This window comes from Cololabis saira, chromosome 24, assembly GCF_033807715.1.
Source record: "Cololabis saira isolate AMF1-May2022 chromosome 24, fColSai1.1, whole genome shotgun sequence".
NCBI classification, from domain to species: Eukaryota; Metazoa; Chordata; class Actinopteri; order Beloniformes; family Belonidae; genus Cololabis; species Cololabis saira.
In genome coordinates, this window is record NC_084610.1 from 25,437,368 (window position 1) to 25,561,659 (window position 124,292).

The 124,292-nt window shown below is 42.2% G+C and overlaps 4 protein-coding genes across 5 annotated transcripts in view; 1 reads left to right on the forward strand and 3 right to left on the reverse strand.

Annotated features, from left to right (window-relative positions):
* The first annotated feature begins 8,661 nt into the window (after positions 1-8,661).
* LOC133425138 (nestin-like) lies at positions 8,662-11,616 on the forward strand. The gene is made up of 3 exons (XM_061715819.1): positions 8,662-9,960; positions 10,094-10,576; positions 10,852-11,616. The coding sequence occupies exons 1-3, from the start codon at positions 8,662-8,664 to the stop codon at positions 11,614-11,616; spliced, it is 2,547 nt and encodes an 848-aa protein (XP_061571803.1).
* A 31,125-nt stretch (positions 11,617-42,741) lies between these two features.
* LOC133425369 (BCL-6 corepressor-like) lies at positions 42,742-100,278 on the reverse strand. The gene is made up of 13 exons (XM_061716196.1): positions 100,060-100,278; positions 82,194-82,911; positions 77,584-80,232; positions 72,458-72,692; positions 68,524-68,982; positions 67,221-67,439; positions 57,273-57,709; positions 52,811-52,918; positions 50,712-50,878; positions 49,305-49,450; positions 46,633-46,710; positions 45,635-45,824; positions 42,742-44,098 (listed from the first exon to the last, which is right to left on the reverse strand). Exons 2-13 carry the CDS (start codon positions 82,875-82,877, stop codon positions 42,931-42,933), a joined length of 6,540 nt encoding a protein of 2,179 aa, XP_061572180.1. The 5' UTR covers positions 82,878-82,911; positions 100,060-100,278; the 3' UTR covers positions 42,742-42,930.
* A 4,432-nt stretch (positions 100,279-104,710) lies between these two features.
* On the reverse strand, positions 104,711-118,195 carry LOC133425389 (tetraspanin-7-like). 2 transcript variants are annotated; one of them, XM_061716233.1, is made up of 8 exons: positions 118,067-118,195; positions 110,464-110,664; positions 110,206-110,280; positions 110,036-110,131; positions 108,302-108,457; positions 106,299-106,382; positions 105,803-105,873; positions 104,711-104,933 (listed from the first exon to the last, which is right to left on the reverse strand). In XM_061716233.1, the coding sequence occupies exons 1-7, from the start codon at positions 118,145-118,147 to the stop codon at positions 105,805-105,807; spliced, it is 762 nt and encodes a 253-aa protein (XP_061572217.1). In that variant the 5' UTR covers positions 118,148-118,195; the 3' UTR covers positions 104,711-104,933; positions 105,803-105,804. The 2 variants fall into 2 exon arrangements, with proteins under 2 accessions (XP_061572217.1, XP_061572218.1); XM_061716234.1 differs by having other exon boundaries at positions 104,711-104,950.
* Positions 118,196-123,648: 5,453 nt separating this feature from the next.
* dnajc27 (DnaJ (Hsp40) homolog, subfamily C, member 27) overlaps positions 123,649-124,292 on the reverse strand; it is a 9,005-nt gene continuing 8,361 nt past the window's right edge. The window contains exon 7 of the mRNA XM_061716232.1: positions 123,649-124,150. Coding sequence (XP_061572216.1) covers positions 124,018-124,150 — 133 coding nt within the window. The 3' untranslated portion in view covers positions 123,649-124,017. The remainder of the gene's footprint in view (positions 124,151-124,292) is intronic.

Genomic DNA, 124,292 nt, shown 5'->3' on the forward strand with positions numbered 1-124,292 from the left:
TGCTTTAGTGCACGGTTAGCACCGCGCCCACCGCTGGGTCGCGCAGAGTCGGCCGAGACGTTGTCTGAGTGCAGCACAGTGGAATTAAAAAAATTCAATTCGGGCAGGGAGGCACCGAGCTCGGCGGCAGAGCGGTCCGCTCTTGTGTCGTGGTAGCACATACAAGAACGGGGTCGCCGCGGTAGCACATACATGAACGGGGTCGCCGCTTTGCAAAATGTCTGATCTGAAAGATTTTCCTCTTGCCATCGTCACCATTTTATTGTTGTTTGGTCGCGTGCAGCCACCGTCCACAAAACGCCAATCATAAGAAAATGTTCCACACACTGACAATGAAAATGAAAATGAAAACAATTAAAATGAATTGTGCATTCAAATAACAGTAATAACAACAAATGCCACTATCGTGCAATCAGTGCACTTAAACAGATCCTCAGCCTGCACAATGATGACTGATTATTTAAAACACATGATCTCTCAGGTTGGTTCAGGCCATATTAAGCAGGCTGGCCTCTTACCTTAAGTTAAAGCTGTCACTGCTAGCAGCGGGGGCGCAGTAGCATCTGCCCCGGAGCGCTCGGCCTCCACTTACCTTCCTTCACCAGAGGGGGGAGAGGAACGGACTTACCTTCCTTCACCAGAGGGGGGAGAGGAACGGGACCCTGTTGTGACATTGTCTCTCTCCTCATCTCTGGCTCACACTCACACCTTTTTTGATGTGAACAAAGTGTGCAAGTGACACACTCTGAGTTAGCTTCCGCTCAGCCATATTATTGTGGCAATTCAACTAGCCGGCCTAGTCATTGCGCTGTGCTGGCGCACATGGCTAATTTGCATACATAACGGTGCAGGACTTGTGTTAAACTAATAAAAGTTTTGAATTGTGAATACTTGATATGGCGATCTCTTAAACATATTTAATTGACCATTAGTGACAATCAAATTATCATATTATATTATATAGCCTAATTTATTTATTTTTTGATAACATTGAGACCCCCCCTAAATTTGGCTTTTGAGTCCTTCAGGGGGGCTCAAGGGTCAAACGGGGGGGTTCGACCCCCCCGAACCCCCCAGTATTTTGCACTCTGGGTTAAGGTTAGGGTTTGGGTCGACCTCTTGTCTCTGCCCATCGGGGTGTTGAGCTATGCAGGCCTCTCCTACTCAGTGGTGGACAGTAACGGAGTTAATTTACTTGAGTACTGTACTTAAGTACATATCCAGAGGATTTGTACTTTACTTGAGTATTAGATTTATTTGGTACGTATTACTCTTACTTGAATACATTTCCAAGACAAATATTTTTACTTTTACTCGCGTACATTTCTAGGAAGGCTGAAAAGTACTCGTTACTTTCAGGTCTGCTCTTTTTTCTTCTTCCCTAAAATCCTATTGGACACAAGCTGTTTTTGTCAAAGGAGGAGACCTATCACAGTGCACGCTCTCCACTGGGATGTACGTAAAGCGGAAATACGTCAAGCCTCTGAATGGCTGAAGGGGTAGACAGTTTGTTATGCTCTATATTGCTATATTGTACTGGTACATGTCCTTCCTGTAAAGTTAAGTGACTTCAACATTGAGTTATTGAAAGCAGAGATGTAGTTTCTTGTAAAACAGTGGTCTTTGAGGGGGATCCAGACTTACTTGGATGGTGCAGGTTCACTTGGTTTTAGTTCATGATTGTTAATAAACTCTGCATCATCTGCTGTCTCTTATGATGCCATTCATTTGATTTGTTTTTGGTGTTTCTGCAGGTTTTATATAACATTGTGGTTCTAAAAGCAGCACATCAGTGCAGCTGGTTTCAAAGAGTTAATTCTCAGAAACAAGAGTTAAAAGATCCTTAAATTAATTTAGAAAAAATATAGTAATTTACTGATGTGGAAAATAAGAAATGTACTCTTACTCTTACTCTTACTTTTACTTAAAGTAAATTTAAAAGTACCTTTAAAAGCAAGTACTTTTCTACTCTTACTCGAGTAATATTTTGACTGAGCTACTTTTACTTGTAACAGAGTAAATTTTGACCAGTAGTATTTGTACTCTTACTCAAGTACTGGGGTCGAGTACTCTGTCCACCTCTGCTCCTACTGTTCTGGTTACAAATGTTCCTTCCACTGCGTTCTTGTAGTCGATTGTAGCTCTGACACTTGATTTTGATTTTAATCTTGTCACATGAAATAATCTGAGGTTTAAAGGTTGGTTCTATTAGTTGTAAACTGCATGTTCATTGTCAGGAACTCAGTTTTCTCTGTCATCTTTGTGCAGGTTTGAGCTGTGCGTACTTCAGGAGGAAGAGGAGCAGGATGAAGGATCCTTCACGTTTCACCCCGGACAACCGAGAGACGCTGGAGAATCCACAGGTAAACAAGTTACTCTTATCACAGCAGAAACCACGTCATTATATCACTTCAGGCTGTGGTATATGCTCATTATATCACTTCAGGCTGTGGTATACGCTCATTATATCACTCCTAGTTCCAGACCCTAGATATTGGTAGAGGAACTGCTGGATTTAGCAGATACTAATAATGTCTGTCTGTTTCAGTACGAGGAGTTCCACCCGGCTCCACCCAGAACTCCACCGGACTGTATTTAACACAAAGTTCAGCATCCCTGCTGACTAAGAAAGAAGAAGAATCTACAACCAGCTGTTAGCAGTAGCTAACGGACAATAACAACACGATGTGCTAATATCTGTTTACCTCACACACATCCCACTTGCTTTTGTTTCTTTCTCCTACTGCACTACTTTTATTTTCATTGTGTATGTACTGAAACACCGTATGTACTGTGGGGGCGAGGGGTCCCCCGAAGGGGGGGGGTCCCCGCACAGTACATTCAAGTGATCGCCGTCTGACGCTCGAAACCCGGAGACTGTTGGGGGGGCTGATAAGAGGGAGGAGCAGAGGAAGGCGTTGAGTTGAGGGAGGTGGTTATCAGTAAGTGTCTGTGTAGCAATGAGTCCGTCCGTGAACCTTCGCTCAGAGCTGCTCTCAGCCAAATGTCCTTGATGTTATCAGACGGCTCGGTCAGTTCTGAAACAGGTCCACAGATGTTTCTGAGAGGGGAGGGTTAGTGGGGGCAGAGTCACCTTGTTTACATTCCACCAGGGAGATTGTGACTAGAGCGATCGGCCAAACCGCCCTGTCAAGGCCAGATTATAGGATCAACAATTGTATTGAAAATAGGCAGCCCAGTAATTTTCCGTCCGCCTTCAGTCTCTGGTTCATCAATGGCGACTCCAATCAGATTAATTTGTGATCAATTCCCGCCAAGCCGAGCTTCCAACTTCCCTAGGGTCTTATCAATCTTGCCAATGAGCTCAAAGACGCCGCCAGCCTGAGATTCTGTTCAAGAATCACATCCAGCTTACGGCTTTGCTCCCCCAGCGTTAAAGTCTGAGTGTTGGTCCAGAGCTTGACCCTTCAGCCACGTCCAGCAGCTCTGAAAGAGCCGGAACAGCTGTCGACGACTTACACGTTTGTCGTAGACCAGGATTCCCCCCACTCCAATTAGCAGAAATCCTGTTATCATAAATCCAATTATGAAGCATCTTCAACGTCCTCGACAGTCAGAATATTGAGACACAAAGGCTTCCAGTATTTGTAGAAATCCATTGTGTATCCAGAAAAAAACATCCCATCGGGGCAGGAGGGCTCCCTTACCCCCTGACTTCTGGTCGCAAAAATTTGGTCAATTGTGCTGAGAGACTAGTTAATCAATTCCATGATTGTAGAGTTTCGGAGGAGTGAAAAGGAGAGACTCTGAAGACGAGACAAACAAAGCAGTAGCAGGGCAGATAGATAAGGGAGAGGAGCAGAAAAAGCGTCCGCCTTCGTCGAGAGCCGGAAGAAGAAGTCTGTGTGTGTGTATATGTATATATATCTATGTATATATATGTATATATATATATATATATATATATATATATATATATATATATATATATATATGTATATATGTATATATATATATATATATATATATATATATATATATATATATATATATATAGTTTTTTGTATAGAAATTAAATTAATTTTGATCATAATGAAATATAGTTTGGGGTGTAGGATTTAATAAGTTTTTACTTCTTCCTGCTCCTTTTCCAGCATATTAATTATGTTTTTATTTATTTTTTTGTTTTCTTATTTACATTTATTTATTTTTGATTATTATTGTTTTGTTTTGTATTCACTACTGTTTCATGTTCGAAATAAAAATTTCAATTCAATTAAAATTCAATTCAATTGTGTTTTCTGCTGCTGCACAGAGCGAATTTCCCCCTGGGGGATGAAATAAAGCACAATCTAATCTAATCTAAGAAAAGTGAAGGGTATTTTTCTGCTGCTGTTTACGTAGGTGTTTCTTCACCTCCGTCTGTTTACGTAGGTGTTTCTTCACCTCCGTCTGAACTGAGCTGCTAAAACCTCAACTTCCTGTCCATCTGCAGCTCTGAGCTTTTACTCTGACAGCAACACTTATGCTGTTTTACAGACGCTTGTGTAGCTTAAAATAACGGATAAATATTGACCAAATGCATCGTGATCTTGCCTGGACGTGTGGAGCTAGAACAGTCTCATAATTCACAAATGCACAGACCGATCCACAAATGCAGAGACAGATCCACAAATGCACAGACGGATCCACAAATGCACAGACGGATCCACAAATGCACAGACCGATCCACAAATGCACAGACGGATCCACAAATGCACAGACCGATCCACAAATGCACAGACGGATTCACAAATGCACAGACCGATCCACAAATGCACAGACCGATCCACAAATGCACAGACGATCCACAAATGCACACGCCGATCCACAAATGCACACGCCGATCCACAAATGCACAGGACAAAATTCACATATGCACAGACCGATCCACAAATGCACATGCCGATCCACAAATGCACAGACCGATCCGCAAATGCACAGACCGATCCGCAAATGCACACACCGATCCACAAATGCACAGACCGATCCGCAAATGCACACACCGATCCACAAATGCACACACCGATCCACAAATGCACACACCGATCCGCAAATGCACACACCGATCCACAAATGCACACACCGATCCACAAATGCACACGCCGATCCACAAATGCACACGCCGATCCACAAATGTACAGACCGATCTACAAATGCACAGACTGATTCACAAATGTACAGACCGATTCACAAATGCACACGCCGATCTACAAATGCACACCCCAATCCACAAATGTACAGACCGATCTACAAATGCACAGACTGATTCACAAATGTACAGACCGATTCACAAATGCACACGCCGATCTACAAATGCACACCCCAATCCACAAATGTACAGACCGATCCACAAATGCACAGACTGATTCACAAATGCACAGACCGATCCACATGGACCGCAGGCAGGTGGAAGCAGCAGCGGGATTATAGCAGCATATCTACCACCAAGCTATATTTGAGACTAACTATTATAGTCTTGTTCTATAGCTGCAACTATGACTACTGACTCTAACACACTAGAGTTTACACTACCTAGAGATTTACCAACACCAGCTAGAGGTTTATTAAACACTAACTATAGGCTTTACTAAACAGAAAGGTTTTAAGTTTAGTTTTAAAGGTGGAGGTGGTGTCAGCCTCCTTAACCCAGATTGGAAGTTGGTTCCATAGTAGTGGCGCCTGATAGCAGAACGCCCGCCCTCCAAATCTACATTTAGATACTCTAGGAACTACGAGTAAACCTGCACTCTGAGAGCGGAGAGCTCTGACAGGAACATAAGGCTCTATCAGGTCTAATAATAATGCGGAGCTAAGCCATTTTGGGCTTTATACGCAAGTAATAGAATTTTAAATTGGATTCTGAATTTTACAGGTAGCCAATGGAGCGACGCTAACACTGGAGAGACGTGGTCTCTCCTGCTAATTCCTGTCAGCACTCGTGCTGCTGCATTCTGGATCAGCTGGAGCCTATTCAGCAAATTACTTGGACATCCTGCTAATAACACATTACAGTAATCTAGTCTAGTTCAGGGTCGGCAACCCAAAAACCTCAACAAACTGGCAGCTGCTGGAGGGAGATGGACAGAGCTGGAAGTTTCTGCAGACTTTCTGCACACAGATTTTATCATTTTATATTCACTTTACTTTCACTACTGGACTGTAACAGACTGTAGTATCAGAGTTCAGACACCAGGTGGCAGCAGAAATGCATTTTCAAGGCCTACAACTAGACTGAAATGAACAGAAAACTAAAAATTCACTAAAATTAAAACTGAAACAGGTTAAAAGTTAGATGCTAAAAGTTGAACAAAGGTTTTAACTGGAGTTAAACTCTGATGATGATGAAGGAAAAAATGTTTTTCTCTGGTCTGGAGTGTAATGTTGGTGTGAATCCTGCAGGGGGAGCTGTGGTTACACCGTCCTCTCTCTGACACACACACACACACACACACACACACACACACACACACACTCACACACACACACACACACCACTGTGTGTGTGTGTGAGTGTGTGTGTGTGTCAGAGTGCCAATTAGTGTTTGACGAGGTCAGACCCGGAATAATTAACACACACGCTGCTGATGTGTGTGTGTGTGTGTGTTTCTGCAGATACACAAACAGGAGCAGTGTGTGTGTGTGTGTGTGTGTGTGTGTGTGTGTGTGTGTGTGTGTGTGTGTGTGTGTGTGTGTGTGTGTATTTGTGTGTGTGTGATGTCAGCGCTGTCAGGCCTCGTTTCCGTGACGATCGGCGCGCGGCGGCTCCGATTATTCAATTGTCACACTTTTCCCGCTCGTGTGTGTGTGTGTGTGTGTGTGTGTGTGTGTGTGTGTGTGTGTGTGTGTGTGTGTGTGTGTGTGTGTGTGTGCTTCCCCTCAGCGGTCGCCGTGGTTACAGCGGTTTGACTGACAGCTGCAGATCTCAGCAGCAGCTCTGAACCATCGTCTCGTTGTTCCTGGTTCACGACGTTTTTCTCAACATTTTAAACATTTTCTCGACATTTCAACCTTTTTCTCAAAGTTGTACTTCAACATTATTATCAACATTTCAACTACTTTCTCAAAATTTCAACTTTTTTCTTGACATTTCGACTTTTTTCTCGAAATTTCGACTTTTTTCTCGACATTTCGACTTTTTTCTCAAAATCTCGACTTTTTTTCTCAAAATTTCGACTTTTTTCTCGACATTTTTTTTTTCTCAAAATCTTGACTTTTTTCTCGACATTTCGACTTTTTTCTCAACATTTTTTTTTTCTCAAAATCTTGACTTTTTTCTCGACATTTCGACTTTTTTCTCAACATTTTTTTTTTTTCTCAAAATTTCGACTTTTTTCTCAAAATCTTGACTTTTTTTCTTGAAATTTTGACTTTTTTCTCAACATTTTGACTTTTTTCTTCTGTGGTTCCGGTTGGAGCGTCTCCATCGCTTTGGGAGTAAAAAAGGTGCTGTCTTTCGGGTTTAGGGTTAGATCATCATTATCGAATGATACTGATTCTGATCCAATACCGATGAGTTAATGAATTAATTTAAACATAATAAAACAGCTGTTCTAAATATATTAACGCACCACCAATCAGAATCCAGACAGAATACAATCAAACAAATAAATCAAATTAAACACTGAACGAACATCTACGTCCACGTCGTTCCTTCGGTCATGGAACCATTTCATTTCCTGAAAACCAATCCAGACACAGGGGCGAAAATCCCATTTCATAGTTGTTTGGGACAATAAACAGTAAAATTTTAGAGAATAAATCCAGAGGGGGACAAGGAATAAAAGTTTTAGCCTTCCTTTAATACAGCATTTTGACATTTCCATCTCTATCTCAAACAGGCAGAAGAGCTTTCTTAGAGCAATAAAACAATGGTATTAGGTGGAAGGTGCAATAATACAGCACATCTGACATTATACACTGATACAAAAACCCACAATCTTAACAAGAATATCTGTCTTATTTCTAGTTCAAATTTTTAGTAAAAAAAATCTCATTACACTTAAAACAAGACTCATCACTGGAAAAAAAACAACAATTTTCACCTGTTTCAAGTAGATTTTCACTTAAAATAAGTAGAAAAATCTGCCAGTGGAACATGATTGTTTTGCTTATAAGATAAATCTTGTCCCACTGGAAGATTTTTCTACTTATTTCAAGTGAAAATTTACTTGAAACAGGTGAAAATTGTCAAATAACAAGTTATTTTTCTGGAGATGACTCTTGTTTTTAGTGTAATGAGATTTTACTGTTTATTATTATTTTGGATTTCGGTTTCGGCCACAAATTTTCATTTTGGTGCATCACTACTAAATACTACTGCATTGTTCCAAATTTATTAATTCTGTCTCAAATTATTCTAGGGGGTGACAGCTTTACTAATGGGGGGGACTTGTCCCCCATGTCCCCCCCGGGATTTTCGCCCCTGCAGACATCTGATCAATATCAGGACCGATACTTGATCCTGGTATCGGATCGGCACATCCAGACCCACATTACTCTGATTAATCCTGGAACCTCCAGTTGTCCCGATCTCTTGAGGGAGCTTTAGTTCAACTAAAGTCAAACCGACTGGTGGAGAGTTTGAAGTCTCTGGTTCCTTAGTCAGGTGTGGATGGAACTACCTGGGTTGGAGGTTCAAGGCTGCCTAGAAAGTGTTTGATGGGACTCAGAGTTCGAAAGGAGTCTGAAAAGAGTCCCAAAGGAGTCCCAAAGGAGTCCCAAAGGAGTCCCAAAGGAGTCCCAAGGGAGTCCCAAAGGAGTCTGAAAGGAGTCCCAAAAGGAGTCCCAAAAGGAGTCCCAAAGGAGTCCCAAAGGAGTCTGAAAGGAGTCCCAAAGGAGTCCCAAAGGAGTCCCAAAGGAGTCCCAAAGGATTCCCAAAGAAGTCCCAAAGGAGTCTCAAAGGAGTCCCATAGAAGTCCCAAAGGAGTTCGAAAGGAGTCCCAAAAGAGCCAAAGGAGTCCCAAAGGAGTCCCAAAAGAGTCCCAAAGGCTTCCCAAAGGAGTCCCAAATGAGTCCCAAAGAAGTCCCAAAGGAGTTTCAAAGGAGTCCCAAAGAAGTCCCAAAGGAGTCCCAAAGGATTCCCAAAGAAGTCCCAAAGGAGTCTCAAAGGAGTCCCAAAGAAGTCCCAAAGGAGTCCCAAAGGAGTCCCAAAGGAGTCCCAAAGAAGTCCCAAAGGAGTTTCAAAGGAGTCCCAAAGAAGTCCCAAAGGAGTCCCAAAGGAGTTCCAAAGGAGTCCCAAAGGAGTCCCAAAGGAGTCTCAACCGAGTCCCGAAGGTGTCCCAAAGGAGTCCCAAAAGAGTCCCAAAGGAGTCCGAAAGGAGTCCGAAAGGAGACCCAAAGGAGTCTCAAAGGAGTCCCAAAGGAGTCCCAAAAGAGTCCCAAAGGAGTCCGAAAGGAGTCCCAAAGAAGTCCCAAAGGAGTTCCAAAGGAGTCCCAAAGGAGTCCCAAAGGAGTCCCAAAAGAGTCCCAAAGGAGTCCCAAAGGAGTCCCAAAGGAGTCAGAAAGGAGTCCCAAAGGAGTCAGAAAGGAGTCCCAAAGGAGTCCCAAAGGAGTCTGAAAGGAGTCCCAAAGGAGTCTAAAAGGAGTCTGAAAGGAGTCCCAAAGGAGTCCCAAAGGAGTCCCAAAGGAGTCCCAAAGGAGTCCCAAAGGAGTCCCAAAGGGGTCCCAAAGGAGTCCCAAAGGAGTCCCAAAAGAGTCCCAAAAGAGTCCCAAAAGAGTCCCAAAAGAGTCCCAAAAGAGTCCCAAAGGAGTCTGAAAGGAGTCCCAAAGGAGTCCCAAAAGAGTCCCAAAAGAGTCCCAAAGGAGTCCCAAAGGAGTCTGAAAGGAGTCCCAAAGGAGTCTGAAAGGAGTCCCAAAGGAGTCCCAAAAGAGTCCCAAAAGAGTCCCAAAAGAGTCCCAAAGGAGTCCCAAAGGAGTCTGAAAGGAGTCCCAAAGGATTCCGAAAGGAGTCCCAAAGGGGTCTGAAAGGAGTCCCAAAAGAGTCCCAAAGGAGTCCCAAAGGAGTCCCAAAGGAGTCTGAAAGGAGTCCCAAAGGAGTCCCAAAAGAGTCCCAAAAGAGTCCCAAAGGAGTCCCAAAGGAGTCTGAAAGGAGTCCCAAAGGAGTCCGAAAGGAGTCCCAAAGGGGTCCCAAAGGAGTCCCAAAGGAGTCCCAAAGAAGTCCCAAAGGAGTCCCAAAGGAGTCCCAAAGGAGTCCCAAAGGAGTCTGAAAGGAGTCCCAAAGGAGTCTGAAAGGAGTCCCAAAGGAATCCCAAAGGAATCCCAAAGGAATCCCAAAGGAATCCCAAAGGAATCCCAAAGGGGTCCCAAAGGAGTCCGAAAGGAGTCCCAAAGGAGTCCCAAAGGAGTCCCAAAGGAGTCCCAAAGGAATCCCAAAGGAATCCCAAAGGAGTCCCAAAGGAGTCCCAAAGGGGTCCCAAAGGAGTCTGAAAGGAGTCCCAAAGGAGTCCCAAAGGAGTCCCAAAGGAGTCTGAAAGGAGTCCCAAAGGAGTCCCAAAGGAGTCCCAAAGGAGTCTCAAAGGAGTCCCAAAGAAGTCCCAAAGGAGTCCCAAAGGAGTCCCAAAGGAGTCCCAAAGGAGTCTTTCGGAGTCCCTAAGAAGTCCCAAAGGAGTTCCAAAGGAGTCTGAAAGGAGTCCCAAAGGAGTCCCAAAAGAGTCCCAAAGGAGTCCCAAAGGAGTCTGAAAGGAGTCCCAAAGGAGTCTGAAAGGAGTCCCAAAGGAGTCCCAAAGGAGTCTGAAAGGAGTCCCAAAGGAGTCTGAAAGGAGTCAGAAAGGAGTCTGAAAGGAGTCTGAAAGGAGTCCCAAAGGAGTCCCAAAGGAGTCCGAAAGGAGTCTGAAAGGAGTCTGAAAGGAGTCCCAAAGGAGTCCCAAAGGAGTCCCAAAGGAGTCCCAAAGGAGTCTGAAAGGAGTCCCAAAGGAGTCCCAAAGGAGTCCCAAAGGAGTCCCAAAGGAGTCCCAAAAGAGTCCCAAAGGAGTCCCAAAGGAGTCCCAAAAGAGTCCCAAAGAAGTCCCAAAGGAGTCCCAAAGGAGTCTCAAAAGAGTCCCAAAGAAGTCCCAAAGGAGTCCGAAAGGAGTCCCAAAGGAGTCCCAAAGGAGTCTCAAAAGAGTCCCAAAGAAGTCCCAAAGGAGTCCGAAAGGAGTCCGAAAGGAGTCCCAAAGGAGTCCCAAAGGAGTCCCAAAGGAGTCTCAAAGGAGACCCAAAGGAGTCCCAAAGAAGTCCCAAAGGAGTCCGAAAGGAGTCCCAAAGGAGTCCCAAAGGAGTCTCAAAGGAGTCCCAAAGGAGTCCCAAAGGAGTCTAAAAGGAGTCCCAAAAGAGTCCCAAAGGAGTCCCAAAGGAGTCCCAAAGGAGTCTGAAAGGAGTCCCAAAGGAGTCCCAAAGGAGTCTGAAAGGAGTCTGAAAGGAGTCCCAAAGGAGTCTGAAAGGAGTCCCAAAGGAGTCCCAAAGGAGTCTGAAAGGAGTCTGAAAGGAGTCCCAAAGGAGTCTGAAAGGAGTCCCAAAGGAGTCCCAAAGGAGTCTGAAAGGAGTCCCAAAGGAGTCCCAAAGGAGTCTGAAAGGAGTCTGAAAGGAGTCCCAAAGGAGTCTGAAAGGAGTCCCAAAGGAGTCCCAAAGGGACATTGAGTCCCACAGTGTCTCAGAGTCCACAAAGACTCACAGTTCAAGGGGAGCCACAGAGTCTGCAGAGTCCACAGAACCATCAAGTTCCATACAATCTCTGAGTCCTACAGAGCTTCCAACTCCCTAAGAACCTTATAGTCCCAAAGGGTTTCCGAATCCCATAGGGCCTCCAAGTCCAACAGGAACTCAGAGTCCACAAAAGCTCCTAGTCCCACAGGACCACCCAAGTCCACAAAACTACCAAGTCCTAGAGGGGTTCTTTGGAGAACCAGTTCTCTGGAGAACTGGTTTCTTTGGAGAACCAGTTCTTTGGAGAACCAGGTTGGGCTCGGGACCAGACTGAGCTACTGACTCGTGTTGGCGGCAACAACTGAAATGAGGACTGGCCTGCAGGATGCAGGACTTATTTCTCGACATTTTGACCTTCTTCTCGACAAATTTCGACTTTTTTCTCAAAATTTCGACTTTTTTCTCGAAGTGCACAATAAAAAAAATCTTCCCCTCAGTATAGCCTTTTCGTGAATCCACGAGTGTTTACTGTGACAGCGCCCCCTAGCGGCTAGTGGCTAGCTAGCTTTAGCGGTTTACAGCTGGAATTTCTCAGAAAAAGCTGCTTTTCATATTTCAACTTTTCATGTTTCCACTGGTTGTTTTTCTGGAAGAGAGAAAAACAGACGAAGAGAGAAACGGACGGCAGCTGCCGAGAAAACACACCCTGATCGCTAACGCTAGTGTGTGTGTGTGTGCGTGTGCGTGTGCGTGTGCGTGTGTGTGTGTGTGAGGAAATTAGACGCCTCATTATTCAAATTGGCTCGGAGGCAAAACGGCGTTCGTTCGCCCCGACAGACGGAGAGAGAGGGAGAGATCTGTCACTCCTCCTTCCCCTCGTTCTGTCATTCACGTCTCTTTGTCCTCCTCCCTTCATCCCTTCATCCCCCTCTCTCTCGCTCTTCCTGTCACTCGCCCCCCTCCTCCTCCTCCCTCGTTCTCTCCTCTTCTTCAGCCCTTCATCCCCCTCTCCCTCCTCCTCCTCCTCCCTCGTTTTTCTGCTGCTCAAATTACATCCTCGTCGCCGCCTCGTTTCTCATCGCGTCGCCGGGGGCCGTCGCCGCGGCCCGGAGAGGATGCTAAATGATTTCCCACCATGCATCACTCCACACACACACGCACGCGCGCGCGCGCACAAACACACACACTCAGACTTGTTGTTGTAGCGGATGAACCAGGGAAAGGAAGAAAACTCCCCAGGTGGATTTAAAGCCCTGAACCTTCCCGGCAGCTGCTGGGGGCGCTAACGGGGAGCTAGCCCCTCGCTAGGGGGGCGCTAGCCTCTCGCTAGGGGGCGCTAGCCCCTCGCTAGGCGGGTGTCTGAGACCTGAAGAGACCAGATTAAGTACAATTTTAAGAAAAAAGTCAAAATGTTGAGAATAATGTGTAAGTACAATTTTGTACGTTCTCGTGAGACAGAAGAGATTTTCTCCTGGAAACACTTCCAAACGTCCTGGTTCAGTTTTCTTCTGTTTCTGCTGTGTTTTGGGAGAAATCTCAATTAGGTTCTAGGAGTGGTCGGCTGTACCAAAATGAATCAGACACACACACCTGACTTTTGCTATAAGATATGAATACATTTATTAGCAAAATGCAAGCATTTACATAAAAGACATCCACAAAACTACCAGTTTGCTAGGACAACGGGTCAAGTTATCCCCCGCAAATGGCAGAGCAATATTCTTCATACACAACTACAAAGGTTTTTAAGGCCTATCTTACCTCGACACGAGACTGGAGAGCCGGAACAGTCCTGATACAGAGTAAGCCAAGGAAAAAACCCACGCCGGGCGTCCGTGCACTAGACCCACAGCAGACTCTAAATCCGAACTTCCGGCTACCATGTCTTTATACCTTTCCCTCAGCACCTTGCGGAGGGGGGGGATAAACAGCAGGTGCGTGGCTGACTAAAAACTAAAGCTGTGTTTTTGGAATCTAGGGCATCCTCAGGACACAAAATTTATTTTTTCTCCCTTCATGCTGTCATGGACGTCAACTCGCCCAGTGAGTCCCGTCGGCTGAGAAGTTCTGGGGTTTTACGGTCTGAGTTTGGGGTAAATTACCAGAACATCCTCTTCAGTTCATCACATTCGCTGACGACATCCACTTCTATATTGGGGACTTCTTTGTTGGAGCCATGGTTGCTCGTCCTCCGAGCCTTCTCTGGTCCTTTTGGGATGGTTTTTCTCCTCTAGCACCATGCTAGACAACGATACGACCAGGTTTTGTTTTCAGGAGAAAGATCTTCCAGGTCTTTAGGTGTAATTTTACATTTCTTTCAAGCGATCCCCTACATAGCATCGTCAAAGCCTCTGCTAGCCGTAACTAGTCTATGCTACAGGTGTCAAATTCTGGTCGTCGAGGGAAGAGGGAAACATCTACAGCAAAATTTAAGGACTGGAATCCAATGGCATTGTCCTTAAAGTGGTGTAGCTGTGGTTTAGCTGTGGAGAAACTGTGGTGAAACTGTGGTGAAACTGGGGTGAAACTGTGAACCTGTGGATAAACTGTGGTGAAACTGTGGTGAACCTGTGGTGAACCTGTGGTGAAACTGTGGTGAAACTGTGGTGAAACTGGTGAACCTGTGGTGAACCTTTGGTGAAACTGTGGTGAAACTGTGGTGAAACTGTGGTGAAACTGTGGTGAAACTGTAGTGAAACTGGTGAAACTGTGGTGAACCTGTGGTGAAACTGGTGAAACTGGTGAAACTGGTGAAACTGTGGTGAACCTGTGGTGAAACTGTAGTGAAACTGTGGTAAATCTGTGGTGAAACTGTGGTGAAACTAGTGAAACTGTGGTGAAACTGTGGTGAAACTGTGGTGAAACTGTAGTGAAACTGTGGTGAAACTGTGGTGAAACTGTGGTGAAACTGTGGTGAATCTGTGGTGAAACTGTGGTGAAACTGTGGTGAAACTGTGGTGAACCTGTGGTGAACCTGTGGTGAAACTGTAGTGAAACTGTGGTGAAACTGTGGTGAACCTGTGGTGAACCTGTGGTTAAACTGTGGTGAAACTGTGGTGAAACTGTGGTGAAACTGTGGTGAAACTGTGGTGAACCTGTGGGGAAACTGTAGTGAAACTGTGGTGAAACTGTGGTGAATCTGTGGTGAAACTGTGGTGAATCTGTGGTTAAACTGTGGTGAAACTAGTGAAACTGTGGTGAAACTGTAGTGAAACTGTGGTGAAACTGTGGTGAAACTGTGGTGAATCTGTGGTGAATCTGTGGTGAAACTGTGGTGAAAATGTGGTGAACCTGTGGTGAAACTGTAGTGAAACTGTGGTGAAACTGTGGTGAACCTGTGGTGAACCTGTGGTTAAACTGTGGTGAAACTGTGGTGAAACTGTGGTGAAACTGTGGTGAACCTGTGGTGAAACTGTGGTGAAACTGTGGTGAAACTGTGGTGAAACTAGTGAAACTGTGATGAAACTGTGGTGAATCTGTGGTGAAACTGTGGTGAAACTGTGGTGAAACTGTGGTGAAACTAGTGAAACTGTGGTGAAACTGTGGTGAAACTGTGGTGAATCTGTGGTGAAACTGTGGTGAAACTGTAGTGAACCTGTGGTGAAACTGTAGTGAAACTGTGGTGAAACTGTGGTGAAACTGTGGTGAAACTGTGGTGAAACTGTGGTGAACCTGTGGTGAAACTGTGGTGAAACTAGTGAAACTGTGGTGAAACTGTGGTGAATCTGTGGTGAAACTGTGGTGAAACTGTGGTGAACCTGTGGTGAAACTGTGGTGAAACTAGTGAAGCTGTGGTGAAACTGTGGTGAAACTGTGGTGAAACTGTGGTGAAACTGTGGTGAACCTGTGGTGAAACTGTGGTGAACCTGTGGTGAACCTGTGGTTAAACTGTGGTGAAACTGTGGTGAAACTGTGGTGAATTTGTGGTGAAACTGTAGTGAAACTGTGGTGAAACTGTGGTGAAACTGTAGTGAAACTGTAGTGAACCTGTGGTGAAACTGTAGTGAAACTGTGGTCAAACTGTGGTGAATCTGTGGTGAAACTGTGGTGAAACTGTAGTGAAACTGTAGTGAACCTGTGGTGAAACTGTAGTGAAACTGTGGTGAAACTGTGGTGAAACTGTGGTGAAACTGTGGTGAAACTGTGGTGAAACTGTAGTGAAACTGTGGTGAAACTGTGGTGAAACTAGTGAAACTGTGGTGAAACTGTGGTGAAACTGTGGTGAAACTGTGGTGAAACTGTGATGAAACTGTGGTGAAACTGTGGTGAAACTGTAGTGAAACTGTGGTGAAACTGTGGTGAATCTGTGGTGAAAGTAGTGAAACTGTGGTGAAACTATGGTGAACCTGTGGTGAAAGTAGTGAAACTGTGGTGAACCTGTGGTGAAACTAGTGAAACTGTGGTGAAACTATGGTGAGCCTGTGGTGAAAGTAGTGAAACTGTGGTGAACCTAGTGAACCTGTGGTGAAACTGTGGTGAAACTGTGGTGAACCTGTGGTGAAACTGTGGTGAATCTGTGGTGAAAGTAGTGAAACTGTGGTGAACTTATAGTGAAACTGTGGTGAAACTGTGGTGAACCTGTGGTGAAACTGTGGTGAACCTGTGAACCTGTGGTGAAACTGTGATGAAACTGTGGTGAAACTGTGGTGAAACTGTGGTGAAACTGTGGTGAAACTGTAGTGAAACTGTGGTGAAACTGTAGTGAAACTGTGGTGAACCTGTGGTGAAACTGTGGTGAACCTGTGGTGAAACTGTGGTGAAACTGTGGTGAAACTGTGGTGAACCTGTGGTGAAACTGTGGTGAAACTGTGGTGAAACTGTGGTGAAACTGTGGTGAAACTGTGGTGAACCTGTGGTGAAACTGTGGTGAAACTGTGGTGAAACTGTGGTGAACCTGTGGTGAAACTGTGGTGAAACTGTGGTGAAACTGTAGTGAAACTGTGGTGAACCTGTAGTGAAACTAGTGAAACTGTGGTGAAACTGTGGTGAAACTGTGGTGAACCTGTGGTGAAACTGTGGTGAAACTGTGGTGAAACTGTGGTGAAACTAGTGAAACTGTGGTGAAACTGTGGTGAAACTGTGGTGAAACTGTGGTGAAACTAGTGAAACTGTGGTGAAACTGTGGTGAAACTGTGGTGAAACTGTGGTGAACCTGTGGTGAAACTGTGGTGAACCTGTGGTGAAAGTAGTGAAACTGTGGTGAACCTGTGGTGAAAGTAGTGAAACTGTGGTGAACCTGTGGTGAACCTGTAGTGAAACTGTAGTGAAACTGTGGTGAAACTGTGGTGAATCTGTGGTGAAAGTAGTGAAACTGTGGTGAAACTATGGTGAACCTGTGGTGAAAGTAGTGAAACTGTGGTGAACCTGTGGTGAAACTAGTGAAACTGTGGTGAAACTATGGTGAACCTGTGGTGAAAGTAGTGAAACTGTGGTGAACCTAGTGAACCTGTGGTGAAACTGTGGTGAAACTGTGGTGAACCTGTGGTGAAACTGTGGTGAAACTGTGGTGAATCTGTGGTGAAAGTAGTGAAACTGTGGTGAACTTATAGTGAAACTGTGGTGAAACTGTGGTGAACCTGTGGTGAAACTGTGGTGAACCTGTGAACCTGTGGTGAAACTGTGATGAAACTGTGGTGAAACTGTGGTGAAACTGTGGTGAAACTGTGGTGAAACTGTGGTGAAACTGTGGTGAACCTGTGGTGAAACTAGTGAAACTGTGGTGAAACTGTGGTGAAACTGTGGTGAAACTGTGGTGAAACTGTGGTGAAACTGTAGTGAAACTGTGGTGAAACTGTAGTGAAACTGTGGTGAACCTGTGGTGAAACTGTGGTGAACCTGTGGTGAAACTGTGGTGAAACTGTGGTGAAACTGTGGTGAACCTGTGGTGAAACTGTGGTGAAACTGTGGTGAAACTGTGGTGAAACTGTGGTGAAACTGTGGTGAAACTGTGGTGAACCTGTGGTGAAACTGTGGTGAAACTGTGGTGAAACTGTGGTGAACCTGTGGTGAAACTGTGGTGAAACTGTGGTGAAACTGTAGTGAAACTGTGGTGAACCTGTAGTGAAACTAGTGAAACTGTGGTGAAACTGTGGTGAAACTGTGGTGAACCTGTGGTGAAACTGTGGTGAAACTGTGGTGAAACTGTGGTGAAACTAGTGAAACTGTAGTGAAACTGTGGTGAAACTGTGGTGAACCTGTGGTGAACCTGTGGTGAAACTAGTGAAACTGTGGTGAAACTGTGGTGAAACTGTGGTGAAACTGTGGTGAAACTGTGGTGAAACTGTAGTGAAACTGTGGTGAAACTGTAGTGAAACTGTGGTGAACCTGTGGTGAAACTGTGGTGAACCTGTGGTGAAACTGTGGTGAAACTGTGGTGAAACTGTGGTGAACCTGTGGTGAAACTGTGGTGAAACTGTGGTGAAACTGTGGTGAAACTGTGGTGAAACTGTGGTGAACCTGTGGTGAAACTGTGGTGAAACTGTGGTGAAACTGTGGTGAACCTGTGGTGAAACTGTGGTGAAACTGTGGTGAAACTGTAGTGAAACTGTGGTGAACCTGTAGTGAAACTAGTGAAACTGTGGTGAAACTGTGGTGAAACTGTGGTGAACCTGTGGTGAAACTGTGGTGAAACTGTGGTGAAACTGTGGTGAAACTAGTGAAACTGTAGTGAAACTGTGGTGAAACTGTGGTGAAACTGTGGTGAAACTGTGGTGAAACTAGTGAAACTGTGGTGAAACTGTGGTGAAACTGTGGTGAAACTGTGGTGAACCTGTGGTGAAACTGTGGTGAACCTGTGGTGAAAGTAGTGAAACTGTGGTGAACCTGTGGTGAAAGTAGTGAAACTGTGGTGAACCTGTGGTGAACCTGTAGTGAAACTGTAGTGAAACTGTGGTGAAACTGTGGTGAATCTGTGGTGAAAGTAGTGAAACTGTGGTGAAACTATGGTGAACCTGTGGTGAAAGTAGTGAAACTGTGGTGAACCTGTGGTGAAACTAGTGAAACTGTGGTGAAACTATGGTGAACCTGTGGTGAAAGTAGTGAAACTGTGGTGAACCTAGTGAACCTGTGGTGAAACTGTGGTGAAACTGTGGTGAACCTGTGGTGAAACTGTGGTGAAACTGTGGTGAATCTGTGGTGAAAGTAGTGAAACTGTGGTGAACTTATAGTGAAACTGTGGTGAAACTGTGGTGAACCTGTGGTGAAACTGTGGTGAACCTGTGAACCTGTGGTGAAACTGTGATGAAACTGTGGTGAAACTGTGGTGAAACTGTGGTGAAACTGTGGTGAAACTGTAGTGAAACTGTGGTGAACCTGTGGTGAAACTGTGGTGAACCTGTGGTGAAACTGTGTTGAAACTGTGGTGAAACTGTGGTGAACCTGTGGTGAACCTGTGGTGAACCTGTGGTGAAACTGTGGTGAAACTGGTGAACCTGTGGTGAAATTCTGGTGAAACTGTGGTGAAACTGTGGTGAAACTGTGGTGAAACTGTGGTGAAACTGTGGTGAAACTGTGGTGAAACTGTGGTGAAACTGTGGTGAACCTGTGGTGAAATTCTGGTGAAACTGTGGTGAACCTGTGGTGAAACTGTGGTGAAACTGTGGTGAAACTGTGGTGAAACTGTGGTGAATCTGTGGTGAAACTGTGGTGAAACTGTGGTGAAACTGTGGTGAAACTGTGGTGAAACTGTGGTGAAACTGTGGTGAAACTGTGGTGAATCTGTGGTGAAACTGTGGTGAAACTGTGGTGAAACTGTGGTGAACCTGTGGTGAAATTCTGGTGAAACTGTGGTGAAACTGTGGTGAAACTGTGGTGAAACCGTGGTGAAACTGTAGTGAAACTGTGGTGAAACCGTGGTGAAACTTTGGTGAAACTGTGGTGAAACTGTGAACCTGTGGTGAAACTGTGGTGAACCTGTGGTGAAACTGTGGTGAAACTGTGGTGAACCTGTGGTGAACCTGTGGTGAAACTGTGGTGAAACTGGTGAACCTGTGGTGAACCTGTGGTTAAACTAGTGAAACTGTGGTGAAACTAGTGAAACTGTGGTGAAACTGTGGTGAAACTGTGGTGAAACTGTGGTGAAACTGTGGTGAAACTGTGGTGAACCTGTGGTGAAACTGTGGTGAAACTGTGGTGAAACTGTGGTGAAACTGTGGTGAAACTAGTGAAACTGTGGTGAACCTGTGGTGAAACTGTGGTGAAACTGTGGTGAAACTGTGGTGAAACTGTGGTGAAACTGTGGTGAAACTGTGGTGAAACTGTGGTGAACCTGTGGTGAAATTCTGGTGAAACTGTGGTGAACCTGTGGTGAAACTGTGGTGAAACTGTGGTGAAACTGTGGTGAAACTGTGGTGAATCTGTGGTGAAACTGTGGTGAAACTGTGGTGAAACTGTGGTGAAACTGTGGTGAACCTGTGGTGAAATTCTGGTGAAACTGTGGTGAAACTGTGGTGAAACTGTGGTGAAACCGTGGTGAAACTGTAGTGAAACTGTGGTGAAACCGTGGTGAAACTTTGGTGAAACTGTGGTGAAACTGTGAACCTGTGGTGAAACTGTGGTGAACCTGTGGTGAAACTGTGGTGAAACTGTGGTGAACCTGTGGTGAACCTGTGGTGAAACTGTGGTGAAACTGGTGAACCTGTGGTGAACCTGTGGTTAAACTAGTGAAACTGTGGTGAAACTAGTGAAACTGTGGTGAAACTGTGGTGAAACTGTGGTGAAACTGTGGTGAAACTGTGGTGAACCTGTGGTGAAACTGTGGTGAACCTGTGGTGAACCTGTGGTGAAACTGTGGTGAAACTGTGGTGAATCTGTGGTGAAAGTAGTGAAACTGTGGTGAACTTATAGTGAAACTGTGGTGAAACTGTGGTGAACCTGTGGTGAAACTGTGGTGAACCTGTGAACCTGTGGTGAAACTGTGATGAAACTGTGGTGAAACTGTGGTGAAACTGTGGTGAAACTGTGGTGAAACTGTAGTGAAACTGTGGTGAAACTGTAGTGAAACTGTGGTGAACCTGTGGTGAAACTGTGGTGAACCTGTGGTGAAACTGTGGTGAAACTGTGGTGAAACTGTGGTGAACCTGTGGTGAAACTGTGGTGAAACTGTGGTGAAACTGTGGTGAAACTGTGGTGAAACTGTGGTGAACCTGTGGTGAAACTGTGGTGAAACTGTGGTGAAACTGTGGTGAAACTGTGGTGAACCTGTGGTGAAACTGTGGTGAAACTGTGGTGAAACTGTAGTGAAACTGTGGTGAACCTGTAGTGAAACTAGTGAAACTGTGGTGAAACTGTGGTGAAACTGTGGTGAACCTGTGGTGAAACTGTGGTGAAACTGTGGTGAAACTGTGGTGAAACTAGTGAAACTGTAGTGAAACTGTGGTGAAACTGTGGTGAAACTGTGGTGAAACTGTGATGAAACTGTGGTGAACCTGTGGTGAAACTGTGGTGAAACTGTGGTGAACCTGTGGTGAAACTGTGGTGAAACTGTGGTGAACCTGTGGTGAAACTGTGGTGAAACTGTGGTGAAACTGTGGTTTAGCTGTGGTGAAACTGTGGTGAAACTGTGGTGAAACTGTGGTGAAACTGTGGTGAACCTGTGGTGAAACTGCTGTGAAACTGTGATGAAACTGTGGTGAACCTGTGGTGAAACTGTGGTGAAACTGTGGTGAAACTGTGGTGAAACTGTGCTGAACCTGTGGTGAAACTGTGGTGAAACTGTGGTGAACCTGTGGTGAACCTGTGGTGAAACTGTGGTGAAACTGTGGTGAAACTGTGGTGAACCTGTAGTGAAACTGTGGTGAAACTGTGGTGAAACTGTGGTGAAACTGTGGTTTAGCTGTGGTTTAGCTGTGGTGAAACTGTGGTGAAACTGTGGTGAACCTGTGGTGAAACTGTGGTTTAGCTGTGGTTTAGCTGTGGTGAAACTGTGGTGAACCTGTGGTGAAACTGTGGTGAACCTGTGGTGAAACTGTGGTGAAACTGTGGTGAAACTGTGGTGAACCTGTGGTGAAACTGTGGTGAACCTGTGGTGAAACTGTGGTGAAACTGTGGTTTAGCTGTGGTGAAACTGTGGTGAAACTGTGGTTTAGCTGTGGTGAAACTGTGGTGAAACTGTGGTGAACCTGTGGTGAAACTGTGGTGAACCTGTGGTGAAACTGTGGTTTAGCTGTGGTTTAGCTGTGGTGAAACTGTGGTGAAACTGTGGTGAAACTGTGGTGAAACTGTGGTGAAACTGTGGTGAACCTGTGGTGAAACTGTGGTGAACCTGTGGTGAAACTGTGGTGAAACTGTGGTGAACCTGTGGTGAAACTGCTGTGAAACTGTGATGAAACTGTGGTTTAGCTGTGGTTTAGCTGTGGTGAACCTGTGGTGAAACTGTGGTGAACCTGTGGTTTAGCTGTGGTTTAGCTGTGGTGAACCTGTGGTGAAACTGTGGTGAAACTGTGGTGAACCTGTGGTGAAACTGTGGTGAACCTGTGGTGAAACTGTGGTGAAACTGTGGTGAACCTGTGGTGAAACTGTGGTGAAACTGTGGTGAACCTGTGGTGAAACTGTGGTTAAACTGGTGAAACTGTGGTGAAACTGTGGTGAAACTGTGGTAAACCTGTGGTGAAACTGTGGTGAAACTGCGGTGAACATGTGGTGAAACTGTGGTGAACCTGTGGTGAACCTGTGGTGAAACTGTGGTGAAACTGTGGTGAACCTGTGGTGAAACTGTGGTGAAACTGTGGTGAAACTGTGCTGAACCTGTGGTGAAACTGTGGTGAAACTGTGCTGAACCTGTGGTGAAACTGCTGTGAAACTGTGATGAAACTGTGGTGAACCTGTGGTGAAACTGTGGTGAAACTGTGGTGAACCTGTGGTGAACCTGTGGTGAAACTGTGGTGAAACTGTGGTGAAACTGTGGTGAAACTGTGGTGAAACTGTGGTGAAACTGTGGTGAAACTGTGGTGAACCTGTGGTGAACCTGTGGTGAAACTGTGGTGAAACTGTGGTGAAACTGTGGTGAAACTAGTGAAACTGTGGTGAAACTGTGGTGAAACTAGTGAAACTGTGATGAACCTGTGGTGAACCTGTGGTGAAACTGTGGTGAAACTGTGGTGAACCTGTGGTGAACCTGTGGTGAAACTGTAGTGAAACGGTGGTGAAACTGTGGTGAAACTGTGGTGAACCTGTGGTGAAACTAGTGAAACTGTGGTGAAACTGTGGTGAAACTGTGGTGAAACTGTGGTGAAACTGTAGTGAAACTGTGGTGAACCTGTGGTGAAACTGTAGTGAAACTGTGGTGAATCTGTGGTGAAACTGTGGTGAACCTGTGGTGAACCTGTGGTGAAACTAGTGAAACTGTGGTGAAACTGTGGTGAAACTGTGGTGAAACTGTAGTGAAACTGTGGTGAAACTGTGGTGAAACTGTGGTGAAACTGTGGTGAAACTGTAGTGAAACTGTGGTGAAACTGTGGTGAAACTGTAGTGAAACTGTGGTGAAACTGTGGTGAAACTGTGGTGAAACTGTGGTGAAACTAGTGAAACTGTAGTGAAACTGTGGTGAAACTGTGGTGAACCTGTAGTGAAACTAGTGAAACTGTGGTGAAACTGTGGTGAAACTGTGGTGAACCTGTGGTGAAACTGTGGTGAAACTGTGGTGAAACTGTGGTGAAACTGTGGTGAAACTGTGGTGAAACTGTGGTGAACCTGTGGTGAAATTCTGGTGAAACTGTGGTGAACCTGTGGTGAAACTGTGGTGAAACTGTGGTGAAACTGTGGTGAAACTGTGGTGAATCTGTGGTGAAACTGTGGTGAAACTGTGGTGAAACTGTGGTGAAACTGTGGTGAACCTGTGGTGAAATTCTGGTGAAACTGTGGTGAAACTGTGGTGAAACTGTGGTGAAACCGTGGTGAAACTGTAGTGAAACTGTGGTGAAACCGTGGTGAAACTTTGGTGAAACTGTGGTGAAACTGTGAACCTGTGGTGAAACTGTGGTGAACCTGTGGTGAAACTGTGGTGAAACTGTGGTGAACCTGTGGTGAACCTGTGGTGAAACTGTGGTGAAACTGGTGAACCTGTGGTGAACCTGTGGTTAAACTAGTGAAACTGTGGTGAAACTAGTGAAACTGTGGTGAAACTGTGGTGAAACTGTGGTGAAACTGTGGTGAAACTGTGGTGAAACTGTGGTGAACCTGTGGTGAAACTGTGGTGAACCTGTGGTGAACCTGTGGTGAAACTGTGGTGAAACTGTGGTGAATCTGTGGTGAAAGTAGTGAAACTGTGGTGAACTTATAGTGAAACTGTGGTGAAACTGTGGTGAACCTGTGGTGAAACTGTGGTGAACCTGTGAACCTGTGGTGAAACTGTGATGAAACTGTGGTGAAACTGTGGTGAAACTGTGGTGAAACTGTGGTGAAACTGTAGTGAAACTGTGGTGAAACTGTAGTGAAACTGTGGTGAACCTGTGGTGAAACTGTGGTGAACCTGTGGTGAAACTGTGGTGAAACTGTGGTGAAACTGTGGTGAACCTGTGGTGAAACTGTGGTGAAACTGTGGTGAAACTGTGGTGAAACTGTGGTGAAACTGTGGTGAACCTGTGGTGAAACTGTGGTGAAACTGTGGTGAACCTGTGGTGAAACTGTGGTGAAACTGTGGTGAAACTGTAGTGAAACTGTGGTGAACCTGTAGTGAAACTAGTGAAACTGTGGTGAAACTGTGGTGAAACTGTGGTGAACCTGTGGTGAAACTGTGGTGAAACTGTGGTGAAACTGTGGTGAAACTAGTGAAACTGTAGTGAAACTGTGGTGAAACTGTGGTGAAACTGTGGTGAAACTGTGGTGAAACTGTGATGAAACTGTGGTGAACCTGTGGTGAAACTGTGGTGAAACTGTGGTGAACCTGTGGTGAAACTGTGGTGAAACTGTGGTGAACCTGTGGTGAAACTGTGGTGAAACTGTGGTGAAACTGTGGTTTAGCTGTGGTGAAACTGTGGTGAAACTGTGGTGAAACTGTGGTGAAACTGTGGTGAACCTGTGGTGAAACTGCTGTGAAACTGTGATGAAACTGTGGTGAACCTGTGGTGAAACTGTGGTGAAACTGTGGTGAAACTGTGGTGAAACTGTGCTGAACCTGTGGTGAAACTGTGGTGAAACTGTGGTGAACCTGTGGTGAACCTGTGGTGAAACTGTGGTGAAACTGTGGTGAAACTGTGGTGAACCTGTAGTGAAACTGTGGTGAAACTGTGGTGAAACTGTGGTGAAACTGTGGTTTAGCTGTGGTTTAGCTGTGGTGAAACTGTGGTGAAACTGTGGTGAACCTGTGGTGAAACTGTGGTTTAGCTGTGGTTTAGCTGTGGTGAAACTGTGGTGAACCTGTGGTGAAACTGTGGTGAACCTGTGGTGAAACTGTGGTGAAACTGTGGTGAAACTGTGGTGAACCTGTGGTGAAACTGTGGTGAACCTGTGGTGAAACTGTGGTGAAACTGTGGTTTAGCTGTGGTGAAACTGTGGTGAAACTGTGGTTTAGCTGTGGTGAAACTGTGGTGAAACTGTGGTGAACCTGTGGTGAAACTGTGGTGAACCTGTGGTGAAACTGTGGTTTAGCTGTGGTTTAGCTGTGGTGAAACTGTGGTGAAACTGTGGTGAAACTGTGGTGAAACTGTGGTGAAACTGTGGTGAACCTGTGGGGAAACTGTGGTGAACCTGTGGTGAAACTGTGGTGAAACTGTGGTGAACCTGTGGTGAAACTGCTGTGAAACTGTGATGAAACTGTGGTTTAGCTGTGGTTTAGCTGTGGTGAACCTGTGGTGAAACTGTGGTGAACCTGTGGTTTAGCTGTGGTTTAGCTGTGGTGAACCTGTGGTGAAACTGTGGTGAAACTGTGGTGAACCTGTGGTGAAACTGTGGTGAACCTGTGGTGAAACTGTGGTGAAACTGTGGTGAACCTGTGGTGAAACTGTGGTGAAACTGTGGTGAACCTGTGGTGAAACTGTGGTTAAACTGGTGAAACTGTGGTGAAACTGTGGTGAAACTGTGGTAAACCTGTGGTGAAACTGTGGTGAAACTGCGGTGAACATGTGGTGAAACTGTGGTGAACCTGTGGTGAACCTGTGGTGAAACTGTGGTGAAACTGTGGTGAACCTGTGGTGAAACTGTGGTGAAACTGTGGTGAAACTGTGCTGAACCTGTGGTGAAACTGTGGTGAAACTGTGGTGAACCTGTGGTGAAACTGCTGTGAAACTGTGATGAAACTGTGGTGAACCTGTGGTGAAACTGTGGTGAAACTGTGGTGAACCTGTGGTGAACCTGTGGTGAAACTGTGGTGAAACTGTGGTGAAACTGTGGTGAAACTGTGGTGAAACTGTGGTGAAACTGTGGTGAACCTGTGGTGAACCTGTGGTGAAACTGTGGTGAAACTGTGGTGAAACTGTGGTGAAACTAGTGAAACTGTGGTGAAACTGTGGTGAAACTAGTGAAACTGTGATGAACCTGTGGTGAACCTGTGGTGAAACTGTGGTGAAACTGTGGTGAACCTGTGGTGAACCTGTGGTGAAACTGTAGTGAAACGGTGGTGAAACTGTGGTGAAACTGTGGTGAACCTGTGGTGAAACTAGTGAAACTGTGGTGAAACTGTGGTGAAACTGTGGTGAAACTGTGGTGAAACTGTAGTGAAACTGTGGTGAACCTGTGGTGAAACTGTAGTGAAACTGTGGTGAATCTGTGGTGAAACTGTGGTGAACCTGTGGTGAACCTGTGGTGAAACTAGTGAAACTGTGGTGAAACTGTGGTGAAACTGTGGTGAAACTGTAGTGAAACTGTGGTGAAACTGTGGTGAAACTGTGGTGAAACTGTGGTGAAACTGTAGTGAAACTGTGGTGAAACTGTGGTGAAACTGTGGTGAAACTGTAGTGAAACTGTGGTGAAACTAGTGAAACTGTGGTGAAACTGGGGAAACTGTGGTGAAACTGGTGAAACTGTGGTGAAACTGTGGTGAAACTAGTGAAACTGTGGTGAAACTGGGGAAACTGTGGTGAAACTGTGGTGAAACTGTGGTGAAACTGTGGTGAAACTAGTGAAACTGTAGTGAAACTGTGGTGAAACTGTGGTGAACCTGTGGTGAAACTGTGGTGAAACTGTGGTGAAACTGTGGTGAAACTGTGGTGAAACTGTGATGAACCTGTGGTGAATCTGTGGTGAAACTGTGGTGAAACTAGTGAAACTGTGGTGAACCTGTGGTGAACCTGTGGTGAAACTGTGGTGAAACTGTGGTGAACCTGTGGTGAAACTGTGGTGAAACTGTGGTGAAACTGTGGTGAAACTGTAGTGAAACTGTGGTGAACCTGTGGTTAAACTAGTGAACCTGTGGTGAAACTGTGGTGAACCTGTGGTGAAACTGTGGTGAAACTGTGGTGAACCTGTGGTGAAACTGTGGTGAACCTGTGGTGAAACTGTGGTGAAACTGTGGTGAAACTGTGGTGAATCTGTGGTGAAACTGTGGTGAAACTGTGGTGAAACTGTGGTGAAACTAGTGAAACTGTGGTGAAACTGCGGTGAAACTAGTGAAACTGTGGTGAAACTGTGGTGAAACTGTGGTGAAACTGTGGTGAAGCTGTGGTGAAACTGTGGTGAAACTGTGGTGAACCTGTGGTGAAACTGTGGTGAAACTGTGGTGAAACTAGTGAAACTGTGGTGAAACTGCGGTGAAACTAGTGAAACTGTGGTGAAACTGTGGTGAAACTGTGGTGAAACTGTGGTGAATCTGTGGTGAAACTGTGGTGAAACTGTGGTGAAACTAGTGAAACTGTGGTGAAACTGTGGTGAACCTGTGGTGAAACTGCTGTGAAACTGTGGTGAAACTGTGGTTTAGCTGTGGTGAAACTGTGGTGAAACTGTGGTGAAACTGTGGTGAAACTGTGGTGAACCTGTGGTGACACTGTGGTGAACCTGTGGTGAACCTGTGGTGAAACTGTGGTGAAACTGTGGTGAAACTGTAGTGAAACTGTGGTGAAACTGTGGTGAAACTGTGGTGAAACTGTGATGAAACTGTGGTAAAACTGTGGTGAAACTGTGGTGAAACTGTGGTGAAACTGTGGTGAAACTGTAGTGAAACTGTGGTGAAACTGTGGTGAAACTGTGGTGAAACTGTGGTGAAACTGTGATGAAACTGTGGTGAAACTGTGGTGAACCTGTGGTGAAACTGTGGTGAAACTGTGGTGAAACTGTGATAAAACTGTGGTGAAACTGTGGTGAAACTGTGGTGAAACTGTGGTGAATCTGTGGTGAACCTGTGGTGAAACTGTGGTGAAACTGTGATGAAACTGTGGTAAAACTGTGGTGAAACTGTGGTGAACCTGTGGTGAAACTGTGGTGAAACTGTGATGAAACTGTGGTGAAACTGTGGTGAACCTGTGGTGAAACTGTGGTGAAACTGTGGTGAAACTGTGGTGAACCTGTGGTGAAACTGTGATAAAACTGTGGTGAACTTATAGTGAAACTGTGGTGAAACTAGTGAAACTGTGTTGAATTGTGCGATACAAATAAATTGCCTTATTTCCTTGTGATTTCGGTCGGACGGACAAATGTCGAGATTAATTGAAGTACAATTTCGAGAAAAAAGTCGAAATTTTGAGAAAAAGAATTGAAATGTTGAGAAAAAAGTCGAAATGTCGAGAAAAAAATCGAAATTTCGAGAAAAAGAATTGAAATGTCGAGAAAAAGGTCGAAATGTCGAGAAAAAATTTAAATGTTGAGAAAAAAGTCGAAACGTTGAGAAAAAAATCGAAATTTCGAGATTAATTTTGAAGTACAATTTCGAGCTTTCTATTATTTTACCTCTTTTCTTATCATTTTATTTCATTTTATTTATTATTTACTGTTTAATTGTGTCTTGCCGCTTTTATTGTTGATGTAATACAAATGTTATACAAATTTCCTTATTTCCTTATGATTTCAGTCGGACGGACGTTTGTCCATCGGCTCTGTAAAGACAAACGCATGAAATTCTCCGTAACACGGAGGAGGAGGAGAAGAAGAGGAGGAGGAGGTGAAGAAGAGGAGGAGGAGAGGAAACGAGGGAAACGAGGGAGTCTAATTGATTTCCTCATTTTCTCTCTTGTACAGAGAGAGCGTTAGCGGGGCGAGCCAGCATGCGTCTGTGTAGAGAGAGAGAGAGAAAGTGTTGGCAGTGAAGCGTGAAAGTGTGTGTGTGTGTGTGTGTGTGTGTGTGTGTGTGTGTGTGTGTGTGTGACCTTGTCTGGCAGGAGTGTGTGTGAGCGAGCGAGGGGCGACGAGGGCGAGCGAGCCAATAGAAACGGGGAGCCTTGAAACCGTCTCCATTATCCTCTCTCTCCCACACACACACACACACACACGCGTCCTCGCTCGCCCCGCCGTCCTCTCTCTCCCACACACACGCGTCCTCGCTCGCCCCGTCGCCGCCGCCACATTCCTCCCTCCTTTTTTCCTCCCTCCTTTTTTCCTCCAAACCTTTTTCCTCCTCGTGTGTTTGAGCGTCTGCTCGGCGGTTCGACCTCGCCGTTCCCTGAACCCGCCGCTTCCTGTCCACGTGTAAACGCCCGGCGACCTCCAACCCTCCAACCCTCCAACCCTCCAACCCTCCAACCCTCGGGAGACGAGGACGAGGAGACGAGGAGGAGGAGACGAGGAGACGAGGAGAAGTCGTGACTTCCTTACCCAAAAACTCCCACATCTGCTCTAAAAGAAAAGGATTTATTTAAGGTTTACGGATAAACACGAACCACAGAGGAAGTGGTTCAAATCAGCGTCCCGAGTTCGGATGGAAACCCCCGAGTTCGGATGCTTGCATTCCAAATCCGGGTGCAAACATCCCAAGTTGGAACTCAAAAGTCCCGAGTCCGAGTTCGGAAGGAAACCTCCTAGTTCGGACCCTTGTGTCCCGAGTTCGGAAGCAAGAGTCTCGAATTCGGACGCAATCCTTCCGAGTTCGGACAGCGACATCCTGAGTCCGAGTTTGGACGGAAACCCCCCGAGTTCGGACGCTTGCGTTTCAACTCGGGGCGCAAACATCCCGAATTGGAACGTCAGCGTCCTGAGTTTGGACGCAAGAGTCCCGAGTTCGGACCCTTGTGTCCCGAGTTCGGAAGCAGACATCCCGAGTCCGAGTTTGGACGGAAACCTCCCGAGTTCGGACGCTTTCATTCCAAATCCGGGTGCAAACATCCCAAGTTGGAACTCAAAAGTCCCGAGTTCAGACGCAACTCCAACTCGGGGCTCAAACGTCCCGAGTTGGAACGCAAGCATCCTGAGTTCGGACGGAAACCCCCCGAGTTCGGACCCTTGTGTCCCGAATTCGGAAGCAAGAGTCCCGAATTCGGACGCAACCCTTCCGAGTTTGGACGCCGACATCCCGAGTCCGAGTTTGGACGGAAACCTCCCGAGTTCGGATGCTTGCATTCCAACTCGGGGCGCAAACATCCCGAATTGGAACGTGAGCGTCCTGAGTTCGGATGGAAACCTCCTAGTTCGGAAACTTGGGTCCCGAATTCGGACGCAACCCTTCCGAGTTCAGACGCAAGAGTCCCGAGTTCGGACACAAGAGTCCCGAGTTCGGAAGCAACCCTTCCGAGTTTGGACGCAGACATCCCAAGTCCGAGTTTGGATGGAAACCCCCCTAGTTCGGACGCTTGTGTCCCGAGTTCAGACGGAAACCTCCCGAGTTTGGATGCTTGCCAAATCCGGGTGCAAACATCCCAAGTTGGAACTCAAAAGTCCCGAGTTCGGACACTTGCGCAAACCTCCCGAATTGGAACGCAAGCCTCCTGAGTTCAGATGAAAACCTCCTAGTTCGGACCCTTGTGTCCCAAATTCGGAAGCAACCCTTCCGAGTTTGGACGCTTGCGTCCCGAGTTCGGACACTGGTCCCAGCGACCGACGGGCGAGGGAACGAGCAGTGCAGGAAGACCTTCATTCGCCACAAGCCAATGATGGTCTTGGTTGTGTTTGACATGGAGCATCGCCACGTTAGCGTGGTGTAGCGGTTTGTGTCCCTGAATGAGCCCAGGAGCTGGGTGGTTGGGAACAGTCCGGCGGACTGAAATCGTAAGGAAAGAAGTGTGATTTCTGAGGATTTGCGGTTCCTGACGGTAAATACTGGGAGAGAACAGAACCGTGACCTGCTAGCGCCTCCCAATTCAGATTCAACTCATTTGGATGTTTAAAAACCCAGACTATCCCTTAACCCGCGGGCTAATGCTATCAGGGCTGTAATGCTAACCCTGTATGTAAAATTTTGAGAAAAAAGTGAAATTTTGAGAAAAAAGTGGAAATGTCGAAAACGCACGAAAGAACGAACGCACGCAAAACGCACGCACGCACGCACGAAAAAACGCACGAACGCACGAAAACATGCACAAATGCACGAAAAAACACACGAAAAATTGCACGCAAAATGCACGCAAAACGAACGCAAAATGAACGCACGCACGCAAAAACGCACGCAAAAACGCACGAAAAAACGCACGCAAAACGCACGCAAAACGTCAAGAGGGTCATTGGCTAGCACCTTGTGACTAGCCCTTAACCCGCGGGATAATGCTAACGCCCCGGTGGGAGCTAACCCCCTGTATGGGATCGGTGTATCTTGTTGTGGCTAGTGATCAAAGGACGTGGGCTTTGGAATTCCAACCCTCGGTTCAACTCCCACTTCTGGGACGCCCTCGGTTCAGCCGGTATTGATCCAGTTCAGCAGGTATTGATCCGGCAACCGGATCGATCCCAAGCGTCCCTGGATACCTCACAGAAATGAAAGTGCTGCTGGATCTAGAAGCTTCTGCAGCGTTTGTGATGACGGGGAGACGAGAGATGAGGTTTTCTCCCCATCATCGAATGCACGAATCAATCTGGTTGCTTGATTAACGACGTCCTTCCGTTAGCCCAACTACATCCAGTTGCAACTTCTCAACTTCCTGCACGACGAATGGAAGAGATGAGAAAACCCATTTGAAAAGTGTTTTGTGGGAATCTAGATCGGGTTGAATGTGTGATACCAGGTGCCAAAAACTGGTTCTTAGGACATGGAAGGTTCCGTCTCTGGAGGGGAAGGAGCATGAACTCGTGCAGGAAGTTGAGAAGTTGCAACTGGATTTAGGTGGGCTAACAAGCGTTGCTCAAGGGTACGAGGCATCGGGCAGGACTGGGCTAGCTCTTAGCTCGTTGTATCAGAGCCTCTTTGTTGAGGTTTTCCCTGGTAGATGAAAGGATGAACCTCCCTGCTCCTTCCAGACAGAGAACGGACAGGAACTGATATTGCGAGTGAACAGCAGATACAAACCTTCCTGAAGGGTTTACCGGAAGGTTCATCTCCAGGACGCCATCGTTCTACTAGGGGAACCCTTCCTGGTACCAGTGAGAACCACGTCAGTGGTACCAGAGCCACGTCAGTGGTACCAGAGCCACGTCAGTGGTACCAGTGAGAGCCCCATCAGTGGTACCAGAACCACGTCAGTGGTACCAGAACCACGTCAGTGGTACCAGGAAGGATTTGATTGGGGGGAGAGACCTCTCTGATCTCGACTGTTCTGTTGTTGGACTTTTACGCTAGTCGTATTGTCCACAACAAACGCTGGGATGGAACATGAGGACGTCCGTAAGGGCACGTGGTACCAGGGGCACCGCAGAGGTCGTTGATTGCAGCTCAAGCCTCCGGGGAAAGTCTACGCTTCTTTCTTTCTTTCTTTCTTTCTTTCTTTCTTTCTTTCTTTCTTTCTTTCTTTCTTTCTTTCCCTATGAGGTTTTTTCTTCCGAAAACCTGAGAACGAAGTCGGAAAATCTGTTCGTTTTATAAGCGCTAGGTGCTAGCGCCGAGGCTAATAGCGGTTGGAAACCCGGCTTTTTTTTATTTTGTCTTTTAAAAGTTAGAGAGGAATCTGTGGGTTCTGGTCCATCTGGAGTCGGAGAGATGGAGCGCGACGGCAGGAAGTCCGCCGACTTGCCGCCGCCGCGACGAGCGACGAGCCGCGGCGGCTTCCAGGATCCGACAGGTTTTCATCGCAGAGCCGATTTCTCTGCTCGCCGCCTCGCGGTTCAGGCTTAGCGCACACTCCTCCGTGCACGTTCCTAGCACACACTCCTAGCGCACGCTCCTAGCGCCTAGCGCGCGGCGCCGGGCGATTCATCTTCCCTTCAGCAGCATCAATAAATGATGCTCCTCTGTTTAAATATTCATCGCAGCGCTGGCTGCCCGTCTCGCTGCTAAACAGCCTCGCGCTGCCAGACACACACACACACACACACACACACACACACACACACACACACACACACACACACACACACACACACACACACACACACACACACACTCCCTGCGGCGCATTAGCAATTCAATCCACCGTCCTCAGCAGCGACACACTCGCCGTTACACACTCGCTCCACACACACACTCACTGGAGAACACACACATCGCTGGAGAGAGAGTGTGTGTGTGTGTGTGTTCGTGACGGGGGTTGGGGATGAAACCCGACACCACCTCGTTTATCTGGCCTTAAAGGAACAGTCCGTCACGCCAGATTTCCTCTGCGGCGCACACACACACACACACACACACGCACACGCACACACACACACACACACACACACACACACACACACACACACACACACACACAGCTGGCTCCAACAGGAAGCGGAGGAAGAGCCGCCGTCTGCGGCCGATGATTACGATCTGTGGCGGCGGCTCACGTTAGCGTTGACACGACGACGCCGCTAAGCGCTAAGCTCCAGGTGTAAAACACAATAATAAATCAATTAAAAAAAATAATAAAAAAGGTGTTAAACACAATAATAAATCAATTAAAATAAAGAATAAAAAAAGGTGTAAAACACAATAATAAATCAATTTTTAAAAAAAGAATCAAAAAGGTGTAAAACACAATAATAAATCAATCTAAAAAAAAGAATAAAAAAGGTATAAAACACAATAATAAATCAATTAAAAAAAGAATCAAAAAGGTGTAAAACACAATAATAAATCAATTTAAATAAAGAATAAAAAAGGTGTAAAACACAATAATAAATCAATTAAAAATATTTATTAAAAAAGGTGTAAAACACAAGAAACTCCAGACACACGACCTCAACCTTTTAGGAGGCCGTTGTTACGGAGGTTAGCGACCGTGAAAACGGTTCAAACGGAAACGGCACCGCTGTTTGAGGTACGAAAAAAACCAAACAAAAGTAGACCTGCTTTTTCGGTTCTGGTTTTTATCAGTTTCTTCAAAGTCCTGATAAAAGTCCGTCCAGGTGCCGCTAATCCCCCGCTAGCAGGACCTGATCAGCAGCAGGTGCTGCTACGCCCGAGCTATGCCCGAGATAAGCCATAGCTACGCCCGAGCTAAGCTATAGCTACGCCAGAGCTAAGCCTAACTCGTCTCTCAGCACCATTGACCAAATTTTTGCAACGAGAAGTCAGGGGGGTAAGGGAGCCCTCCTGCCCCGATGGGATGTTTTTTGCTGGTTACACGATGAACGCGTACAAGAACTGGCGGCCGATGTGCCTCAAAATTTTATCTGTCGAGGATATTGAGGACGCCTTCATAATTGGATTTATGATAGCAGGATTTCTCCTAATTGGAGTGGGGATCTTCCTGGCCTATCGACAATCGCGTAAGTCTGCGGGAGCCGTTCTGGCCCTCTATGAGCTGCCGAAGCTGCTGAAGGATTGAGCACGGGGCTCAGCACTCAGACTTTAACGTTGGGAGAGCAAAACCGTAAGCTGGATGTGATTCTTGAACAGAATCGTAGGCTAGCAGGGGTCTTTGAGCTCTTTAACAAGATGGAGAACACCTTGGAGAAGCTGGGCACCCGGCTTGGCGGGGACTGATCACAAATTCGTCTGATCGGAGTTTATTGAGGAACCAGAAGACTGAAAGGCAGACGGAAAATTACTGAGCTGTCTGCAAATTGTTGATTAGATTTGGCCTTGATGGAGCGACTTTGCAGGCCTCTTCGTCACAATCTCCCTGGAGGAATGTAAACATGACGCTCTGCACCCAACCTAACCCTCCCCCTCTCCCACAAACACCTGCGGATCTCCCTCCCAGAACTCCAGAACTGTACCGCTGCCCGATAACATCAAGGACGTTTGGCTGCGCTCTGGGCGAAGGTTCTCGGACTTATCGCGTCACAGACTCTCACACACACACTGACACACCCCCCTCTCCCCATATCCAACGCCTTCCTGCCCCCCCCCCCCCTTATTAGCCCCTCTTAGCCCCTCCCTCACAGTCTCCGGGTTGGAGCGCCAGCTGCAATGGCCGCAGCCCTCACTTAGATGACCTGTGCCTAGCTGCACCTAGCATGGTGCTAGCTGCACCTAGCATGGTGGTAGCGTTGTCTAGCATGGTGCTAGCTGCACCTAGCATGGTGGTAGCGTTGTCTAGCATGGTGCTAGAGGAGAAATAAACACCCCAAAAAGACCAGAAAAGGCTCGGAGGACGAGCAACCACGGCGTTCTCAATATAGAAGTGGATGTCGGGGGCTTCCGGTCTGGCTGGCAGAGTGATGGCAGCATAGACTGACAGGGTCCCGACGATAAAAATTAAAAACGGCCCGACCACGACTCGAAATTCCTCTGTGGAGCGTAAATATACATGTAAAGGAGACGGACCAAAAATGATGCCCAGGAAAGCGAAGAAAAGTGTCACACAAAGGAAGGAAAACGACGATATGGAAGAGGAGCGACTGTCACAAGCTGGCGACAACATGCTAGCGGACACGCAGCCGACTGACCCGGAACAGAGCCACGATGTTAATCTCGGAATTATCCTAAAAGAGCTACGAGAGTTTAGAAAAGACTCCAACCAAAAACTAACCGACATCAGCGAAGACATTAATAAGATCTACAAACGAGTGGAGGAGACGGAGGAGCGCATAGACGCAGCGGAGACTCGAATCCAGTCTACGGAGGGGGTTTTGACTGAGTTGGTGAAACTTCAGATCCGAACAGAAGCTAAATTGATGGACCTGGAGGGGCGCTCCCGGCGGGAGAACGTCAGACTGTACGGGGTGAAGGAGGGAGCTGAAGAAGGCACGGAAACAATGACTACATTCGTGGAAGATCTGTTAATTAAAGGCCTGGAGCTCCCGTCCTCCACAGCCCTGAATATCGAGAGGGCGCACCGGGCGCTCAGCACGAGACCCCCGGCTGAAGCCCCGCCGAGATCCATCGTGGTTAAATTCTCGAGCTTTAAAATGAAAGAAGAGGTGATCAAGAAAGCGTGGCAAAGAAAGGGAATCGACTTCCAAGGGAAGAAGATACAGATGGATCACGACTACGCACCGGAGCTGCTGAGGAGGCGGAGGGAATACACGGAGGCGAAGGCTGCGCTGAAGGAGCGAAACATACGGTTTCAGACCCCGTTCCCGGCCAGGCTGCGGGCGCACTACAAGGAAGGCGCGGTGACATACAACTCGGCGGAGGCGGCGACCGAGGATATGGCTGCGAGGGGGATCCCGGTGACGGTTCTGAAAAACCCAGCTTCTCTTTTGGATCAGATCAGCCGGCTGACTTGGCAACCCGGCGGACGGCGAGGAAACCGGGAGAACCCGAGCGCCAAGCGCGGCTTCAAAGAGTCACTTCAAAGATTCCGACGTCAGGACACCGGATAAGTATCGAGAATTTAATTAATTTAATGATTATATACATATTCCTCCATGCGACTTGGCATTGAGATGAGAGAGTCGTATACTAGAAAATATATATTCTGTGAGGTTATTTGTGTCATACTACAAATAGATAATTTTAAGGGCAAAAGGAATAAAAAAGTGAAATCGGGACACCTCATTGGACACTGGACCTGTCTATCAGCTTAGAGGCTGAAGAGGGCCCTCCCCCATCGCCAGGTGGAAGAGACTTTCCCTCTAAACTCAAGTTCCATCTGAGTTATGAGACCATGAGAGAGGCCTCATCGTTGGAAGCCAGTGTGTATTTTTGTTATGTTTTTGTTGTAGTTAATGTTTGTGTTGGTGCTACTGTTACCCACAGCACCAGGGGTGTAAAAGTCTTTTTTTTTTCTTTTTTTCTTCTTTTTTATGGCGTTACAGACTTCAATTATACTTAAATGACATATAATGCAAAATACCAAGTCAATTAAGGTCATTACATATAATGTAAATGGTCTAGGCAATCCAATCAAGAGAAGCAATATAATGGCAAAATTAAAGAGGGAAGAAGTAGAAATAGCTCTCCTCCAAGAGACACATTTATCAAACTCTGAACATGAAAAACTTATACGATGGCGATTTAATCAGTACTCGTCTTCCTGTAGACAAGGCTCAAAGAGAGGGGTGGTAATCTTAATTTCTAAGAAATTAAATTTTGAGTGCATTTATGAAAAGAAAGACTTAGATGGGAGATTCGTTCTGGTCCGAGGTTATCTACAGGGGGCTTTAGTTACCTTCTTGAATGTTTACGCTCCTCCACTATCAGAGTGGACATTTTTCAAACAAATTTTCGAGTTATTAGTCTCGGAGGCGCAGGGTACCCTAATCTGCGGTGGAGACTTCAATGTTAGACTACACCCAACCCTGGACACATCAAAACCCTGCTACACGGGAGAGAAGAAGACTACCAAAAATATAAAAACAATGATGAGGGAGTTAGGTCTCTGTGATACTTGGAGAGAACTGAATCCGACTAAAAAAGACTTCACCTTTTTTTCTCACCCACATTTGATTTATTCTAGGCTTGATTATTACCTTATGTATCAAAGGGACATTTACAGGGTTACAAATTGCAATATTGGGACTATGGATCTATCTGATCATGCACCAGTCTACTTAAATATAACATTAGACACCGAAAAAAAGAGGACAATTTGGAGCCTGAATACAGGGATTCTAGATCCAATGCGGGAACAAATAAGAACAGATATAAAGCAATATTTTGATGAAAACGACAACGGAGAAGTTTCCCCACAGACTCTTTGGGATGCTTGCAAAGTGGTTTTAAGGGGAAAACTAATAGCCTACTGCTCGAATTTGAAAAAAAAGAGAAAGGCAAAAATTGAACAGCTACAGTCGGAACTGGAAAAATTAGAGAACGCACATAAAAAGACATTAAATCCAGGAGTAAAAATGGAAATGAGTAAGAAAAAAAACGAATTGAATGAAATTTACTCGAATGATATTAAAAAAAAATTAACCTTTCTAAAACAAAAATACTATGAAACCGGAAATAAATCAGCTAAATTATTAGCTTACAAATTAAAAAAGCAACAGGCAGAAAATACAATTCATAAAATAAGGGACCACATTACTAACTCTACACACTACAAAATAAAAGATATCCAACAAACCTTTGAAACATTCTACACAAATCTATATACCCAACCCAAAACAGACGAAAAAGAGATGGAAGATTTTATAAAACTCATAAAATTACCCAAAGTGACTGAAGAACAAAACAAGATTCTAATTGGGGAAATTACAGATGAAGAAATTAAAAGGGCAATATCACATTCAAAGATAAACAAAGCGTCAGGGCCAGACGGATTTCCAGCAGAGTGGTACAAAGAGATGAAGGACTTACTCACCCCTAGAATGAAAACCACATACAACCATGTGCTTGAAACTGGCATTGTTCCTGTCTCTTGGAAAGAAGCAGTGATCTCCGTGATACCGAAAGAGGGTAAAGACAAGTTAGACTGTGGAAACTATCGGCCGATAAGTGTTTTGAACCAAGACTATAAGATCTTTACCCACATTTTGGCAAAAAGAATTGAAAATATTCTTCCTCAGATAATAAGTCTAGATCAAACAGGTTTTATACAGCAAAGACAGACCCAAGATAGCATTCGCCGAACGCTTCATGTGATTGATGAGATAAACAAAAATAAACTCCAGGCAGTAATTTTAAGTCTTGATGCCGAGAAGGCTTTTGATCAGGTTAATTTAGAGTTCCTATTTCGACTATTGGACAAATTTGGATTTCATCAAATTTTTATTAAAACTATTAAAGCACTATATAATAAACCGAAAGCTAGAGTGAAAATAAATGGATCAATTTCAAACCAATTTGGCCTGGAAAGAGGGACCAGACAGGGCTGCCCATTGAGCCCATTGTTGTTTGCATTGTTTATTGAACCGTTAAGTCAGGGGATTACTCAGAACAATAATATCACTGGAATAAAAATATTAGACCAAGAATACAAGATTTCTTTATTTGCTGATGACGTTTTAATTAGTCTGTCAAACCCCGAAAACTCAATTTTGAAGCTACTATCATTCTTAGATGCTTTTGGCTCGGTCTCAGGCTATAAACTTAACATTCAAAAGACCCAAGTACTAAACTTCAATTACAAACCTAGCCAAAACATTACTTCTAAGATTCAACTGAAATGGGATCTGGAGCATATGAAGTATCTGGGAGTAAACATCCCAAAAAATTTATCAAACTTATACAACTTAAATTTTGATCTATTGAATAAAAAATTAAAAGAAGACATGAAAAGATGGAATCTTATTCCAATATTAAGTTTTGAATCTCGAATTGAATCGGTAAAAATGAACATCTTGCCAAGGATATTATATCTATTTCAGACCCTCCCAATTGAAATTAATGATAAACAATTCAATGAATGGGATAAATTATTGTCACGTTATATTTGGCAGGGGAAAAAACCGAGAATAAGGTTCCAAACTCTTCAATTATCAAAAAATAAGGGTGGACTGGCTCTTCCCTGCCTAAAAGATTATTATGTATCGGCCCAGCTAAGGATCCTTTTCTGTTGGTGCGTCTCAGATTACAAGGCAAGATGGAAGGAAATCGAGGAAAACATATCGGGGACGATGCCAATTCAAGCAAGAATAGGAGATAAAAGACAAATTAAAAGTTTGATGGAAACAGGAAATAAATGGATCAACTTATCACTGAAAACATGGTTAAACGTTATCACTAGAAATGATATGTTAGAAGAGGTAAAGATTTTGAAATGGTGCTGCTACGATCTTGACTTTGCCCCAAATAAGATGGATGCCAACTATAGGGGATGGGTTAGCCGGGGTCTCTCCTCATATTGTACCTTGTTCAAACAGACAACACTGAAGAGCTTTGAGGAGTTGAAAAGACTGCATGGTCTCAATAATAGTGACTTTTTTAGATTTCTTCAGGTACGCCACCATCTAAACAGCACTATATTAAAAAGTCAAAAGACATTTGACAACAGTTTATTAAAAGTATTTATCAGTGCTTATAGAACAGACTCCAAGCTTAAAGTAATCTCTAGACTCTATAGAGGCCTGCAGGAAATGAAAAAAGTGAATACCACATATATAAAACAAAAATGGGACAGGGAAACCAACAGCTGCCTTTCAGAAGATACCTGGATTAAATACTGTGAATTTCAGTGGAGGATATCATGCTCAAACTCATGGAGATCTTTCGGCTGGAAGTGTCTCACCAGATATTTCATTACACCTGCTCAGCATGGCCACCATACAGGATCTTCTAGCTGTTGGAGGTTGTGTAGTTCTCAGGAAGCAAATCACTATCATTTGTTCTGGGCTTGTCCAAAAATAAATATATTCTGGCGCAAGGTATATTCAGAACTAGTAATTGTATTTGGAACTGACATTACATTTAAATGGGACGAACTTCTTTTTGGGCTGGTACACTCGGCTAATGCAAATGTGAAAAATAGATATATATTGGGAATACTGAGTCTAGCAGCAAGGAAAGCAATTACAAAGAAGTGGCTCAAGCCAGACGCCCCATCTATAGATGAATGGTATGATATTATTTATGATCTGTATGTAATGGAAAGAATCACTTTTTCAATGAGGCTCCAGCAATCAAAATTCAACGACATCTGGAAGCAATGGAAAATGTACATCTCTCTGAAACGTCCTTATTTTGTTTAAGTTTCTTTTGTACTTGATTGGTTAATTACTTTGCTGTAAATTGTGACAGAAAACACCCCATGTTCGTGTTGTTATTTTATAAAAATGCTTTGTAAAAGGAAAAACAATAAATATAAAAAAAAAAAAAAAAAAAAAAAAAAAAAAAAAAGAAGTGGATGTCGTCAGTGAATGTCATGAACCGAAGAGGATGTTCTGGTAATTTACCCCAAACTCAGACCGTAAAACCCCAGAACTTCTCAGACGACGGGACTCGCTGGGCGAGTGGACGTCCATGACAGCAGAACCAGAAGAAAACTGAACCAGGACGTTTGGAAGTGTTTCCAGGAGAAAACCTCTTCTGCACTTCAACTTTATTCACGAAATTTTGACTTTTTTCTCGACATTTCGACTTTTTTCTCGAAATTTTGACTTTTTTCTCGACATTTCAACTTTTTTCTCAACATTATTCTCGACATTTCGACTTTTCTCACGATATTTCGTCATTTTTCTCGAAATTCCGACTTTTTTCTCAACATTTCGACTTTTTTCTCGACATTTTGACTTTTTTTTCGACATTTTGACTTTTTTCTCAAAATGCATAATGAAAACAAAATCCTCCTCCTCTAAAATATTATTGTTATTTTTCTCCTGCCCTGATTCTCTTCCGTTCCGTCACTTCAAAATAAAATCAAGAAACCTGTTTTCAAAATAGAGTAATTTTAGTCTTTAGTCTTGTGGGATCTGAGGGACAAACGTCGTCAACGACAGAATAACGAGTATAACTATATATTATATAACTATGATAACGCGTCTCTGAGTCGGAACTGCAGGAATAAAAGAGACTAACGAGTGAATGACTCATCTCTCTCTCTAAGGATGAGAGGGTGTGGGCGATCGAAGAGGATGAACGAGGACGTGCGAGGCTGAGAGAGAGAGAGAGAGAGAGAGAGAGAGAGAGAGAGAGAGAGAGAGAGAGAGAGAGAGAGAGAGAGAGAGAGAGAGAGAGAGGGATCAGCATGAATGGACTCGCTCTCCGTCGTTACAGGAAGTCGTTTGTCCCAGTTTTTCAGAGCGATGAGTCACGGTTCTGGTTCTGGTTCTGGTTCTGGTTCAGGAAGTTCTGGTTCTAGTTCTGGTTCTAGTTCTAGTTCTGTTTCTGGTTCTGGTTCTGGTTCTGGTTCTGGTTCTGGTCGGGGGAGGAGCCGCCGGCAGAACCAGTCGGAGGATTTTAACTTTTAAACTCCCGAACGAGACGAGTTGAAGCTCCAGTCAGTCTGAAACCGGTTTAAACCGGGTCTGAAACCGGTCTGAAACCGGTCTAAACCGGTCTGAAACCGAGTCTGAAACCGGGTCTGAAACCGGTTTATACATTTATACAAATGTCGAGAAAAAAGTCGAAATTTCAAGAAAAAAGTCAAAGTTTCGAGAAAAAAGACAAAATTTCAACTTTATTCAGGTAATTTTTACTTTTTTCTGGAAATTGTATCAACGTTAACATGCTAATGCGAGCCATGCTAGCCATGCGACCCCCCTGAACTGTCTCTCCGGTCGGCCCCGAGGGCGACCCCCCCCCGAACTGTCGAAAGTTGAAATTTCGAGAAAAAAGTGGAAATATTGAGAAAAAAGTTGAAATGTCGAGAAAAAAGTCGAAATTTCGAGAAAAAAAGTCGAAATCTCGAGAAAAAAGAAAAGTCGAAATTTCGAGAAAAAAGTTGAGAAAAAAGTCGAAATTTCGAAAGAAAAATCGAAAATGTCGAGAAAAAAGTCGAAATTTCGCGAAAAAAGTTGAAATGTCGAGAAAAAATTCGAAATTTCACGGAAAAATTTGAAATTTCGAGAAAAAAGTCAAAATGTTGAGAAAAAAGTCAAAATGTCGAGAAAAAAGTTGAAATTTCGAGAAACAAGTTGAAATGTCGAAAAAAACGTCAAAATGTAAATGTAATTTCCGGAAAAATTTTTGAAATTTCGAGAAAAAAGTCGAGAAAAAAAACAAAATTTCGAGAAAAAAGTTGAAATTTGGAGAAACAAGTTGAAATGTCGAGAAAGTCGAAATTTCGAGAAAAAAGTAAAAATGTCAAGAAAAAAGTCGAAATTACGGGAAAAAAAATGGAAATTTCAAGAAAAAAAATGGAAATTTCGAGAAAAAAGTCGAAATTTTTAGAAAAAAGTCCGACCCCCAGAACTGTCTCGCCGGCCGGCCCGGCCCCGAGGGCGACCCCCTCCCCGAATCAAATAACTCAGAGAACAGTCTTTATTTCTTCCTCCTCCTTTATTGGTCAGTGATAGTTTAGTGACAAAAGCCGACATTATATACAGAACAAAGAGCTGCAACTTTGCCCATAAATAAAAACATATTTACACATTTTTAGTTCTGGTTTTTCACCTGGTTTTAGTTCTGGTTTTTCACCTGGTTTTAGTTCTGGTTTTTCACCTGGTTTTAGTTCGGGTTTTTCACCTGGTTTTAGTCCTGGTTTTTCCCGCCTCTTTCTTCACGTCTCTGCGGATGGAGGCCACTTTGATGCCGAGGTCGCGGATGTGAACCCGGACGTTGGTCAGGTTCCTCTGCCAGGCGGCGTCCATCTTGATGCTCTTAGCTAGCGCCACTTCCTGTCGCTCGCAGTCTCTTTTGGGCGCTGCGCTAGCGCTAGCTCTTTTCACTTCCTGCCGGTCCGACGCGTCCGGTTTGTCCGGTTTGTCCGGTTTCTCCAGTTTCTCCGGTTTGTCCGGTTTCTCCGCCCCGGCCGTCTTACTCGGCGGTGATGTAGCTTCATCCGGAGGATCCGAAACGCCGTCCTTGGACACGTTAGCATTAGCTTCCCCGTTCAAACATGCAGGTTTCTCAGAGTTCTTATTCCATATTCGGGCTGAATCTGCCGTTCCAGAGTCCGGTGTTAGTTTGGTGTCGTGATTAGCGGCGGTTCTGCTGCGCAGCCGCATGTTAGCATCGGCTAATGTGTCAGATTTCAAGGAAGTGGTTTCTGTGGTTTTACTTCCTTGGTTTTGAAGTGCTAGCATGATTTTAGGCTCGGGATTAACAGGATTAACAGTTTCGTTGGTCCCGGGGTTCTGGATCTGTTGTTTTTGAGGCTCCCACCGGCTAGCATTAGCCACCGTGCTAAGCTTGGCCGGAGTTGGAATCCCTGCAGGTTTATTCTGCGGCTCCCACATGCTAACGTCTAGCTTAGCCGAGCGAACGGAGCATCCCTTGGGTCCCAGTTCTGATCTGGACTCTAAAGTCTTGCTAGCAGCTCCGGCGTCGGCTCCCTGCTGCCGCCGCGAGGCTAACGGTGAGGCTAACGGCGGCCCGGGCGGCGGCGGCGGTGGCGGCGAAGTGTCCGCCGAGTCCCAGCGGCCGTCCACGAACTCCAGCGAGGAGCCTAGCATGCCGGCTAGCTCGGGCGTGGCCTCCACCAGCTCCAGCGGGTCGGTGACGTCGGGCCGGAACGACGCTAGCTCCTGCTCGTCCGGGCCCGTCAGCAGCTGCGACAGCGACGCCTGCCGGTAGAACTCGTCCTCTGGAACCGAGCGCACGTTCAGCTGAGGGAAGAGCCGGCGGAACGAGCGCGACGTCATCCGGAGGCGACCGAGGACGTCGGAGAGGAGGAGCCAGTTCCTCGGCCTGGGGGAAATAACAGAAATAACATTATTATTAATTATTATTATATATTATTATTAATAACAGAAATAACATTAATAACATTATTATTATTAATAACAGTTTAGAGGAGGAGCCAGTTCCTCGGCCTGGGGGAAATGACAGAAATAACATTAATATTAATAATTATTATTATTATATATTATTATTAATAACAGAAATAACATTATTATTAATAATTATTATTATTATATATTATTATTAATAACAGAAATAACATTAATAACATTATTATTATTAATAACAGTTTAGAGGAGAAATAACAGAAATAACATTATTATTAATCATTATTATTATTAATAATAACAGAAATAACATTAATAACATTATTATTATTAATAACAGTTTAGAGGAGGAGCCAGTTCCTCGGCCTGGAGGAGAAATAACATTAATATTAATAATAATTATTATTATATATTATTATTAATAACAGAAATAACATTAATAACATTATTATTAATAATAATTATTATTAATAACAGTTTAGAGGAGAAATAACAGAAATAACATTAATAACATTATTATTAATAATTATTATTATTATATATTATTATTATTAATAACAGAAATAACATTAATAACATTATTATTAATAATTATTATTATTATATATTATTATTATTAATAACAGAAATAACATTAATAACATTATTATTAATAATTATTATTATTACATATTATTATTAATAACAGAAATAACATTAATAACATTATTATTATTAATAACAGTTTAGAGGAGGAGCCAGTTCCTCGGCCTGGAGGAGAAATAACATTAATATTAATAATTATTATTATTATATATTATTATTAATAACAGAAATAACATTAATAACATTATTATTAATAATTATTATTATTAATAACAGTTTAGAGGAGCAGCCAGTTCCTCGGCCTGGAGGAGGAAATTAGATAAAAATAACATTTTAGAGGAGAAAGATTTATTGTACACTTCGAGAAAAAAGTCGGAATGTCGAAAAAAAAAAAAGTCAAAATGTCGAGAAAAAAGTTAAATTTCGAGAAAAAAGTCGAAATGTCGAGAAAAAAGTCGAAATGACGAGAAAAAAGTAAAATTTCGAGAAAAAAGTCAGAATGTAGAAAAAAAAAGTCAAAATGTCGAGAAAAAAGTTAAATTTCGAGAAAAAAGTCCGACCCCCCGGAACTGTCTCACCGGTCTGCCCGGCCCCGAGGGCGACCCCCCGTAACTCACCCCTGCTTTAGCGACACTAGCGTAGCTAACTCACCCCTGCGTCAGCGACAGCATGATGTTGTAGCGTAGCGTAGCAACACTAGCGTAGCTAACTCACCCCTGCTTTAGCGACACTAGCGTAGCTAACTCACCCCTGCGTTAGCGACAGCGTGATGTTGTAGCGTAGCGACACTAGCGTAGCTAACTCACCCCTGCGTTAGCGACAGCGTGATGTTGTAGCTCGGCAGCAGCGTTAGCTTACCCCTGCGTTAGCGACAGCGTGATGTTGTAGCTCGGCAGCAGCGTTAGCTTACCCCTGCGTTAGCGACAGCGTGATGTTGTAGCTCGGCAGCAGCGGTCGGTCCGACAGCTCGAACTCGAACACTTCCCTCTTGGCTCGCTGCTCTTCGTCCAGACCTTCGTCCTCCTCTTCCTCCTCGTCTTCCTCCTCCGGCCCGGGGGCGTCGGCTAAGATGTCGTAGGCTCCGCCCTCGCGTGACGGCTCTGCGGAAACAAAGACGACTCAATCCCAGTTCCTGCTAACAAGGCTAGCATCTTAGTTTCAGTTCTACGAACCGAATCAGAAAAAGTTGGTTGATACGGAAACTGCAAATATATCAATAAAAGAACTAACATTTGCTTGCAGGCAGAACCATTCGGAAACTTAATTTTGAATTGAAATCTTTATTTCGAGCATGAAATAATTATAAAACACAAAAAAAACAATTACCCAAAACATCAGATTTGTTCCATTAATCTCGATATTTCGCCTTTTTTCTCAACATTTCTACTTAAGTCGCAAAATTTTGACTTTTTCTCGAAATTTTGACTTTTTTCTCGAAATTTTGACTTTTTTCTCGATATTTCTACTTTATTTGCGAAATTTGACTTTTTTCTTGAAGATTTCGACTTTTTTCTCGAAATTTTGACTTTTTTCTCGAAATTTTGACTTTTTTCTCGAAATTTTGACTTTATCGAAATTTTTACTTTTTTCTCGAAATTTCGACTTTTTTCTCGAAATTTTGACTTTTTTCTCGAAATTTCGCCTTTTTTCTCGACATTTCTACTTTATTTGCGAAATTAGATTTTTTTCTCGAAAATTTCGACTTTTTTCTCGAAATTTCGACTTTTTTCTCAAAGTGCATAATGAAAAAATAATAATAAAATATAATCTTCCTTCTCAAAATATTTTATTTTTCTCCTGCTTCGTTAAAGTTTGGTGTTTGTGTGAAGCTACGCTAGCGTGCTAGGCTAACACAGCCAGGTGTTTGTGCGTGCGTGCGTGTGTGTGTGTGTGTGTGTAACTACTCACCGCACACCGAGCTTCCGTAGAACTCCCAGCAGATTCCCGGGTCGTCCTCCGGCCGGCCCTGGATGTCCGACAGGTAATCTGAAGAAACAGAGGTAGAAGATCAGCCAATCAGAGAGACGAGTCAGGCCTCGGCCAATCAGAGCGTGGCACGAGGACAACGGCGCAAAAACTCAAAATCTTACCAGGAATATTTGTCTTATTAGGGCCCGAGCACTGACAGTGCGAAGGCCCTAATGTATCTGTAGGAATTTTTCTTTTTCTTTTTATGGGCATGCAACCGCAACGTGCACCCATGCATGGCATACATCGTTGGATGCGACTCCATCGTGCCTCAATGGGGATTACTTTTCTCAGTAATAGGGGTTACCATGGGGACACTAGACGCCAAAAAGCGCACCCCATTAATAACTTTTGGGAGCACAGGAATGAATGCAATACAACTGTAAACACCTCAAACTGACATAGAACCACCCCGAACACAACCACTACAGCCCCAAACCAAAGCAGCAAGAGGGGTCGAATGGGCGGTAGGGCATGCCCATATCAAAATTTCATGAAATTTTCTAGTTATTATTATTCTTTTTTCTGACGAAATTAGGGCCTTTTTTCACCCTGAACGTGCCCCAAAAGTCACCATATTCTGCACCAAGCCAGTCCTGGTGAAAAATGTGATATTTAATGGTTTGCATTAATGGGCGTGGCCTAACGGCTCAACAGCGCCCCCTAGAAAACTTTGTGCCTCAAGCCCCACAATACGGTTTGACCTACATGCACGAAAATCAGTACACACCTGTATCATGTCACAACTTAAAGAAAAGTCTCTTGGTGCCATGGCCGAAACCGAACAGGAAGTCTGCTATTTTGAATTAATCGTGTCATTTTGGCACAATTTATGCCATTTCTTCGCCTGGACCGTAACGTGCACCCAGGTGTGTTATACATCAAAATGTACATCCTACTTTTCTCTTTCAAAAGCGTTACCGTGGAGAAATACACTTAAAACAAGACTCATCACTGGAAAAATCAACAACTTTCACCTGTTTCAAGTAGATTTTCACTTAAAATAAGTAGAAAAATCTGCCAGTGGAACAAGATTTTTTTTGCTTGTAATGAGAAGATTTTTCTACTTATTTCAAGTGAAAATTTACTTGAAACAGGTGAAAATTGTCAAATAACAAGTTATTTTTCTGGCAATGAGTCTTGTTTTAAGTGTAATGAGATTTTTTGATTAAAAATGAGACATTTTAACTAGAAATACGAGAAATATTCCTGGTTAGATTGCGAGGACAAACGGCTCCTCAGAGAAGAAACACCAGTGTGTTTGTTTCAGGCGGTGCCGGCTAGCCGCCGCCGCGGCGCGCTAGGCAGACGGAGCGTGTGTGTGTGTGTGTGTGTGTGTGTGTGTGTGTGTGTGTGTGTGTGTGTGTGTGTGTGTGTGTGTGTGTGTTAGCGTTAGCTGCTCGGGGATTCAGCAGCCGAGCCTCATTAAACCCTCTGGAGAGAGAAGAAAGAGAGAAAGAGACGGAGGGAAAGAGGAGGAGGAGGAGGAGGAGAGCAAACACACACACACACACACACACACACACACACACACGCTGAGGCTGCGCTGCTTCCTCTCTGCCTCCTCATTTATTCCTCCGTTCTTCTTCTCTCATCTCTTTTCTTTCCTCTCCTTCCTCTCTTCTCTCTTCTCTCCAGACAGACGACCTTCAGCTTTCCGCGTTTTTCTTTTTGCAGGTTTTATAAAAACGCAGAAGTCGTTTGGAGCCCATTTCTCCTCAAAACAACCGTCTGGTTTACTGAACATAAATCTGGGTGTCATCTGCGTATAACATGACATTTTTGTATTAATCTAAATTAATATATTAAAGAAGCAGAAGTCCTGGTACAGAGACCTGTGGAACTCCTAGCTAGCTAGTACCACCCATGTTTCCATGAAGACGGTCTGAAGAAGCAGATCGTGCTGAGAGATAGGCTAATCCTGTCCTAGCTAACATTATCCTGTCCTAGCTAACATTATCCTGTCCTAGCTAACATTATCCTGTCCTAGCTAACATTATCCTGTCCTAGCTAACATTATCCTGTCCTAGCTAACATTACGAGGTACGAAGTTGAGACGCGGACAAAAAGGAGAATGAACGAGACTAACACGAATAAAAACTAAAATGACAGCTGGACTAAAGACTAGACTAAAACTAGAACAGGCAACAACAGCAACAGTAGTGACATCACAGAGGGGCGTGTCCGGTTCCTCTGCTAGCTTGTTTTAGTAAAAACAAGGAAACTGAACCGGACAGAACCGGATTGACTGAATCTGTTTCCACTGGTGAGTTTTCCAGGAAACGTGAAACCTTTTTCTCAAAATTTCAACTTTTTCATCCAAATTTCAACTTTTTTCTCTAAATTTCAACTTTTTTCTCGACTTTTTCATCCAAATTTCAACTTGAAATGAAAATAGTAAAAAAAAGAAGAAAAAAAAGAAAGAAAAAAAGTCAAAATGTTGAGAAAAAAGTCAAAATTTCGAGAAAAAATTCAAAATATTTGAGATTAAAAAAGGAAAAAAGAAAAAAAGAAGAAAAGAGAAAAAAAAGGAAAAATGAAGAAAAAAAGGTAAAAAAGAAGAAAAAAAAGAAAAAAAGGAAAACCCCCCCCCCCCCCCCCCCCCCGCTCACCCTCCAGGAAGGTTTCCATGGCGGCGCTGCGCGTCATGCTAAGCAGCCCCCGTCCGGAGTAGGAGGTTAGCGTCGGGTCGGCGCCGCAGGCTAGCAGGTAGCGCACCAGCTCCAGGTGGTCGTTCTGCACGGCGTCGTGCAGAGGCCTGATGGGAAAAAACAGATCACAGGTGAAAACTCATCCTCTCATCAGAAACTTCAGCTGAAATAATCCTCGTTACAGTCGTTTCCAGGTGTGGCTACAGCCGTGAAATAATGCTAGTGTTGTTGTTTTCAGCCTGTTTCAGTTTTAGTTTTAGTCTAGTCTTTGGGTTCAGCTATCACACCCGACAATAAACCCGAAAAACCCGCAAATAAAACGGAAAAAACCTGAAACACACCCGAAAATAAACCTGAAAAAACCCGAAAATAAACCCGAAAATAAACCCGAAAAAACCCGAAAATAAATCAGAAAAAACCTGAAAATAAATCCGAAAAAACACGAAAATAAACCAGAAAAAACCCGAAAATAAACCCGAAAAAACCAGAAAATAAACCCGAAAAAACCCGAAACACACCCGAAAATAAACCCGAAAAAACCCGAAAATAAACCAGAAAAAACCCGAAAATAAACCCGAAAAAACCCGAAAATAAACCCGAAAAAACCCGAAACACACCCGAAAATAAACCCGAAAAAACCCGAAAATAAACCAGAAAAAACCCGAAACACACCCGAAAATAAACCCGAAAAAACCCGAAAATAAACCAGAAAAAACCCGAAAATAAACCCGAAAAAACCCGAAAATAAACCCGAAAAAACCCGAAACACACCCGAAAATAAACCCGAAAAAACCCAAAAATAAACCCGAAAAAACCCGAAACACACCCGAAAATAAACCCGAAAAAACCAGAAAATAAACCAGAAAAAACCCGAAAATAAACCCGAAAAAACCCGAAACACACCCGAAAATAAACCCGAAAATGAACCCGAAAAAACCCGAAAATAAACCTGAAAAAACCCGAAAATAAACGCGAAAAAACCTTAAACACAGTTTTTAGTTTTTATCAGTTTTAGTCACGTTCATTCTCCTTTTAGTCGTGTCAAGTTTCAGTCGACTAAAAGTCATTTTAGTCTGATTTTAGTCAGAATTGTCCATTTTAGTCTGGTTTTTATTCCTCTACGATATTGCATTATATATTTAATTATCATTATCGTCACATGACCAGCATTTTCGTTGCGTCTCATTTTCCTCAGGTGATGAAGGTTCGTTGACGACGATATTTAGTCAGAATTTTCGTTGTCGTTAGCGACTTTAGTCCCAGCTAGTAGCTGCTAATAATCATCACCGCTAGCAAAGATATTTCAACAGTTTAACGGAGAGATACATTCTGGGGCGTAAACCCCCCCGCACGGCCCCGCCCCCTCACCTGACCCCGTCCTCGGCGCTGACGTTGACATCGGCCCCGTTAGCCACCAGGTGGCGTGCGATGGCTAGCGCGCCGCGAGCGCAGGCCTCGTGTAGCGCGCGGTAGCCGGCGTTGTCGCGGTGGTTGACGTCGCAGAGACGCCGCTGCAGGCAGGACAACACCACTTCCTGTTGACAAAACAAACTCTAAAAACAAGACCACTTCCTGGAAACAAGACAAAACAAATGCTAAAAACGTATATTCATTAATAATAATTATATTAAATAATATGAGAATCGATTTAGAATCGGAAAATCGATTTTTTTCAACACAGTCCTGCAGGTGAGTCTCCTGGCTGGCTCGCCAATAAAGTGGAGATTCACCATTCAATGAAAAAGGAACTTTTATCCTAAGTTGATGTCTTATATATATATATATATATATATATATATATATATATATATATATATATATATATATATATATATATATATATATATATAGTATGAATGGGTGATATTTTACCGTTCACGATAAACCGTCAAAAAAATTCCCCACGGTAAGAATTTGTATCTCGCGGTAAAAACGATAAATTCCTGTTGATGAAGTTTTTGTGTAAAACTGATTTATGGAAGGAAGGAAGGAATTAAGAAAGAAATAAAATGAGCCTGAAAGAAAGAAAGAAAGAAATGAGCCTGAAAGAAAGAAAGAAAGAAAGAAAGAAAAAAAGAAAGAAATTAGGCTGAAAGAAAGAAAGAAATGAGCCTGAAAGAAAGAAAGAGAAAAAGAAAGAAAGAAAGAAAAAAGAAAGAAAGAAAGAAAGAAAGAAAGAAAGAAAGAAAGAAAGAAATGAGCCTGAAAGAAAGAAAGAAAGAAAGAAAGAAAGAAAGAAAGAAAGAAAGAAAGAAAGAAAGAAAGAAAGAAAGAAAGAAAGAAAGAAAGATAAATTCCCGTTGATGAGGTTTTTGTGTAACAAACATGGCAGATCTGAGAGAGAGATAGATTTATAGTTACAAAGGTGGAGTTGAATTGGTATTTTTTTTATCATCATTTTTATCGTTATCGGGATAAATGCCAGAAATGATCGTGATACATTTTTTAGTCCATACCGCCCATCCCTAATCGGTTTGGAACCGGTTTGATGGAAAAGGGATCTCCCAGAAACCTCTAACTCCTTCCATCTGGATATTTTCAGCATTTCTTCTGGTAAAAACTCAGATCCTGGACGTCGTTTCTCCTCCGGTCGACCGTCGGTTCAACCGTCGGTTCATTCTCATTCTGCGCAGGTTTGAGTTTCAGGTTGTTTTTCTCCTGAAGCTGCTTTTTCTTTTTCTTTTTTAGTAAAATCAATCAGAGCCGAGGAAGAGCGGCGAGCCGACGGCAGATTGAATTAACGGCGGAGCGTGTGTGAGCGGCCAGACTTTCCCATCAGGAAGAGAAGGATTAAAGACGGAGGAAAGAGAGAGTTAATGATCTGGAGGACGAGACGGAGACGCTTCATTTTCATGGAGATTCCTGACGAACCAACGAGCCCAGCGGCTACGAAGAGTGTTAGGGTTAGGGGGAAAATAAAAATCATATTTTAATGTTGAAATACAATTTCGAGAAAAAAGTCGAAATGTCGAGAAAAAAGTCGAAATTTCGAGAAAAAATCGAAAGGTCTTGAAAAAAGTCGAAATGTGGAGAAAAAAGTCGAAATTTTGAGAAAAAAGTCGAATGTTGAGAAAAAAGTAGAAATTTCAAAAAAAAAAAATGTAAATGTCGATAAAAAGTCAAAATGTCAAGATTATTGTTGAAATTTCAATTTTATTCTCATCATTTTTTCGACATTTCGACTTTCTTTCACTAGTTGTCGTTACCTCATAGCATAGCAAAACAGCGCTAGTTTACCTCGTAGCCTAGCCTAGCGGTGCATTAGATTACCTCGTAGCCTAGCCTAGCGGTGCGCTAGTTTACCTCGTAGCCTAGCCTAGCTGCGCGCTAGTTTACCTCGTAGCCTAGCCTAGCAGCGCGCTAGTTTACCTCGTAGCCTAGCCTAGCAGTGCGCTAGTTTACCTCGTAGCCTAGCCTAGCGGTGCGCTAGTTTACCTCGTAGCCTAGCCTAGCAGTGCGCTAGTTACCTCGTAGCCTAGCCTCGCGGCGCGCTGTAGCAGCGTTTCTCCAGCGTTCTTGTTGACGATGAGTCGTCGTATCTCCGGGGGGGCGGGGCCACTTCCTGCCGGGTCCACCTGTGTGTGTGTGTGTGTGTGTGTGTGTGTGTGTGTGTGCGTGTGTGTGTGTGTGTGCGCGTGGAGAGAAATAAACCTTTATTAGCACATTGGGCTCCAGAATCACTTTTATTACCCAAAATGCAATTAAGCGGCGCTGACTCTCCTGCTGCATCAGTCACTGTCACACACACACACACACACACACACACACACACACACACACACACACACACACACACACACACACACACACACACACACACACACACACACACACACACACACACACTTCCTGCTCGGTCGAAATTAGCACCGTCACCTCCTCTGGAGTGTGTGTGAGATTAATGTTGAAGTAGAATTTCGAGAAAAATTACGAAATGTTGAGAAAAAAGTCGAAATTTCGACTTTATTCATAAAATTTCGACTTTATTCTTGAAATTGTATTTCAACATTAAAAAGTCGAAATTTCAAGAAAAAAGTCGAATGTTGAGAAAAAAGGCAAAAGTTTTAGATTAATGTTGAAGTATAATTTCGAGAAAAAAGTTGAAATGTCGAGAAAAAACTTGAAATGTTGGGAAAAAATACAAATTTAATGAATAAAGTTGAAATTTCGACTTTATTCTGGAAATTTCAACTTTATTCACGACATGTATTGGGGTTCCTGGAGTTAGCTGTTAAGGTGCTATGAGCAGCCAAACCTACAGGGGGCAGTGTAACGAGAAGATAAAGTCATGCTAGCCAATCAGAATCCTGGAAAAAAACATCAAAAAATGATACGAGTAACTTCCTAGGGAAGAGAATCCGGGCCGTGCAGGAGGAAAAATATTTGAGGGGATTTTTTAATGAACGCGCGAAAAAACGCACGCAAAACGAACGCACGCACGCAAAAACGCACGCAAAAACGCACGCAGGCACGCAAAAACGCACACAGGCACGCAAAAACGCATGAACGCACGAAAAAACGCATGAAAAAACGCATGAAAAAACGCACGCAAAACGCACGCAAAACGCACGCAAAACGCACGCAAAACGAACGCAAAACGCATGCAAAACGAACGCACGCACACAAGAACGCACAAACGCAGGAAAAAACGCACGAACGCACGCAAAACTAAAAAAACAAATGATACAAGTAACGGAAGAGAATCCGAGCCGTGCAGGAGGAAAAATATTTGAGGGGATTTTTTAACGAACGCGCGAAAAAACGCATGCAAAACGAACGCATGCACATAAAAACGCACGAACGCACGAAAAAACGCACGTAAAACGCACGCAGGCACGCAAAAACGCACGCAAAACGCACGCACACAAAAACGCACGAACGCACGGAAAAACGCACGCAAAACGCACGCACGCAAAAAACGCACAAACGCACGAAAAAACGCACGCAAAACGCACGCAAGAACGCACGAAAAAACGCACGCAAAAACGCACCTAAAACGCACGCAAAAACGCACAAACGCACGAAAAAACGCACGCAGAACGCACGCACGCAAAAACGCACGAAAAAACGCATGCAAGATGAACGCACGCACGCAAAAACACACGACAAAACACACGAACGCACGCAAAAAACGCTTTTTTTCTCGAAATTGTATTTCAACATTAATCTCTGGGTGGGCGGGGTGAGGGGGCGTGGCCACCGTGGTGTGCGGGTTAAGGGGGCGTGGCCTATGTAGTGGGCGGAGTCAGTTCCCGCCGTCATCCAAACCTCCCAGACGGTTTGTGGTTCGGTTCTTTTTATACGACCGAGATTCAACCGTCGCTCAGCAGAGAGTGTGTGTTAATGTGTGTGTGTGTGTCTGTGTGTTAGTGTGTGTGTGTGAGTGTGTGTGTGTGTGTGTGTGTGTGTGTGTGTGTGTTAGTGTGTATTCGTGTGTGTGTGTGAGATCAGGCGTCTGTCAAACGGAGCCGCCGCTTCGCATCAGCAAACAGGAAACAAGCCTTGGCCCGGAGGTGTGTGTGTGTGTGTGTGTGTGTGTGTGTGTGTGTGTGTGTGTGTGTGTGTGTGTGTGTGTGGTTTTGACAGCTGCTGAACCAGAGATTTCCTCAGGGCAGCGAGGACACACACACACACACACACACACACACACACACACACACACACACACACACACACACACACACACACACACACACACACACACACACACACACACACACACACACACACACACACACACACCGCTGGCGGAGGAAATTATTCTTCCTCCGTAACCTTCAATCACTCCATCCCTCCCTCTTTTCCTCCTCTCTTCTTCATTTTAATCTGCAGTGAATTCAATTACACACTAAAATACACACTAATACACACTAGTACACACTGATACACACACACACACACACACACACACACACACATTAACGCACACACACACACACACACACACACACACACACACACACACACACACACACACACACACACACACACACACACACACACACACACACACACACACACACACACACACACACACACGGCCGAGTGCGAACAGGACGATAATTGAAACGATTAACGTCGAAGCAACGGACAGAAAAGGGGGGACGAGGTCTGGATCCTGGTCCAGATCTGGTCTGGATTCTGGTCTGGATTCTAGACCAGAATCCTGGTCTAGACTCTAAATTTTTTTCATTATGCACAAATGTCGAGAAAAAACATTTTGTGAAAAAAGTCGAAATTTCGTGAATAAAGTTGAAATTTTGTGAAAAAAGTCATGTCGAGAAAAAAGTTGAGAAAAAAGTCGGAATGTCGAGAAAAAAGTTGAGAAAAAAGTCGGAATGTCGAGAAAAAAGTTGGAATGTCGAGAAACAAGTCAAAATTTTGTGAAAAAAGTCGAAATTTCGTGAAAAAAGTCAAAATTTCGTGAAAAAAAAATCAAAAGTTTGTGAAAAAAGTCGGAATGTCGAGAAAAAAGTCGGAATGTCGAGAAAAAAGTTGAGAAAAAAGTCGGAATGTCGAGAAAAAAAGTCGAAATTTCGTGAAAAAAGACAAAATTTCGTGCAAAAAAGTCGAAATTTCGTTAATAAAGTCATGTCAAGAAAAAAGTCGAGAAAAAAGTCGGAATGTCGTGAATTAAGTTGAAATTTCGACTTTATTCTTTATTCCAACATTAATCTAGAAATTTTGACATTTTTCTCGAAGTGCACAATAAATAAATCTTCTGAGTCTTTAAATGGTCCAGAACTGGTCAGGACCGTGTGCCGGTCCTGACGTGGTAAAGGTCCAGAACTGGTCAGGACCAGGTGCCGGTCCTGACGTGGTAAAGGTCCAGAACTCGGTTCTGACGTGTTTTCTGGTGGTTCTGAGTCTTTAAAAGGTCCAGAACTCTTCAGGTCCTGACGTGGTAAAGGTCCAGAACTCGGTCCTGACGTGTTTTCTGGCCGTCCTGCTGTTTTTCTGGAAGGTTTTAACTGCAGTCGAGACGGAGACGGATGTTTTTGTTGGACCGTTTCCCCCCGTCTCTCCCTCCTCCTCCCCCGGGGCTTCTGCACGCGCTCAGATTGATTCCAGACTCTGCAGGATCTGGACCGGGTTAAGGGGGAACCGGGTCTAAATCAAAGCCACGTTTCCACGGTTACGCCTCCGTTTGGACTCTGACACTCTCCGGTCGCCACGACGACAAACGCCGGCGCAAACCGGCACCGTCGCCGTGACGACGGAGATCTGGAGACGGGAGGAAGCTGATTGGACCAGATGAAACCAGGACCACAACTGAACCAGGACCAGAACTGGAACCAGGACCAGAACTGAACCAGGACCAGAACTGGACCAGGACCAGAACTGAACCAGGACCAGAACTGAACCAGAACTCTTCCTGCTGGTCTCGTTCCTGCATGTTTGACGACTTTAAACGATTAAAATCCCTGAAAAATCTCAACATATTGGAAATTTTGACTTTCTCAACATTCGACTTTTTTCTCGAAATTGTATTTCAACATTAATCTCGACATTTCGACTTTTTTCACGACCTTTCGATTTTTTCTCGACATTTCAACTTTTTTTGTCGAAATTTTGACTTTTTTCTCGAAATTTCGACTTTTTTCTCGACATTTCGACTTTTTCTCGACATTTCGACTTTTTTCACAACATTCGACTTCTTTCTCGACATTTTGACTTTTTTCACGACGTTTCAATTTTTTCTCGAAATTTCGACTTTTTTCTCGACATTTAAATTTTTTTTCTTCGAAATTTCGACTTTTTTCTCGAAATGCACAATAAAATAAATTTTCCCCTCTCAAATATTGTTCTGATATTTCAGAACTGGACCAGGACTCTTCCTGCTGGTCTCGTTCCTGCATGTTTGACGACTTTAAACCATTAAAATCTTCTAAACATCTCAACATTTCCAAATCCGGGAACCAGACTGACCTTGTGATTCGGTTCTTCCTCGTCCTCCTGGTCCTGGTCCTGGTTCTGGTCCTGGTCCTGGTTCTGGTCCTGGTCCCCCGTGTGCTTGGTCTTGCAGGACCGCTTGCCCTTGGGTTTGGTAGCCTCGTCTCCGCGGTGAGAGTCATGTGACGCGTCGTCGCCAGGGGCGTCATGTGACCCGGAGGAACAGGAAGTTGGAAGGAAGAGCCGACGGCTCTCCTTCAGTTTCTGGTGCTTGTCCTGGAGGCGGGACGAGCCCAGGAGCTGGGGGGCGGAGCCAAGGAGCTGGGGGGCGGAGCCAAGGAGCTGGGGGGCGGAGCCCAGGAGCTGGGGGGCGGAGCCCAGGAGCTGGGGGGCGGAGCCGAGCAGCTGGGGGGCGGAGCCGTTCAGAGGCCGACTCAAGGGGGCGTCGCCGGAGGGCGGAGCTAGCTGGAAAACTGGGAGAAGAAAACGAGGAAATTAGTCACCTGAATCTTTAATCAGAAGGAACTGAGTTTACATGTCGAGACTCGACCAGAAGAGTTTGATTATTTTAAAAGCAGACAAACTTGTTCACCTCGGAATTGTTGAGCAACTAAAACCAGCAACATTTGAAAGCTTTTAAAAGTTCCTCTACCGACCACCAGGTTCCAGATCCATTTATTACAATAAATTTGAGATAACCATAGTTAAGATCGTAGCTTAGCATGAGCTGGAATAGTGAGCTTGTAGTAATTGAAATTAGACGGGCGTCTTCTATTCAAGTGCCAGCCTTCTGCACATTTTAATCATGTCTTGCCAAGATGGCGTCGTTTGAAACTCTGAAATACATGTGTGAAACATGTACCCTAAACAATCACAACCCTATCCCAACGAAAACCTAACCAAACCAAACACAACCTTAACCCAAAACAACAAAATCCAACCTAATCCTAACCCGACTCTAATCCCAACGAAAACCTCCAGTTCCAATCCAGCCCTAACCCCCCAACCAAACCACCCAAACCCAACTCAATCCCCTCCCACCAAACCATAACCAAACTCTCTACCAATCCAACCCTAACCCAACTCTAAACAAACACAACTATATCCCAATCCCAAACAAAACCTAGCATAACCCAACTCTATCCCAACTCAACTCAGCCCTAACGTAACGCAACCCAACGCAACCCAACTCAACCCTATCCCAACGAAAACCTAACCCAACCTTAACCCAAACCAACCAAACACAAATTTAGTCCTATCCCAAACAAAACCTAGCCTAAGCAAACTCTATCCCAACTCAACCCTAAATCGACCCAACCAAACCAAACTCTAACTCTATCCCAATGAAAACTTATCCCAACCTAATCGTAACCCAATCTAGCACTAACCCCCCCAACCAAACCAACCAAACCCACCTCAATCCCCTCTCACCAAACCATAACCAAACTATTTCCAATCCAACCCTAACCCAACTCTAAACAAACAACTATATCCCAATCCCAAACAAAACCTAGTCTAACGCAACCCTATCCCAACCCAGCCCAGCCCTAAATAAACCCAAACAAGCCAAACTCTATCCCAACCTTAACCCAACTCCAGCACTAACTAACGCAACACAACCAAACCAAACTCTAGCACTATCCAAATGAAAACCTAACCCAACCTAATCGTAACCCAACTCTATCCCAAACCAACCCAACTTTAACCCAATTTAACTTTTACCCAACACAACCTTACCCCAAACCAAGAAACCCAACCCTCTCCTAACCCCACGCTAACCTAACGCAACACAACCAAACCCAACTCAACCCTATCCCAACGAAAACCTAACCCAACTTTAACACAACCCAATCCTATTCCAACTCTACCCCAACCAAACCAACCTCTTAACTCTATCCCACCGAAAATCTAACCAAACACAACCTTAACCCAAACCAACCTAACCCAACTTTAGCCCTATCCCAAGCAAAACCTAGCCTAAGCCAACTCTATCCCTCCTCTATCCCAACTCTAAGCCAACTCTAACTCAACCCTAAATCGACCCAAACAAGCCCAACTCTAACTCTAACCCAACGAAAACGTATCCCAACCTAATCGTAACCCAATCCAGTCCTAACCCAACCAAACGCAACCGTAACCCAAACCAACCAAACCCAACTCTAGCCCTATCCCAACCTTAACCCAGCCCTAACGTAACACAACCCAACTCTATCGCAACACAACCAAACCAAACGCTAACTCTATCCCAACGAAAACCTAACCCAACCTAATCGTAACCCAACCCAGCCCTAACCCAACTCAATCCCCTCCGACCAAACCATAACCAAACTCTCTACCAATCCAACCCTAACCAACTCTAAACAAACTATATCCCAATCCCAAACAAAACCTAGCCTAACCCAACTCTATCCCAACCTTAACCCAACTCAGCCCTAACGTAACGCAACCAACTAAACCCAACTCTAGTCCTATCCCAAACAAAACCTAGCCTAACCAACTCTATCCCAACCCAACCCAGCCCTAAATAGACCCAAACAAGCCCAACCCTAACCCAACTCTAAACAAACACAACTATATCCTAATCCCAAACAAAACCTAGCCTAACCCAACTCTATCCCAACTCAATTCAGCCCTAACCCAACTCAATCCCCTCCCACCAAACCATAACCAAACTCTCTACCAATCCAACCCTAGCCCAACTCTAAACAAACACAACTATATCCTAATCCCAAACAAAACCTAGCCTAACCCAACTCTATCCCAACTCAACTCAGCCCTAACGTAACGCAACCCAACTAAACCCAACTCAACCCAAAAATCAACCCAACCAAGCCCTAACCTACCCCCCCCAACCTAACCAAACAAGCCCAACTCTATCCCAACCTTAACCCAACTCCAGCCCTATCCCAACGAAAACCTAACCCAACCAAACCTAATCGTAACCCAATCCAACCCTAACCCAACTCTAAAAAACGTAGCACAACCCAACTCTATCCCAACCCAAACATAACCCAGCCCTAACCTAACGCAACCCAACTCAACCCTAAATCAACCCAACCTTAACCCAACTCCAGCCCTAACCTACCCCAAACCAAACTAATCGTAACCCAACTCCAGCCCTATCCCAACGAAAACCTAACCCAACCAAACCCTACCCCAATCCAGTCCTAACCCAACGCAACTCTATCCCAAACCAACGCAACTTTGACCCAATTAAACCTTTATCCAACCCAACCTTAACCCAAACCAAGAAACCCAACCCTCTCCTAACCTAACGCAACACAACCTTAACCCAAACTAACAAAATCCAACCTAATCCTAACCCAACTCTGATCCTATTCCAACGGAAATTTAACCCAACCCAGCCCTAACCCCCCCCAAACAAACCAAACTCTATCGCAACCCACCCTATCCTTACCAAACCCTAACCTAACCCAACATTAAACAACTCTTTACCAACACAACCAACCCCAACTCTAGCCCAACCGAACCTTAACCCAATCCAGCCCTAACCTAACAAAACTATATCCCAAACCAACGCAACTTTAACCCAATGAAACTTTTACCCAACCCAACTAAACCCAACTCTAGTCCTATCCCAAACAAAACCTAGCCTAACCAAACTCTCTCCCAACCCAGCCCAGCCCTAAATAGACCCCAACAAGCCCAACTCTATCCCAACCTTAACCCAACCCAGCCCTATCCTAACGAAAACCTAACCCAACCCAAACTAATCGTAACCCAATCCAGCCCTAACCCAACCCTATCCAAACCTTAACCCCAAACCAACCAAACCCAACTTTAGCCCTATCCCAAACAAAACCTAGCCTAATCCCAACTCAACCCTAAATCGACCCAAACAAGCCCAACTCTAACTCTATCAGAACGAAAACCTAACCAAACCCAACTCAACCCTATCTCAACGAAAACCTAACCCAACTTTAACACAACCCAATCCTATCCCAACTCTATCCCAACCAAACCAAACCAAACTATTTACCAATCCAACCCTAGCCCAACTCTAAACAAACACAACTATATCCTAATCCCAAACAAAACCTAGCCTAACCCAACTCTATCCCAACCCAACTCAGCCCTAACGCAACCCAACTAAACCCAACTCAGCCCTAACAAATCAACCCAACTAAACCCAATTCTATCCCAACCTTAACCCAACTCCAGCCCTAACCTAACGCAACACAACCAAACCAACTCAACCCTATCCCAACGAAAACCTAACCCAACTTTAACACAACCCAATCCTATCCCAATTCTATCCCAACCTTAACGCAACGAAAACCTAACCTTACCCACCCCAACCAAACCCAACTCTAACACTATCCAAATGAAAACCTAACCCAACCATAACCCAACCCAGCCCTAAATAGACCCAAACAAGCCCTACTCTATCCAACCTTAACCCAACTCCAGCCCTAGCCCAACCCAACCCAAACTAATCGTAACGCAACTTTATCCCAAACCAACGCAACTCAATGAAACTTTTACCCAACCAAACCTTAACCCAACCCAACCAAACCCAACACTATCCCAACGAAAACCTAACGCAACCCAACCTAATCATAACCCAATCCAACCCTAACCCAATGCAACTTTAACCCAACCGCACCTTAACCCAACTCAGCCCTAACGTAACACAACCCAACTCTATCACAACACAACCAAACCAAACTAACACTAGCCAAACGAAAACCTAACCCAACTTTAACACAACCCAATCCTATCCCAACTCTATACCAACCAAACCAAACTCTTAACTCTATCCCAAACAAAACCTAGCCTAAGCCAACTCTATCCCAACTCAACCCTAAATCGACCCAAACACCCCAACTCAACTCTATCCCAACGAAAACTTATCCCAACCTTAACCTAACCGTAACCCAATCCAGCCCTAACCCAACCAAACAACCGTAACCCAAACCAACCAAACCCAACTCTCTCCCAACCTTTTACCCAAGTCTTCTAATGCACCATGTTATTACATTTTCTAGAGAATAAAAAAAGTTGCAAATGCATTTTGTAATAACCTTCTCAAAATGTAATAATTTATTACATAATACGGCAAAATTTATTACAAAATGCATTTGTGACCACAGAAGAACAAGAAACCAGCATCCGTGTTTGTAATGACAAAGTTATTACATTTTGGACGTTTATGACAAAATGCACTGTTATTCCAAAATGCGGCTGAACACTCGTCATCCGGCAGACGAGCCGCCGTCCGTCCTTCAACCGCGGACGAGCGAGAGAGAGAGAGAAAAAGAGAGAAAAAAGAGAGAGAGAGAAAAAAGAGAGAGAGGAACAAAGGAGCCATGAAGCTGGAGACGAGCAGAAAAAGAGAGGTGGGGGAAGGGAGGAAACACACTCAAATACACACACACACACACACACACACACACACACACACACACACACACACACACACACACACACACACACACACACACACACACACACAGCCAGAGGTTGTTTCTGCTGCCAGCGGGAGTCACGCCTCCTCCATCTGCTGAATTATTTATCAGCCTAAACACACACACACACACACACACACACACACACACACACACACACACACACACACACACACACACACACACACACACACACACACACACACACACACACACACACACACACACACACACACACACACACACACACACACACACATTCAAGCGTGAAGCACGAGAGGAAACATAAAACTGTGAGCGCGAATCATCTCAAAGTGTCTGACGTCTCGCTAGAGAAGAAAAATGTGGAATATTAGACCTTGAATGAAATCGTGCAACTTTGCAGCCCAAGCACGAAGGAGGTCCAGGGAGGTCCAGGGAGGTCTAGACCTCCCTGGGCCTCCCTGGACCTCCCACCTCCAGGTCTGGACCTCCCAGACCTCCAGCCAGAACCCCTGGAGCCTCCGGAGCCCTGGTACCCTGGAGGGATTACACCTCCCAGCTGGGAGGTGTAGGGGTGGGCAAAAATATCGATATGGCAATATATCGCGATACTTTTCCAGCCGATTCAATATCGATATTAAAAATTTGAATATCAATTTATTTTTTTAAATTTTTATTTTTTTTTTTTATTTTATTTTTTTTTAATATTTTTTATCCCCAATTTTTTCCCCATTTTTATCACCCAGTGCTCCTACCTAACAGTCCTGGGCATTGCCACTCTCTACCAACCCTGGGAGGGCCCTGCACTGAGCTCAGGTTTTATTTCACGTTTTATTTCATTTTATAATTTATTTTTTATATAACACAATTGCCTGTTCTTAAAAAATGAAAAATAATGGACAGAGGTTTATTTATTTATGGATTTATATCTATACTGACTGATCACTGTGCCTGTCCTTGGTTTTAGTTCCATCTTTCTTGTGTTTATTTTCATTTGCCACATAATTAAAGCAACCTCATGTATACATGTATAATGTTCTGGAGATGAAATGTGTCTATATAAACATGCCGAAATAAAAAAAAAAAAAAAAAAAAAAAAAAAAAAAAAAAAAACCTCATACTAAATTTAATGATAATTTCATATGATGTAAATAATATGAAACACATATACAAATAAGTTGTAACTTTAGCTTGTATAGTTATAATAAAACATTGTTTTGAATCAGTTTGTCCCATGAATTGTCACTATAATCTGATGAACGTGCAACTCTGATTTTAAGATCCATCACTATCATCTGATGTACATTTATACAACTCTGATTTTAAGATCCATCACTATCATCTGATGTACATATATACAACTTGGATTTTAAGATGTGTAATGCATTTTTAAAATTTTCAGTGAACTATGTAGAATATAATAATCGGGATATGGCAATGTGTATCGTATCGTGGCTCAAGTATCGTGATGCGTATCGTATCGTGAGGTCCTTCCCAATACCCACCCCTAGTACCAGGGGTCTGTAATCCCTCCAGGGTACCAGGGGGGTTAAATCCCTCCAGGGTACCAGGGGTCTGTAATCCCTCCAGGGTACCAGGGCTCTGTAATCCCTCCAGGGTACCAGGGCTCTGTAATCCCTCCAGGGTACCAGGGCTCTGTAATCCCTCCAGGGTACCAGGGGTGTGTAATCCCTCCAGGGTACCAGGGCTCTGTAATCCCTCCAGGGTACACCAGGGTGTCTCCAACACCTCCACCCCAAACCCAGAGAAGACATCCCACCCTTTTCCATCATGGAAATTTGCATTTGGAGGCTCTGAATTGTTTGGAGAAAACCAACAGAGAGATGTGTTCCTATCGGCTGAATGAGGCCAACATGAGGCCAAAAATGTGCAACTGTGCAACAAATGTTGAAATTAGTGTTGAAGTACAATTTCGAGAAAAACGGCGAAATGTCGAGAAAAAAGTCGGAATGTCGAGAAAAAAGTCGGAATGTCGAGAAAAAAGTCGGAATGTTGAAGAAAAAAGTCGAAATTGTCGAGAAAAGTTGAAATGTCGAGAAAAAAGTTGAAATGTTGAGAAAAAAGTTGAAATGTCGAGAAAAAAGTCGGAATCTGGGTCTGTAATCCCTCCAGGGTACCAGGGGTCTGTAATCCCTCCAGGGTACCAGGGGTCTGTAATCCCTCCAGGGTACACCAGGGTGTCTCCAACACCTCCACCCCAAACCCAGAGAAGACATCCCACCCTTTTCCATCATGGAAATTTGCATTTGGAGGCTCTGAATTGTTTGGAGAAAACCAACAGAGAGATGTGGTCCTATCGGCTGAATGAGGCCAACATGAGGCCAAAAATGTGCAACTGTGCAACAAATGTTGAAATTAGTGTTGAAGTACAATTTCGAGAAAAACGGCGAAATGTCGAGAAAAAAGTCGGAATTTTGAGAAAAAAGTTGAAATGTCATTCCGACTTTTTTTTCGACTTTCCGACTTTTTTCTTCAACATTCCGACTTTTTTCTCGACATTCCGACTTTTTTCTCGACATTCCGACTTTTTTCTCAAATTTTCAACTTTTTTTCTCGACATTTCGACTTTTTTTCTCGACATTCCGACTTTTTCCCTGTGGCTGTGATTGGTTTGCTTGGTAGCAACGCACTTCCGGTTCCAGTTCGTGAAGCAGTTGTGAACTTTCACTCTTTTCTTCGTGTGTGTGCAATTATTTTTGGTTTGGTTTTTTGCACAATAGTTGTCCTTATCTCTTTGATTCACTGTGAAGTCGGATAAACCATTCAGGAAAAGATTGCGATCTAGTGCTCTGGGGGAGGAACTGCACCACGGAGAAATGGAGTGACGGAATGTGAGAAAAAAGTCGTAATGTCGAGAAAAAAGTTGAAATGTTGAAATTAGTGTTGAAGTACAATTTCGAAAAAAATGTCTGCGTTGGGTCTGCGTCGCCTCGACGCGTAGTTACATTTTTTGGGAGGTGCGTCAGGCTAACGGCGTAGCGTGCGCCAGGCACGGCGTAGCGTGCGCCAGGCACGGCGTAGCGTGCGTCAGGCACGGCGTAGCGTGCGCCAGGCACGGCGTAGCGTGCGTCAGGCACGGCGTAGCGTGCGCCAGGCACGGCGTAGCGTGCGTCGTGGGGAGCTCTTTGCCCCGACCACCTCCTTCCCTCGACTGCAGAAATGCCGCGGCTGACGATGCGTGACGAAGTGAAACCCGGTCGTCCCGGGAGATGAACTGGGACGGCGTCCAGAGCGGCTCTAGCTGGTTCCGGGCTGATAGCCGAGCTAAGCGGCGCTAAGCGGCTCCTCCCGCTCGTTGGGGTTTAATCGGAACCTCAGCCTGAACCAAAGTCAGCGCGACGGCGGCGACGTCACGGAGGGAAACATGTGGAGGCTGAAGTTAGCGCTTAGCGCCGCCGCCAAACACGAGCAGGAGGAGGAGGAGGAGGAGGAGGGAGAGGAGGGAGAGGGAGAGGAGGGAGAGGGAGAGGGCGACGCTAACACATTCCCCGGCATTACCGCGATGTGTGACAGCTCCATCTGGGAGATGTTAGACGGCTATTAGCGCCACGACGCCGCGACGGCCGCACACACACACACACACACACACACACACACACACACACACACACACACACACACACACACACACACACACACACACACACACACACACACACACACTAGCTGGTTATTCCGGCTCGTGCTCCGGCAATCAGGGAGGAAGCGAGAGAAGAGGAGGAGGAGGAGGAGGAGGAGGGATGGAGGGATGATGACAGCAGCGCCACATTTTATCGCAGCAGCTCAGCCTTTACACTCAGTGCATTTACATGGGAAGTTTAATTCCTCTTTAATTCAGAATTAAAATTAAATCCGATTTAAAATGAGTAAATTCCGAATGAAAATGGCCATTCCGAATTAGACTTAATTCTGAAGTAAGTGGCTGGTTTATTCCCATTTTAAATCCAAATAGAATAATTCTGCAATCATTTATGCACTCATTCAAAAAATATATAATTAAAAAAGAAAAAAGAAATAAAAATAAACAAATTAATTAATTAATTAATTAATTAATTAATTAATTAATTAATTAATGAAAATAGGTATATACAAATGTTTTTTTTAATAAAAAAAACAAACACTAAACTATCAAAAAACAAACAAAAAAATAAAAACTATTCAAAAAATCTATAAATAAATGAATTAAATAAATAACTTTTTTTTTAATTTAAAAAATAAAATAAAAGAGGATAAAAACAACTAAACAAAAAAACAACTAAAAAAGAAAGTAAAAATAAAAAAACAATTTAAAAAATGAATAAATAAATAGAATGAATTAAAGAAAATAAATTTAAAAAAAAATTAAATAAAAAAATAAATTAAAAAGAAAATCTAAAAAAAAGTTTTCAAAAATAAAAAAATGCATACACTCATTCCTCTTTAAATTAATCCCGGTCTTTCTTTCTGCTCGTTCTCTCGCCCGTCTGTCTCCACTGGGCTGGTTTTCCTAACAAAGTTTCCAGATGCAGCAGCAGTAAACGCTAAAGGACCGTAGGATCTCGGGGTTTTTTACCTCTGGGGACGTCCCTCCTCCCGGACGAGCCCTCGCTCCAGCCGGCGACCTCCGACCTCCGGTCCTCCGACCTCCGGTCCTCCGACCTCCGGTCCTCCGCTAGCCTCCCGCCGGACGGCAGCCATTGGCCGAGCTCCCCGGGGAGGCGGGGCTTGTTGAGCCGGAGGCCGTTGAGCTCGATGCAAACCTTCAGCTTCCTGACGTCGTCCGGGTTTGAGTCTGGGGACGAGAGGTGGAAGTTAGGACATTTATTAACGATAATAGCCGTTATTGGGCGGTTAAGTCAGTTTTAATACAGCACGGCTGCTAGCATAGCCGTCCAGAACCACCAGAACCATCTCTGGTCCAAGAGTCGCTCTGATACAACGGTTGGTCGGTTAAACCGGGGGTCGGCAACCCGCGGCACTAGAGCTAGAGCTTTTTCAAAAATGTTTGACCTTTTTTTCTTCTTTTTGTTCTTCTTTGTTCTTTTTTTTTCTTTCTTTTTTCCTTTTTCCTCTTTTTCTTCCTTTTTTCTTCTTTATTTTCTTTTTTCCTTTTCTTGTTCTTTTTTTCCTTTTTTTCCTATTTTTTCTTTTTTTCTTTCTTTTTTCTCTTATTTTTTCCTTTTTTATCCTTTTTCTTCTTTTTGTTCTTCTTTTTTCTCTTTTTGTTCCTTTTTCTTCTTTTTTTCCTTTTTTCCTTTCTTATTTTTTCCCTTTTTTTCTCTGTTTTTTCTTTTTTTTCTTTCTTTTTTCCCTATTTTTTCCTTTTTTTCTCTTTTCCTTTTTTTCTTTCTTTTTTCTTTTTTTCTGTTTTTCTTCCTTTTTTCTTCTTTTTTTTCTTTTTTTCCTTTCTTCTTTTTTCCCTTTTTTTCTTTGTTTTTTTATTTTTTATTTTCTTCTTCTTTTTTCCTTTTTTCCTCTTGTTTCCTTTTTTCTCTTTTCTTCTTTTTTCCTTTTTTTCTTTTTTTTCTTTCTTTTTTCTCTTTTTTTCTTCTTTTTTCTTTCTCTCTTTAGCGCCGCCCTAGTGGCTCCTGGAGCTTTTTCAAAAATGTTTGAAAATGGAAATAGATGGGGAGGGAAATATATTTTTTTGATTTCATATGGTTTCTGTAGGAGGACAAACATGACACAAACATTCTGAACGTTTTCCAATGCTGTAAAAAAATGTGTAGAATAAATATTAAATTTCAACATTTCTGTTAACGTAGTACATTCGTAGGTTCTTCTTTCCTTACTTCAATGACACCAACACATTAGTCCACTTCGGAATAATTAATTCCGAATTAAAAAACATCATGTGACCGTGGCCACTGTCTTACCGTTGGTTAGCTTGTTCCTCTTGTTTCCCGCGCTGTCGTCCTTCTCGTCCTCTTCCTCCCTCCCTCTCTTTAACCGGCCGCCGCTGATGCTGCTCTGGTGAAACGGCTCCAGGCTGAAGATCCGCCGACGGTTAATGGCCGACCCGAGGTTCGACCTGGGGGGGTTTCCCTGGAAAAGGCCCCGGGCCGCCGGGAGGAAACCCCGCGGCTGCTCCGGTGGGGGGAAACCCCGCGGCTGCTCTGGCACCGGGGGGAAACCCCGCGGCTGCTCCGCCGGGGGGAAACCCCGCGGCTGCTCCGGCGCCGGGGGGAAACCCCGCGGCTGCTCCACCGGTGGGACCAGAGCCGTCTTCTTCTGGTCCTGCTGGTCTCCACCTCCTTCATCTCCATTCTTCTTCCCTCGTTCCTCAGGGAGGATCTCAGGGAGGCGAGGAAGAGGAGGAGAGGACGGACGGAACCCTGACGGGACACAAACAACCAAATCAAGGAGTGTTGGCGAAGGTCAGAACAACCACACACAGACTGAGTTCAACATTGGCTCTGGTCCAACCGCGGTCCTGGTAGCCATTTCTTAGCTTAACTGCGGTTGGATCAATACAGTCTTGCATCATCTGCAAACGGCGTCACTGAAGGATGACGTCACAGATTTGTTCAGTTCTTAAACGTGTCGTTAGTCAAACAACATCATTTCTCCTCTCAACTTTTTTCTCAACATTTCGACTTTTCAACTTTTTTTCTCAACATTTCAACTTTTTTTCTCGACATTTCAACTTTTTTTCTCGACATTTCAACTTTTTTTCTCAACATTCCGACTTTTTTTCTCGAAATTTCGACTTTTTTTCTCGACATTTCAACTTTTTTTCTCAACATTCCGACTTTTTTTCTCGAAATTTCGACTTTTTTTCTCGACATTTCAACTTTTTTTCTCAACATTCCGACTTTTTTTCTCGAAATTTCGACTTTTTTTCTCAACATTTCAACTTTTTTTCTCGACATTTCAACTTTTTTCTCAACATTTCGCTGTTTTTCTCGAAATTGTACTTCAACATTAATTTCAACATTTCAACTTTTTTCTCGACACTTCAACTTTTTTCTCGACAATTTGACAGGAGAGGTTGGACCAACACAGTCTTGCATCATTTGCAAACGACGTCACTGGAGGATGACGTCACAGATTTGTTCAGTTCTTTAAACATGTCGTTAATCAAACAACATCAACCACCAGAAGGTTTTACTCTCTGAACTTTCCTTTGTCTCTTTGGCTTCACATTTTCTCCTCTTTCTCTCCCTCCGTCATCCCCTTCCCCTTTTCTACTTCATCTCCTTTAATCTCCACCTTCCTGTCTCTCTCCCTCTCTTCTCCTGCTCGTTCGCCCCCTGGTCACATGACTCCCAGCATCCTGCTGCTGCCGGCCACGTTAGTCGCCATGGCAACGGGCCATCAAAGGTCACAGAGGCGTCTTTGTCTGGAGTGTGTGCAGACGTTAGGAGGAGAGGCTGCCGACGTGCCTGTGAGCAACAAACCTGTTGGTGGCTCGACTTTCAGCTAATTCCTCATTTATTTGTTTGAGACAAAGTCAATAATTCAAAATAAATCAATAAAGGGAATGTTCATGTCGTCACACTTTCAGTTTGAGCAACTGGAAAACATCTTAAATGGGAAAGAGCTGTTGTGGGATCGACTGTACTCATAGATTTAGCAAGAAATCAGAGTTATCGTTTTACAGACTGACGAAAAATAAGCTTAAGAGACAAATAGATCGCTGCAATTCACAGAAACAACTGGATTCCAGGACAGAAACGTGGATTTGTGGTTCCTGTTTTGTATCAGGTAATGTTGGATTTTTAGCTAACGTTAAACGGTCAAATCAGTTGTTAATGTCGTCGATAAAGTCCTTAACGTTTCGATAAAGTGATTGACGACATCGATGAAGTTGTGGACGATTTTAATGAAGTCGTTGACGACGTTGATACAATTTTTGACATCAATAAAATCATTTATGACATCAATGAAGTCGTTGACGACATCGATAGTAATTGACGACATCAATAAAATAGTTGATGACAAAAATAAAAAATATAAAATAGTTGACGCATCAATGAAGTCGTTGATGACATTGATAAAATAATTGAAGACATTGATAAAATTGTTGATGACATCGATAAAGTCACTGATGACATCAATAAAATTGTTAATGACATGAATAAAATCGTTGACGACATCAATAAAATCGTTGACATCAATAAATTTGTTGACATCAATAAAATCGTTGACAGCATCAATAAAATCATTGAAAACATCAATAAAATCATTAACGACATCAATAAAATTGTTAACAACATCAATAAAATCAATGACATCAATAAGATCGTTGACATCAATAAAATCGTTGACATCACTAAAATTGTTAACGTCATCAATAAAATTGTTAACGACATCAATAAAATCGTTGACATCAATAAAGTCATTAATGACATCAATGAAATTGTTAACGTCATCAATAACATCGTTGATTACATTAATAAAGTTGTTAACATCATCAATTAAGTCGTTGAAGACATCGATAAAATTATTGACGACATCAATAAAATCGTTGACATCAATAAAATAATTGACGACATCAATAAAATCGTTAACGACATCAATAGAATCATTGACGACATCAATAAAATCGTTGACATCAATAAAATCGTTGACGAAATCAATAAAATAATTGACGACATCAATAAAATCGTTGACGACATCAATAAAATCGTTGACGAAATCAATAGAATCGTTGACGACATCAATAAAATCGTTGACGACATCAATAAAATCGTTGACGACATCAATAAAATCGTTGACGACATCAATAAAATCGTTGACGACTTCAATAAAATCGTTGACATCAATAAAATAATTGACGACATCAATAAAATTGTTGACATCAATAAAATCGTTGACGACATCAATAAAATCGTTGACGAAATCCATAAAATCGTTGACATCAATAAAATAATTGACGACATCAATAAAATCGTTGACGACATCAATAAAATCGTTGACATCAATAAAATAATTGACGACATCAATAAAATCGTTGACGACATCAATAAAATCGTTAACGACATCAATAGAATCATTGACGACATCAATAAAATCGTTGACAACATCAATAAAATCGTTAACGACATCAATTAAGTCATTGAAGACATCGATAAAATAATTGACGACATCAATAAAATCGTTGACGACATCAATAAAGTCGTTAACATCATCAATTAAGTTGTTGAAGACATCGAAAAAGTCATTGACGCATGGGATAAAGTTGTTAACAACATCAATAAAGTCATTGATGACGTCAATGAAGTCGTTGACGACATTAATAAAATCGTTGACGACATCAATAAAATTGTTAATTACATTAATAAAGTCGTTAACATTATCAATGAAGTCATTGATGATGTCAATGAAGTCATTGACGACGTTGATAAAGCTTTATTGAACGACCCTGGAGTCAGAAGTTTCCTCCCAGTCCGACCTTTGGCAGAACTCTGGCGGGACGTCCAGTTCTGTTTCCCCAGAGAACCAGGGCAGCTACGCCGCTAACAGGCTAGCAGAGTCAGCCAGAGTTCACCCGTGTGCAGACGGCTGTTACACACACACTTATACACACTCACACACTAACAGAGTGTGTGTGTGTGTGTGTGAGAGGAAAAAAGGAGAGACAAAGAAACGCCAGCGACTTCAAGCGAGTGAGATCAACCGAAAAAGAATGTGTTTTCATGTCCTTTCAAGTCTGTGTGCGCGAGTGTGTGTGTGTTTCTGTGTGTGTGTGTGTGTGTGTGACTGCGCGTGTGTATACACATGTGTGTGTTTATGTGTGCGTGTGCATACACATGTGTGTTTATGTGTGTGTGCGTGATCCTGCAGAACGTCCGGAAATCCTCTTACCGCTCGTCTCCGCGGCGGCGGCTGCAGTGGGAGTTCCTGCTGCCGTTAGCGCTGCTAGCCTCCCGCGGCGCAGCTGGCAGCGCTCCCATCCTCCCCCCTCTCCTCCCTCTTCTCTCTCTCCTCTCCTCTCTTCCTCTCCTTCATCCCTCGCTCCGTCCTGGCCGTCCGCCAGCTCCACCTCCCTCCCTCCTTCCTTCTCCCTCAGCTCCAGCTCCGAGAACCGAAGCATCGCTCGCTGGAGAGAAGAGGAGACAAGAACGTGAAGAAACAAGAACGTGAAGAAACAAGAACGTGAAGAAACAGAGACATGATCCACATTATTGGCTTATCGGGGCGATTGATCTATGATTGATCTCCGGATCAGCAGGTTCTCCAGGGGTCAACCCTAAACTTTATCACTTCTCTAGATGACATTTACCTCCCGGTTTGGTGATAATTAAATTGTTTATGACGCCCATTAGGTCGTTATAAACTCTTATATATATATATATATATATATATAAAATTGCTGACAACATCAATACAGTCGTTATCATCAATGAAGTCGTTGACGACATCAATAAAATCGCTAACAAAATCAATAAAATTGTCGATATCAATAAAATAATTGACGGCATCAATAAAATCGCTGACGACATCAATAAAATAATTGACGACATCAATAAAATAATTGACGACATCAATAAAATAATTGACGAAATCAATAAAATCGTTGACGACATCAATAAAATCGTTGACAACATCAATAAAATCGTTGACAACATCAATAAAATCGTTGACATCAATAAAATCGTTCACATCAATAAAATTGTTCACATCAATAAAATCGTTGACGACATCGATAAAATCGTTGACGACATCGATAAAATCGTTGACATCAATAAAATCGTTGACATCAATACAATCGTTGACGACATCAATAAAATCGTTGACATCAATAAAATCGTTCACATCAATAAAATCGTTGACGACATCAATAAAATCGTTGACATCAATAAAATCGTTGACATCAATACAATCGTTGACGACATCAATAAAATCGTTGACGACATCAATAAAATCGTTGACATCAATAAAATCGTTGACATCAATAAAATCATTGAAAACATCAATAAAATCGTTGACATCAATAAAATCGTTGACATCAATACAATCATTGATGACATCAATAAAATCGTTGACATCAATAAAATCGTTGACATCAATAAAATTGTTGACGACATCAATAAAATCGTTGACATCAATAAAATCGTTGACATCAATAAAATCGTTGACGACATCAATAAAATCATTGACGACATCAATAAAATCGCTGACGACATCAATAAAATCGTTGACAACATCAATAAAATCGCTGACGACATCAATAAAATCGTTGACATCAATAAAATCGTTGACATCAATACAATCATTGATGACATCAATAAAATCGTTGACATCAATAAAATCGTTGACATCAATAAAATCGTTGACAACATCAATAAAATCGCTGACGACATCAATAAAATCGTTGACATCAATAAAATCGTTGACATCAATACAATCATTGATGACATCAATAAAATCGTTGACATCAATAAAATCGTTGACGACATCAATAAAATCGTTGACATCAATACAATCGTTGACATCAATAAAATCGTTGACATCAATAAAATCGTTGACATCAATAAAATCATTGACATCAATAAAATCGTCGACATCAATAAAATCATTGACATCAATACAATCATTGACGACATCAATAAAATCGTTGACATCAATAAAATCATTGACGACATCAATAAAATCGTTGACATCAATAAAATCGTTGACATCAATAAAATCGTTGACATCAATAAAATCGTTGACATCAATAAAATCGCTGACAACATCAATAAAATAATTAATGACATCAATAAAATGATTGACAGGGGTCAACACTAAACTTTATTACTCTAGATGACATTTACCTCACGGTTTGGTGATATTTAAATCGTGTTTTTAATAATTCTGGGTTCCTTGAACTTCCTTAATCAGTTTTTGACTCTGCAATCAAAAAACTTTTGATAAAAAGGTCAAAATCCTGTTTTTAAAGATGTCGAGAAAACTGCAAGTTCCTCCTACAACTTGGATCTGGACCTGCGGTTCCTCTACCGACCGCTAGAACCTGGACCTGGATCTGGACCTGCGGTTCCTCTACAGACCACTCAGACTCAGCTGTTTCCAGCTGAAGACGCAGGAAGCCTCAGGATTTCTGACATCACGTTGGAGCCAAAACAACAAAACAGCCTGAGGGCGACCTCGGGTAACCACGGTAACCAATAAAAACAGACCTCCCCTGCTCCCGACCTCCCCGGCGGCCAGCTGGGGTTTGACGCACGATTCCCTCCGTCCCGACCACAAACCATCTATAAAACTAAAGCTGCCAGCAGCGCTGGCCCCGGCACCTACGGCCCCCAAGTTCCACCACAATCCTGGTCAATATCACCATAAAGTATTTGGTGTCCCATCAAAGTCACCCATTCATCATGAACATAGAAAATAACAGAATTCTGAGGTATAAATGACACATTTCTTTGACCATGGTGTCAGAACGGCCACATGGAAACATCCAGCAGGTTTCTCCTTGTTGCCACTAGGAGGCGCTTTGAGCAGGACTTAATACATGGACCAGTTCAGAGCTGGACTGGGACCAGAACCAGAACATCTAAACTGGGAAGATGCAGGACCGAATGAGAACAATTCAAATTTTGATGGTGAAAGTCAAATTTCCTGGACGAAAACTCAAAAACGCTGCAATTTAACTTGAGCAAAACTCTTAGTTGGTCCTTCGGAAGAAAATCAGGGTAGGAGAAGAAATATTGGAGAGGGGAAGATTTTTTTTATTGTGCACTTCGAGAAAAAAGTCAAAATGTCGAGAGAAAAGTTGAAATTCCGTGAATAAAGTCGAAATTTAACCTTTTTTCTCAACATTTCAACTTTATTCACAAAATGTTGACTTTTTTCTCAACATTTCGAGAATATTGTTGAAGTACTATACTATACTATGCTATGCTATGCTATGCTATGCTATACTATGCTATGCAATGCTATGCTATGCTATACTATACTATGCTATACTATGCTATGTTATACTATAGAAATAAATCCCTGCTCTGTTTTTCTCTCATCCAAGGGGTAAAAAAGGTTTAGAAGATTTAAGCAGATCTGCTTGTTCTAACGGGGGAAAGAATCTCCTAAAACCCGTCAGTTATCGGCCCATCAACGATCTCCTGTTACAGAGAAAGTTCTGGATCCGACTCCGGTTTAAATCCGTCCACGTCTGCAGAGAAAACTCATAATTTATTCACTTGTTCATCAACACGAGAGAAACGGAGCAGTCGCTGGTGAAAGATATCAGAGCTGATGAGGATTCACAGAGAAGAGAGGAATTCTGGAGAAACCTTCCCCTCCTTCTTCTCTCCGTCTGCAAGAGAGGAGGAGAAGAAGGAGGAGAAGAAAGAGGAGGAGGAGGTGGTGATGAAGAGGAAGGCTCTTCCTGCCACCGTCGTCACCAGAACGAAGCCCCGAGGCCTCGTTTACTCAACTTAGTTGGACCAGACATCAGATCTGCAGAGGAGAGGAGAGACGAGGCTACATCCTCCTCTTCCTCCTATTCCTCCTCTTCCTCATCCATCTATTCCTGCTGCCAAACAACCTCAGAAAAGTCAAACAAAACCAAACACCGTCCAACGTGCCCTCCTCTCCAACGCGGTCACCTGAGCTTCATCGTCAGTGGACAAAAAAAACACCGTCACCGCGACGCCGTCACCGCGACGCCGTCACCGCGACGCCGTCACCGCGACACCGTCACCCCGTCACCGCGACGCCGTCACCGCGACGCCGTCACCGCGACGCCGTCACCGCGACACCGCCACCGCGACACCGTCACCGCGACACCGTCCCCGCGACACCGTCACCGCGACACCGTCACCGCGACACCGTCACCGCGACACCGTCACCGCGACACCGCCACCGCGACACCGTCACCGCGACACCGCCACCGCGACACCGTCACCGCGACACCGCCACCGCGACACCGTCACCGCGACACCGCCACTGCGACACCGTCACCGCGACGCCGTCACCGCGACGCCATCACCGCGACGCTATCACCGTCACACCGTCACCGTCACCGCGATGCCGTCACTGTGACGCCGTCGTGAACCTTCAGACTTCTCCGCGGTGCTAAACCCCCCAGAGCACTAGCTGATACTTTGTTTAGCTTCGGCGTTTCCGGTCACAGTGAATCAAAGAGATAAGGACAACTATGGTGTAAAAAAACAAAACCAAAAAAAATCACACATACACGAAGAAAAGAGGCTGAAAGTTCACGACTGCTTCAAACCAGAAACCGGAAATGTGTTGCTACCAAGAACCAATCAAAGCCCTCTCCGTCTGTGTTGGTCTGCGTCGCCTCCACGCGTAGTTACAATTTTTGGGAGGTGCTAGCAGTCTACGGCGTAGGGTACGCGTCACCGTGTACCCTACGCCGTAGACTCTGCGTTGATTTAACGGGGAACCATAATTCAGGCTTTACTCCCCCTTCTCATCGAGTTCTCGTCACACATCTGACCTGTACCGGACGGTTTATGAACACCAGCCCCTGGTGGTCTGTAGAGGAACTCCAGGTCTGGATCCAGGCCCTAGTTGTCATTAGAGGAACTGCGATTTTCTTCACTTAACCCAAAATTGGCCGGTTGGTTGTGAAAACATTCAAAAGTTTGCCATTTGTCTTTTAAATATATGGAAGACAATCAGGGCCAGGCAGGAGAAAAATACAAATAATATTTTAGAGGAGGAAGATTTTTTTTTTCATTATGCACTTCGAGGAAAAAAGTAGAAATGTCGAGAAAAAAGTTGAAATTTCGATTTTATTCTTGACATTTAAACTTTTTTCTCGAAGTGGACAATAAAAACAAATCTTCCCCTCTCAAATATTTTTCTCCTGCCTGGTCCTGATTCTCTTCCGTATAAATCTGAGTTAAGATGAACTTGGAGAAAATACTTTCCCTCATTTTTAGCGCAGACACGAACACTGAGTTTGTCTCGTCTCAGTGAAACTGTTTCACTGCAGAAAAACACGTTTTATAACGACTTCTTACCTGCAGGGCTCTCTGCTCGCGGCTCAGCTTGCTAGCGTCCGCGTCCAGCTCCGTGGTCACGCACTTCAGCTGGTCGCCCAGGTAGCCGGACGAGCTAGCGATGCGCTTGGCTAGGCCGGCGTGCCGGTTCCTGCCGGAACCCGAACGGTCGTCCTCGTCCGACGGATCCGCGTCGTCCTGGACGTGACGGTCGTCCTGGATGTGACGGTCGTCGTCCTGGACGTGACGGTCGTCCTGGACGTGACGGTCGTCGTCCTGGACGTGACGGTCGTCGTCTCCGTCTCCGGGCGGGTTAGCTCCTCGGTTAGCCTCTAAACTCGCTAGCATCCGGTTGGAGCCTCCGTTGCTAACGAAACCGTTTCCGTACAATGGAACCCGGACATTGCTGATGTTGCTACTTCCACACAGAATAAAACCTTTCGATTGGGAACTTCCACAACTGGGACTGGTGTTATTTCCAAAATTAGCATTTGCCCCAACGGCGTTGTTGTCGTTGAAGTTCCTGTTCCGGTTTTGAGCCGCCAGGTTTCCGTTTCCGTAATCTGGACCGTTGAAACTTCTAGCTTCGCTAGTTGAACTTGTCAAACTGAGATTTCTGCGACTCGATTCCACGAAACTTCGGTTGACGTTTGGATAACTCGCGTCTTTGACGCCAAACGCAGGTATGGCGCTAGCTGGAACCGGTGGATCGAGGTCTCTGCTAGCTAGGGGGGCTAAACTAGCATCTCTAGGCCCCTCGGCGCTACGTACCGGACTTCCTGAACAGTTTTTGCTTCCACCGGCTTCGGTTTTGTTGTTGGAGTCGGTGCCGTCAGCGAAACTACCTAACGTACATTCTCTCCCCAACGAGTTCTGGTTCTCTGAAGGCGTCTGCCGCGGTTCGGTGCGTTTATCGTCCAAATCCTCTGGTTTAACTTGGTTTATACTATTATCCGCGCTAGTAGCATCCGTTGCCGAGTTTCCAGCGTCATCGACGGGTCTAGTTTTAGTTTTTCTTGAAAACTGCCACGCGGACGTTCGGGCGCATCGCATCGTCTGCTCCTCGGGGACGTCGGGGAACGGACTCGACGGTTCCTCGTCTTCTGAAATCTCCTGATTCGGACGTTGTGGTGACGATGAGTTGCGAGGATCGACGGGTAAAGCGCTAGCTAGCCGCTCTTCACCTGGATGTTGTTTTTTTGGAGACAATGACCCTTTCTCTTGATTATTGCCTCTAATGTCGGCAAGTTTCGCGGAATCTCCGGTTTTCGTAGACGATGAGTTACGATTGTGGGGCGAAAAATCCTCGTCTGCCTCATCGTGAACCAAATCGATGCAAACTACGTTGTCTCTGCTAGCGAAGGAGCTTTTACCGGCGCCTTTTAACGCTTGTTTCAAGGATTTGTCCTTGTGGGAGTTTTTATCGTCCGGCCTTTCCAGGTTCTTAAACTGCTCGTTATTCCAGAGCGATTCCTTCGGCCTGTTCTCGAGCCGTTCTTTGCTAACGCCGGGGTAACCCGACATGGACGTCGTCGGATTCATCTTCTGCGTGTTCTGATACTGGTGAAGTTCGTACGGAAGGACGTGTCTTTGGGCGACGTGAGACGGATAGAAGCCGCCGCCGCCGAGCAGCAGCGGGTGAGGGAACATGTGCCCTTTGCTCGGCATCGCCATCCGCTGGAGGGACATGTTCTCCGCCACCGAGTACGGGATGTAGCGGTTGGTGTAGGCTAATCCCGGAGGGAGGTAGGAGTCGCCGTAGATCTGGCCGGAGCCGTTTCCTTTGTCCAAACGCGACGCCTGCGGTTGCTGCTCCGGAAGACTAGACGATATCTCTTGAGATTCGGGTTTAGCGGGACTTGCGCTACGTTTTCCAAAGCGAGGGTCGCCTTTGCCGCTTTGAGGAGCCGTTTCCGAGTCAATGGGAGGAACTTTTGGCCGCCCGGATTCGGCTTTTGGGGGCCACCTTCCAGAAACGGGACTGGGAACGCCGGCTAACTCGTTCGCCGCAGGTCTTTGGTGACTCAAACTGTCTATAGCGTCGCCGTTTGCCGTTTTGGAACATCTGCCGTATTCAGACGACGAAGTTCCCGGACCAATCGTGGTCGACGGAGCCGCGCGGATCATTTCGCAGTCCGAACTCTTTGCCGACACAGTTATCGGTTCCGCTAGAGCCTCTTTGAGGTGCGACGGCTGTCTATTAAACCCCAACTTGGCCAATGCCTCCACTTTAGACGTCGGGAATCCATTTGGAAAGTCTTCAATCTCTTTGGCCGATAAATCCAACGGTTTTTCTCCCGCGGCTTTGGGAGGTAAAGCTCTCTCCGCCGATCTCTTCGCGTCTCTGTTAGCAACGTCCGGGCTGACGTCTTTGGCTTTGCCGCCGCCGGCTTGAGCCGACGAACCGTAGAAAGGATGAGAGGCTGAAATCGAGGCTGAGGACGAGGAGGAGGACGAGGAGGAACTCTTGCTAAGAAGCTTCTGCAGATCCGTAGAGATGCTAGCGGAGGGTTGGGGTGGAGGTTGGGAAACTTGATTGGAGTCCAGTGCAGCGGCGCTAGCCGAACTGCTAACGTGGGCACCGCTGCCTTTGTTGGGAGGATTCTTCGTAGAAGTGGTTTGACTGCATTTGCTGCCGTGTCGTCGCTCCAAGTGGTGAACGGTTTGAACCTGCAGGAGATGAAACGACAACCGTAAAGAGTTTTGTTGGTTTCTGTAGCATCTTTTCACTTTCTGTTTTCAGAGCTATCGTTACACTGCAAAAACTCAAAATTTTACCAGGAATATTTGCCTTATTCTAGTTGAAATGTCTCATTTTTAGTCCAAAAAAAATAAATACAAAAAAAAATAATATATATAAATAATATATAAATATATATATAATATATTAATAATATATAAATAATAATAATAATAATAATAATAATAATAATAATAAAATAATAATAAAATATTATTTTATATTTTATTATAAAATATTATTTATTATATAATAATAAAATACAAAAAATGTAAAACAATACACTTAAAACAAGACTCATTACTGGAAAAAACAACAATTTTCACCTGTTTCAAGTAAATTTTCACTTAAAATAAGTAGAAAAATCTGCCAGTGGAACCAGATTTATCTTCTCATTACAAGCAAAAATAAATCTTTTCTACTTATTTCAAGTGAAAATCTACTTGAAACAGGTGAAAATTGTTGTTTTTTTTCCAGTGTTGACTCTTGTTTTAAGTGTAATGAGACTTTTTTGACTAAAAATGAGACATTTTAACTAGAAACAAGACAAGATTTTGAGTTTTTGCAGTGTTTTCGGTCAAAATAATCACCACGTTGACCAAAGAAAAACCTGTAAATGTTTATCATCTTGCCTATTGATTTTTAGGGCCCGAGCACTTACAGTGCGAAGGCCCTATTGTATCTGTAGGAATTTCTTTTTTTTATATTTTATTTTTCTTCTGACGAAATGAGGGTCTTTTTTTCCCCTAAACGTGCCCCAAAAGTCACCAAATTCTGCACCAAGCCAGGCCTGGTGATAAATGTGATATTTAGTGGTTTGCATTAATGGGCGTGGCCTAATGGCTCAACAGCGCCCCCTAGAAAACTTTGTGCCTCAAGCCCCACGATAAGGTTTGACGTACATGAATGAAAATCGGTACACACCTGTATCATGTCACAACTTAAAGAAAAGTCTCTTGGCGCCATGGCCCAAACCCAACAGGAAGTCGGACATTTAGAACATTTTGAATTAATTAATTTTGGCGCAATTTATGCCGTTCCTTCATCTGTTAATACGGCCCGAACCGTAACGTGCACCCAGGTGTGTTATACATCAAAATGTGCGTCTCCATCCTGCGACGATGCGCATGACATAAAGAGTCATGGTGGTTTCAACGGACTCGGTTTTGAGTCGTTCACTTTTATTGGTGAAAATTGCACGTGCGAGGACCCATTCGTCGCTGCTTGCAGCTTTAATTATTATTATTATTATTATTATTATTACTATTATTATTATCATTATCATTATCATTATTATTATTATTATTATTATTATCATTATCATTATCATTATTATTATTATTATTATTATTATTATTATTTTGTCTAGCCTCATGATACTTAATTTGTTCTTTTTGTATATTCTATTCTATTAAAAGTCCAGATCATCTTTCTGCTTCAAGTCCAGACCTTTTCGGTCAAAATAATCACCATGTTGACCAAAGAAAAACCTGTAAATGTTTATTAACTTGCTTGTACACTGCAAAAACTCAAAATTTTACCAGGAATATTTGTCTTATTTCTTGTTAAAATGTCTCATTTTTTGTCAAAAAATCTCATTACACTTAAAACAAGAGTCATTAACAGAAAAATAAGATTTATCTTCTCGTTACAAGCAAAAAAATCTTGTTCCACTGGAAGATTTTTCTACTTATTTTAAGTGAAAATCTACTTGAAACAGGTGGAAATTGTTGTTTTTTCCAGTGATGAGTTTTTGCAGTGTTTTAGGTCTAAATAATCACCACGTTGACCAAAGAAAAACCTGTAAATGTTTATTATCTTGTTATTATTATTATTTTTATGCTTATAATTGACGGAAATAAAGACTAACAAACTAAAAATACTGACTAACCTGTGGATCCTGGTGGATCTGAGGACTCGTGCTGAAGGCCGAGGGTTCCTGGTGTAGCGGTGGCGCTAGCTGCGGCGCTAGCTCCTGCAGCGCCTTGTCCTGGCGGTGCGTTAGCGCGGACAGACCTAGCGCGGAGGAGGAAAGGTGCGGCGGCGGCGCTGCGTACGGATTCATGTAGAACAGTCTCTCGTCGCCGCCGCTACCCGCGCACAGCGACTGGTACGCTAGCTGCTGCTGCAGGAACGGCGGCGGCGGCTGCGACAGGAAGGACGCCTTGTACGCCATGTCCAGGAACGGGTACATGCTAGCGTCGGCGGCGTAGGGGCTGATCCACGGCAACCGCAGGAAGCTAGCGCCGCCGCTCAGGGCCATTTCCGACTGTTTGTCGAGCGCTACGACGCGGCGGTCCAACCCCAGGTCGTCAGCGCTAGGAACTAGCATCGGTTTCTGTAACCCCGGAGTCGGGGTTTTGTAGACGTAGCCGTTAGCTTGTTTCTGCGCCTCCAGCAGCAGGTTAGCCGGCTTGTACAGCAGGTCGTAGCCTAGCGGGAAGGAGGCGCCGGGATCCTGGGGCTTCTGGGTAGAAAGGGGGAGGAGTCCCGGGTAGAAGATCCCGCCTCCTTGGGGGCGGAGACTTTCCCCCGCCAGAGAGCGGTCGATGCTAACGGCCGCTAGCGGATTCATCCTGGGAACCGGAGGAACCGGGCCGGCGTCAAACCTGCAACCGGGAGACGAGAGTCAGTGATCAATAATTACAAACATTCACGGAATTGTATTTCAACATTAATCTCGAAATTTCAACTTTATTCACGAAATTGTATTTCAACTTTATTTTGGAAATATCAACTTTATTCACAACATTTCGTCTTTAATCTTGAAATTGTATTTCAACATTAATTTCGACATTTCCACTTTATTCACGAAATTTCCACTTTATTCTCAAAATTTCGACTTTATTCTCGAAATTTCCACTTTATTCTCGAAATTTCCACTTTATTCTCGAAATTTCCACTTTATTCTCGAAATTTCCACTTTATTCTCAAAATTTCCACTTTATTCTCAAAATTTCCACTTTATTCTCAAAATTTCCACTTTATTCTCAAAATTTCCACTTTATTCTCAAAATTTCCACTTTATTCTCGAAATTTCCACTTTATTCTCGAAATTATTCTCGAAATTTCCACTTTATTCTCGAAATTTCCACTTTATTCTCAAAATTTCCACTTTATTCTCAAAATTTCCACTTTATTCTCAAAATTTCCACTTTATTCTCAAAATTTCCACTTTATTCTCAAAATTTCCACTTTATTCTCAAAATTTCCACTTTATTCTCAAAATTTCCACTTTATTCTCAAAATTTCCACTTCATTCTCGAAATTTCCACTTCATTCTCGAAATTTCCACTTCATTCTCAAAATTTCCACTTCATTCTCAAAATTTCCACTTTATTCTCGAAATTTCCACTTTATTCTCAAAATTTCCACTTTATTCTCAAAATTTCCACTTTATTCTCGAAATTTCCACTTTATTCTCGAAATTTCCACTTTATTCTCGAAATTTCCACTTTATTCTCAAAATTTCCACTTTATTCTCAAAATTTCCACTTTATTCTCAAAATTTCCACTTTATTCTCGAAATTTCCACTTTATTCTCAAAATTTCCACTTTATTCTCGAAATTTCCACTTTATTCTCGAAATTTCCACTTCATTCTCGAAATTTCCACTTTATTCTCGAAATCTCCACTTTATTCTCAAAATTTCCACTGTATTCTCGAAATTTCCACTTTATTCTCGAAATTTCCACTTTATTCTCGAAATTTCCACTTTATTCTCGAAATTTCCACTTTATCCTCAAAATTTCCACTTTATTCTCGAAATTTCCACTTTATTCTCGAAATTTCCACTTTATTCTCGAAATTTCCACTTTATTCTCAAAATTTCCACTTTATTCTCAAAATTTCCACTTTATTCTCGAAATTTCCACTTTATTCTCGAAATTTCCACTTTATTCTCAAAATTTCCACTTTATTCTCAAAATTTCCACTTTATTCTCGAAATTTCCACTTTATTCTCGAAATTTCCACTTTATTCTCGAAATTTCCACTTTATTCTCGAAATCTCCACTTTATTCTCAAAATTTCCACTGTATTCTCGAAATTTCCACTTTATTCTCAAAATATCCACTTCATTCTCGAAATTTCCACTTCATTCTCGAAATTTCCACTTTATTCTCAAAATTTCCACTTTATTCTCGAAATTTCCACTTTATTCTCAAAATTTCCACTTTATTCTCGAAATTTCCACTTTATTCTCAAAATTTCCACTTTATTCTCAAAATTTCCACTTTATTCTCAAAATTTCCACTTTATTCTCGAAATTTCCACTTTATTCTCAAAATGTCCACTTTATTCTCGAAATTTCCACTTTATTCTCAAAATTTCCACTTTATTCTCGAAATTTCAACTTTATTCACGAAATTTCGTCTTTATTCTTGAATTTCTATTTAGAAATGATTTCTCAATGATTTTTTCCCCCCAATAATAATAACAATTAAGTTTGATTCAGTTACAGTTACAATTACACATCAAGTAAGGGTCACTTTAATAATATTCTTGGGAAAATACTGGTTTCCAACCTCATTAAAGATTATAAGTCGGTTCTTTGTAAAAGTCTTTTACTGATTTTATTTCTCCTTGTAATAACTAAACTATAGGCCTACAGTCTGATCCCAATTTTGTGAAAGACACAGTTATAATTTCAAGCACTTAAACTAAAATTCAAGCACTTTTCAGGCCTTGAAAACACAACATCGAAATTCAAGTACTTTCAAGGATTTCAAGCCCCGTAGGAACCGTGGGTCTGGGTTGTCCTGGGTGTCGGGGTGGCAGTGCCTTATGGAGTTCCAAAGAGGAACCCCATGATCAGGCAAAGGAGTTAAAACAACCGGCAGCAGGTCCAAGACTGTCTTTGTAGACAAACGTTAGAGACTTTATTGCGGTGGTCGAGGGTAGAAAGTGGAGATCAGAGGGTGAGAGGCGGAATATGTTTGGTGCCCTGGAATGCCCTTAATTCAACTTTTATTAATTATGCTCATGTATTATGCTTGTTTTTGAATTAGGACATGTTCAGGCCAGAGGTGGAATGAAGGGAGAAAAAATATGTTTTGTGTCCTGAAGATGTCCTGAATTCCCAAAACACAGTCTGCACCTGCTGTTTAGTTTTATTGTAACTGCTTGTTCACACGGGAAGCTCAGTCCCGTGTGAACCGAGCCTTAGCGTGAGAGCTGGCAGGCGGGGGTTGAAGGGGCAATCCCCTCCGCGAGAAAGGTATAAAGACGCGAGAGCCGGAAGTCCGGATTCAGAGTCTGCTGCGGGTTTGTGCGCGACGCCCAGCTAGGGTTTCTGGCCGCTCTACTTTTGGACTGTCGGCTCTCCAGTCCTTCTGTGTCGAGGTGAGAGTTTAGGCCAAGCCTTGTGTAATTGTTTGTTGCTCTGTCATTTGCGGGGGATAACCTGACACAGTTATCCTAGCAAAGGGCAGTTGTGTGTGAGTCTTTTTGTGTGCACTGCTTTTAATAAATGTATTCATTATAGCAAAAGCGAGTGTGTGTGTGATTCATTTTTGCACAGCCAACTGCTCCCGAACCAAAAGTGAGTTTCTCCTAAAACAGAGGGTAATGGTTCTTTTCCACCAGCACCTACTCGGCCCGACTCGGCTCGCCTCCACTCTTGCGGTCCACCAGTCTTTCTGCGGATCTACGAACCAGTCGCGGACAGAAAAACGGCGCGCTGAGCTCATCCTGGTCAACCCTGGCTACATTCACCCTTTTCTTTTTTCTTCTTTTTTTGAGTTATCCTATCCAGATTCCAGACTGAATAAGCTGCTGAATCATTTCATTTCTGGTATTAATTAAAGTTTTCATAAACCAGCATAACATAAGCTAAAGCGCTACCGAGCGAAGGGAGTTTTCAGAAACGAAAGCAGCAAACTTCTGTAATGAAACTGATATTTTAAGGTTCAGGTTTTAATCTCCAATAGATTGTAAATGTGTAGTAAATATGGTTCCAAAAGGGGTTTTTTCTGACGGAAACGTGACGATTCTCCGGAGTTAAAACCAGCCAGCCGAGCGGGAGTTGATTTCAAAACGCTGTGAAATAAATGTTTTAACGCCACGTGTTCTTTCTCCTTCAAGGACAAACAGAAATATATTCCGTCTTTAGAGGCAAATCTCCGGAGCGTCGGGAGAACTCGGCCTTTTCATTTTCCCGTCACCGAGTAAAATACGAGAACTCGTTCATTTTCTTTTTTATGGTTTTCCTGGTCGACGCTCCACGCCCGGAGCTTTTCCTTCCCGGAGCTTTTCCCTCTAACCCTCCATGAATCCAGGAATAAACGATAAGAGAGAGGAGAGGACTGGAGGGAGATAAACAAAGAGGGAGAAGAGAGAGAACGGCAGGAAGAGAAAAGAGAAGGAGAAGAGCAGACGAAGGAGGAGAAGGTCTAATTGAATTTCCTGTCACACGGCGTCGTGAAGCGTCTCTGATTGGCCGTCAGCGTCGGCCCATTAGGAAAAGATCCAGACAGCTGGGCGGCCGCCGGAGACGAGGAGAGGAGGAGGAAGAGGAGGAAGAGGAGGAAAAGGAGGAGGAGGAACGACAACTTTCGTCGCGGAGGAAAGAATTAACGAGACGGAAAAGTGTTGAAGGGAAATTAAATCCTGGATCGAAGGAAACAAGGAAAAGACTTGAACCCGGAGGAAGTTGGGAAGATTTTCTTTGCATTTCGGTGTCGAAACATTCGGGTGATGGAACGATTCTCTCTGGGGAGAAGGAAACTGAACCAGTACGAGTTCAACAGGGTACCAGGGTCACCTAAGAACAGGGTACCAGGGTACCAGGGTCAGGGTCTTTATCGATTTCCATTTGGGGAAAAGGGACAACAATGAGGCAAATGACGCTAGTATGATCGGCAGCGTTTTTTTCATCGTTGCAGCCCTAATAGCAACGTGTGTGCTGACGTCATTCGTGCCCACTGGAATCGAAAAGAGAATCATTTGCAAAATGTGCAATCAATTCCAAAGAATTTAAAAAAAACATTGGGGACCAGTTTCTGAACAAGAACCAGTTCTGGATTCCCATCCCTACTCACAGGTGCACATATTTGTTGGTACTCTCTCATTTAAGACTGAAGAAAGAAATAATATGGCCTTGATAAAAGTGGAACAATCACCCCAGTCTGTCGAACCGGAGACTGCCCTGTTGTCCACGCAATCTTGCATCAACAAAAACGGCCCTACAACATCCAGGATCTTGAGGAACTCAGGGCAGATCTGCATCCCCAGATGTGGTTCTGTAGTCCTAGTGATGAGCCCACCTTAAGCCTGAATTATGGCTCTGCGTTAAACCAACGTAGAGCCTAGGCCGTCACCGTGACGCCGTCGTGAACCTTCGTTCTTCTCCGTCACTCCATTTCTCCACGGTGCTAAACCCCCCAGAGCACTAGTTGATACTTTGTTTAGCTTTGGTTTTTCCGGTCACAGTGAATCAAAGAGATAAGGACAACTATTGTGCAAAAAACCAAAACAAAAAACATCACACACACACACGAAGAAAAGAGGCTGAAAGTTCACGACTGCTTCATGAACCGGAACCGGAAATGCGTAAAAAATACATTCCTGTTGATGACGTTTTTGTGTAAAACTGATTTATGGTTCTGTGTTAAATCCAGAAGGAAGGAAGGAAGGAAGGAAGGAAGGAAGGAAGGAAGGAAGGAAGGAAGGAAGGAAGGAAGGAAGGAAGGAAGGAAGGAAGGAAGGAAGGAAGGAAGGAAGGAAGGAAGGAAGGAAGGAAGGAAGGAAGGAAGGAAGGAAGGAAGGAAGGAAGGAAGGAAGGAAGGAAGGAAGGAAGGAAGGAAGGAAGGAAGGAAGGAAGGAAGGAAGGAAGGAAGGAAGGAAGGAAGGAAGGAAGGAAGGAAGGAAGGAAGGAAGGAAGGAAGGAAGGAAGGAAGGAAGGAAGGAAGAAAGAAAGAAAGAAAGAAAGATAAATTCCCATTGGTGTAGTTTAGTATTTAGTATCTTTTAGAGCAGTGTTTTGGCTCCAAAGACTGAATGTGGTGATAGATTTATAGTTACAAAGATGGAGTTGAATTGGTATTTTTTTTATCGTCATTTTTATCGTTATCGGGATAAATGCCAGAAATTATCGTGATACATTTTTTAGTCCATACCGCCCATCCCTATCTAAAACACACGAGGGACCGGATCGATTAGAGTGAACCGGACTTTTGTGTTTGTGTGGAAATGCGTTGCTACCAAGCAAACCAATCACAACCCTCTCCGTCCGTCACCACGTACCCTACATCGTAGCTACGGAGAGACTCCCGCGTAGCAGCTACCATACGCCGTAGGCTCTGCGTTGATTTAACGCAGAACCATAATTCAGCCTCAAGACTTTAGTGGTCTGTAGAGGAACCGCAGGTTGGGATCAAGACACTAGTGGTCGGTAAAAGAACTGCAGTGGTCGGTAGAGGAACCGCAGGTCTGGATCCAGTTGGTAGAGGAACTGGAATTTGTCCAGGCAGGAAACCCCAGCTTGTGACTGATGTCCCGGCAGGTTTTCCCTCCTCTAGTCTTAAGCCGAGGACACACCAACCCGACGTCGCCCGCTGTCGGCCGACTGCTGTGTCGCCTCGCGTCGCCTGTGTCGGGCTGGGTTGGGCTCAAAAAGAAGCCCTTGGACACACCGCAATTCATTTAGGAAGATAAATGTTGGTTTAATAGATGAAATCTAACAGTTGTAGCTACGCCTGTTAAAAAATTTGCTCCGAAAATTTCGGGATTTCTGCCTGCCGGCTCTGGAGCTGATTTATGGTTCCGCGTTAAATCGACGCAGAGCCTACGGCGTAGGTTACGGCGTACGGTGCGCGTCGCCGCGTAACCTACGCCGTAGGCTCTGCGTTGGTGTAACGCGGAACCATAAATCAGCCTTTATTCCGACGAGGTTGCAACAACGGGCAAACGAGTAATTATGTACATTCACTGAGTGAATATTATGAAAGTAAAATATATATTTCTCGCTAGAAATTTAATCAAAACGCATTTTTATGCAGAAACTAACTCAAAATATTGATTTTATTCACAAAAAAATAAGAAATGTCTGCCATGTTTTTTTTTTATTCAGTCCGCAGATCTGAACAGCCAATCACAGAGTGAGCTGTTTGACCGACGGCCGACGCCGATTCAACATGTGGAATCGGCTGAAAAGCTGCAGACAGGAGGCCGACCTGTGGCGACGTGCGGGACACACCGGGGAAACTAACGACAGACGCACCGACTCTCACCGAGTCTCACCGATAACTCCGATAAGACGCAGTAGAGGAACCACAGGTCTGGATCCAGATGGTAGGGCTGTGCGATTAATCGATTTTAAATCTAAATCGGATTTATTAATCACAATCGATGTTAAAAAAGGAAAATCGGAAAATTGATTTTCCTTTTTTGCAGCTGCATTACAGACAGAGCTCGTCTAGTCATCTTTGTTTGGTCAAGAAAATGGTAAATGTTGTCACTTTACTAAACTCAAGGAGGATTTACAGGATCTTTCAATTGCACTTCATTCCCAATAGGGACATTTGTTTGCTATTGTTGAAACAATTTATTCCATTGTCTTTTGTAGTTTTACCGAAAAAATCGAAATCGAAAATAGGGTTTTCAGAGAAAAAAATCGGGATTTTATTTTTGTCCAAAATCGCCCAGCCCTAGGTAGAGGAACCGAAATTTCTCCATGCAGGAAACTCCAGCTTGTGACTGATGTCCCGGCAGGTTTTCCCCCTCTAGTCTTTACTTAAAACCAGTCCCGGGACTGTTGTGGTTGGACTCTCCGTCCCCCAGAGTCTAGTCTCAGCAGGACGACGATCACGTCTCCGTGGCATCACGGCCTCAACAACTTCTAATTTCCTGTCTCTTAACTCCGATAAGACGCAGGTTTTTGTCTTTATTGTCTTTAGACCCGACGGCTTCAGAAAAACAAAAACCCGTCGGGAAGTGAATTTTATCTAAAACACACGAGGAACCGGATCGATTAGAGTGAACCGGACTTTTGTGTGTGTGTGTGTGTGTGTGTGTGTGTGTGTGTGTGTGTGTGTGTGTGTGTGTGTGTGTTTTATCGCCCAGTCGGACGACTGATAAGGCACGTTGTCTCTTTTCCCGCGGAACTCATAATCCAGCGGAGAGAAAAACGCCTCAGCGCTCCGCGGCGGCTAACGCGCACACGCACACACACGCGCACACACACACGCACACGCACACACACACACACACACACACACACACACACACACACACACACACACACACACACACACACACACACACACACACAGCAGGGTAATTGATGGCTGTTAGCGAGCGGGGATTTCAATAACGGCTCTTATCTGCGGCTGCTGAAGGACGAGTGTGCTCGTGCTCGTGTTCGTGCTCGTGTTTGTGCACTAGGGGTGTGCAAACAAGGGAACCTCACGATTCGATTCGATTTCGATTATTGGAGCTTCCATTCTTCGATTCTTCGATTATAACGATTATCGATTCGATTATTGGTGCCACGATTCTTCGATTATTGTGATTTTTAATGCTTTTTTCCAACAAGATTGATTTTGTCTTCATCTGTGGCTACATTAGTAAATAAATAGCCAATCAATGAACTCAGTTCCTCCAACAACACTCATTAAGTAAATATAAGTGTATTTTTCAAAGACACAAAATAATGTATTTTCTGACTATGTAAACATTGTCTCTTTGACTTCCTTAACTTTGACCAGGGAAAGCTGCACTTGCATGAGAGCGCCCTCTATTGGTGGAAACACTGAAAACGCTCAAGCCCTGGATTTAATGAGTTCATTAATTCAAGTAAACTAGATATTTACTTAGTGTAAACATATCTGACATATTTACAGTGAACAATAAGCTACGTAGCTACAGAGAGACGGAGGTAGCTGCGCGTAGCTGCTAACCTACGGCGTAGCTTTAACGCACGACCATAATTCAAGCAAGGAGCAACAATCCAAGATGAAGAAGATTTCGTTGACTCCTGGGAATGCTAGTGAACTTGTTAGGGGGTGGTATAACTGCCCCCTACAGGACGGTCCAGGCAGGTTCACTGTTCCGATTCGTTGTGCTGTAACCAGCGGTCGTAGGCGTGGCCTCCTGTTCCTCGGAGCTCAGGACTTGGAAAACACCTCTCTTAGGGAAACGAGCCTGAACTTGTGTCGAGGTTGACTCAACTCAACGCTCAACGTGAGTAACGGGTTTCCCAAAGACGGACTGGGGCTTGTTTTAGTCTGGAGAGAGAGACATGTTGACCTGGAGTGGGATTACTAACAACTCCTAGCTTGGAGACAATACGTTGGGGTTTTCCCGGGAGGACGAGAGGGTAGTCCATGCACCGTTGGGGATGGGGAGTGGATTCCGAATGTTGTTGGGGTGAATGCACCAAACAGCACCTCTCTCTTCCTTGGAGACTCTGGCAAGTGTCATGAAATGTGCTCCTAAAAGTAGACGGCATCGTCCTACGTCAATGCTCACGTTGGTGATGACAGCGCTACCTTTGATTGGGAGGAACGGCCCATCTGACCTGAACCAGAGTCCTGTCTCGTTGGACTTCTGTGCTCGTCACCGTCTGTCCGTTATGAACACCCCGTCCAAACATCAGGGTGCCAATGTTTGGTGCGACCTGTCTTGTTGGACCAAACATCAGGGTACCAACCCCGACACCCTGGCCTACAGTTCAGTCGTGAACAATGTGATAGGGATTGGGGATTGCAATTATTTCCCATGAACGAGGAATTCCCAGTAACTCGCGTTGATTAAGTCCCTGCCCTTGGTACACACCGCCCGTCGCTACTACCGACTGGATGGTTTAGTGAGGTCCTCGGATCGGCCGAGAAGACCATCAAACTTGACTATCTAGCTCAGGGGTGTCAAATGTGCGGCCCGTGCGCCACATGCGGCCCGAGAGAAGTTTCCAACGCAAAAAGCTGAAATGTTAATTTACTAAAAAGGAAGGCATAAATAATGTCCACGAATCGCAGCATATCCCATAATATATTTCTTCTACAAATCCATCGTTATTCCACAAAGAGAGCAGTTTGACATTTTTTTTGTTTTCTAGAATGCATTTGCCAATTTTATTTCTTTGTAGACGGTGGTTTATTTTTATTAACTGACTACTTTTATATATTTTTGCAGGAAAAATATCACTGCTAAAAAAGATGATAGAAGATATTTATTGGGAGAATTTCAGTTTTGAATACGAGGATAGTGACAAAGTAAAACAGTTAAAAAAGAAGTGCTGACTTTTTCGGCACACTGGCGTAAATATCCGCGCCAATTTTTAAAAATAAATACACTTAATTGTACTGGAAACATCTCTAAATCACAAAGAAACACTCTCGGATGTAATAAGAAAGATTTAGCTTTTAATTAAATTTCCTATAAAAAAGCAAAATATAAAAAAAAACATACTTGTTTCTGTTTATCTTTGTAAAATTATATTAAAAGTATCTTATATAATTTGAAAAAAAAGGAGAAATTTCAAGAAAAAATCCTGAAGAAATATATTTTACATAATTAGAGTGTAAACAAAGTGCATATTTCCTTTAAAATTAACTAAACTGGTATTGGATTAGATAACAATAGTAAAAAAAAAAAAGAATTAGAAAAAAAAATTTCCGCACCATTTTTGTTATTTTGAGCGACGCGAGAAAACAATTGGTCAAATCCGGCCCGCCAGGCAAAATGAGTTTGACACCGCTGATCTAGAGGAAGTAAAAGTCGTAACAGGTTTCCTGATCGTCCCTGCCTGTCCTGGGGTTAATCCCCAACCCCCAGGGTGAGGCGGGTCACCGAGCTGAACAGGGAGTCCTACAGGGCTCGGTTAGTCCGTCAGACTCCGGAGACATTGGACTGGTACCGGCAGGACAAGCAACGGTTTCTGAGCCAAAACTAAGGTGTGGCAGGAGTTCAGAGAGGCCAAGGAGAACGACTTTCAATGGACCCAATTAGTGCTGGGCGGTATACCGGTTCATACCGAATACCGGTGTTCATTTTTCTTATGATATGAATTTTTCATATAGCGTAATACCGGTGAGTTTGTACAGTAGCTACACAACGTTGGGAACGTAGCGCCGCTGGACACTGTTTGTGAGGGGACTGTTTAGCAGCAGTGATGCACCGATTGTTCGGTAACCGAAACTGTTCGGCCGAAAATGGCAAAAAAACACTTTTGGTGTTCGGAGGAATAAGTGGGAAAAAAACGAACAATTAATAACGTTGTTGTAAAATAAGGAAATAGACTGGCCGCTCCGTAACTGTTGCACCACAAACATAAATCGTTGGCCAACCAAAAACTAACCCCATAAGAATTTTACCAACATTCACCAGGAGGTGGAACCAAAACAACATAATGCTGGAAATTAAAACATGTTCAGTTTTTTATGTTCAATAAATATTTTCTACCTTGTAATTTTGTAAAAGATGTTAAAATCAAATTTATTAGATTTATGCATCCTCCTCATGACGGTAAAATAGGCCATTCTAAGACAATTTACGGCAGCAATTCCTTTCCAAATCATTAGAAAATGTGGTTAACACCCAGTTGTGCATGAAAAAAAAAATACCGTGATTTACCGTGAAACCGATATAATTTTGAAAAATACCGTGATATAAATTTTTGGTCATACCGCCCAGCACTAGACCCAATGGAAGTTTTAGAAAACCATTGGGCAGCCCAGGGGGGAACACAGTGATTTACCCACAGTGTGTACCAGGGGTTCGGTGCTGTCGACCTCAACTGGGAATGTGATTGGACGGTGGAAGGAGGATCCTCTTAATCCCACCAACACATCCTCCCGGAGGAGGCGGAGTCTGTGTCATCCCAGCCATCCCTGGAGCTGAGGTTGGGGGTTAAACACCTCCAGGGCTCCGCGGTGGATCTCACGGCTATGGATGTTGTAGGTTATCTTGGTTGAAGCTCCCTGGAACTTTGAGGGACATTGGGGGTCGTTATTCTGGACTAGCAGGCTGGGGTGGTGGTTCCCCCTTTTAAGAAGAAGGACCAGAGGGTTTTCCCTGTTTATCTGTAGCACAATTCAACACAAGGTAATTCAAAGTGCTTTACATCAACATTAAAAGCAGCAAGACATCATTAAAACATAAATAACAAATAAAATTATAATAAAAGAGGTAAAATAATAGAAAGCAGCAGTTGTTAGTCAGTAAGGGCAGTAGATCCAGCAGGTTCATCTCATTCTTACAATGGCAACAATTAAATTTCTATATGGTCAAAACGTAACAAAGACCGGGTCAAATACAGTATTACAAAAGTAATCTGTAAAAAAAAAAAATTTTAAAATTAAAAAATAAATAAAAAATATAGAAAAAATGTATGAAAAATATAATAAAAAGAATAAAATTAAATTAAATTACATTTTTTTTTTTTAAAAGGACAATTCTTTGCCACAACGCCTGTTTCCAGGTCTTATTTCCATAACTTTGCACGGTTTTCACACAACTGACCAGAATTACGTTTCTATACGGTTAAAACGTACAAAGACCGTGTCAAATACAGGATTATTAAAGTAATCTGTGCCGTTTAATACGGTGAATTAAACCAATTTGAAAATTCTACGTCACAATGCTGCATTCAGGGCTGATCCATAATTTCGCACAGTTTTCATACAAACTGACGAGAATTACGTTTCTATACGGTCACAACGTACAAAGACGTTAAGAAACATCCGTGTGGAAGGTTTTGTAGTCCGACGCCTTGGTCCTGGTCCTAAACCATCCAGAAGAGAACTGGGACACCACCACCCTTCAAGTGAAGGTGCAAAAGGTCTAGAAACGGGACTGGACTTTGACCCCCGGCCTCACAAGTCCTGCCAGTACCGGAGGAATCACACAAACAGACAGGAAGTGACCCAGAATTACAGGAAAAGAGCTCAGATCTCTCAGATCTGACAATATAAAGAAGGAACCGCTTAAAAACCCAACACAAAAACAGGGCTGGGATCAATTCAAATGTCAAGAAATGATTCCCAATCGAAAAAATATATTTTTCATGATTTTAAACGATTTTCAATGATTCAAAACGATTTCAGACGATTCTAAACTATTTTAAACGATTTTAAACATTTTTTAATGATTTTCTAAACGAATTGTCAAATTGGTTTAATTCAGCGTACGAATTGTTACAGATTACTTTTGTAATTCTGTATTTGACCCGGTCTTTGTACATTTTGACCGAATAGAAACGTAATTCTGATCAGTTGTGTGAAAACCGTGCAAAGTTATAGAAATAAGACCTGGAAACAGGCGTTGTGGCATAGAATTGTCCTTTTAATTTTTTTTTTTTTAATTTTATTTAATTTTATTCATTTTTTAAATTTTTTTTAATACATTTTTTCTATATTTTTTATTTATTTTTTAATTTCTTTATTTACTTTGTAATACTGTATTTGACCCGATCTTTGTTACATTACATAAATAAGACCATAGTAATTTATGTCCGTATTGGTTCAATACGGAAATTTTAATTCCCAATTACGGAACAACTCCGTATTTCAAGGGACGGGTGGGGAGGCTAGACGTGGCTAGAGACCCAACCGGTCCCTGCTGTCCCTGGTACCATGAACCCCCCACCATGACCCCGATCCCTCCCTGTTCCACCTCCATCCTGGTTCAGGACGGGTGGGAGGCTAGACGTGGCTAGAGACCCAACCGGTCCCTGGTGCCCCTGGTACCCTGAACCTTCCATCTATCTTGTGTTGAATTGTGCTGTACAGATAAACTTTATCTAGGAACCAGATTTATTCCCATAAACCTCCCGGTTACTGAGTTTAAAAAGGAACTGATGGTTTTCAAAGCTGCTCATGTTGAAGGTTTTACTGAGTGACAATAAGACGGTTAAATATGAAATAAAAGGATGAAAAATCAGCTTTTGAACGTGTGAAACGGGAAAACCAGCTCCACGTGGAGCAGAAACCTGAAACGGAAAGATCTGCTTTCACGAGTGAAGGATGAAACTCTGACGGCCCGAGGGAACGGAGTTTACGCTCAACGCCCTGATGCATGCTGGGAAACCTGCGATTTGTAAGATTCAGAATCGATTATCAAGATTTGATTCGATTTGATTCCAATATTGATTTGGGTTAGTGTTATTAAAACTGTTTTTTCAGCTGTTGCATGAATGATATGACTGTAGTTCTGCAACATATTAATGTTAGTATTATATTGAGAATAAACAGCAAGTATTGCAGATAATGATGCTGGTTTTTTAACATTTTATGCAAATGTAACACCAAGACAGTATATAAAATAATGAAATATAGACAATTTATGCAATTATAACTGAAAACTTTAATGTTTTCATACATTGAAACATATATATGGACATTATATATATATATATATATATATATATATATATATATATATATATATATATATATATATATATATATATATATATACACATGTCCATATGTCCTATATCAATTGATGATTGAATTGTTTATTGATTTCATAAAATATTCTCTAATTTATTTTTTATTTGGGGTTTTCATAAACTGTGATCAGTAATCACCAAAATTATAACAAATAACAAATAAAGACTTGAAATATTTGAATGTAGTGGGAAATAATATATTTGTTTCACCTTTAGTTAAATTTACTACCAATGAGGTTTTGCAATATTTTCCAACCTTCACCTGTAGATTATGACGTCAATAAATAAGACCATAGTAATTTATGTCCGTATTGGTTCAATACGGAACTTTTAATTCCCAATTACGGAACAACTCCGTATTTCAAGGGACGGGTGGGGAGGCTATGTGGCTAGAGACCCAACCGGTCCCTGGTGCCCCTGGTACCATGAACCCCCCACCATGACTTGGTCCCCGATCCCTCCCTGTTCCACCTCCGTCCTGGTTCAGGTCCTGGTTCAGGACGGAGGTGGAGACTAGGAATGGGTGATATTTTACCGTTCACGATAAACCGCCAAAAAAATTCCCCACGGTAAGAATTTGTATCTCACGATAAAAATGGTAAATTCCTGTTGATGATGTTTTTGTGTAAAACTGATTTATGGTTCTGTGTTAAATCCACGCACAACGTACGTGAAGGAAGGAAGGAAGGAAGGAAGGAAGGAAGGAAGGAAGGAAGGAAGGAAGGAAGGAAGGAAGGAAGGAAGGAAGGAAGAAAAAATAAAGAAAGAAAGAAAGAAAGAAAGAAAGAAAGAAAGAAAGAAAGAAAGAAAGAAAGAAAGAAAGAAAGAAAACACGATAGAAAATAAAGAAAGAAAGAAAGAAAGAAAGAAAGAAAGAAAGAAAGAAAACACGATAGAAAAGAAAGAAAGAAAGAAAGAAAAAGAAAGAAAGAAAGAAAGAAAGAAAGAAAGAAAGAAAGAAAGAAAGAAACAAAGAAACAAAGAAAGAAACAAAGAAAGAAACAAAGAAAGAAACAAAGAAAGAAACAAAGAAAGAAAGAAAGATAAATTGATGATGTTTTTGTGTAACAAACATGGTGGATCTGAGAGAGAGATAGATTTATAGTTACAAAGATGGAGTTGAATTGGTATTTTTTTATCGTCATTTTTTATCGTTATCGGGATAAATGCCAGAAATTATTGTGATACATTTTTTAGTCCATACCGCCCATCCCTAGTGGAGACCCAGCGGTGGTCCTGGTACCCTGAACCTCCCACCATGACCACGACCCCTCCCTGTTCCACCTCCGTCCTGGTTCAGGACGGAGGTGGAGACCCAACGGGCCCCTGGTACCCTGAACCCCCCAGTGACGGTGGTCCTGGTACCCCTGGTACTAGTGGGCGACCAATAATCGGCCGTGGCCGATTATCGAATTCGATATTCATAATTTTATTAATAATCGGTATCGGCCCCCCCAAAAAAAAAATCGAAAATAAATAATTTAGATTTTTTCCGAACGTGTCCTGCTTGTTCTGCGAGACAACGGAGCCAATGTTGTAAAAGTGATGAAGGTTGCTGAACTGCCAGACTTCAGCTGCACAGGGGATTGCATATAATGTGATCATTTACTGAAATACTGCATTTCCTTTTTGTATTAAGAATGTTCAACATGCTCAAACTTAAGTAAACTTAAGTAAATATTTGCACTTAAAAAAACAACCTGTGTAGCCATTTTCACAACCTGTACTGTTTGGTTGTTTGTCATGTGTACTAGTTAGCTTACTGTTACTACCTCCAAGTAGGCTCTTGCTGTGGTTTGGGTCTGGGAATTGGGAGTATTGTGCCTGACTGTTCTAAAATTAAGGCTGTTATTCCTCTTAATTTGTTATTTTTTATAGGCAGCTTTTTTATTTTATGTAAAGAGAAAAATTCACTTAATGTTATTTTTAATAACTGAAATGCTGCTTGTTTTGTTCGATGTTCCATAATTTGCACTTTTGATGTGTGAGCCGTGCGAAGTGAATATTGCTGTCCTTCCTAGTTAAAGCAATAAATTGCTCACCATTCATTTAAATGAATTATTGTATTGAAATTTGTTTTCTCCCAAAAAGGTAAAAAAGGGTAATAATCGTATCGGCTGATATCGGCTATCGGTCTTTTTGATTTCCCCCTAATCGGTGATCGAAATAATCGAAAAAAAGGCTGATCAGTCGGACACTACCTGGTACCCTGAACCTCCCAGTGACGGTGGTCCTGGTACCATGAACCTCCCAGTGACGGTGGTCCTGGTACCCTGGTACCCCTGGTACCCCCCAGGGGTGAAGCATGAAGCACGGCGGCGGCAGCTTCATGATGAGGAGAACTGGACTCTCCTCGCTGACTTACTGTCAGAAAGACGTCAAAACGCCCCAAACATTAAAATAAAACTGAAATAAACTCCAGGACAGCAAGGCCAATTCTATTCAATTCAATTCAATTTTATTTATACAGCGTCTAATACGACAAAAGTTGTCTCCAGGGGAGTCCAGACCTGGATCCAGAACCAGAACCAGAACCAGACCCAGAACTGGATCTAGACCCAGTTATTCCAGGTTATTCCAGGTTATTCCAGGTGATTCCAGGAAACAGCAGTTTCCAACACTTTAAAACCAGACAAACGTCCCCGAACCGGCGCTGACGTCATGGAGGAACTTTACCAGAACCAGAACCAGACCCAGAACTGAACCAGAACCAGAACCAGAACCAGACCCAGAACTGAACCAGAACCAGACCCAGAACTGAACCAGAACCAGAACCAGAACTACAGTCTGATCCCAATTTTGTGAAAGACACAGTTATAATTTCAAGGGTTTCAAGCACTTAAACTAAAATTCAAGCACTTTTAAGGGTCATTTTCAAAATCTTAGTAAATATTAGTAAAATATCTACAGGAATTTACTCATTATTATTTTATTTTTTTTATTATTATTTTTATTATTTTTATTATTATTATTATTATTATTATTATTATTATTATTATTATTATTATTATTATAGTTATGTTGTAATTTCAAGCTCTTTCAAGCACTTAAACTAAAATTCAAGCACTTTTCAAGGGTCATTTTCAAAATCTTAGTAAAATATCTACAGGAATATAAATACTCATAATTATTATTATTTTTTTCCGATTGTAATTTTTTTACTTTTTTATCTGGTGAAATAAAGGTGAACTAAAAATAAATAAAAACATTGTATCTGCTGTAACATCTAGTTATGTTGTCATTTTAAGCACTTAAACTAAAATTCAAGCACTTTCCAGGAAATTCAAGGATTTCTAGGATTCCAAGCCCCCATAGGAACCGAACCGGAGCAGAACCAGAACCAGACCCAGAACAGAACCGGACTGACCTGCTCGTTTCGCTGATCTCACTCCGCCGTCACCGCCGTCACAGTCCCGGATCGATCCGCGGGTCCAATAATCCCAATAATCCACCAATAATCCAGGACCCGGACCCGGACCTGGACCTGGAACCGGACCCGGACCCGGTCCTGGTTCGGGTTCCGCTCATTTCTCCGTGTCTCCCCCTCTCTCTTCTCCTCCTCTCTCCTTCTCTCCCTCCGCTGATCCCTCTCTCTTCTCTTCTGTTCTCTGTTCTCTCCGCTCATGTCAAGGTCAAGCTGGACGCGGTTAGTACCGGCGCTTCCGGTGCGGGCTTTCAAAATAAAACAGGCTTTTTGGGAGGAATAAAAAAAGCGCAACGGAACTTCAGAATCTGATCATGTTTTCATCCATCCATCATTTTTCAGCCATCCATCCATCCATCCATCATCCATCCATCCATCATCCATCCATCCATCAATCATCCATCATCCATCCATTCATCCATCCATAACCCATCATCCATCCATCATCCATCCATCCATCATCCATCCATCCATCATCCATCATCCATCCATCCATCCATCATCCATCCATCCATCATCCATCCATCCATCCATCCATCCATCATCCATCATCCATCCATCATCCATCCATCCATCCATCATCCATCCATCCATCCATCAAACATTCATCCATCATCCATCCATCCATCCATCCATCCATCATCCATCCATCCATCCATCCATCCACCCATCCATCCCTCCATCCGCCCAGGAGGAAGGACCAGCAGAGCCGGCCCTGGAAAGACGCCCACGCTCCCCCACCGGCCATCCAGTAGAGCCGGGCTCCGAGCCGGGCCAGGGCCCCACCAGTCTCAGTTCTTCATTAACCATCCATCCATCAATCATCCATCCATCAATCCATCATCCATCCATCCATCCATCCATCCATCATCCATCCATCAATCCATCATCCATCCATCCATCCATCAATCCATCATCCATCCATCCATCCATCATCCATCCATCATCCATCCATCCATCATCCATCCATCATCCATCCATCATCCATCCATCCATCCATCATCCATCCATCATCCATCCATCCATCATCCATCCATCATCCATCCATCATCCATCCATCCATCATCCATCCATCATCCATCCATCATCCATCCATCATCCATCCATCCATCATCCATCCATCCATCCATCCATCCATCCATCATCCATCCATCCATCATCCATCCATCCATCCATCCATCCATCATCCATCCATCCATCCATCATCCATCATCTATCCATCCATCATCCATCCATCATCCATCATCTATCCATCCATCATCCATCCATCATCCATCCATCATCCATCATCCATCCATCCATCATCCATCCATCATCCATCCCTCATCCATCCATCCATCCATCATCCATCCATCCATCATCCATCCATCCATCCATCCATCATCCATCATCCATCCATCATCCATCCATCATCCATCCATCATCCATCCATCATCCATCCCTCCATCCATCATCCATCCATCATCCATCCATCAACTCATCCATCCATCATCCATCCCTCATCCATCCATCCATCATCCATCCATCATCCATCCATCAATCAACTCATCCATCCATCATCCATCCATCATCCATCCCTCATCCATCCATCCATCCATCATTCATCATCCATCATCCATCCATCCATCATCCATCATCCATCCATCCATCCATCCATCCATCCAGTTCCCCCTCGATATTTGTGATTTTTGGATTGGTGCTTTTATTTTGAAGGGGCAACAGCCTCCGTTTCCGGGTTCGGGGTTGAATTAACGCGCTTTTATACAAACATTGAAGCTTCTCTGCTTCATGTTCAGGCTTTTTTACTTTATTTTAGTTACTAAAACCTTCACTTTGTCCAGTTGTAGTCTTATTTTTGTCTTTGTGTCTTTTTTTTCTGTGTAAAATATAATAAAATAATAAAAATAAGTCATTTTCCGTGTAAAACCTGTTATAAACAGCCGAATAACAGCAGAGCTCTGTAGTATTTACTGGTTTATACTCACTAATATCACGTACTTGTACTACAGCTGATGTTTATAGTTTATTTCGTGTTTCACTTGTTCATTTGGCTGAAGAAGCAACAGTAGATCCGGGATCAGTTAGTGGAACCACAGCGACCCCAAGTGGACCAGGCAGGAACTGCAGCAGCAGGTTACAGAGAGAAACTAGAGAAACCAGAGAAACCAGGATCTGGACCAGTTTTTACATGAACACACACACATTTATACAGGACTGTCTCAGAAAATTAGAATATTGTGATTTCCTGTAATGCAATTACAAAAACAAAAATGTCATACATTCTGGATTCATTACAAATCAACTGAAATATTGCCAGCCTTTTATTATTTTAATATTGCTGATCATGGTTTACAGCTTAAGAAAACTCAAATATCCTATCTCAACAAATTTGAATATTCTGGAATCTTAATCTTAAACTGTAAACCATAATGTGTATAAGCAATATTAAAACTGTAAACTCCACAACAACGAAGCTGCAGAGAAATACCGTATTGGCCCGAATATAAGACGACCCTGATTATAAGACGACCCTCTTTTTCAAGACTCAAATTTGAAAAAAGACTTTTTGAACACCAAATTCAATATTTATACAGAAAATAATGACAGTACATCTGAAACAAATCTTTATAACAAAATATCTGAGAGAAAAAGCCTGTTATTTTGCCTCATTCCAACCATCATGTTGAAGTTTGCATCATAACTTCTCCTCAGCTGACGGTTAACCTGCCGATCTTCCACACACTTTTCTCCAGATTGTCGCTACGTTTCTCCTATTTCTGTTATCTCTTCTCTTATTTTCTTCTCTTTTTCTTTCTTACCGCTATTTTTTATGTTTCTTCTTCGTGCTACCGCTATTTTTATTTTCATTCTTCGTGACAGGGGTTGGCTTTGGCCTGGGGAGTTTAGTTCACATTGGCTTTAAAGATATCTGGCTCCATCTAGCGTTGTAATGGGTATAACGTCTAGACCCCGAATGTAAGACGACGCCCACTTTTTCAGTCTTATTTCAATGTAAAAAACAATGTCTTATATTCGGGCCAATACGGTACACTGCAATCACTGCTGAACCAGCTGGTGTAGTTTAAACTCCACAACAACGAAGCTGCAGAGAAATAAACTACAATCACTGCTGCAGGTAAAGGAGAGTATCGTCTGCGTATGGATTGACCATCGCACTGCAAAAACTCTCAAATCTTACCAGGAATATTTGTCTTATTTCTAATTAAAATGTCAAATTTTAGTCAAAAATCTTAAAACAAGACTCATTACCAGAAAAAAAACGTGTTATTTGACAATTTTCACCTGTTTCAAGTAAATTTTCACTTGAAATAAGTAGAAAAATCTGCCAGTGGAACAAGATTTACCTTCTTATTACAAGCAAAAACTTTCTACTTTTCTACTTAAGTGAAAATTTACTTGAAACAGGTGAAAATTGTTGTTTTTTCCAGTGATGAGTCTTGTTTTAAGTGTAATGACATTTTTTACTAAAATGAGACATTTTAACTAGAACTAAGACAAATATTCCTAGCAAGATTCTGAGTTTTTGCAGTGTTTTTGTGGGAATATTTTTGACCGGACGAGTTCTACGAGGCTTTATTGGTGATTTGCGTCAATTGCGTAAATGTTTGTTTGTGGTGTGACACAGGCGTTTACGACGGAGTATTAGGGCCAAACTAAGACAAAAAAAATTGGAAACTACGAGAATAAAGTCATAATATAATGAGAATAAAGTCGTAAACTTACGAAAATAAAGTCATAATGTTGCGAGAATAAAGTCGTAATGGAATAAAGTCATAATATAATGAGAATAAAGTCGTAAACTTATAAAAATAAAGTCATAATGTTGCGAGAATAAAGTCGTAATGGAATAAAGTCGTAATATTATGAGAATAAAGTCGTAATATTACGAGAATAAAGTCGTAAAATTACGAGAATAAAGTCATAACATTACGAGAATAAAGTCGTAATATTACAAGAATAAGATAGATAGATAGATAGATTTATTATAGTACCCTTGGGTAAATTTGGTTCACAGTGAGTGCCTCATCATACAATCTAGTATAAAGTAGTAATATTATGAGAATATATTTTAACAGGAAGAGCATCTTCTCCCTGTGTTAAAATGAGGAATATTGAGCATCTTGTGAAGTTATATTTATATAGCCTATTTATAATATATTTAATATTACGACTTTATTCTCAAAATATTAAGACTTTATTCTCGTAATTTTACGACTTTATTCTCATATTATTATGACTTTATTCTCGTAATTTCCATTTTTTTTTGTCTTAGTTTGGCCCTAATACTCCATCGTAGGCGTTGATTGTATCTGCTGTTGTGATTACATCCTGAAATGGTTTGCATCGGTTGAATCTTAGGAGTCTTAGCTTTCCAAAGATACGTCGCATGAGTAGCTGACGTAACGTATGAGCTAGCTAAATGACCTAGCCTAAGACGGGGCTGAACCTTGGACTGTCAAACCGGACTCTCGATAATCTGCTTTCATTTTACAAAGAAATAGTTTTACCTGTTGAAGCAGAAAAGACCAGATGATTGACAGGTGGATTAATCAGATCAACGACTTCAGTCCAACAGAAACCTTTATTTTGTCACGACAGCCAGAGAAACAACGTTTTCAGGAGAGTTTTTAGTGAAATAAAACAATCCAAACAGGAAGTAGCAGCTGCTGCAGAAGAACCGCTGGAAATCCTGCAGTTCTTCAGGAAAAACCCAAACAAACACTGGAAAACACAAAGTAAACACCCGAGGAGTGTGTTCATGCCGGTTGCCACGGTGACGACGGTCCCCTCGTCTCCTGGAAACAGAGCAGAGCTGAGTAAAACAGAAGAGCAGAGTTTGAATAACCTGTATAATAATAATAATAATAATAATAATAATAATAATAATAATAATAATAATAATAATAATAACACTAATAATAATAATAATAATAATAATAATAATAATAATAATAGTAAGAATAATAATAATAATAATAATAATAATAACAATAATAATAGTAATATTAATAACACTAATAATAATAATAATAATAATAATAATAATAATAACACTAATCATAATAATACAAAAAATAATAATAATAATAATAATAATAATAATAATAATAATAATAATAATAATAATAGTAATACTACTACTAATAATAATAACACTAATAATAATAATAATAACAACAATAATAATAATAATAACAATAATAACAATAACAATAATAATAATAACAATAATAATAATAATAATAACAATAACACTAATAATAATAATAATAATAATAATAATAACAATAATAATAATAACACTAATAATAATAATAATAATAATAATAACAATAATAATAACAATAACAATAATAACAATAATAATAATAATAACAATAATAATAATAATAATAATGTTGTTAATAATAATAATAATAATAATAATAATAATAATAATAATAATAATAATAATAAGCATAACAATAACAATAACAATAACACTAATAATAATAATAATAATAATAATAATAATAACAATAACACTAATAATAATAACAATAATAATAACAATAACAATAATAATAATAATAATAATAATAATGTTAACAAAAATAATAATAACAATAACAATAATAATAATAATAACAATAGCAATAATAATAATAATAATAATAATAATCACCTTCAGATCATCTGGTACTGGTTGGTCCTGATGAGAAGAGACAGACAACAGGACAGACTGACTCCCAACACCTGGGGGGATAAACTACAGTAAACTACAGTAAACTACAAATAAACTACAGTAAACTACAGGTAAACTACAGGTAAACTACAGGTAAACTACAGTTAAACTACAGATAAACTACAGGTAAACTACAGTTAAACTACAGGTAAACTACAGTAAACGACAGGTAAACTACAGGTAAACTACAGGTAAACTACAGTTAAACTACAGATAAACTACAGGTAAACTACAGTTAAACTACAGGTAAACTACAGTAAACTACAGGTAAACTACAGGTAAACTACAGGTAAACTACAGGTAAACTACAGTAAACTACAGTAAACTACAGGTAAACTACAGGTAAACTACAGGTAAACTACAGGTAAACTACAGACAGCAGGCCATAGAGAAGTTTAGTGGTAGTTTTACCTGAGAGTTTAGTGGTAGTTTGTACCTGAGAGAAGGCGATTCCAAACGTAACTCCAGCGATGATTCCCATGTTTCTCGCCAGGAAGGAAACGACCAGCTCGTAGCATCCCTGAAAACACGGAAGAGTTCAACCAATCAGGAAACAGTAAAACACGAAGAGTTCAACCAATCAGGAAACAGGAAACATGGAGAGTTCAACCAATCAGGAAACAGGAAACATGAAGAGTTCAACCAATCAGGAAACACGAAGAGTTCAACCAATCAGGAAACAGGAAACATGGAGAGTTCAACCAATCAGGAAACAGGAAACATGAAGAGTTCAACCAATCAGGAAACAGGAAACATGTAAACATGCAAGAGTTTAACCAATCAGGAAACAGGAAGAGTTCAACCAATCAGGAAACACGTAAAATAGTTCAACCAATCAGGAAACAGGAAACATGAAGAGTTTAACCAATCAGGAAACAGGAAACACGGAGAGTTCAACCAATCAGGAAACAGGAAACATGAAGAGTTTAACCAATCAGGAAACAGGAAACACGGAGAGTTCAACCAATCAGGAAACAGGAAACATGAAACATGAAGAGTTCAACCAATCAGGAAACATGGAGAGTTCAACCAATCAGGAAACACGGAGAGTTCAACCAATCAGGAAACAGGAAACACGGAGAGTTCAACCAATCAGGAAACAGGAAACACGGAGAGTTTAACCAATCAGGAAACAGGAAACATGTAAACATGCAAGAGTTTAACCAATCAGGAAACATCTAGAATAACTACCCTGAAAACCAGCAAATAAACATCACTCCGACATTTAGGACATTTAGACGACAGATGTAAGATGTTTGCACACATGATGTACCGGATGTGAATGTCTAATGATGAATGTCAATAAAAAAGAAATTAAAGAAACATTTCCAAACACTTTAACCTCCTGAGACCCTGCGTTCTCATATGAGGACATTACATTTCTGCTGTTCTGCGTCATGATACTTTATTTGTACGAACATTGACCCATTGTCCTCATCCGGGACCCCCGCCTGCACCATCTAGTGGTCTCATTATGAAATTACACTCATTTGGGAAAAAACAAGATGGATCTCAATGAAAGTCTTCTATGGAGCTCCCGACAGAAATATGGACAAGGTAAAAATCCTAACCTAATTTTATGATTGAAACTAGTATATTTATGCACAATAACGTCTGCAGCTTCACACGGCATGCTTTCTTGATATATTTGAGTAATATTAGCAAGCTACAACGTCTGTAAACATGAAGTACTCTTTTGAGGACATCAGGTCTATCTTCACTGCAAACACGTACATTCTTTCCAAGAACATTTGTCTTTATTTCTTGCCCAAATGTCCAATTTCTAGTCAAAATAAGTCTCATTACACTTAAAATACTTGTCTTTAGATTTCCATTTGTTTAAAGCACATTTTCACTAGAAATAAGTAGAATAATCTGCCAGTGGAGCAAGTTTTTATTTCCTTGTAATAGGAAATAAACAATTGAAAATGATATATAAATATAAATGATAAAGAGATATAACACAATACCCATGTTTTTACTCTGTAGCACTTTATTTCATTCAAAATGCTGAGTATATTACAAATAAAATGTATCATATTTTTATTATTAGAGCCTGACCAGGATGTGCAAGGATGCAGGGCAGGACCAAGAAAGGGAAATAGAGAGAAAATAAAGCCATTGTCCTCATGTGAGGCCATTGGATTTGACATAGTACAACAGCACAAAGAAAGCAAAAATTTAATTTCAACAGCGATTAGGTCCTACTGATCCCAAATAGTAAGGAGACATAAAAAATGCACATCAAACAAAAGCCCCGAAGGACGACCTCTTTCCATGTTTGTCCTTCAGAGATCTAGAAGTGTCTGGTTTGTCCGGTGTACACGTCTCACCTGTGTTGTATTGTTGTCTCACCTGTGGACTCACCTGTTTGTGGACTCACCTGTTTGTAAACTCACCTGTGGACTCACCTGTTTGTGAACTCACATGTGGACTCACCTGTTTGTGAACTTTTCCGGCCGCCAGAGTCTGGTTCTTCATGTCGGCTCGGCTGCAGTCGGAGAAACGAACGCAGCAGCTCGAGGGAATTCCTCCCACGGAGAAATATCTGCTGCTGAACCAGCTGGTGTAGTTGTAAACTCCACAACAGTGAAGCTGCAGAGAAATAAACTACTGTAAACTACTGTAAACTCCACAACAACGAAGCTGCAGAGAAATAAACTACTGTAAACTACTGTAAACTCCACAACAACGGAGCTGTAGAGAAATAAACTACTGTAAACTACTGTAAACTCCACAACAACGAAGCTGTAGAGAAATAAACTACAATCACTGCAGAGAAATAAACTACAATCACTGCTGGACCAGCTGGTGTAGTTGTAAACTCCACAACAACGAAGCTGCAGAGAAATAAACTACTGTAAACTCCACAACACCGAAGCTGCAGAGAAATAAACTACAATCACTGCTGGACCAGCTGTAGTTGTAAACTCCACAGGTAAAGGAGAGTATCGTCTGCGTATGGATTGACCTTCGCACTGCAAAAACTCTAAATCTTACCAGGAATATTTGTCTTATTTCTAGTTAAAATGTCTCATTTTTAGTCAAAAAATCTCATTACACTTAAAACAAGACTCAACACTGGAAAAATAACTTGTTATTTGACCATTTTCACCTGTTTCAAGTACATTTTCACTTGAAATAAGTAGAAAAATCTGCCAGTGGGACAAGATTTATCTTCTCATTACAAGCAAAGAAATCTTGTTCCACTGGCAGATTTTTCTACTTATTTCAAGTGAAAATGTACTTGAAACAGGTGAAAATTGTTGACTCTTGTTTTAAGTGTAATGAGATTTTTTAACTAAAAATGAGACATTTTAACTAGAAATAAGACAAATATTCCTGGTAAGATTTTGAGTTTTTGCAGTGCGTGAGGTAAAAGCAGAGATGTGATGGTGTGAGTATGGATCCCTGAGGAACTCCTGCAGGAACACACTACAGTTAAACTACAGTTAAACTACAGGTAAACTACAGTTAAACTAGAGTACATCTGAAACAAATGATTATAACAATATATTTGAGAGAAAAAGCCTGTTATTTTGCCTCATTAAACCATCATGTTGAGGTTTGCATCATAACTTCTCCTCAGCTGCCGGTTCACCTGCCGAACTTCCACCCTCTTTTCTCCAGATTGTCGCTACGTTTCTCCACTTTCTGTTATCTCTTCTCTTATTTTCTTCTCTTTTCTTTCTTATACTATTTTTTATTTTTCTTCTTTGTGACGGCTTGGCTTTGTCCTGGGGAGTTTAGTTCAGCATTCACTTTAAAGATATCTGGCTCCATCTAGCGTTGTAAATGGGTATAACGTCTAGACCTGAATGTAAGACGACGCCCACTTTTTCAGTCTGATTTCAATGCAAAAAACACCGTCTTATATTCAGGCCAATACGGTATATCCTGAAATGGTTTGCATTGGTTGAATCGTAAGAATCTTAGCTTTCCAAAGATATGTCGCATGAGTAGCTCATGTAACATATGAGCTAGCTAAATGACCTAGCCTAAGACAGGGGTCTTGGCATGCTGAACCTTCGACTGTCAAACCGGACTCTTAGGAAAATAGAAAACACACCGGTGCATTTTCAATTTGGCCCAGATAATCTGATGAAATCATTCAAAAATAAAACATGTAATTGCTGTTTTAAAGGAACAGATAATGAGTAACCGGTTACTCACACTTCTCTGGACGTTGTCGACCGCCAGACTGCGGTCGTCTCGTCCGTCGTATCTAATCACTGCGTCGCTGTACGTCGTCAGGAACGTCCCTTTAATCTGAGAGAACAGAGAGGTTTATCGTCCTGAAGAAACTACAGGTTTGATGTTTCTTAGTCGTTAAAGAGACGAACCTCGTGGCGAAAGACGAATCCAGAGATTCCTGCGACGAGTTCCGTCACGAAGACCAGAGTCAGAAACACAGCGTACTAGAGGAAGTAGAGGTCAAAGGTCAACGATCGTCACTAAAACTCTGCTAACAACTTAGAAACAACCCCATGGTGCAACTTAAGCCCCGACATAAGCTCCTCCCACCAGCTTCAACATCCAGCAGCATTCATTCATTCATTCATTCATTCATCCATCCATCCATCCATCCATCCATCCATTACCAGCTTCAACATCCAGCATTTCCCCCTACAGGTGGCGAAACAGCCGAACAGTCCAAACAGCACGATGGCGGCGCCGGCACCGACGAGCACGTAGGGGGCGCTAGAGGAACCACCGGAGGAACCAGTGGAGATCAGCAGCGTGTAGGGGCCCAACATGAACCTCCACCACAGACCGATGGAGAGCAGCACCACACCTGTCACCTGCAGGGGGAGGAGCCAATCATTAAACACCTGTCACCTGGAGGGGGAGGAGCCAAAGGGGAGGGGCCAATCAATAAACAGTAGTTAGCTTTACAGTATTTCATCGTGGTTCTACTTGTACAAGTAGGACGGACAGGGACTTTACTGAACTCTACGTTGCAGTTGGATTTTTCGTGCGTTCATGCGTTTTTTGCGTGCGTGCGTTCGTTTTGCGTGCGTGCGTGCGTTTTTTCGTGCGTGCGTTCGTTTTGCGTGCGTTTTTTCGTGCGTTTGTTCTTTTGTGCGTTTTTTCGTGCGTGCGTGCGTTTTGCGTGCGTTTGTGCGTTTTGCGTGCGGTTTTGCGTGCGTGCGTTTTGTGTGCGTTCGTGCGTTTTTTCGTGCATTTTTGCGTGCGTGCGTTCGTTTTGCGTGCGTTTTTTCGTGCGTGCGTTTTGCGTGCAAGCGTGGGTTTTGCGTGCGTTCGTTTTGCGTGCGTTCGTTTTGCGTGCGTTTTGCGTGCGTTTGTGCGTTTTGCGTGCGTGCGTTTTGCGTGCGTGCGTTTTGCGTGCGTGCGTTTTGCGTGCGTTCGTGCGTTTTTGCGTGCGTTCTTTTGTGTGCGTTTTGCGTGCGTTTTTTCGTGCGTTCGTTCTTTCATGCGTTTTTTCGTGCGTTTTTTCGTGCGTGCGTTCGTTTTGCGTGCCTTTGTGCGTTTTGCGTGCGTTTTGCATGCGTTCGTGCGTTTTTGTGTGCGTGCGTTCATTTTGCGTGAGTTTTGCGTGCATTTTGCATGTGTTTTTTCGTGCGTTCGTTTTGCGTGCGTTTTGCGTGCATTTGTGCGTTTTGCGTGCGTGCATGAAGTGCGTTTTGTGTGCGTTTTGTTTTTCGTGTGTTCGTTCTTTCGTGCGTTTTTTCGTGCGTTTTTTTGCGTGCATGGGTTCGTTTTGCGTGCGTTTTGCGTGCGTTTTGCGTGCCTTTGTGCGTTTTTGCGTGCGTGCGTTTTGCATGCGTTCGTGCGTTTTTGCGTGCGTGCGTTCGTTTTGCGCGCGCTTTGCGTGCGTTCTGCGTGCGTTTTGCGTGCGTTCATGCGTTCTTTCGTGCGTGCGCGCATTTTGCGTGCGAGCGTTTTGTTTTTTCGTGCGTTCGTTCTTTCGTGCGTTCGTTCTTTCGTGCGTTTTTGACATTTCCACTTTTTTCTCAAAACTTCTCCTTTTTCTCAAAATTTCAACTTTTTTCTCAAAATGTTGACTTTTTTCCTCATGTCATCATGTCCTACTGTCCTCTGGTTCAGAAGGTTCTCAATACCTTATTAATTATTATTAATTAATTCCTTATTAATCTTTGATTGTTGTTGGATATTAATGTATTTTAAGTTTAATATTAATGTATTTTAAGTTTAATATTAATGTATTTTAAGTGCCATCAGATGGAATAAATTGCCAGTCTGTGGAAAATAAATGTACTTGCCAACAATAATAATATAATAATATTAGGGCCAAACTAAGACAAAAAAAAATAGAAATTATGAGAATAAAGTCGTAAAATTACGATGAGAATAAAGTCATAATATTATGAGAATAAAGTGAAATAGATAATTTATAAACCATTTACTGTAAACATGTTATCTACTTTAGTTTTGGCTTTAAATAAACTGCAACAACAAAGTTCTACAAAAGTTCTTCTTTTGTGACTCCTCGTTTGTTGGACCCCTACTCTTCATCACCCTCCTCCTCTTCTTCATCACCCCCCCCTCCTCTTCTTCATCACCCTTTTCCCTCCATCATCTTCCTCAGAGAAAAAGAACCTTAATTCTTCAGTGGAAGCTGAATTGGCGTGCAAGCCAGGAGACCCATCCAAAAGTTTGACTTATTTTCTTGTTTATTTGATCGATTTGAATTGATATAATTGTTATTATTAATTTTAATTGTTTTTAGTCTTGTACTTGTTTATTTATTTATTTTGGGTTTAGGGAAACTAATTAACCACCTGTAAAGAAATCAAATTAAATAGGAAATTAAATAGGAAAATAAAAATAATATCCCCTCTGTGGGGTTGCCGGTGGCCTGGGTTCCGTGTCGGCCTCTGGTCTCGCGGGTGGCGGGGTTGCTCCCCCCCCTCACCCCACTATAGATACACTTCAGGTGGAGCTTTGTTTGGTTTATTGGTTTATTACACACACACACACACACACACACACACACACACACACACACACACAGTCACTTAGTCACATGCATATACACACACACACACACACACACACACACACACACACACACACACACACACACACACACACACACACACACACACACACACACAGTCACTTAGTCACATGCATATACACACACACACACACACACACACACACACACACACACACACACACACAGTCACTTAGTCACATGCATATACACACACACACACACACACACACACACACACACACACACACACACGCAGGATCATATACATACACACACACACACACACACACACACACACACACACACACACACACACACACACACACACACACACACACACACACACACACACACACACACACACGCAGGATCATATACATACACACAGACACACACACACACACATAGACATACACACTGGCTTGTTCACCTGCATGCTGGCTCTCTAGTTTTTGGGTTTAGGTAGCGGTAGCGGTAGCTTAGCTCAGACTGCGATCAGATCTCAGGATTTAGGTCGATTGCTGTTATTGTTTTGGTCGGCTCCGTGCCGGTTTCGTGCTTTCTTTTGTGTTTTTTTGTTGCAGATTTCTAGTGCTTGACGTGTGTCTCCGTGTGTTCCTGCTTCCTGGATTGGCAGTGGATGTCGTCACCCCCCCCCCCCCCAAAAAAAAAAAACACTGGGTTTGTATGTGTATATTTATGTATGTGTATGCATATGTATCCGTATATATATGTATATATATTAAATATAGTAATAATGCACATATATTTACTTTTGGTTTCTACCGTCATGGTATCAATCATTAATATCTGTGCAAACAAGGTAAAAAAAAAAAAAAAAAAAAAAAAAAAAAGGAAAATAAAATAGGGATGAATAGGGATAAATAGAAAAAAATGTAACCATTAATATAATATATAATTAAATTTTTAATTATAATTAAATTAATATAAAAATAGACATTTATCTGACAGGTGGACTTCTAAATAGAAAGGTTGATTTATTTATTTTTTGCATTTTTTATGGTTATTGATTTTTCTATGGTTTTAAAATCAAAACAACGCATTTGTGTTTTGCTAATTCAAGTGCGCTACAGAATTTTAATTGTTTTAGAATAATAATAATAATAATTATTATGCTGTAGTATTATTATTATTATTATTATTATTTTATATTTTTTTTTAAATATTTTTTATATTGTTTTTTTTATAATTGTTATGATTTCTTCTGAAGTTCTTCAGACAAAATCCCAAATATCAGACCAGCAGTTGGTGCATCAACAGCAGGTTGAGCTTGTGAACCGCGTTTCACCGAAAACCGGTTCAAACACCACGACACAGTTTCAACCCGTTAACAGCAAAGACGTCTGACGTCAGCTAAGCTCCTCCTCTTCCTGTTTAGACTTCCTGCCAACAGGTTTCTTCAAAAAGGTCTCAAAGATTTTGGAGTCAGACTTGATCGTTAACTTAATGAGCCACTAAAACCAGCTGGAATTAAAACCTCTGCTGAAAAAGGACAATCTTGAGAACTGGGCGGATGAAAAACTCCACAAGAATCACATGTGGAGTTCCCCAAGGTTCCATCCTGGGACCCCTTCTGTTTAAAATCTACCTGCTCCCACTGGCAAAGGTTATGAAGAAAAACAAAATAAACTACCACAGCTGTGCAGATGATACACAGATATATATTAGTATCACCAGGAGACTAAAGTTACAGGCTCTTTATAAATGCTTTAAGGAGATTAACGACTGGATGAGCCACAACTTTCTCCAGCTAAACAAAACCAAAAACTGAGGTAATTGTCTTTGGAGCCAAATATAAAACACATATATTTAGATAAAGTCAGGGAGTGACACAAAATAAAACCCCTACCCACGTGAGACTCCGCCTCGGCAGAAAAAAAACCGAAAATAAACCAGAAAAAACCCGAAACACACCCGAAAATAAACCAGAAAAAACCCGAAAATAAACCCGAAAAAACCCGAAAATAAACCCGAAAAAACCCGAAACACATCCGAAAATAAACCTGAAAAAAACAGAAAATAACCAGAAAAAACCCAAAAATAAACCCGAAAAAACCCGAAAATAAACCCGAAAATACCCGAAAAATAAACACGAAAAAACCCGAAACACACCCGAAAATAAACCTGAAAAAACACGAAAAATAAACCCGAAAAAACCCGAAAGACACCCGAAAATAAACCTGAAAAAACACGAAAATAAACCCGAAAATACCCGAAAATAAACCCGAAAAAACCCGAAACACATCCGAAAATATAACCGAAAAAACCCGAAAATAAACCCGAAAAAACCCGAAAATAAACCCGAAAAAACCCGAAACACACCCGAAAATAAACCTGAAAATAAACCCGAAAAAACCCGAAAATAAACCCGAAAATACCCGAAAAATAAACACGAAAAAAAACCGAAACACACCCGAAAATAAACCCGAAAAAACCCGAAACACACCTGAAAATAAACCTGAAAATAAACCCGAAAATAAACCCGAAAAAACCCGAAACACACCTGAAAATAAACCTGAAAATAAACCCAAAAAAACACGAAAATAAACCCGAAAATCCATGGATGTAACTGTCAAACAGGCTCGTCTGGTCCTCCAGGGCCACCGTCCTGCATGTTTCACATGTTTCCCGATCAGGATCTAATCAGCTGGTCCTGCAGTTTCTGCACGAGTCCATTAATGACTCAGTCATGTTCATCAGGGTGTGTTGAAGCAGGAAACATCTCAGACGTGCAGGACGGCAGGACTGGAACTGCCGACCAATCACAGATGGATAATAATAATAGAACGGAGAGTCGTCGGGAAACGCCGGCATAACAAGGCTGGTTTTTGGTTTCACAGTCTAGAAGTTCTGATGAGTGAAAGTGTAAACGTTAGTCCAGGAGAACCATCGACCAAAGAAGCTCATGTTTACTGCAAACGTTCCCAGCAGGTTTTCCTTTTTCCAGGGCCGGTTCTGCTGGAGTTAACGTTGTTCTGCTGGAGAATCTCACTCTTCATTATCGTGTCGGTGTGAAAGTTGGTGTGAAAGTTGGTGTGAAAGTCGGCTCCTCCCGCCGCTCATTCCTGCTCATTCCTCACCGTCCAGAGAAACATCTGAACCGCTGAAACAATGAACCTCCCAAAACCAACGGCTCCTCGTTCCACCCTGATTCCTCCATAAACTCCTGATCAATCCACCTAAATCCACCCTAGACCAGGGGTCGGCAAACCAACATGTTTTAGATCCATATTGGACCCAAAACACAAAAAACAAAAGTGTCTGGAGCCGCAAAACATGAAAAATCTTGTATCAGAATTAGAATGAAGGAAACACATGCTGCATGTTTCTATATTAGTTAGAACTGGGGGGAGATTTATTTATCCATTATGCACTTTGAGAAAAAAGTCAAAATGTTGAGAAAAAAGTCGAAATGTTGAGGAAATAGTGAAAATTTCATGAATAAAGTCAAAATGGCGAGAAAAAAGTCGAAATGTCGAGTTTAATGTTGAAGTACAATCTCCAGAAAAAAGTCAAAATTTCAAGAAAAAAGTCAAAATGTCGAGAAAAAAGTCGAAATGTCAAGATTAAAAAGGAAAAGAAAAAGGAAGAAAAAAATTTGAAAAACGGAAAAAGTGAAGAAAAGAGAAAAAATGGAAAATAAGAAAAAAAGAAATAAAAAGAGAAAAAAAGGAAAAAAAATTAAAAAAAAGAAGAAAAAAAGACACACATGCTGCATGTTTCTATATTAGTTAGAACTGGGGGAAGATTTATTTTTTCATTATGCACTTTGAGAAAAAAGTTGAAATGTCAAGATTAATGTTGAAGTACAATCTAGAGAAAAAAGTTGATGTTGAGAAAAAAGTTGATGTTGAGAAAAAAGTTGATGTTGAGAAAAAAGTCGAAATGTCGCGAAAAAAGTTGAAATTTAGTGAAAACATTTTCAAATGTTGAGAAAAAAGTCGAAATGTCGATATTAATGTTGAAGTACAATCTCGAGAAAAAAGTTGAGAAAAAAGTCAAAATTTTGAGAAAAAAGTCGAAATGTCGAGATTAAAAAGGAAAAGAAAAAAAAGAGAAATAAAAATAAAAAAAGAAGAGAAAAAAAGGAAAAATTGAGAAAAAATTTAAAAAAGAAAGAAAAAAAGAAAAAAAGAGAAAAAAAAGAAGAAAAAAAGGAAAAAAAAGCTCAAACATTTTCTAAAAAGCTCCAGGAGCCACCAAGGCGGCGCTAAAGAGACGCATGCGGCTCTAGAGCCGACCCCTGCCCTAAACTGATCAATCCACCTGATTCCTCACCGACCGGAGAAACAGCTGAAACTCTGAAACTCTGAACCTCCCAAAACCAACGGCTGCTGATTCCACCCTGATCCTGCCATAAACTCCTGATCAATCATCCTAAATACACCCTAAACTGATCAATCCACCCTGATCCTGCCATAAACTCCTGATCAATCATCCTAAATACACCCTAAACTGATCAATCCACCCTGATCCTGCCATAAACTCCTGATCAATCCACCTAAATACACCCTAAACTGATCAATCCACCCTGATCCTGCCATAAACTCCTGATCAATCATCCTAAATACACCCTAAACTGATCAATCCACCCTGATCCTGCCATAAACTCCTGATCAATCATCCTAAATACACCCTAAACTGATCAATCCACCCTGATCCTGCTCTAAACTCCTGATCAATCACCTCATTCCACCCTGATCCTACCCTAAACTCCTGATCAATCAACCTAAATACACCCTAAACTGATCAATCCACCCTGATCCTGACATAAACTGAATGAATGAATGAATGAATGAATGTTTTATTTATTTTGGTACATTTTTGTAACCGAAAGGTTTCTTAATTAGTCTTTTAAGGCTGAACAGTGTCCAACATGACTGGATATTTACAGGACAGTAAATGTTCCAGATGTTCCAGATGTTCACCCCGCTGACACATAGAGATTTTTTGATTTTTTTTTTTTTGACATTTGTTTGGGTCTTCAGTTTTTCCAATAATAAAGTTCCTCTCATGTTGTATCTGTAACTCCTGATCACACGGATCAATCACAAGCTAACGTTTGGAGTTGGTCGTAGATGAACCTGGTGACTCCAAACCAGCTTCAACCAGAACTGAGAAGCATTTGGAAGTGAAGGTAATCTGATTACTCTGATAAAATAGTAAGTAATAAAAGTAATAAAGCAAGCGTTCCTCACCCAGAAGATTGCAGAGTAGAGCAGCAGCAGGAACTGCAGGCAGAAAATGGCTGGTCTGGTTTCCAACCGTCGGGGAGACATTTTACTCTGACTGAGCTGGAAATCCTTCCTTCTCCTCCTCTTCTTCTTTCTTCTCCTTTCTCCTCCTCTTCTTCTTTCTCCTACTAGAGGAGCCACCAGTGGGGGGCAGGGGTGGCAACGGCCCCCCCTACTAATTTGCCCCCCCCCTACAGGAAGTCACCTGCATCACCAACAACAAAGTCCTGGTGCTGAAGTTCAGCTGGAACAACTGCTCCCCCCGCTGGTCAGAGAGAGAACTGCAGATACAAACTGATGGATGGGAAATTATGTTTGTCTGCAAATAATACATATTATATATATATACATACACACAAAAAAAGTATATATATATATATATATATATATATATTTATTTTATTATCTTTAAATCCATATTTAACGTCTCATTTATTTATTATTATTATTATTATTATTATTATTATTATTATTATTATAATAATAGTAAAATCAGGGAACCGCTGTGTGTGTGTGTGTGTGTGTGTGTATATATATATATATATATATATATATATATATATATATATATATATATATATATATACGGAGTGGGGGGTGACATCCGCTGCTGAATGAATGAAAAAATGAGTTTTATTTTTGACCCATCCCTTACAGGATTATAAGACACCAGAAACAGAAAATCATCAATATCACACGCACTTAATTGGAAGCTGCACATTGTACACCGGAAAAACAAAATAAATTAATCAAATTAAAAAATACTTAATATTTCTTTCTCCCCAACAAAAAACAGAATGGATATTTTCACAAATATGTTACTTTTCTTCGTTTATCCCACGCTTTTCTAAATAGTCAGAAAGTGCAAATACTTTATAATCAAAAATCAATTTGAGCCACGAAGTCAGGGAGACCATTTTAAATCTTTTTATTTCATCTTTTTCCTCAGCCGGAGACCAGAAGAAAAAATAAATTAAAACAATACAAAAACATTATTATGACATAATAAAAGTCTTAGAAATTTGAATTTAGCATTAAAATAGTGCAATAATATTTACTCCCCATTAACTGTCTATGGAAGTTAAACTTTTATTTTGACAGTCTTGTAACGTTCATTTTCCCAGAATTCCTTCTGGCTACTTTGTTGTTGGACGTTGGTAGAAATTAACCAGAAGAAAATGTAAAAAACTATGTTTTTATGGCTGTAAAACATGTTAGCATGTGGCGCGGCTACGGAAACCTTGGAACCGGTTCTTCTGGGTGTTTTTTCGTTTATTTCTCCTTTATTTTTTTCTTCACCAAAAACAGAAATCAAACTTTTTTGTTTGTTTTTTTTCCCTCTTTTTCTTTTCTTTTTTTTCTTCACCCCAAAAAAATAAATTAAAGGTTTTTTTTTTCTCTTTTATCAAAAAAATTAAAGATGTTTTTTTCTTTTCTTTCATCACCTCTTTTTTTGTTCACCAAAAAAAGAATTTAAAGGTTTTTGTTTTTTATTTTCTCTTTTTTTCTTGACAAAGTTTTTTGTTTGGTTTTTTTCAGCTTTTTCTTTTTTTTTCTTCACCCAAAAAAAAATTATTTAAAGGTTTTTTTTTCTTTTTTCTCTTCACCAAAATAATTAATTATATATTTTTTCCTTTCTTTTACTTTCAAGGGCATTCTAAAAGTTTTTTTTTCTTCTTCACCAAAAAAATAATGTAAAAGTTTTTTTTTTCTTTTTTCTCCACCAAAAAATAAAGAAATTAAAGTTTTAGTGTTTTTTTCGTCTTTCTTTTTCTTTTCTTCACCAAAAAAAATATATGTTTTTTCTCTCACCTTCTTTTGATGACATGTTGACCCTGGTGGACGTTCCTGAACCCTCGTGCTCCTCCAGAACCGGGTCAGACTCCAGAACCGGGTCAGACTCCAGAACCGGGTCAGAACCAGGAATAAATGATCAACTCGGGTCTGAGGAAGTTCAGGGTTTTATTGGTTCGGTGACAGAAACATGAATGTAAAAATATAAAACTATGACAACATGTTCTCCTGCCTCGCGTTAGCCGTTAGCATCAAACCGTTCTGTTGCCATGGCAACTCGCCATGTGGTAAAAAGTCAGTAAACTTACGAAGTTCCCAAACCTTCATGTAAACGTTGGAGACTCATGGAAGAAAATAAACGTGTTTGAAACGAGACACAAATACAACACAGATTATTCCAGACGTTTCCAGATTATTCTAGGAATAAAAATGTTTCCAGGAGAGAAACGTCAGGGAACCAGTCAGGGAACAGTTTGGCAGTGAAATATTTACAGGGGAGTAAAGAAGAGAATCAGGGCAGGAAGGAGAAAAATAAAAATAATATTTTAGAGGAAGAAGATTTTTTTTTTAGTATGCACTTTGAGAAAAAAGTCAAAATTTCAAGAAAAAAGTCAAAATTTCAAGAAAAATTTCGAGAAAAAAGTCAAAATTTCAAGAAAAAATTCGAGAAAAAAGTCAAAATTTCAAGAAAAATTTCGAGAAAAAAGTCAAAATTTCAAGAAAAGTCAACATTTCGAGAGAAAAGGTGGAATTTCAACTTTGTTGTTGAAATTTTGTCTTTTTTCTCGACATTTCGACTTTTTTCTCGAAGTGCACAAGAAAAAAAATCTCTCAAATATTTTCTCCTTCTTGGCCCTGATTCTATTCCGTAGTTTTAGAGCTTTATCTCAACTAAGAGAAACATTTCTGGATTAATTAAACTCGAAAACTTAAAAAAACCTGCACTTCAGGGAAATAATTCAGATTCTAAAAGACTTAATTGTTAATTTGAGTCGATAAATGATTCAGTTTAGGGAAGGAGTCGGATTAAAACCAACAATGGTTGGGATGTTAGAAATGATAAGAGTATTAATTAGTTCCTTCATTAAACCAGGTGAAACTTCATTGTAAAAAATAAATTTAACAAAGTAATTGAGGAAGGAACTGTTTGTGTTCCATCGTATTTGAGGAGCTTCAGGACAAAAACTGGAGAAAACGAGGAAAAAGAAAAGGATCTGGCAACAAAAATGATAAAAGTGTGAGAAACAACATTATTGACTGAAGGAACTAAATTAATCAGGTTTATATCACATTTATCAATTTAAACAGGAACAAAGTACAGAAAGTAAAAAAGCTTTAGTCAGAATGAGAAAAAACCCAAAAGAAGACGGTAAAGAAGTAAAAAAAATTATAATCTGAGCACAAAAATAAATATTACAGAACAGATGATTTCATGACATTTATAACGTATTTAACTGTTCTTTACATGAATATTATTTGATCTGAGAACATTAAGAGTTTCCAGGATGAAGACAAGAAGGATTAAGGCTGCATTCAGGGTTTAATTCAGGGTCAAATCAGACCTTAATTTAGGATTAAACCGGTTTTAATTCAGGTTTTAATCACCTTTAATTCAGGTTAGAACCAGCTTTAATTCAGGGTTTAACAAGCTTTAATTCAGGTTAGAACGAGCTTTAATTCAGGTTAGAACGAGCTTTAATTCAGGATTAAACCAGTTTTAATTCAGGATTAAACCTGTTTTAATTCAGGATTAAACCAGTTTTAATTCAGGATTAAACCAGTTTTAATTCAGGATTAAACCGGTTTTAATTCAGGATTAAACCAGTTTTAATTCAGGGTTTAACCGGTTTTAATTCAGGATTAAACCAGTTTTAATTCAGGGTTTAACCTGTTTTAATTCAGGATTAAACCAGTTTTAATTCAGGGTTTAACCTGTTTTAATTCAGGATTAAACCAGTTTTAATTCAGGGTTTAACCTGTTTTAATTCAGGGTTTAATTCATGGTTTAACCAGATTTAATTCAGGGTTTTAATCTGTCTTTAATTAAGGATTGAACCAGGCTTTAATTCAGGATTAATCAGCTGTAATTCAGAGTTTAAAAAGTTTAATTCAAGGTTGAACCAGCTTTAATTACGGTTAAACCCAGACTTTAATTCAGGATTTAAACAGTTTAATTCAAGGTTGAACCAGACTTTAACTACCTTTAGTTCAGGTTAAAACCAGACTTTAATCCAGGTTAAAACCAGACTTTAATTCAGGTTAAAACCAGACTTTAATTCAGGTTAAAACCAGACTTTAATTCAGGTTAAAACCAGACTTTAACCCAGGTTAAAACCAGACTTTAATCCAGGTTAAAACCAGACTTTAATTCAGGTTAAAACCAGACTTTAACCCAGGTTAGTTACTGTTCTCTGCAGATGACACCAGTGGCTTTAACTCAGGATTAACTGGTTTTTAACCTCAGGTTTCAGGACGGTTTATCCCAGCGTCTGCAGGTTTGGCCACAGGTTAATTTCCAGGTGTAATTACCCATCATGCCTTTGGATTAAATCACAACGGGTTTGGCAACAAACTTTACACAAACGGACGGAGGAAGTGGATTAATAATAAGAATAATTAAGAACAACGAAGGCCAGAGAAGAGAAATAAACTCCAACTACACGTCACTTTGAAACCTTCAACATTTTAAACAACTTTGTTTCTCTAAATCTGGAAAAAAAAACAGAAAATTCACAATTTAAGGCCAATTTATGGAACGTGTGTTTCTGTTAGGAGAGAGATTCATCATCCAACTAAACTTAAAAACCCTGGAAAGTGGTTGAGAAGCTGGAGGCGGGGTCAAGGTTTAATGGTTGGCAACAACGACGTTGGCGCTGAATAAATAAATAAATAGATAAATAAATAGATAAATAAACACGGCGGCGTGAGTCCAGGTTGGGGATCGAGGGTTCGAGTCCCCGGTTGGTTATTTGATGTTTCCAGGTCGGGGCACGGCGGCGGGAGTCGGTTATTTGATGTTCTTGAGAAAAGTCAATGTACAATTTCAAGAAAAAAGTCGAAATGACGAGAAAAAAAAGGCAAAATTTCGACTTTAATCTCGACATTTCAACTTTTTTCTCAACATTTGAAATTGAATTCGAAAAAAGTCGAAATGTCGAGAAAAAAGTTGATATTTCGGGAAAAAAGTCGACACGTTGACAATAATGTTGAAGTACAATTTCAAGAATAAAGTTGAAATTTCGTGAATAAAGTCAAAATTTCGCCTTTTTTCTTCAACATCCAACTTTATTCATGAAATTTTGACTTTTTTCTCGACATTTCGACTTTTCCAGTCCAGTTATTTGATGTTTCCAGGTCGGGGCACGGCGGCGTGAGTCGGTTATTTGATGTTTTTGAGAAAAGTCAAAGTACAATTTCAAGAAAAAAGTCAAAATGACGAGAAAAAAAAGGCAAAATTTACTTTATTCACCACATTTCAACTTTTCTCGAAACTGTACTTCAACATTAATCCCGACAATTCAACTTTTTTCTCGACATTTGAAATTTAATTCGAAAAAAGTCGAAAAGTCGAGAAAAAAGTCGACAATGTTGACAATAATGTTGAAGTACAATTTCAAGAATAAAGTTGAAATTTCGTGAATAAAGTCAAAATTTCAACATTAATCTCGACATTTCGACTTTTTTCTCAACATTTGAAATTGAATTCGAAAAAAGTCGAAATGTCGAGAAAAAAGTCAAAATGTTGACAATAATGTTGAAGTACAATTTCAAGAATTAAGTTGAAATTTCGTGAATAAAGTCAAAATTTCGCCTTTTTTCTTCGACATCCAACTTTATTCATGAAATTTTGACTTTTTTCTCGACATTTCGACTTTTCCAGTCCAGTTATTTGATGTTTCCAGGTCGGGGCACGGCGGCGGGAGTTGGGTAGTCGGGTTATTTGATGTTTTTGAGCAGGGACGTCCTGGCGTGAGTGGATTATTTGATGTTTCCAGGTCGGGGGTCCTGGTTGGGGGTTTGATTCCCTGGTTATTTGATGTTTTTCAGCAGGGACGTCCTGGCGTGAGTGGATTATTTGATGTTTCCAGGTCGGGGTCGAGGGTTCGAGTCCCTGGTCCGGATTATTTGATGTTTTTGAGCAGGGACGTCCTGGCGTTCACCACGGCCTTGAAAGCGTCTTCGCTGCCGGGGGCGACGCACTTGTCCGGGTGCAGCAGCACCGCCAGCTTCCTGTACGCCTTGTTCACCTCCTCCCTGGAAATGAGAGGTAGGAACCAACGTTAGACAAGACCTGAGCCGGATCCGGGACCGAGCCGGACCGGGGACGGACGGAGCTCATAAATCAGGGCTAAAAACGTTACTGCTCACACGGCTCCAGACTGCCACCAATTGGTCG

Bases quoted from the DNA above. Each gene is read 5' to 3' on its own strand.
- LOC133425389 (XM_061716233.1), bottom strand. From the start codon at position 118,147: ATGTCTCCCCGACGGTTGGAAACCAGACCAGCCATTTTCTGCCTGCAG. The intron at 110,665-118,066 runs GTGAGGAACGCT...CTCCCCCTGCAG, and splicing joins TCTACTCTGCAATCTTCTGG to GTGACAGGTGTGGTGCTGCT. The intron at 106,383-108,301 runs GTGAGTCCACAT...CCGTGTTTTCAG, and splicing joins CCGGAAAAGTTCACAAACAG to GGATGCTACGAGCTGGTCGT.
- LOC133425369 (XM_061716196.1), bottom strand. From the start codon at position 82,877: ATGAATCCGCTAGCGGCCGTTAGCATCGACCGCTCTCTGGCGGGGGAA. The intron at 80,233-82,193 runs GTTAGTCAGTAT...CATCTCCTGCAG, and splicing joins AGATCCACCAGGATCCACAG to GTTCAAACCGTTCACCACTT. The intron at 68,983-72,457 runs GTAAGAGGATTT...GTGTCCCGTCAG, and splicing joins CGCCGCCGCGGAGACGAGCG to GGTTCCGTCCGTCCTCTCCT.
- LOC133425138 (XM_061715819.1), top strand. From the start codon at position 8,662: ATGGGACTCAGAGTTCGAAAGGAGTCTGAAAAGAGTCCCAAAGGAGTC. The intron at 9,961-10,093 runs GTCTGAAAGGAG...GTCTGAAAGGAG, and splicing joins CCGAAAGGAGTCCCAAAGGG to TCCCAAAGGAGTCCGAAAGG. The intron at 10,577-10,851 runs GTCTTTCGGAGT...GTCTGAAAGGAG, and splicing joins CCCAAAGGAGTCCCAAAGGA to TCCCAAAGGAGTCCCAAAGG.